Genomic DNA, 101,984 nt, shown 5'->3' on the forward strand with positions numbered 1-101,984 from the left:
AGTACTGCTAGTTTTGTTAAAAATAGATTTCATTATTTAATTATATGATTAAGGTGTTAAATTGTGATTTTGTGTTATGAGTTAAGCTTTTTATTAATTCTAAATAATAGAGGTTATTAATTAATTATCTTGTATAAAGTCTTTAACGACAATATTCATATTAATTCCTATAACATTAGAAGGATAATTTTACTTGTAGTGCTCCAGGAGTTTCTGACAAAACTATAAAAATTTCGAACCTGAAGACCGTTTTTAGTTAGTTAGTCGGTTAGTTTGTCAACTAGTTTATCAATTATTATTGAATTACCAAGACTATAATCTTGGTTGTCAAGATTGCTTCAGTAATAAATAGTAGTAATTCTCTGACTACCTTGTCTATACTATCAGTGATGTAATAACTATGCTATAGTATTTTGTTGTCGGAACTGAACTATTTGGTGATTATAGCTAATCTCGTCTCTCTAAGTCAGTAAGAGGCGTTCTTCGTTAGAGTTGGCGTGTGTAGACTTATTTTGTGACTAGTGGTGTGTGACACTGCTATTAGCTAGTAAGTTCCAGAATGCAACTTACGAGTACGTATTGGATTGTAGATTATTAGCTATGTTTAGTATGATGTCTGATATAGTCTATAGTTTATCATAAGCCTTATTTAGTAGCTCATAGGCACAGAATATAATTGGAGATTCTACGATAGAGTATCGATGACCATGTACCGTACAATATAATGTTGAGTCTTTATTGGTGCTAGAGGTAAAAATAGATATGTAAGGCAACTGATAGATTAGAGCATGGTTAGTTCTTCGTCCTTTGGCAGGAAGAAATAATGTCTACAATATGTAAATACTGCAGCAGTTCCATATTGGATTATAAATGGTTCGCTGTAAAATGGTATTACTAATAATAATCTGAGTATGTATCAATAAGTAAAATGTTGCTGTCCACATTTTGGATGCAAATGCTACGAAGAGTATTCAAGCAAGTCACTTGAGATTAGTACATTTAGTAGATCTGTCTAAAAGTCTTTCTAGAATTTTATTCGGTTAGCGTGATGAAGGGTTCGAAGAGTCAGATAATGTGGTTTTAGTTGCCATGCCGAGAATTGCACAAGGAGCTTAAGAAAAGAAGATACTTTATTGTAGAAAGTAGTTAGGTACAATGTGATAATAGCGGTAGATCAGCGTGGTAGCAGCCGTGAGTAAAGTGTGAATACTAACTGTGACTAATAATGCAACTAAAGAAATTTAAGGTAGAAAACGGCGATATTTATAGCTATGGCATTAGAACACATGCAGAGAACATGATTGTAGGATTAGATACAACATATACCAAACAGGTTATAGAATAGCAGATGATTGTAGAAAATAGCGAGGACTGTAATAACTATATGTAGTAAGCCATATTTGAATGTAGAGCGAACAGACTGTAAATGTGTCTGTTTTTAATAGCAATACAAAATATCTATATTTAAGAGTAGATTACAGTTACAGTATAATCCAAATACACTACAGTTAGAGTTGAGCTTTGTGTAGATTATTTTAGTATAAAGATCTAAGTAAAGTTCTAATTTTCTATAAATTTTGAAATTTTATGATCGGCCATCAATTACACTATGTGGACATTTTGATGACTTTATAAAATCATGGATTTCATAAAGCAAACTGCATTAACAGATTGGAATGATTTCTTCTAATTATAGCTGAAGGGAAGTATTGTTTTGTATTTTCTAGTTGATTAAATGATATTTTTCATCAAACTAACTTTTGTATATTTCGAATGCAATTTTTTTTAATCATTTTCAGATTGGTGTTTAATACTTTCACTCCAAGTGATATAATTTAAATAATCTCTCAGTTTACTCTCGCTATTGCCTAATATATATAAAAATAGAGGGAGAGACAGTTATCTTGTTACCATCGAGTATGCTAATGCAATCAAAATTGAATTTTTTTAATCATTTTCGAGCAAGCGCTTAAATCTTTATTTTAAATGAGTTAAAAATTTCATATTTTAATTAATCCATTGCCCAAGTACAATGAATCGGATTAAGAGAGCGAGTTAACTTGAATATTTGAGTTGATTCTTGTTACAAGTCGTATGGTAATGCAGTCAGAATTGTATTTTTAGAATCATTTTCAAGTCAGTGCTTAAAGCCTCGAGTTCAGGTGATATGATTTCGAAATTTCACAGTTTACTTACTCTACTATCCTAGCATACTGCAATGAAAAAGGAGAGTGAATCATTTTGAATAGCTAAGTTGGTTCTTACCACAATGATCTGGATTGGGTTGTTAAAGCGTTTTCAAGTTGTGTTTTTAGACCACTAGTTCTAACGATTCAGAAATTTCAGCTTACTTAATCCGCTACTTTCATACCGTATATTAACATAAAATGAGTAGAATGAGTTATTACCAATGATCCATTACCCAATTTAGTTGCTCCTTGCCCCAATTTCGTAAGCTAATGCACTTAAATGAAATAATACATCCCATATATTAACTTCAAAAACCAGTAAATGCTTTCTTTCTGATTCTGAAATACCGATAAATTCATGATTTTGCTTACTTGTATATATGCCATGACGGAATTTCTGATCTATTATGTGCTGTGGCAGGCTTCTTAATAAAGGGAGTCAAGCTAACGGATTTTGAAATCATATCATAAGAAAATTATGATTTAGAATAACCATTTCAAGGAAATGGCTAATCATGAAACATAAAGCGATTGAAAATGAAGCTGCTACAGGACGCAGTTTACTCAAAGATAGGATATAGCTCTTGAAACTTTGCTCTATCCTTAATAGCTCTGTTTAACTGTTTCAGTTTTTGCAAATAAAATCTACTGCAAACTTGTTTTGAAGCTTCATTATTTAACAATCAAATTGCAGTTGGTAGAAAGTTAAATGATATCCTAATTATTGATATAGATCAATGAGAATTAAACTTCTATTAGAAAATTCGGTGGCCCTCATTGACTTACTGATCGCTGAATACATCTCAGTGAATAGCCAAATAAAAATCTTTTCAGGTCTAAATCAGTTGCAAAACACTAATGATTCTTAATAGATTAAAAATGAGAATATTATCGATCTTGTATAAGCAATAACTAGTCCATTATTAAGCTTCACTTAAGCATAATCATTCAAACGAATTATACTATTTTTCTTTTCTGATGCCTTGCTAGGCAGTTCTAAATGCTCACCAAAATAAAATAGAAACATATGGAGTCTAAGATAGAACATGATCATAACAAGGCTTCCTGGTAGTATATCGTACATTTTAATTTAGATTTCAAAATAATCTATTCCATTGTTGATTTACCAAGATCCCTTTCTTAATTCTCATCGATAAACAGATACTAATGACTAAATATATCGCTAGAAGAAAGCTAGTTAATGACTATTGCAGAAAAGAGAGAAGAAATCAATTTTAGGCCGAGATGATAATGACTGTGCATTAACAAATTAATCAGCCTTTACCGTAGAATAATTAAATAGATAATCAAAGCAATCATGAAATCATCACCATTAAGAAGCTTTTAAATACGAAATTACAACATGACTACTTTTAAAACGGTTATTAGCTATCAGAAGTAATGAAGCTAAGATTATTGGTTAGCAGTAAATTCTAGTGACTAACCATTCTAAGTGATAAGTCTGTCGTCACTGATTAACACTACCTTAATGTTAATCACTTTCAAGGCAAAGAATTGCACCAGCAATAATTTGATTGGAATTAAAAAGATCCTGCCAAAACTGATTCAATTTTAAGCTTAAAACGTGAAAGAAACGATCCTAGACATCTCTTTCTCTTACCATATAAATCCAAAGGTGGATGATCTTGATTTTTCTATTTAATCAATTTATCCGGCAATACCCAGTACTCACGAAGGCAGCCAATATGGTTTCGATGCAGGCCACTATTAACCCGCTTAAGAGAGCTTTTATTTCAACCATAACCGCATCAAGATGGTCATCATTTACCTCATATGTGTTTACATTTTCCAACAACGGAATGATTTACTATTTTTTCCAATTGCTGGATGATGACTTACAAATGTCCCATCCCATAACCGTCTCCTGGAAAGCATTTTTGAGGGAAAAGATATCTTTTCAGAACTGTCATTAAATAAGTAACGTAATTGTATCACATAATATCATGTAAAATTTAGCAATCTGCTAATACTGCATGATAGTTAGAGATATAAAGCATTCTATGCTGCTCTATTTTTTACTGCTTGTGATCGAACGTATGCCTTTCTATTTAGAAAAATGCTTTTGCACATTTTATTAAAATTAGAATAGAATTAAATATTAGAGGAGTATCACGCTGATATAGAATACCTTTATTTTTAGTTGAAGTACTACATTTTATTCGCACCTTATTTCAACTCTCGTTTAAAATCTATAAGTGATGAATTACTTTTAATCTAGTCGGATAAGCTGATATTGATCAGTTTATCCAATGCCAATTTTTCATCAGATTGTCTACATTTCAATCATCATCTGACCATTTCTTTTGTTGAGATACTGAATAAAAATACGGAATGCTAAACTCTCGGACTGATTTTTTTGATTGCATTGGCTAGAAGGTTAAATAATGTTCTAATTATTAAAATGGAGCAATGGGATTTAAACTTCAATTAGAAGTTGAATGCCCTATATTAAGTTACCGATCCTTAGATTAAATGTCAACAAAGGATAGTGGGTTAAAATAGGTCTACTTGTAAATCTGCTACAAAAACTAATGACTATTAATACCCTAAAGTTGGATATTTAAAAATACTGTCGATCATGTATAAGTAATGTCTTATGCTTTATTAAGCTTCATGTAGGCATAGTCATTCAATCGACTCATGCTATTTTTCTTTTCTGATAGCTCGCTCAGTAGTTCTAAATGGTCATTAGGGTGAAATGAAAGCATGAAATCTAGGATAGAATCTTAAACATCAAACTAAGCCATTGAGTGAGAGGTTCATTCACTTTGATGTTATTCTGGCTAATATTACATTAATAATTGAAATGCAATATAAGTTCGAAACTATCTATTCACAGAAGATTCTTATAAACATCTCTAGAACCTAATACTTTTATTACGTATAAAATTGATATGAAGATCCATTACAAATACAAAAATAAATAAAAAATAGATATTACCCAAGATAATGCCTCTTAGATCAAGATACAATACTGACTACATCGAAAAGGAATCGAGATAGATCCATTAGTTCTAGTCCATCTGACTTAGTAGTCAACAGGAGGTACTAAATCTTTAATATCGTCCATGTGTTTATAGAGATCCGCATGGGCGCTATCATAAACTGGTCCTAGAGCAGCTTTGACATTATCATGCCATGCTGCAACTCTTGGTCGATGCTTGCCTACGTAGATTCCAATAATATCAGGAGCAATAAACTCTCCTATTGCCATCAAGTCAGCAATGGATATTTCATCCCCAGCTATAAATTTGTTATCTTTCAAGAAATAACTTTCAAATGTATCCAACACCCGCTCCATAGAAACAATGGAGGCTTTCTTTTCCTCTTCGCTAACCTTCTGGTTATAGAAATAGGGAGTATAAATCTAAAGATGTGAAGGGAAAATGACAGGTTAGTTTAACGTAGTTCAGAATTGCTTTACTTTCAAAATATATTTGCACATTTCGTAAACTCACATAATTCATGATAACGAGTAAGCCAGCATTACATCTAGCATTCAAGTGATGCCAATGCAGATATTCATTAATCCGAGCTCGTTTCTTCATCTCACTAGGATACCAATGGTCTGGTGTTGAGAATGCTTCAGCCAGATATTGCAAGATGGCAACACTGGAGCCAGTGAAAAGAAGAAAAACTGTTATTGAATAGCGCGCCTTCGCTATCGATCAAGCAGAAAACATTTTGGCTGCACTATGGACACACTCAGGTATTAAAATGATTCCCTTTTGTGTGAAATACTGTGCAGTCTTATAACTTAGAAGGTTAGATGAACGCAAAGGTATCAGCGCCATTAGGATCTACATGTAATATTTTATCCAATTATTTTACAAGCCTAAGCAGCTTATCCTCAGCAAGTTCTTGCTTGCTTACAATAATACTGTAGCCAATTTACATTACCTCTCAAACAGCTTTAATTCTCCATGGGTAATAGCAGGTACAGTCTGAGTTGCAATGATCTTTTTGTACTCCTCTGTTCGGTTAGCATCTAAAATCGATTACATTGCCGAAATTATGCTTGATGAACATTGGATCACTATTTGCAAAGTAGTCAGCAGGTATTCTCTATTTCTTACAATGTTATTTAAGATATAAAAGTTACAGATCTGATGCCACTACAGTACATTAAAATAATCGTTGTAATTAATATGTTGAATAAAATACTATATGCGGCGTTTAGTAAGATAGATAGTCATCTTCTAGATGAAAGTATACCGCAAGCTTAACAGATGAAACATTAAACACGGTCTAACTCTTTCCAACCATTACAACAAAAAAACAACTACTACTATTTTACCACAGCGTTAATAAAGAAATGATGCTCAATTAATATCACAGCATAAGCCTAATGTCTTCAGTTGTATCCATATTACCTAATTCCGGTTAGTTTGTTATAGTAGAACGAAAAAGTTACATAAAGAAAAAGATCTAAATTACTTAAATTTGATAAAATTCAATAAAGGGCTCCATTTCAGAATCGTTGGAACGCCTTTATTGGACTTTAGCATCCGAATGACTTTTAGTTTATAGAAATGATACCAAGACAACAAGACTCGTAATATTAACCCTATCATCAATAATCTGCTTGATTCCACAAAAGGCATAGGTTTAGCTGATATTAGTCAACATGTTTTTATGGTAATAGCACGATTTAGCTGCTAACGTTTTCAATGTTAGCGATTTATTGACATGGAAAGTAGAAATTCAACATCCATTTAAGCTGTAGACTTAGTATATTGGGAGGCATTGCACGATTTGCTTGACGTCTTGTAGCAATATTTGAGCATTAATTTGAATTTATCGACCGAAACTCCGCAAGAACAAATCTATACGACTACGAGAAAGTATTTTGAGAATCGGAATTGTCAGCATCTATGGTCTACTAGCTGCAATAAAGTCACAAGCCGAAGCAAGCACAGTCATGATTAGTATCAAGCCGTTTTAGCAATAACTCGTGTGCTTTTCAGCAATCCGTTAAACGCAATAGTGTCTAAATTACCATAAGTATAAATAGATTGCTGCTACCAACAATAAACGTAAAATTAGAGAATCATTAATAATGCATAAATTATGATCGAGATGAATGAGTAACTCCAAGCTTTAGATATGTCTCTGTATGGATATATTCCGGCCATTTCATCTTAACTGTATACTTAATCTATTTCTACAAATGATCGTAAACTATCTCTATGTACCAAATTCAAGAGTATTTCTTTAAATTATAGCAGTACTGGAATGTACTGTTCTGCATATGGTCTAGTTTATCGATCTGAAGCATGCAATAAATTGGGCAAATCGTTTAATTAGTTAGTAGGAGAATCATTCTTACTAACAACAGCTACCCAGTTAACTTAAATTAGAGGATCGTTACGGTAGGATAACACTTTGACAGGACTACCGTCGAAATTAATACTACTACGTTTATACTTGCTAACAAATTTCCCAAATGAATTAAAGGAAAGTAACGTATTACTCCATATAAGCATTATACGCTTAAGGGTATATTATTTAGTACCGTATCTTGTTTAAGGTAAAAGAGTAATCAATTTGATTGAAACAGAAGCTAAAGCAATATAATGTCATTGGGAAAGCATACCGTTTAATAAGTCGACATATTTTGGCTCATAAGGAATGTTATTGGCGTCTAGAAAAATCTGCACAGATCTACAAGGTTCTGACAATGGATCGAAATAAAATTCAAGCTTGGCCATGGAGAATAAAGTTTCTAGTCAATAAAAATGATCAAGAATGAATGGTGATAGTGTAAATCATGTTATGGTAGGAACTAAATGATGTAGCAATTTCAGCACGGTAAAACCTAGAGTGCTTCAAAAAACATCACTTGTTCCCTTATAGTACTTAAATCGTAAGAAAAATTAACCGTTAAGAAATACTCATTCATTGCCTATAAGTATGCAAAGAAAAAAGCCATGTTGTCGCTACAGCTTCGGACAGCATGATCGATTTAGCGACCATAGAAGCGTCCTACACTGCAAATTCGTTTCTGTGAAACTCTTCGCAACGAATAGACATACTGTATTCTCCAAGTGTTAATCGAATAGTATGAACGTATTAAAAGTAAGAAATGCTGCGTTATGATTACAGTAATGACTAGAACTAAGTTCTATCTTCAATTTGATAGGAAAAGTTTTATGCAGTACTGCAAGTTACTACCAACTAAACACTGTTATTACGTCTATTGAGCAGCATAAAGCTAGCCCTACAAGGCTACAGGAGTTGATTAATTATACTTACCTTTACAGTTCTTGCAAGTCGAAATCGTTTGAATCCAAAGCAAAGCTGGTTTACGAAAGATTGGAATCTACTATAAGCCAACAGCCTTATTAAGAAGAAGAATAAGGCTATAGGCTGCAGGTGGTTATTTCTATAGCATTCAACGTTGACCTTTACGATGGGTGCGTCCATGTCGGCATCAAAGTATCCGAGCGTCTGTAGTTTCTTTTGTGCTTGTTGTTTTTCCTCCATGACCTTTTCCAGATATTGACTCGTATTTTAAGGTAAAGGAGAACATTCTCAGCCTTTGCTCTTCTGTACTAGTATGCTGTTGTAGTAAAGCTAATAAAGACTCTAAACCCTGACAAATAAGAGCTATCAAAACCAATATTCTCGTAGCTCGCTTTTCCATGTTGATGCAATATAAAAGGTAATAGAGGATGTTTAAAAAATAACAGTCCACGCCAATGTTATCACGGTACAGTAGGATACGAAAGATTATCATAAAATTAAACGTTCATACAAAAGTCGATGAATTCGCTACTTGTATTTACATTTTGATGCTGCAAAATGAATATAGACAGCTTATAAAGTAAGAATTTACGCCAATGTTACTAATATAACTTTTTGCTATTATCATAGGTGGTAAACACCTAATGGCTATAGCCGAGAGGATCAATGATGTACGATATCCATCACTGATACGTTTTATGTCAGATCGATTTGACGAATATCGCTACCTTAGATTGCTTAATGGCCGTAACATTCCTATTTGAATGGGAAGTACTATATCAGGTCTTCATCTTAAGACAATTTCTAATCTATTGAGTTTCTATCGAGATGTAGTTATCACTTCAATGATATATCCATTACTGAAACGTATGATGCCGGATGCATTTGTTGAATAACACTCCCTTGATGTATCTCAATGGCCGTAGCAACCATACTCCATTCAGAGGTACTACAGTAGTTCATAGTTCTTCATCCAAAAGCAATGTCTGATGCATGCAGCTTAATTTACGGCCAGTTATACCATCGATAGATTGACTGTACGTCGGTAGAATTCAGTCTATAGAATGGCAGTGCCATTTATCTTCTCCATTTTAAAGATTGTCTTGATATTACAACTACCTTTAACAGATTAAATTGGAAGTATGACATTGACTATCTTGACCTAAACATTAGGCAACAATATCGAATGGATGCACCATTATTCATCTACTTTGCAGTTATTTCCAGTTAGATGTCAGTTTAATCCATAGCAATACAATAGATGTAGGACTTAGCATATCAGAAAAGGTCCTTACCGACGTTTACAAGGTTTCCTCATTTCTAATTATCATAATTGCATAATTAATTGATTCATTTTATAATTAATTGTCATGATATATTATCTAGTCCTATATTTCTAGAATCTATAAAATCACTTCGAGATCAATGGTAAGCACTGGAATAACTTTCAAAATGATCATACTAAGGGCAAAGTGTCACAGTAACTACGTACAAAGAATAAAGTGAAGTTCATTACAGTCCTTTCCAATTAGTAATCGATTGGAGGCACTAGACCCTTGATATCATCCATGTGTTTATACATAGCTGCATGCACACTATCATAAACTGCTCCTAGAGCAGCTTTAATATTTTGATGCCATGCTTGCACTCTTGGTCGACCCTTGCCAACATACACTCCAATTATATCCGGAGCAATGAGCTCTCCTACCGCCATCAGGTCAGCAATGGAAATTTCATCCCCTGCTATAAATCTGTTGTCTTTCAAGAAATAGTTTTCAAATGTGTCCAACGTTTGCTTTAGAGCAATAATCGAGCCTTTCTTATCCTCTTCGCTAACCTCTTGCTTATAGAAATGGGGTAAATAAATCTAAAGGACATACAAGTAAGAATGATAGTTTAGCATGGCACAGTGTGACCACGTAGGAATTATTTCCTAATCAAACTCACGTATTTCATAACTACCAGCAAGCCTCCCTTCCATCTCGAGTTTAAGTGATGCCAGTGCAGATATTCATTAATCCGAGCTCGTTTCTTTGCTTCGCTAGGATACCAATGGTCTGGTGTTGAGAATGCACCAGCTAGATATTGCAAGATGGCAACACTAATCACCGTAAAAGGAAAAGAACAGCCATTTAATAATCTACCTGGAATATTAATCGAGCTATCATGCATGGCACAATAAGCACAATCGAGGGATTGTGATTAGATCTAGTAAATAAAAATACTCTACTGATCGAAGGTAGAAAGCACATGAAAAACGTCAGCGTAGTTTAGGTCTAATATCGAAGTATTTGCATATATACAAGTACTGTATATTAGCAGCAAGACTCCTATTAATAATAAATATATATATAACGGAAGAAAGAAATTATTACCTCTCGAACAGTTTAAATTCTCCGTGTACAATAGCAGGCACAGTCTGAGTTGGACTAATTTTCCTGTATTCCTCCGTTCGAGTAGCAGCTGAAAGAAATCAGAAAGCGGATATAAAATTTGATGATCATTGAGTTAATGCATGGATAGTAATCAGCAGGCGTAATGTCCATATCATCGCTATCAAAGAGCAAAAGCTAGGGCTCTGAAGTAATATCTTATCTGGGTAATGACATTGAATATTTCACAAGCTTAAATATTTTAGAAGGTAGAAAGGGAATGCGTATCGTTGCCTAAATTCGATTAAGGGATCGAGATGGATTCTAATCAATTATACTGTGCTAAGGCAATCAGATTCCTCAAATTTTGTTCCATCTGTCCTATTGTATCCAGTTCTACAAAGTCATAACTTTATGTCATTTTAGAAAGCATGTTTGTACACTGTTAGCATAAATTATCATAAGCGTTAAAAATAGTTCTTAATAGAAGGAGTTTGTTATTTTGAACGTGAAAATTGAAAGACTGTCCACGTCAAATCGCGTAGGTAGATTTTACAGCTTCTCGGATACATTAAAATAAAGAGATTCTCTTGTATCTTGTTGAACATAGAATGGTGGTTTATTCGAGTTTGAACAAAGCATATTTTAAAGCAAATAAATGCTATCTTGGAGAGCTACCTGTTATTAAGTCTGTATGTTTTGTCTCATATGGAATCTTGTTAGCTTCCAAAAATAACTGCACAGATCTGCAAGGTTCCGATAGCGGATCGAAATAAAAATTAAGCTTAGCCATGGAGAATTAAGTCACTAGTAAATAAAAATTTTCAAGGATTAATGCTGACAAATAGATTGTCGTTCTTGGTAATAACTTGTTTTATCCTATGAAGCAATTCAATTTTTCCAAAGATAAACGTTAAAGGGCATATTGAGCCATTTTCAGCTTACGATATTTCGATACTAGGAAAGTTTGGGACAACTTTGATCTATGCAATATGGGCGATTCGCACGCAAAATAAATCATGTTATCGCCATTCATTCGAGCAGCAATATCAATTTACCGTGTGTAAAGGTATCTTGCGGTACAAATTTATTCGCTAAAACTTATTATTTTATTTCCGAGAATATAGCGGTGTCAATTGTTGAGTATGTAATATTCATCTATCTGAAATAAAGAAAGGTTGTCTTAATGTTAGGTCAATAAACTGTTGTCTGCAACCAAATAATCACTGTATTCAAACAGAAGAAGATCCTGTACATGAATCAGCTTTCAATCGCGATTCATGGAAATGTTAAACAGGAATAAATTGAAATCTGCAAGGCGATGGATCTACATTACCTTCGATGTGTTTCCTAACCAACAGTGTTCTTCAACTCGAAAGAAAATAAGACGTTGAAAAACATAAAGTCAATTTAGCAGTGACTACGGCTTATATTATAAAACCAATTCTATAGCTCATGCATATATTAATTAACACAATAAGAAAAAAAGTCGCTGGCTCTATAGTATTCTACTTTTGCCATTTTAATTAATTAATTAATGGGTGCGTCCGTATCTGTATCTAAACATCCGAGCGTCTGTAGTTTCTTTTGTGTCTCTATCTTCATAATCATCTCTCTTTTACAGATGTATCTTATGCTAAAGTAAATTAAATTAAAATGACCGAACCAATGTTTTTCCCTAGAAGCTCTCTCGTAAAATCTAATTCAAGGTTCATGCAATAACCGTTGCTCACTTGGAGCTGGACAATGCTCTAATGCGCGCTCCATGCCAATGGAGATAAGGTTACTCGTCTAGATTAATGATCATATCATTTAATGAGAACCGCCCTCTTTTACCTTGATGACGAGTTAAAGTTGACATAAATTCGTCTATTTCTAAGTTAATATGATGTAGCCTTTAAAGCGTGTATCGTGTTTGTAGGTTAGATGGATCGATTATTCAAGAACATAATCGCTCTAGTTAAGAAGCTATTTTGAAATCTTTTAGTCATTAGTCCCTTTAAGTCACTGTATTTGCTCAGGGATAGATTCAGGTAGTCCTTGGTAAAAGAATTAATGAATGCATGTCATTATGCAAAGTTTACAAATAATGAAGCTTCTTTTCATCCTACTTTGCAGATATTCTATCGCAGTGAATAATGCCTAGTGGTTCAATCTTATACACTACGTATATCGTGAGGAAAACTAGATATAGCGGTTACTGTATTCTTTATCCGCGTTTACTGTTCCAATGATATATAAATTCAACGCGATTGATATTAATTCCAGTTGCATCGAATACCCCTTCTAGTCAATATCCTTAGCAAGATTTCCATATCTTAAAGTTCATTTAAAATGAGCATTCATGTTATTTACAAGTTTTATTGCATACAGTAATAAAGCTGCTTATTCACCAGTCGTACATAAAGATAACTATATTGATAACAACAGGAGAGGATTAGATAATTGCTCAGCTATCTAGCTCGTTGCTTATTCTTTAAGTAGATATAGCATTCTACTTCTTTATCATTCCAATTCAAAACCAAGGAACAAAGGGGTATCATTAATCCTATGACAACAAGAAATTGACTCCTTTTACATCAATGATAGTAATACTATATGAGAAATTCTTGATATAGATCATGGCTTAGCTAGATATGATCCCAGATAATAATGTGGAATACTAGCAAAAGAACGGTAAACTCTAAAACATAGCAATCGTAGAACCCTTAGCATGAATGGATGAACCTGATTCTAGCATATTAAAATCTCCCTCAATAGTATCGGGTTTCCTATCACATATTGAGAGAAAATAACGACAGATAGACAGACAAAAAATAACGTGCGAATGAATCAGCTAGAATCAGCAATAATACTAAAGCTCCAAGATATCATTAAAATTATTTTTTGATAAAATTCTGGCACTATTACTCTCAAAAGACTCGATTCAATGCGAGATCCTAAAGTTATTCTAGCACTAGGTGTGTTTGCTAGTTAGCTTGTGATTATTCGCTTATGCACAGCAATACCCGCTTGCAATTTATGTGAAACAGCTCATGCCCATCGAATAATGTGCATTCATTTTAATATTCCAATAATGGTATACTTTTATATCGTAAAATCACTACAATAAGATCCATTTTCCGTACACTTATATTGATCTTGCCCAAGACATATAATAAACAAGCATTCTGTTATCTCAGTCTTTACACAAAATCCAATACGTACGAATTCGAATAAAGACACCGTCAACGATGGCGGACTGGATATGGTCAATATTGACCCGTTTTAATCATCATCATCAGGTATGCTAGTATTCATGAAGTTATGAATCGAATCAGACAGTTTGGAAATGGACAGCGAATAGGAAGGGTAAACTGCTGAGGGACTTACGCTATAATATCCAGCATGATTAATAGCCTAGGATTGGTTGGAAGAACACGTTACAGTTTTTATTGGGTTTTATCATGATAATTAAATCAATAAATGAACCATTTATAATAGAATGGATGGCATATGTTTATCATTGATGACTAACAATATTCTCATTGATATGGCAATGATGGAGGGCTTGTCCAATGCATGATCGATGCGAATTTGAACAGGATTGGATAAAATTTTCATCGAGATACCTAATGATTGATGGAAGCACTAACCGCCAGAATACTTGCTATTGTGATACATAATAGCCCTAAAGTGCATCTAGCGCCTTTTCCTCCAGTGAAATTATTGTTTTCCACAATTCTGATTGCATGAAAAGGTTTATACGATAGATAGCTTAGTATAACTTATCTCATTCTGACAACATAATTTAAAATATTATTTTATGTGCTCGTATTCCAATTTAGGACCATCATTTAACAAAGTTCAGCGATAGCTCAAGGTTCGATTGTGATGGCTATAGCTTTATTTTTTTAATTTGCATGATTGAGAATAGGATAGAAGATCGCTATTAGTGATAGATTGATAATTAACAATTTTAAAATTGTTAAAGATGCTTATTGTTTTCTTGTGTCACGCTTACAGATCTTGCTAAGAAAAATCGAAATATTTTAACGTTATAAACCGCCAAAGTTATAAAGAAATGGCAGAAAAATCTAATAGCACAGCTACAAACCGAAGACTAGTTCTGATGGGCTATGGTAGTCTAGAGAGATTGCAGATCGAAAATAGGCCATTAAAAGAGCCACGACAAGGAGAAATCAGAATTAAAGTCGAAAATAGGTTCGTAGTAAGCACCTTTAAACTATATGCAATAATCCTAGAGATTATTTGACTTAAATTGGTGATACAGAATTACCCTCCAGCTTGCGAATTATCTCTAAGCTAAATGGCTAAATGCGTAAACAACATCAGGTCTATACCAATGAGTACAGTTATGATCCCATTGCCTTCTTTTACGGATATTTTCTCGTAAAAACAACGATAAAAGCAATAGTGTAATTCCTTTGGCTAAAAGAATTCAATACTATGTAAAATAAATTGGTGGTATCGTAATACCCTCACTAGTTTATCACCTACAATATCCGCAATATTTCTCAATTTCATTAAACCACAATCTCCTCTGCAAATATCCACGATGTCATTTTCGGAAAGCAACTAACACATTCAATGATATTTACACTGAAAAAGTAAGAAATTACAGTTTCATTCCAAGTTGAATTTAATCTAGATTTTATTGCATCGATCTTTCCTTTGAACAAGTACATTATTTTTCTACTCGAATTGGAGGAAACAAGGTTTTTTTGCGAGAAACATAATGATTCAATTCTTATATAACTTACGATGGAAATAAAGCCATAGCAGCCATAGTAGGTTTCCATTTAGGTAGTAAATCGTAATAAAATAAATGCAATAGCTTGGAATTTAACAAAAAATAAACTATAAGAAACGACACAAGAATTATAAAATTCTGCACGATCAACTTTTCTCCAATAAACAAGCATCGTTAGTACAATAAGAAGGCAGGCATATTATAAATAATCTACGTCTATCTGCTAAAAGGTTTTAGTAATTACATCATTTTTAAATCATAAAAATTGATACCAGAATTCTACACTACAAATTTTTTCCAAAATAAAATACCGCCAATACAATTAGAATTTTATAAGCAATCTGCATATACTTGGTAAAAGACTGTAGTAATGCATTATTTTTAATAAACCATAAGAAATGATACGAGGATCATAGTATTTTACGTTATAAACTTTTTTCAATAAAAAATGCCGCAAGTGTTATAGGAATGCAAGTATTTCATAATCAATCTACAAGTATTTGGCTAAAAGAATTCATATCAATGACATGATCAAATAATAGACCCCTTGCCCAAGTCTGCTCTTATTGGTAAAGATACAGCATTAAATCATTTCTAAAGTAGTTTATACGTTTCGTTCCTCGTTTCAGAAAATAACATTTTGGATGAAATTTAATAATATACGTAGAGGCACCATCTATAAAGTATACGAAATTTTAGATATGAAATGAAACAGAAATTCACCATACGAAATTAAGAACAACCATTGGATTAGTATAAGTTAGGCAAGCTGACTCTGCAATTTAATGTACAGTAAAGACTAAATCGACGTTACTTTCCAAGTTTGTATAAATTAGCAATTGAAAGTACACTATACCTTCAATTAAAATATCTAGACTTTACTGACATGTTCGACGGAAAAAACTTGCCATGCATTTTTGAAGATCAAGGCAATTGTCTTGATTTGAAATAGCAATATCGTGATCTGATTTTTTACAAATTATCCGTTAGGAGTTCTAGGTCTGTTCCATCTATTCCTTTCATCACGATTAAAGGAATGCCACAAACTATTGCAAATTACTTCGGACTAAATCCTTAGACTGTCAGATTTCCATTAAATTAATCCAATATTGACTGGTGTCTATACTTTTTAGTGCAGTTTACCAATTTATTTCGAATAACAGATCCCAACAATCCTATTTGGACTTGATTTAAATTAATCAAATCGCTATTTGCGCTACTCAATCACTAAGTTGTCAATACAATTATTTTTAAATTCTACCGTAATCAGTCCCAATAGCAGATAAAGACGCTTATTAATTATTTTAGAATTCATATAAAGTGTTCAATCAATTGAAAGAAAATTGTTCACTATTACAGATTATTTGCATCTATGTAACAGCCTTCTCTAATAAACTAAGCACAATCCTATGACTAAGATATATCAATCGCAAGAGTAAGATAAAAATGGATTGTAAAGGATGCTTTTACTTTCTCTTTTTGTGGCAGCACTTCAAATGCCACGTCAGAATTTTTCAGTTTGTTCTTTTATAACCGTGCTAAGCAATGCATTACGCCTCTTTTCTATTTATATTATTCATCCTAGCTAATTTTTCGTAGTTTAGAAGACAAATTGCTCGTATTCTATGCACTTAGCAAACGTTACTCATGCAATCACGCACAAGTGCTTGCTCGAATATAAAATGTTTGCAAAATTTGATCTTAATCATGACATTTTTCTCATCGACGGATGAGCACCAAATCGTCCAAAGAAACAGTCAATTGGAAAATTTTGAGATATGCAAATGTTTAGCCTATTTCCTTCTCCAGCTCTTATGTCTCTTCAGCATCAACAATAGCAGACAGACTTTGTAGAATGATGTCATTCTATTTTAGAAGCACTCATCAGTAAATCTCATACTTGCTTACCTATTACTATGAGTCATAAAATTGCAATGAGGATTCGTTTAGAGGTATCAATCACGTGCTATTTAATGACGTTTACATCAGCTGGATATCATGAATTGTGAACTTTTCAACTATTGCTGTTGTAGACTTAGACAAACATCGGCTGGATATCATTAATTATGAATTTTCTAGATATAACTGTGTCTTAAATAGACAAGCATTAGCTGGATATTATGAAACGTCAATCTTCCAATGATTACTAAAGTCTGACATAGTCAAACATCAGCTGGAAATCATTAATATCGAATCTTCCAGCTATTACTGTTGTCTTATATAGTCAAGCATTAGCTGAATATCATGAATCGTCAACCTTTCAACGATTACTGTTGTCCGATATAGTCAATCATCACTAGGATATAATTAATCGTGAATCAGCTACTATTGGTCTTATGTAGTCAAACACTAGCTGGATATCGTTAATCGTGAATCTCAAACTATTGCTGTTGTCTTATATAATCAAGCATTAGTAGAATATCATTCATTACGCATCTCCTAACTATTTCTTTTGTCTGACATTTCCAAGCATCAACAGGATATCATTAATCGCGAATCTTCCAGCCATTGCTGTTGTCTTACTAGTCTAGAGGAATAAGCATATCGTCATATTAAGCAGCTACTTGTCTATTATGTATTAGGTTTCAATCTCTTTAGATGAAATACCCCTTGTAGCAAATTTATTGCAAACTGTGATTGTAAACATGCGAAATAGGAGTATCATAATCATACATAGTTCTAAGCAGTCTCTTGCGCTGTTTCTTAGCTCTTATGAGTTTTTCCCAAGGTAATATGGTTGTGATCGGCAAAGCTTTGAGCTACTAGTTTACTTTAAATGGATTGATATTAATGCTTCTCATCTTCGAGTAATTGTACCTAAGATAAAATCGCTGTTCCCTTCAATAATGGGAATTATGAGTGGCCTACTAAGTTACAAGGTATTCTTACTCTATCAATATCTCTTGGTACGCGTTAGAGGAATCTTATGATAAAATAGAATCATTGCGTGGTTCGTAGTCATTCAATACGGGAAGATTGCGTTGAATTATTATCTGGCCACAGCTACTCACTTTCTATATCTATCAGCTATTTCATTTACTTATATCTCTTCATTTACGCATTATATTATGATGCTTCTAGTCAAATACACTAATCCGTAAAAACATAGTATAATATTTTACTTATGTTGTCGAAATTATAAAAGAAGTAAAAATAGTTAAAGTAACCTATTTCCTATATAATAACGGTCTTTATGCCGGAAGGTAAATTTGAGCAGAGAGTCAATTTAAATTCTACTTATAACAATATAAATTATTCCTTAGTTTTATCAAAATTAAAAGTGTTTTTGTTACAGCTATATATGATCTAATCCAGTATGATGGTTTCGTTATAATATTTTATTTGATTTTACTAGTATAATTTCAACTCAACAGACATAGCATAATTTTAACTGTGGCATTTTTTAAATTATTTATTTATTGTAGCGGCATTAACTTTGCTGATATGATGGCCCGTCAGGGAATCTATCGCATCAATCCTAAACCACCTTGCGTTCTGGGTTATGAAGTATCAGGAATAGTAGAGTCGCATGGTATTGGAGTAACACAGCCCGCTGTAAGTTTTAAAATTGTATTAAAAGTCAGCTCAGAGGGTCTAAATGGTTTTATTCAGCCATTATACTCGTCATAAAACTGTTGTTGTGCCGTGCATGGTTAAGAAATCAACGTTTCGTCAATCTGCTAAAACTCGTGCGACTCTTCTATCCTGTGCTTCAGATTGGTACTAGGGTCATTGGATTTTGCAATAATTTTGGTGGTTGGAGTGAATATGCCCTCGTTCCAGCTGATCTTGTATTTGCAATGCCAGAGAACATGAGTTACGAAGAAGGTGCGGCTTTATTGGTAAACTACCTCACAGCTTACTTGCTGCTATTTACGTTTGGCCACCTACAGGAAGGAAATACAGTACTATGCCACATGGCTGCAGGAGGAGTAGTATGTGCATTTATGCGAATTATTCCGTTCTGATCCTAATAATAAGTTGATAAACTCGATTCTAATGCTCGACGAATTTTCACATTTTTTCTACTTGCTTTCATTACAGGGACATGCAGTTGGTCAGTTATGTAAAACAGTGCCTAACGTCAAACTTTATGGCACTTGCTCTACATCAAAGGTACGTTTATCCAGCTATTCACGACCTAGAATAGTAAGAATATACTACTCAAGTGCAAAGATCGAAAAAAATTTCTGACCTTTGAGCAAACTATAGTATGTATCCCTGAATTAGTAGATGAATACTGTTGATGGTATTTATTACTATTAAATAAACTTACCATCCTATATTCCCTATACTCATAATAAAATATTGATATATAAATTGTGATCACCCAGAATTTTCATACATGCTCTACTCATAAATAAATAATTCTAGGTAAAGTTGATAATAAAATTATTACAAGAGCTCGGCAGTGGTTAGCAATTTACATTTGCATTAACACATTAACTAATCTCAAAAAACTATCTTGCAATAATTGCAGCATGAAGATGCCAAGGCAGCTGGTTATAAGCAACTCATCGATTACAAAAAGTCAGATTATGTTAAGGAGCTACTTCTGTAAGCAGCAATTTACGGAAACCAACAGTATATATTTATGTGATAGATGCAACTGATTAGTTAATAACCTGACAGCAAATAAAAATATTCTAAGACTAATGTTTTCAACTGGGTGTTAACTAGATTTTTATATCATTGTACATTTACTGTATATAAGCGGCAATCGCACTATAATTTGAAATTTGGACTTTCGTGATTTTCTAGTCTAGAGCCAAATGGTGTTGACCTTGTTTTGGACCCTCTGGGAGGCGCAGATAGTAAAAAATGCTACCGGTTAACTAAACCTTTTGGAAAACAAATTGTCTACGGTATGATTGGATGTTTCAATCACTTTCTCAGAGCCCATCTTAGTTTTAACTTTATATCTGCCTATTTGAAACAATAAAATTGCTTTGCCGTGTAACGTAGGGGTTGCTAATGCCATCACTGGTGAAAGACGCAATGTCCTTCGTCTTGCCAAGACAGTAAGTTGCTTTCATTTAAAGTGCCATCTTACCCATTTATTCATTGATAATTTAAATTTCTCATCATCATCTTAAAAATTGATCTATCTCTGCTGTAGTGGGCAAGCAATGCAGCAGCTGGTAAAGATCCACTAGCTTTGATGAATGGTAATAAAATGATTGGTGGTGTGCATCTTGGGACCATCATGACTGAATACTATAAAGACTTTGCTCCAAAAGCAGTTGCTGACATTTTACGTTGGTATAACGACGGCATTATCAAGCCAAAGATTGATTCTGTTCATGCCCTAGAAGATGTAAGACCATTTCTACCACAAATAGCGGCAGTAGATAGATAGTTTGTAGAAATAGTTTCTGTTAGCATGAGGACACTATAGTCATAACTGTTTACTTTCATTTATCCAATTAGTTCTCTGATGCTTTCCTACGAATCCATGACAGAAAGAATGTTGGTAAAGTCTTATTTTCATTGAGCAAGAAGTCAAAATCAGCAGTGATTCAGGAAGAGACTAAAGCTCCCATTGCTAATAATAAAGGCTCCGATGAAAATGTCGTTTATGAAAGTAAAGAGTAAAGGATGTTAGCATTAACACTTTAAAGTAGAGACAAAATCAATTTTCCTGACTGTAGAAAAAAATTCATGCAATATTTGAATTTCAAATGAGCTTATCATTCATTAAATACGTTAAATTCCAGTCCTCGATAGAGTTTATGACAGTATCCGAGTTCAAATCTACTGCATAACAAGATTAATATCGGATCATAACTCTATGTCGCTCAAACAGACAATTTAAGCACACTGCTCTGCATATAACCAATATTCTGGATGATCATCAATCTAGTAAGTTTTTTTTCACGTAATATTCTGCATAATTCTGTATTCGTTAGGCTATAATAATTTATAACTGCTCCACTTAAGAGTTTGGAAATAGATGAGTAACTAATCAATTTTCATGAATCTTTAATACAATAAATAATAAAGTTAAAAGGGTATTATTTATGTTTTTCATGCTCACCCTGTCGTAGAAACTCTTCCTAAATGATATTATATTATCAAGGCGGTTGTTTCCGCTAATACAGTAAATTACATTAACTCTGATAATACAACTTAATGGTTAGATTACTGAATTTTGGTATTAATTTTCTGTTCGTTGCATAAAAAAAGTGGTGTGAAAACTAATAAGTAAATAAATTCTAGAATGAAATTTCTGATGCGTGCCCTATTATTGCCTTTGATGAGTTAAATCTTGTTCTGCTACTGCATTTGTGGAACCTCAAGATCTAAACTATTATTTCGCTATCAAGTCCTGAAAAATAACATTTGACAGCGTTCTATTTTGGCAACATTGTTTAGCTTGTTTAGTCAGGTTGTTTGGTATTCATGATGAGCATGAAAACGAATCTACCTGGCCGATAAAAGAGTAACAGTCTGCAATACTAGTCCTCAATAGTTTGATATTCAGCAAATACCAAGGATGGGTGAAATGATTTTATTTCAAAAGCTGCATAAAATTTCTTAAACATTAATTGATCTTTCGTACGAGTACACCATCATATTGAATCGTCGATTCTCTAGAAAACATTATATGCAAAACGAAATTGACCAAACAGTGCCCTAACCCTCGATTGCTAAGATCGAATCAATCTTAGGCAGAAAAATCAGATTACGTGTATTATACAAATTAGCAAATAGTTTGAAGTCCAAGTTGGGTATTGGCACATCAGTATGGTCATCATTCCTGTAAGGATAAACATAAGACAAAAAATTTTTTTCTGTTGGTTCCTGATCGTCAGGACGGCAGCTGCCAAAAAATTGACTGGCAAAGCGATAGAATACAACTAGTACAGTACATTGTATAGTTGAGAAATAGAAAGCTAATAATAATAAACAGTAAGCTATTCTACGCTAACTACGGATGACTTTCTAGTAGCCAATTTATAAATTCTACAATAATATCAACAAGGATAACCGTCAATATCTGTCTGCTCTTGGGCTTAACCGCCTGTAGTAAATGGCACCCAAAAGTTGAGTCTGGCCGTAATTACAAAGACATATTCATACAAAAATTACAGTAGATCCATTATGATATTGTTCTTGTCACCAAAAACAAGTGTTCCAAACATATAATACTCGTTCATCTACTTCACCTATTAAATGTACAACGCAAGCCTAAAATAGCTATTATCGACAGTGGTTGAAAGATTGTATATTCTGGGTTCTACAGTATAAAAGCATAACTATGCAATGCTTAATACAAGGCATTTAATATAATCCGAAAAAATTTCGGCAAAAACATCTTTGAAGTTTAAAAATGTAACTATGACGTGATTTTTGATATACTGATCAATTAAGTTACGTGGATAAAATCATTATAATGATAGCAGTATATATTAATTGCTATTGCAAATGATATCTAAGCTGCAGTTCCTTGTCCTAAATCGCTTGTTGATATAGTTAGCATGGCCTTTGAATGATCACTACCGCCATTAGCTTCCTCTACTCCTGGGGAAATATTGGACGTGTTTCGGACAGAAAGTTCATCATTTCCCACCAGTAAGTCTTCGTCACTTGTCTCAAAGTTTGAGTCCTAAACCAGATAAAATTGTCAAAAATTTGCCGGATTTTAATCGCGGACACAAGAATGATGCAAAATTTTTCATCTAAAATAAGGACTACTGTACTGACAATACGTTATCTGTCACGTTACCCTATCTAAGGTCTCATATTTCGTCTTAAAACAAGTACCAAGCCGTTGAAATCGCGTACCCTCAAAAGGATTTATTGAGCTATGAACAAATATTGGCAACATATATTTACGAAGAAGTTAAGGATCATGAAAACAATCGATTAATGGCAATAAATTCATAATTAATTTAAAATCCTAAATTGGTAATGAAATATCTTTTTTGAAAGGATATCCTTTGTCAAAATTGATCCAAACACTAGCCAATGCAGATCGATCACCAACGCTTGATGAGGTTGCTGCATATGGATTATTTGGCATAGGCTCGGGCAACGATTTCTGAAACAAATTTGAAATTCAATATAGATCAACGTTAAAATTTGTATTACTACAACAATATTATACAGTAGAATCAGCTCAATGATTGGATACTGATGCACATACTTGGCTTTCTTCTTCTTCTTCTTCTTCTTCTTCTTGGCCAACTCTGTTATAATTTCAGTAATATTAAAGTTATGATATTGTCACCTTAGCAAATGCCATGACGTCGCTATTGATTTAATCTTACCGGATTTTAAGTAATAGCAACATTTGCGTAGTTGCGCCACCATTGATTAAGACAGTTATGAATACAATCATTAATGTTGTAGTAAACATTAGTTGACGGCTTTCACTGGATGTATTACGAATAGCCAAAGCAAATGCAATCGCACCACGCAACCCTATCGGTCCCAGTAAGCAAAATTTAATGAGTGTTTGACAGGTCTAGACCCTATAATGTATAAATACAATGCACGCAGCATTACCTGCAAAGAACATCATATGCTGTAGATTGTAGCCAATCTTACTTCGGCGGGCTCTATTCAGGATAAAACTAAGCGGATAAACATTACATAGACGACCGACAAACATTGCCAGCTAGATTTTCCGTAAAGGACAATACACCTCAATCATTGACTGCAACATTGCCAATCTTAAGATAAACAAGGTAGTTGTGTATAAAAAGTAAATAACACTATCTGAGGAGGATACAAATGCAAAGGCGATAAAACCCATGTACCAACGATGATAAGGAAAGACGAAAAACGAAAGTCCCATGTAGGAAAATATGAAGTTTTCGGCTAAAAAGTTGAAGACTTCAAATAACTATCAAAATCAACAAGATTATAAATCAGATTTAAAATTAGGATGATTTCAATTTTCGATTGCTCGGCAAAAGATTGACAAAGTCGGAGTACATAAAGTTCAACCTGTTTGGTTCTTTTCTTGGATTCATCCGATAAGTTTTTATAAGTGTAATGTGATTGAGTAATTCCACAAAACAAAATCGCGACAATACCTGAAATGATTGATCAATGCAAATATCAATGGTTATGCATGTACTCAAATAGAATACAAAATCGTCCTTTTCACTGTAGTTATCAATTTTCAACCTACCAGTCAACCCTAATGCTTCAGCAACAAGGAAAGTGGAGTATGACATAATGGCAAAAATGGCAGTTTCCAGTAATGGATATTCCTTAATACTTGTTAGTTTGGTAATGTGCACATTTATTAAGGTCAACAATAAAACATGAATACAGATGACAACTGGCCAAATTCGTAAACACTACTGTTAAACCATTGTAAACATCAATGAAGGATATCAAAGCCGTGAGTAGTCCCATTAAACAACCAATACCGAAAGAGCCAACAAATATGCCAATAAAGATGCCAATCGATCGAAACAATGCTCCAGCATCAAAGACACCTTCGCCCTCGGCAGAGTACGGCGAATAAGTTAAGATGGAGCTATAGAGGTAGCAAAAATGAATTGACAGTGGTTAGATTATCTGACAAATGGTGGATGAATGTTTGCATATTGTAGACAACCAGAGCTTAACTAAGCACTTTATTCAAGCTACAAACCTATACAGAACAATGGCTACAGCATCATTTAAGACACTTTCACCAAAAACGAGAGCATACAGTTTGGAATCGACGTGTAGATCGTGAAAGATGGCCAAGACAGTGACTGCAAGTATACCAAAAATGGTATTTGTTTAATAAGCAATGCATGATGAGAGAGTTAATACTATGCGAAGCAGCGATTCAATTTCTAATGCAACCAGACTCATTCTATAACAGTGCTATACCGGGATCAGTAGCGGAAATCATCGCTCCAAAGAGTAGACAATCGACAAAGTTGAAGCCATTTACACTTCGAATTCTTGACACAAATGCATACATAATACCACTATATAATTAGTAGAAAAAAGAAGTGTTATACGGTATCATTATGCCGATCGATTTTACAAGTAGTGAGTTGCATCAATACACTCTTACAGTTCCATAAATCAAAGCCTATCTATACTGTAATATATCAATCACCGATCATCATCAAGATTAAATTTTATCATCTACTGCAGTGCTAAAGATATGTTGTTTGCAATAGAATGAATGTGACTGTAATACTAAAGACTTGGCATTCACACTTGATTCGGCAGCATTATTTATTTCAGGATGTACAGCAAAAATAGTCGATAACTTACCCAATGACAAAGCACGAGATGGTTGTACCAATCATAGCAAATAAGAGAATTGATCCAAAGTTGCGAAAGAAATGCCTCTACGAGTATCAAAGTCAAAGCAATAATACCCAATTGTTTAATAATTTAAGAAGGATTAGTGGTTTTACAGCTCTCTTTTATGTAAACTGATGGCAAAGCAATAAACTTGCTGAATAAGTTATACAATCTCAAATTAATCCCATTTTTTAACAATATCGTTTTTAACACGCTATCGAGTATGAAATCACAGAGGTGATTGATGTCGAAGCTGAGTGTCAATTTGACCCTAACCGATATCGTAAACTTACACGTCTCAAATCATAGCCGGCATAGAATATAATTGGAGGGAGTAAGACATAAAAAAATACTTCAGGATCAAATACCACCTGCCCCATTCCAAAGCAAGATTACCAAAATTGTTTATAAGAGTAAGATAAGAAAAAAAAAATGGATCGATTAGATAATGGTAAGAATTTTCTTTCTTTTCAGATAACAAAATTCTATACTCTATGGTAGAGGTGAAATTTCGAAATGGACTGAGAACGGTTGAAACATTGATTGATGTTTTATCCTTCTTTTACTCTAATCCACTAGCTAATGAAGTTGTCCATGTCAACCATCATTGCATGGAAAAAGATAAACTACCCAATATGGCCTACATCATCAGATAATCATGGTTGAACTTACCCTATCGACTAGTTGTGATTGGGGGACGCGTGGCGTTTCGTTGTTATAAGTTGCAGATAACTTGTAGGCATAAGTAACATTGTCGCGAACGACATAAAGCTCTGAAGGGATTGTTCTATTGGTGGTATTAACAGGGCAAGTATAGGTCAGTCCAGTCTGATTGGGATGGCTTGTATACCGGATTAGCGCTCCCATGATTAAACCTATTGGCATGTACAAAACGTAAACAACAACGGATTAGTTTAGACTGCAAGTAAGAACGATGATGGAGAAGTAAACGGCTAGACTGATGTGAGTTATATCTTTGTTGCAAGGAGTCATGCCCTGCCGAGTTCAAACACAACATTGAATTCAACACGGTGTTAGGCAATATTAGGCTACTCCATCCATTTCCGAATGGATGGAGAGCTACAGGGTGCCCCATCCTTTCGCTATGGAAATGACTACAAGTATACAATGTAGAGAGACAACAGTGAGCATACGGAATGGACAAGTTATGTAAAGCATTTCAGTCAACATAAACTGAAACTATGATGTCATCAGAATGACAAATTTCGAACATCTGATTGAAGATGAAGACTGAAAATGGATATCCAAAAGGGATGGCTGTGCAAGAGATGAATCCAGCCGTAGCCGAGAATGTTTTGAAGAAACAAACACGCCAATTGGATCATCCTCCAATGCATTGTAGCTTGCATACCGTCGTGCACAATCAAGACTATGTCGACGCCATCCACCATAAAGACAGTGCATGGAAAAAGGCTTACCGTAAATCATGGCTAATCCTGTTTCATGGATAAATCGAATTCGTTTGACTTTAAATCTCCAAATGGTTAAAACGGTAATTAACAGGAGAAAGAGTAGCGCCATCAACATGACACTGTCCATTCGATGTTGACCTTCTACACGCAGCTCGGTACTGCCTTCATAATTGGTCGATTGTTGGATAGAATAAGGCAAAGCAGTGAGTAGGATGAGTAAACTAAGGATAGACTGGCCATTAATGAGCGACATGGTGGGACCTGAACGACTGGATGTTGCACTACACAACTGCAATCTTGAAATAAAGATCGGAATAAATTGATTGGAATGGCCGCGGGATTCCTTTTCTACTTGAGATCAAGTCCTAGATCGGATCGGAGATGAATGCGTCCTCAAGCCCGGTACCCCAGTACAGTACCGAATCGAACCCAATATGGAACTCTATATGGACGAGTCAAAGTCTAGCTTGAACAGAGTAAATGCCAATCTACGTTACCCTACTCTACTGTACCTCAAGGACAAGAGTCATGATTGAGTAGCACTACTGGCAGTCTTCAACGGAGTCAGAATGGGCGGAAAGGACAGAGTGGACACAGTACTTTGTACTGTACTGAGCCAGGCACCACGATACTGTACTGTACATACTGTACCGTACAGTACTGTACTACAGTTAGACTCGAGAAAGGTTCGGTTCAATACATTTATGGTCTACTGTATGTCTACAGTATGTGCGTACAGTACAGAGTACTGTAGCATCGGTACTCAAGACACCCTGTTGTACTGTACTGTGAGAACTGGTACGCCCACAGTTCATGGTGACTATATTAATGCACAATATACTAGGTATAGCCAGCTTTCGATCATAATTTTTGTCACTACCGGTAAAAACGACAGTGCAGAGTACTGTAGCGTCGTGATACTCACGACACCCTGTTGTACTGTACTGTGAGAACTGGTACGCCCGCAGTTCATGGTGACTATATTAATGCACAGTATACTAGGTGTAGCCCGCTTTCGATCATAATTTTTGTCACTACCGGTAAAAACAACAGTGCTTTCATAAACTACTCAATCCGACAGAACGGTCAAAGGCGATAACTAAAAAATTCCAGCAGCTAGAATTCAAGCAGAATAAAAACTTCGTCATCGCATGAACTACCAAAGAGAGAATGGACTATTCAATATATCACTGGGATTTCCTGTATTGAGTAGTCGATGAATGTATAATCTGGGATTTCTAGAGATTTTCCACTTAAAAGTCTGTGGTACAAGTAGCGATTACTTCATGTTGCTACCACCCTGACAGTACAGTACTTAGTAAAATGTTCCAATACCGATACTGTAGAGTAACTCGATCGGGCTACTCGAAGAGCTCGAGCATTCTCCATTCTAGGCTTGCCAGTCTTCCCTGCTCTAAAACAACTGAGATATTACTTGCTGTTATCAAAGGTAGCATAGTATAATTGTAGTCAAGTCCATTCTTAAGGGTCCACAATCAATCTGTCCAACTGGACTTAAAACCCGAATTAAGCTTTCTTACAATGAAAACCAACCGTAACTGTATTTACAACAAATTATGAACAAGAAGAACGGGCGGATCGACTCGTTGGATACGCTTATAAATCGTAGCGCATGACCTATTTAGTAATGGTAGTAACATTATCACGCTTCCACGCGCTTAGCACGGCCATTGAATTGCTATATTTTGCCTAAGGCACGAGCAACTAATCCCATTAAACTACGCTAGTATTATAGCCTACGGTAGTGAATATTAGTCATTCTATACTTAATTCAGAATTCAACTCTAGTACTAAAACTCACGGCAGTGCAATAATATTAGGATTGATACGACTACAATTGTACCAAGTTCAACCTTGCTATCGACCGTTCTCGCCTCGTTTAGGGTCGACTGCATACAAATTGGCTTTAAAATAATGCTAAGCTGATCCAACTTTTCTTCCTACCAAGCAAACCATGGGCAGAAACGAAATTCGTCGAATGAATTATAGTATACATCCCCTTGCTGGATGGCAAGAACTAATATAGTTAGAGGCTGTCTTACTGATTCATCATTGTGAATCAACAACGCTCTGTACCAAGGCTGATCCAATCCCCTCCCCATACTAAACAACGAATATGCACAACATAGCGTTATACCTGTTGCAGAGCTAAAATGAATAAACCACTTTCAGTGCAATCAAAGTACAACCAAAAAAATCAACTGTACCCATGCTCGTCAAGCGCGCAATGCACATCGTATAGCCAAAAATGAATAAACTACTGGGCAAATTCACTTGCTGGATGTTTTGATGTCTCTTTTGCTTGGCTGTAATCAATTAATCGATCTCAAGAATTCTCTGTACTGTACATACACAAAGTATTCCAAAATATTATCCATGTTGGTGATATTGCATAGCCTGATAGCCTATATCAATGCGCAAACTACTATACCCTACAACTGTACAATGGCACTTGCTAATGCATGATCAAATTACTTGATACCTCTTTGTATTGCCGTAATGAACTAATCTATTTCAGGAATTCTCTATAATATATTAAGGCATAGCCATAAAAGCCCCCTTCCATCTGCGCTGTCCAATGTCCAGCGCACAGCCTAAATGCTATCAATACCCTGTCCAGCTCATAATACAGTACATCTTGCACAGCCAAAATAAATGAGCTACTCAATTGCATAATTGGATTGCATTTTGAAGCAGTAAGCCAACTACACGCCCACCGACTCATATCAAATTGATCATCAAGAAAGGATATTGTCGACCGTAGTTTACATTTCGTTCCTTTTTCATTTGCGGTAGATCTGTAATGTTAACAACATTAACTACTCTATTCAATAGCTATTCGTGCTAGTACTGTATAGGAGATCCTACAGTACGCGCATATTTTTTATCCTGATAGTTATAATAATGTTATCGACTAAAAGTAAAAGAATAATCTAATCATTTATCATCTATGCCTCATGGAAAGTAGAAGGTAAAATGTGGTACATACGAGTACGTACCAGTAGAAGGCGCCACTGTACTCATTAGGAAGTGATTTTTGACTTGATAGGTAGTTAAAGATGCATTCATCAGTCGCCTATAATACTGCCAAGTTTTTCTATAATGGTTAGCTCTTATCCTTGATTAACATAGGACTCCCGATGAATTATAATAAAAGGCTATTACTATCCGCTGACGTTTCATTGGATTTAAATTTTATTGCAAGGTCATCGAGGATTTTTAGGGAAACCTATAGTATGCGATCGATAGTGATTCTACTGACAAGATGCTAAAACTAGACGAGAATTTTTACTAGCTATCAACTATATTATAATATATAACTACACCGTATACATTGGTAATGGCAACCTTATTAAGACCTTAGATAAAGTGTATCGTAATTTGCATTTTTTTAATTTAAAAAATAGTATGCTAGTACTATATTTTCATAATAGCCTAGCATCGATGCCTTGATAGAGCTACTGCATCGTTACGCGTGGAAACTTTTCAACCCTTATTGAAAGCAAATCATAGCGATGACTCCTGAGTGCCATTCCTTCGTTCTGCATCATGGATCGATATTTCGCTATTTTGAATCAATGAGTCATGATCAATTGTCTAAATAAGAAGCAGACGAAAACATTAGTTCAATTTCATCAAGTCATTGGCGATATGTTACCAACGACGAAGCATTTGATCTCCATAGCAAGAATAGATCAAAGCAATTGAAAAAGTCATGGCAACAGAAAAACGTTGCAATGCTATTTTACCCTCTCTGCGGTCCCATATCGCCTGCTAAAAATACCACCAAACCATTGAAGCCGTGTACCCTCAACGGGAATAGTTGAGCTACGACAAAATAGGGGCAACATATACTTGTCTAGGGGTTAAGGTAAAGCAGACGCAATTGGTTGATAATAACCAACAATATCCTAGACACATTAATCGAAAGTGCAAGATAGGCAAATATAAGAATTGATAAACTATCAGCATTGGATATTTTTTGTCGAATTGGACCCACGCATTTGCCAAAGCTGATAGATCAGGATTGGGTGAGGAAGCATTTGGATTATTGGGCGTTGATTTCACCGAAGTTTCCTTTAATGAATCTCATCGTTTAATCATCGTAGGAAATTTGCATCTCTATTCATTATCATCAAGGCATTAAGAATGGGAGTATTACCTGATTTTCTTCCATTTCATTTTCGCCAGTTCTATCATTAAAACATCAGCATAGTTTAGGTTAAATTCGATATACGTAACGGTACTTCAATTCACTTTCTTCTTCTATCCAATGAATCTTACCGAATTTTAAGTAGCGATAGCATTTGCCCGGTGCCCCCACCATTGAAAATGACTGTGGCAAAGACAATCATTAATGTAGTGGTAAACATTAGCTGACGGCTTTCGCTCGATGTATTACGAATAGCCAAGGCAAATGCAATAGCGCCGCGTAATCCTATCGTCCAAAATGTAAAAGTAGTTAGTTATACAGGAATTTTAAGTTTGTCCTAATACAACGATTAGTGCAACTAACAATTAAGATAAAGTTACCTGCAAATAACATCATATGCTGCAGATTGCAGCTGATTTTATTTTGTCGGACTCTGTTTAAAATAAAACTTAAAGGATAAATATTACAAAGGCGACCAGCAAAGATTGCAAGCTTGATATTTTGTTAAGGATCGCACAAGGTATTCTCTAATTTTAAAATGAGGCATTAGAGATTAAATATCAAATGGATAGCCTATAAGCATGGCATACACTATATCTCAAGGATACGAATGCAAAACTAATAAAACCAATATTCCAACGATGATAGGGAAAAACGAAAACTGAAAGTCCCATATAAGAGAATATGAACTTTTCGGCAATAAAGTTCAAAAGTTCAAAAAACTACAAGAATCCAAAGAGATGATAAAAGAAAGCCAAAATTAGCATGACTAAATTCACTCACGAGCCAATCTTAAGAGAGAAAAAATATCAGGCAGAAGGTTCTACCTGCTTGGTTCTTTTCTGCGATTCAAGAGATAGATTCTTATGTGTATAATGAGATTGGATAATTCCACAAAATAGGATCGCAACAATGCCTGAAAATGAATACGATGTTATAAAATCATAACATAATGATACATGGACGCAAAATATCAAGTTCTTCTTCTTGCTGCTATCAAGAATAGTAGATCTACCCGTCAGTTTCATTGCTTCTGCAACTAAAAAAGTAGAGTATGACATCATGGCGAAAATGGTGGTTTCAAGTAATGGATATTTCCCAATACGAGTTAGTTTGGTAAAGTGCATCTTCGTTAAGGTCAATTACCGTATAAAGCCAACAAAATCGTGAATAACAAAAATTTTTAGCAATGAAAACACGAATATTGCTGTATCATTTATAGAGAAAGGATATCAAAGCCATTAATAATCCCATGATGCATCCAACAGCAAATGAACCCAAAAATATACCAAGAAAAACCCCAACCGACCGAAAAAAACCTGCAGCATTAAAAGTATCTACTCCTTCGGCAGAGTACGGTGAATAGGCCAAGATGGAACTACAGTATAAAAGTCATTTAAAAGTGGTCATATTCTAAAGGATGATTCTTGACCAAATAGATGGTGAATAGTGAAGTCTAAGCACAGTGGTTACTTTCAACGCCAAGTCAATTCAGCATTTTAAATTAGGTAATACTCCCAAGCTTCGAGATACTAACCGATACAGAACGATAGCCACTGCATCATTTAAGACACTTTCGCCAAAAACCAGAACATATAGCTTAGAATCAACATGTAAATCGTGAAAAACTGCCAAGACGGTTACTGCAAAGACAAGATGCAATATTATTGTAGTTGTTTAATGTTGGAAATGGCATAGAAGGGATACAGTAAATTATAGCGACTTGAATTTAAAGTAATAAAGCAATTCGTATAACAGTGTAATGAGTGCACTCGTATATACCAGGATCAGTAGCAGAAATCATCGCACCAAAGAGTAGGCAATCGATGAAATCGAAGCCATTTATAACTTGAATTTTGGAAACGAAAGCATACATTATGCCACTGTGATATGAATCAAAAATCAAAATTAAATGGTACATCAATAGCAACATAATCTCTACTGGCAATATACGTCATCAACCATAAGATGCCTTAACCTTTCATACTTTGAGTAAATTAATAGGTAGCAATATATGACATAAACCGGATGATAGCTTAAGTAATAATCGTTTCTAACATTTTAATGTGCTAAATTTGCTCATAAGATATACTAGGATAGCAATCATGGGATGAGCTATCGTCACGATAGAATCAAGATACAACACCAGCGACACAAATGTCTGCTGAAATTTTAAAATTCGAGCTCAAAATTTAAAGTAGCAGTTATTAATACTATATTGACTACTGGATTGAATTGTTAGATACTTTCTAAAAGAGTGAATAAGGATCGTAGTAAAGGTACTTACTAGTAGTCAAAAGGCTTTTAGTATTTCTATCTATAATGAATGGCTAACTTACCCAATTACAAAGCAAGAAATGGTGGTGCCAATCACAGCAAACATCAGGATGGAACCAAAGTTGCTAAAAAAGTGTTTCTAAACCCGTAAAATCAACATCAATTTTATTTACAAATTTTAATTGTTGTATATCCATTTCTAAACTATCCTTTAGTTCATTGAAGTAAAACAAACAAAGCAGAAAAAATGCACTATATCTTGATACTAGTTAATGCAGTAATACTTCAATTACAAATTTAGATTCTAAAAAATGTATTTCTAGAACACATAAAATTAACGTCAAGTAAATTTATCAGTTTCAAGTGTTTGATATTCATTTTCAGTTATTCTTCATTTTATGCAGGTACAGAGTAGACCATTGGCAGGACCATGATTAGGATTTTGTATTTAATTTATTTACGTTCTATTAACACATATCAGTATCTAGGATCTTAGCACTTAACTAGCGTAATAATACTTTAATTACAAATGCTAAATCATGAAGCTTCAATAACGATTTTGAAAGGATTCATTACACACAGTTAAAATAGTAGGTCCACTTACTTGTCTCAAATCATAACCAGCATAAAATATGATTGGAGGAAGGAGCACATAAAAAAATACTTCCGGATCGAAACCCACCTTCATCAATGAAAGAAAGATTAATGTTATCGTATATCTACATCGATACTGAAGCATGGCTGAGTATTCTTATTCTAATACTGTTGCCCTTGATTCATCGACAGTAAAATATTAGGATTAGGTATAACTAATATATTATTTTTTAATACTGATCGATACAGAATAAGACATGATTCAGAAATTGAAGCATGACTGACAGTAAGTGCTTCACTACTTTTGGCCTTGATTCATTCCACTGAATCAATCAAGTTCTGCAAATTCACTTCAGTTCATTAAGTAATACAAATGAAATGATCATCAAGGCCAAACTTCGAGGTAAAACAATATTATACAGTTCAACTCTTTCGTCTACAGATATCTTTCGAACTTACCCTATCAACGAGTTCTGATATCGGTAATTCGGGTGTTTCATTGCGGTAAGTTGCAGACAATTTGTAAGCATAGGTAATATTATTGTCTTGTACATAAAATGTCGATGGGGTTGTTCTGTTTGTAATGTTGATTGGGAAAGTGTAGGCAATTGCAGTTTCACTTGGCATACTGGTATACCTGATTAATACTCCCATCACTCCTCCTATCGTTATGCAAGTCAAAACAGAAACAGGACGCAGTCATATTGATACACATCAAGATGAAATGCTAAGAATATGCCGTATTTACTTCTATAGTCTCACTCCTTAAAGTTGGAAGACTAGAGATTATTAACTAAGTAAGTCTTTTAAGTTTAGATCGTAGCTTTAGGCCTAAATTTCTTGACTTTCTGGTAGAAAGCTCCCAATGATGAAAGCTTCGCACATTAAGTACAGTACTTGTAAGAATAGACGTCTATATTTGAATTCGTTCATACTAACTCAATCCAAAATCTCGATAATCAAAGCAAGACAATAAAGAAAAACATTCTTGAATATAAAGTTTAGGAGTAAAGATTCTAACACCTTAAGATTACCATAGTTTATCAGTTTTATAAGCGATCGAAACGATGTTATGAAGAGACTTTTAAATCAAAATTTGGGGGGGGGGAGGAAATGAATTAGTGTCGTCATAATTACAAGTAACAAGTAAATAAACTCCCTACTCCTTTTCTCACAAATGAATCTATACGCTATAAACTGCATGCTACAACTATACCCTGCAGTACATCAGTACTTACCGTAAAACATGGATAACCCAGTTTCATGCAGAAATCGAACTTGTTTTACTTTTAATCGCCAAGCGGTTAAAGTAGTAAGCAAGGATAGAAAGAGTAAAACCATCAAAAGAATGCTATATAGCTGATGTTGGTCTTCAACACGCTGCTCGATCGTGCCTTCATAATTTGTTGGTTTTTGAATTGAATAGGGTAATGCATTTAGCAGCACAACCAAAATGACGGCGAAATGATAAAGATTTAACATGATAGAAAAGAACGAAATGATGTCATTTATGATGAAAAGAAGTTTTTAAATATATTTCGAGAGGAAGAAAGCCTCTAGAATAGTCTGCTATAAAGTCTACACTCGTCCCTATACGCAGAATAATTTGATAATTACACCTGTACCAGGTAAGCTATATCATAAGTACATATACACGCTCTTTGGGCCAAAGAAATTGGCGGTAGGATGGAACAATCATGTGACTTAATCATTAAATAATAGAAAGCAAATGAAATAATGAGAAAGAATAGAATGATATCATTTGTTACGAAAAGGAGACTTGCAGTGGATTCGGGAAGAAAGCCATCAGAATTCCCTGCTGGGTACTCTCTATATGTAGAATAATACGATAATCGCAACTCTACCAGGTTAATAATGCGATAGCAGTATGCTTAGTTAAGGCAAATTGATTAGTAGAAGAAAGGAATAATTTTTTGATTCATTCAATAAAGAATAGCATTGACGTAAACTTGATGGAATCCCATGGATTAACCTGTTCTTTACTTCATCTATTAGGAAGGTAGAGTAGATGGAGTAATATAAAGTTTATTCCCATGGGGATTGATTTACAATTGCACTCTATTTTAAGGCTGTCTATTCGCATTCAATTGCTGAAACGATAGACTACAATCAACGAATGGCTTTCTGAATGCGCTAGATTTCTCTAGCTGTCTAATAAGGTATGCTTCCTGCAGTGAATAAATTCAATTGTTCCAAGTATACTTAACGTTGCTTAATTACTTCTAGAATAGTATTCGTACGTAAATAATTGATCCTTTGAATGAATTCAATCATAAAGACAATAATAATTACATGCAGAATTGAAGGCGTTAACAATGATCAAATGAAACTAATTCTTTCTCAAATAGTTGATTTCTTGGCTCGTTGATGAAGACAACTTGATATTAAATTCACGTACGAGGAATGATGAGTATTCCATGCACGTTGAGCCAATAGTGTATAAATACTTTATTGCTTCATCGAGTATATGTCTGTATGATGTATCTTCATCTGAGGAAGCACATCCTTTCAAAAGTCATTTAGCACATCTATTCCAATATTGATAGTTGCAATACTGTTACTAGAAAGGCAATTTTTAATATGTGCAGTACTATGAAATGGAAAAATTCCAGCATGAGGCAACTTAAAGAGTTAGTTTAATACTTATAATAATTATTGTTTATTTATTAATTAATTGATAATAAATTGAAATTATTCTATGAAGCTATATGGAGAGAATACCTGTCGACGACGATTTATAATGTTTCTTCATGAATCAATTGTACTGCAGCTCGTACACGAAATGATCAAGACTTATAACTATTATTTTACATAGCATAGACTACTGGTAGTCCATATCCAAAAGAAGGGCACAATTGTATTCCCTGCCAAACGATTCCCTATTCTATGAAATTCCTTGATGGTTTGAAAATATCATAAGAAGATAACTCTATTCTAATTAATATTCTAAATGATCAAGACCTACGCAAATCATACTACTTGCTAATGGCATGAGTATATTCTCCATCAATCATCGTTATTGCATGAAATTTTTCAATAGTCTTGAGGCATCACAAGGAGACATACTGTAAACTGCGGATACTGCGTTTTTAACATGGTCTTGATTATATAAGGTATACTCTTTAACGGACAAAGTTTAGCAACTGACATACATTTGATAAGAGATTAATGTGATTATAATGAGAACGTAATTAATGATTAGTTTCTAAATGCAGTAATGTAAATGAAAGATCAATTTATCGTACTTTAGAGATGATAGATGGTTTTTAAACTACTGCCAGGATTAACAGACGGTCACATGCCGTTATTACTCATTAGTAGTTGGCAGAGCGGAGTAAAGATTCTCGTTTTACTGCAAAAACCAGAAAGGTAGATATCACCTCAGTCTGGACTGTAAGTAGCAAGGCATAAAAATGGAATACTCTACGAGAATTCTATATATAATGCTTTTCTAATTTCATTTCAATGCAATACTAGAGCCATACAGTAAAAATTTGTATAAAAAAGGCAAATCTTGTTAGCAATCATTCATGAATAGAATAGACTAGTGCAAACTCCCGTCGCTTTGCTGACGGTTTACGATAATGTGCCATTTAACAGATAGTATTACCATTTGATAGACCTGTCAGAGGTTCAGTAACTTTTTACCGTTATCCGTGTACTGTATGCTGTACAAAAGTACAGTACTGTTAATTGTACGGGCGGGGCATTTGATAACGTTCCCATTTGTTAATAATTAATAGTTAGTATTACCATTCGACATTATATATATCCCGGTAATAGCCGGGCACTACTATATTCACAGCTATGCTTGTAGAATACTACTTTTCAATAATGCATTCACGGATGAAACCTTATTACAGTCTTTGATAGTAATTCGGCGATTATAATATCTGCTCTACATATCCTAATGTGAAGAATAATGCTACTGGACAGATTAAAATTATATTAACCATTGCTGAGTAGTAATATTATGATTGAACACTCATTTGCAAGTTTACTTTGCATAATTTGACAACATTTTATTAACATCCGATTACTCTATAATGCTGATTAGAATATTATACATGTATTGCAAAGGAACAATAAAAGTAATATGGCAATTACTCCCTTACATATAACAAATTCATAATGCAATAAAATTTATTTACTTTACGTTCGGAATTAAAGCATTACATTTTGTGGCTGCAAAATGTGTTATATAAACTGATATTTGCCTAGACGCTTTATCCTAAGTATAGTATTATAATCACTAATTCAATGTAGAGCTTCCTTATAAACTACATTACGTGTCACTCGGCATATGCCATTATTGTAACCTGGCAAGTTACTGTTAACTCTATTATGGAGTAAGGAATTAATTTCCGTTCGATCAATAAACACCTTTAAATCGCGAGGATTTCCAACGCGGCTTATGGCTACATATAGCTGGCCGTGAGTAAAAACACTGGTAGGCAAAAGTACTCCACATCGATTAAAAGTTTGCCCTTGACTTTTGTTAATACTCATAGCAAATACTGGGCGTATAGGAAATTGCCGACGTATTAACTGAAATGGAAGATCAGTGTCAGATGGGGAAATATTAATACGTGGTATTAAAATGATAGAGCCGGCATGTTCTCCACCAAGTATACGCGCCACCAACAGTCTTTCAGTAATAGAGGTCAACATGTATCGCGTTCCATTACAATGCCCATTACATGGATCTAGATTACGTAATAACATAATAGGAGCATTTACTTTTAATGACATTTGATGTGGTGGCAGTCCAGATAAATTTAAAAAATTTAAAAATTCTTGCGGATAAAGACTGGCTTGATCTTCATTGGACACGGAATCTATGCTACTAATGATCACCTCTTCGCCAGGCAAACGTTCCATAATTTCATCATTTAATGCGTCCACCACACTATTTTGGGGGTTTAATATTACTCTAGCAGAAAGCCAAAACTAGGATAATATTTAGTTGATATTGCCGTCTAGTAAATCATGCAATTTTCCAGCCACTGAACTTGCGATAACGATTGATGCACTAAATACCAGCTCTATGACGGCGAGTATTCCGCAACCAATTTAGAGCTGAAAATATGTTTATGCTCTTCATCGCCGTTGTTGCCACTCTCACCCCTGTGCTTATTTTCCTAGCTGTATTTCTACGCATACTCGCCATAAGTTTACATTTAATTCAGTCGAAAGAGGAGAAATCATTGGCTAAAATTTCTCATTACGTAGACTGATTCCTAGGTGCCAATTAGCATAATATCCTACTTTTGAGTATAAAAAACCACGATCAAATTTCATATTGAATTATTATTCGATACAATTAATGTATTACCTGATAACTCATCTATAAATTATGGAGGAATTCCGGAATTGCCAAGATTGGGCGAGCATTTTGGTGGTCTTGATGACGATATTACCTATCACACAAGCTAAAGTAGATCATGAAGGGATGACCGAAATTCGTGTTGAAAATCTCCATCGCATGTACAGTGTGACCTTACTGATTTTACTCTTTCTACTCTTGGTAACAGTGATCACTGCTTGGCAATTTAAAGCAAGGCGTATGCGATTTTTACATGAAACTGGACTAGCTATGATCTATGGTAAGTCTAATGGAAGGAATGAGGAATAACTTGACTCTCATTTCATCCGTAAATTACCATTTCCTACTAGTTGTACCCAATTACTTTAAATCCTTGTACTTGCTAGCGAGGTAAACAATTAAATCTTCCCTAATACTTAGCATAGCCGTGGATTACTAGGCAGAGTATTTAGTAGTCCTTAGCACAACTTACTGTATAAACCTCGTTCATAAATAGTAGCAGTTGTGTTTAGCTCGAAATCCTAACGGTAAAACTGAACAAAGCCCAGTATGTACAAACAATAATTACATAATTAATTCTCATCGTAAAACTAGATATCGCTATTGTTCTGCTGATTCAATGATAATGTGATCATTAAAAAACAATATTATCTGCATTTGCAGGAGTAATCATGGGAGCAATTATTAAATACTCTACACAACCTGATCAGCAGGATTATCCCATACAGTGCTCTTTGAATAAGACTAACGGTAGTCTTCCGTTGCTGCTGTCTGCAAGCCTTGAAAATGTCAGCTACTCCTATCAATTGCTGGCTATACATGACCGAGAAAGCCCTGCTACAGCAGAATCCCCATTAGTTGAAACGGTAAGGAAGATTGCAATATCAGCAATAATGGAATAGCAATCATTCAAACCATGATACAGTCAGCTCAGTAACTCTACTTCTATTCTATGTAAGATAGGATTTATGACAAGTAATTTCAGCAAGTAATTTTATCCGAATTAGTTAATGTTCGATCTAGAAATACTTCTTAATATTTTATTTCTCGAGCTTTCTATATGAGATGTGATTTATGAGAAGTAGTATACAGCAGTTTAAGGCCGTTATTTTAATTGAAATAGTGTAATCTCCGACCTAGCGATCTTCTTCAATGTTTTACTTTCTCTACCATTATTCAATACCAAATATGACTTACTAAAAGTGAAATACAGTAATTATAACATGCTCTTTCTGTCCAAATAGATGATTTTTGATCCAGAAATATTTTTCTATGTTTTGCTTCCTCCGGTTATCTTTTACGCTGGATACAATTTACGACATGTAAGTATTTAAACTCTACATTTTATGGATATTATGATAATACTAGGTCTTTTAGCTACAGTGAATAATGAGAGCTATCATTTCTGCTATAGAAGCAAAAAATAGCAGCCTTAACCAGAGTTCTGTAGCAAAATTTTTTACTGCCCTTTATTATTATTAGAGGCATTTCTTTAGTAACTTTGCGTCAATCCTTTTATACGCAATGCTTGGAACCATTATTTCCTGTTTTACGATTGGGTAAGTTTTACTCTGTGCCTAAGTATAGAATTATGTGACTTGCCTAAATGCCTACCACCTTAAACTTACTATAAACTGGCTCAGAAGTAGATTTTTCGGTTTGTTGTTGAATTTAAGAATCAGAAAAAAACATATTTACTGCAATAATATCCCAGCACATAACTTCAGAATTTCGTTGTATTAGTGAAAGTTTATATGAACGATACATAAATCTATCTATCGAAAGTTTTGATATTCTAACATTAGTTTCCATTACTTTATGTGGCAAGTGCTATCATGTACCTATTTGTTTCAAACATTCAACCTATCGGCGACTTTGGTTTCATCGACTGTCTGATATTTGGAGCTATGATTTCTGCTACGGATCCTGGTATAGCACTAGCCTAGTGGATTTTAAAATTACAGGATTGAAATATAGTAAGTACCGTAATATCTAATCGTGATGTGCTTTAATTTTAGTAACTGTTTTGGCAATATTTCACGATTTACACGTTGATTCAAAACTCTACGCTCTGGTTTTTGGCGAAAGTGTCCTAAATGATGCCGTGGCTATTGTACTGTATAGGTATGTACAATAGCTTCTAGGAAAATAGTAAACAAGAACTTCTTTGATTAATTAAGTACTGAAATGCCAGACCATAAGTAGCACTATAAGGCGAAATAAAGTTGTAAATTCCATTTTAGCTCGATCTTGATTTATTCACCGTACTCGCTGCATAGTGAAAGTGGATTTCATGTTGGTGCCTTGTTTCGATCTATTGCTGGCTTTCTCGGCATATTCGCTGGCTCTTTTTCCTTGGGCTGCTTACTCGGATTAACGACAGCATTAATATCTTATTGATAGTAATATAAGACATAAAATACCTCTGCTAGACTATATAAGTGATACAGTACTGTACGATGTACGATATTATCAATCACAAAGAAACTAACAAACCCTGCTCTTATTTCCTGATGAAAAATCGTTGATGCAATTTTTACCATTTAATCAGTACCGTTTGTCACATTTTTGTTAAAAGTTTTATTTAACTCTGTATTAGAATTGTTGCAATATCGCAGCAAGATATTGCATAGCTGTAACAAACGTTCATTCATAACGTATTTTACAAAATTATTTTATTATACATGTGAATAGTCTGGGATTGTAGTGATTAGATAAATATATTTCGTGAATCGCTCACGATAATGTTCTTTGTTTGATCCTTAATAACTCTGTAAATCTCTAAGTTGACAAGAATCCGAGAATTTCCATTATTAGAGACTGCGGTATTTATTATCTTCTCCTATTCGGCATTTCTCATCGCTGAAGCTCTCCGTTTAACGGGTATTGTATCCTATGCCGGCAGCATCTCCTTATATATTTATGTATATATATTCTATACATTATAGATATTTTAAATCGAACCTTTTTACAATGTTCTCTATACTTTCTGCTTCTTTAGGTATTGTAACTATATTGTTTTGTGGAATAACTCAATCCCACTTTACTTATAAAAATTTATCCGATGAATCCCAGAAAAGAACAAAACAGGTTTATATTTGTTATTTTTACCTAAGAAGTGACCGTATCTATACTACCGATGAAACTAAATTTCAAAACATTGACGAAAACCACTTCTAGGCCTTTGAAATTATTAATTTCCTCGCAGAAAATTTCATATTCTCTTATATGGGCCTTTCATTTTTTGTTTTCCCATACCATCGTTGGTATTTTGGATTTATAGCTTTTTCATTTGTATCTTTATGAAGAATTTGATAATGCTTTTAAAACTAGTGTAAAAATATCTGTATTTATCGGAACTATTCAAGCCCTCAACGTATTACCTAGATAGCCATTTTTGTAGGTCGGTTATGCAATATATATCCTCTCAGTTTCATCTTAAATCGGACTCGTCGAAATAAGATCAGCTACAATATACAGCATATGATGGTTTTTGCAGGTATAATGGCATTTGGATCGTCTCCTGTTATAGCTATGATATCAATATGAAACATAATAAAATGTGACGAATTAATTATATTTGTGGTAGGTCTACGCGGTGCTATAGCATTCGCTTTGGCTATTCGTAATACCTCTAGCGAAAGCCGGCAATTAATGTTTACTACAACATTAATGATTGTATTTGTTACGGTTTTGTTTAATGGAGGTACAACAACTCTAATGCTGCGGTGGTTGAGAATAGAGTAAGTTTTGTAAATTGCAGTCTAGAAGATTCATTTATATCAATTACACTCTTCATTATTAACTCCTATTAGTCTTGCTGGATCTGAAGATGAAAGGGATCAGGTATCAATAATGAATAAATCTAGAAAAGAATTTCAAGAATACTGTACTGAAATTATTACGCTAAACAGTATCTCTCGTAAGTTAAGCATAATGTAAATTGATCATTATAGGCTGAAACTGCGCCAGAAACTGCGCCAGAAACTGAGAATCCCAATGCTTCAGTATCATCCAAAGATGGAAATCGCTCATTATTGGCTAGATCATTTATAAATTTCGATAAAAAATATCCTAATTTTATTTCCTTGATATCGTGTTACGTAGCAATTGTTTATTAAAGCTCCATGGGAGAGATGATATTCGAATTTTGCATTAAACTACTAACGCTCTTGCCAATCTTTTGATAAACTGAGTTGAATTCCTTAATCCATAGCTCAAGTATCTGTCTCCAATATTTGTTCATAGCTCTAAAAATCCTTTTGAAGGTACTCGATTTCAACGTTGGGGTAACTGTTTTAAGACAATGGATGAAGAAGATCGGGATAATTTGGTGGAAATGGCTAGTGCATAATCATATTTAGCCCCAATTATAATCTTACTATCTACAACTGAGTTTTTAAGGCATTAAATTAAATTCATAAGCAGAATATATATTGTGCATCTTTTCAATGAAGTTGCTAAAAATTAAAAAGCTAAAATTTACAGGTAATGGAATTTTTGTGGCCAGGAGAAATAGCCAATAGCTGATATTACTGCAATAATTTAGTTGTAATTAAACATATTTATACATCTTAGATAGTAACTACTTTAACTTAATAATCGTAGTCGTATTAATTAAAGTTTGCAAAGTAAAGCTCCATAGATTCATTTATATTTTATTAAAATTGGATTTCATAATTTTTTATCTGAAATCCGTACCAGTACCATTTTGAATGTAACTTCTTGCGGATGTATAATCATCAATGCTTTAAGTGATGCAGTAAAATTACTATTAGAAAGAGCTCATTTACACTGTTGACTCAGTGCTTTACCTTTACCTATCGATAAAATAATACTTTAGATAAGCTTGGAGTCTATGCAGTATGCATGCTTTAATGGCAATCCTATTGTAATTATCAATTCTATATCACAGTATCAAGGCTCGACCATTCAGGATCGAAATTACATCAATGATGTGCTGTTGTTATATTCCATAGGATATTTGTAGCAAGTTTTCTGTACCAAGCCCGATAGATGAACAATTTAACTTGCTCATATAACTAACGTCCTAGCAGTTGCAAGTTTCGATTCAACATAGTAGCAAAGTGTTTTGAAGGTATAATAATGAAAGACGAACAAAATGGCCAGTAAAAACATTTCGTATTTGGCTAATATTCATATTCTATAAGGCATATGTGGGACGCTGTCCGCAGTGAATTCGATTGATTGTAATACTAACCTACTCATGTGACTAAAGTGCAATCTGAACGGAGCATGATATAACTATGTAGTGATTTATCTAATTATATTGGTAGAATATTTTGAAAGTATAGCAACAAAAAATTAATTAAAGGATGAAAAAAATGACCGGAACTTGGCTAATAAATTAATTAAGATAGTTGTAATAATCATATCATAATCATCAATTCTATAAAATAACTCTGTACAGTGTTCGATGGATTAAAATATTAATTTGCTCATGTAACTAACGTAAAAACTATTCTGAGTATGGCGTAACAGTGCAGTGATTAGAGCTAATTAGAGTAGTAAAGTACCTGAAAGTATAATAATGAAATATTAATTAAACGGCCACCAAAAGGCTCCTATTTGGCTAATATATTGTGTATATTACAACGTATAACTTTCAATGATGTCGTATGGCACTCATGTTGCATTAGTTTGGAAGGCAATAGTACTGCTGATGACAATTGATTATACAGTAATTAGATTGTCTCAGAATAACTAAAATGATTCAAGCTTAAATAACGTAAATTTTAGAATACTTATACTGTAGAAAGCCCAATACCCCACCTTCTACAGTATTTCATAATACTAATGGCATGAAAGCTCATCTAATCCGCAACGCTGTGTGAATCATAAGATGTTCTGGACATAAGATATTTTAATGCAAGATCGTAGAGATAATAGTTGTACTTGCACTACTAAATAATTGTTTGAATATTCGTAAAATCTCCTTATTCACCATATGTTAATGAGTAAATCAAGAATAAAGCACTTGCCTTGCATATAGTACTGTATTGGCAGCTGAAACTGCTTTAATATGTAAATATTCTAATTATATGGCAGTAGATGATACACACGCCATTATGCAGGGCGTATGGTCATCATCAGTCTTAAGCCCCTGGAATATCGGTGTATTGAGTCTATTTCACGGCCTGTACTCATCAGCTATCTCAGTAAACTAAACTTCAACTCCTCCAATTTAGGTGCAGAAATTGAGTACATCATGACGCTATTTTCTTTTCGTCGTGCTTGGTGGATAGTATTCTTATTTATCTTGACCACGATACCTCCTTCCTTGCAGCATAATCGCGAAAGCATTACCGAAGAGGAAGTAGAACATCACCATCATCTATTTCGAAATGTGCTCATCATTATGTTCGTTCTTCTCCTACTCAATATCTTGACAGCTTGGGTGCTGAGAATCTATCATATTGTTATCGTGCATGAGACGGGACTGGCGATGATATATGGTAAGGAATCTACAATACTTGCAAGAATATGTTTTTCTCTATTAGAACGCCATGTAATCCTATTATTATCACGTGGAGATTTCTACCATGTTTTAATAATAAATATGCAATAAACAGACACTTCTTATTACTGTAATTCCAAGTTTGATTTCTGAAGTTATCTTTACATAGATTGATCTTGATGATTGCAGCTATTATATTATACTTGATTTAAAATCTGTCGATTCAATCTCAAAACAGATTAAAACATAGCTGGTCGGTACACGATGTCCTTCGAGCTAAACATTTGTATTTAAATGCCCTACGTAATTGTAAGCCTAAAAGCTTTACTAAAATATAATTCCACAGGCCTGATAACTGGAGCAGTTGTTAAGTATTCTTTGCCACCTGAGGAGCAAGAAATCTCGAAGGCTTGTATGTTTACTGTGAAGAACGATAACATTCCGGCCATTCTTCATGCAACAATTGATAATAAAACGTGTGCCTATGGATTATTAAATGTTTACGATACCGATAACCCTGATTTACCCCAACCACAACTGGTCGATATGGTAAGTTAAACACTACTACAAAATAAGGCACGTTTAATCTACGCCATGGACGAGAAAATGTTTATTCTTCCATGTATTTGTACTGATGCATGATAGCTTAGTTTGTAACTTGAAATCGGATAAATACTAATAACGATAGTATTTCTGAAATCGAATTAGCTCATCTTCAATTCGGAAATCTTTTTCTATATTATGCTTCCTCCAATCATATTCTTTGCTGGATACGATTTACGACGCGTAAGTAATACTACATTGACTGCAGATTTATAATATTTATAATAATTACGGCATTAATCAATGTTGAAACTTGTTGTTAAAATTTAACTCATACATTAGTTATAATCTTTAATGCTCAACAGAACTATAGAGCAGAGTTGCTTCGGCATAACCTATTTAATGGTAACCTTCAAAATATATCAACTGCCGATATCTGATTTATAACCTAATGCTACATCTGCAAATAGAGGCATTTCTTTCGCAATTTTGGATCAATTCTTTTCTATGCCATTGTTGGAACCATTATTTCCTGTTTTGTCATCAGGTAAGTTAAACATCCAAAGTGTACCTTAGTCTTCTTTTAAAGCCATTAATGAACTACAGTTTGTAGCTAATACATTTAAACTCTTTGCTTCATTTTTTTCGAAAAGACGACGTTGAAACTAACGGAGTTCTATCTGTTTATGATCTTCCGTTGTATAAAAATATGGAGATATTACTGATAAAATTTTCGCAGCTTTAAGATTGTACCGTAAGAATCGAATTAGTTCTATATTTGAATTTACAGCTGGCAAATTAATTGATGAGGCATATTATCCATGACTAGAATGAACCATGTAGATTTCATATACGTACTCTAAGTATGTGACCATTGTATCAGCGCTTACTTAGTATATCGAATTCCACACGTTATCATACAAGCAATATTATTTATGATATTTAAATGGTTTCTATCTATGTCCTAAATGAATCTTCGTAGTTTTTTTTTAAAGTAAATAAATGACAAACAAATTTTGCTAGCAATTTGAGCTAAGATTACTAGTGCTGATTTGTTTTTTGAATATTTACAAGGTTTATAAGCTAGAATTGATCTATTGGATATTGTTGCTTGTTTACCATTTAGTGGCATAATGTATGGATATGTTACAAAAATTTATCCTATTCCTGGTTTTAAATTTGTCGACTGCCTATTATTTGGTGCTATGATTTCAGCAACAGATCCTGGTATGATCTAAATCTTTTAATTTCTATTACCTAGAATACCAGTTCTGAAGTAGCTAATACTTCTTCTAATTGAAAAATTTTTCATTATTAGTCACTGTCTTGGCTATTTTTCAACATTTACATGTCGATTCCAAATTGTATGCCTTGGTCTTTGGAGAAAGTGTTCTCAATGATGCAGTCTCTATCGTTTTATATAGGTAATTAAGTTCCAAATCTATTAATATGGCTTAGGGGAAATTTGATCTTTATAATTGTAAATTGATCGATTAATAACCTAAAGAGGCATATCTAGATCCTGTCAACAGCTATGAAAAGGTTCCGTTATCCTATTTTAGTGCTATTTTAACTTATTCACCTGATATGAGCGAAAGCGAAAATGGTTTTGATGGTGCTGCATTCTTTGAATTACTGCTCAATTTCCTATGGATTTTTCTTGGTTCATTTGGTGTTGGTTGCTTAATGGGCTTATTAACAGCATTAATATCCTACCACGATCATTTTCATGATAAATATCTTTGTGAAATTAGCTACGACTTATTCACTCTATAATATTAGCTAATTCTTGAAATTATTCGAACAAAAATTCTTACTACTATTGCCTAATTTTGGATAGTTAAAGATTAGCATCTCACAAATAATTACAGTTGTAGTGCTATCAATTACTCTAAAAGAATCGGTGATTAGTTATCAGTCACGATATATCATAGAAAATTACTTACTTTCTTCCGGAATTCTTAGGAATGCGTAGCAATCGTTTGTTTTCCTAACACTATGCTTACTAATAGTAGGATTAAAAGAGCTAATTTTAGATAGTCAAGTTATCTTCAGCTAGTAATTATAACTTATTCGATATAATTTATTGAACGCTACTCTAGCAAATAATTTATGTGGATTTGTTCATTTCTCTTTCGATATAGCGATTAATTGTTAATTTGCCTTTCCTTTTGTAGTTATAGTTCTAGCTGAGTTGATACCATTAATTTCATTAAGCTATCTTATGAGATCTACAACAGTAGTAAATATAGTAATACTAGCGTAAAAGTAGTTTCTTAAGAGTAAATGCTATCCTTATTACCTTCATACTGTCCTTACGGATAACGGTATGTATAGGATAGTGAGCATACTAGTACTAATATGATATGTGGTTTCGGTATTAATTTAAAGTATCATAAAGGATAACGGTTAACACAGCATTAAAATTATAAATCCAACCATTCAAATGTTAATGCTATCCGCTTTTTATTATCCACGTAATATGGTTTCAATATATGCAAACTAATGATAGAATGATAAAACTTTTGTTCTAAACATCTTCTTTCGATCTCTATTCGGCCTTAATCATTTTGTAAATTACTAAGCTAACCAATATCAAGGAACATCCGATACTGGAAACAGCCATTTTCATCATCATTTCCTATTTAACTTTTCTCATTGCTGAAGCTTTTCATTTAACAGGTAATTTAGTTTATACAAATTGCTTTTTTGTCTATTCCAGAAGAGCTCGATTAATAACATGACTTTCTTTTCCACCAGGAATTGTAGCCATTCTATTCTGTGGTATTATCCAATCCCATTATACCTATAAAAATTTATCTGCTGAATCTAGAACTAGAACAAAACAAGTTATTTGCCATAGTCGCAAATTTAGAATAAAACTTTCGTTAATTCGTATTATAGCCCCTTTCTTCTTATCATTTCCTTTATTTATTGTTACAGACTATTGAAATGATCAGCTTCCTAGCTGAAAATGCCGTATTCTCCTATATGGGACTTTCATGTTTCGTTTTCCCCTATCATAGATTTTATATGGGATTTGTTGTATTTTCATTTGTATCTTTAAGTGTCTTTTTAGACCTTGTAGCCTATTTAGTGATAACTAACTATTGAAGAACATAAATCTAGTTCCGATTAATCTTGTTGAAAGTTTCTACAAGCCCTTAACCTTTGAATTAGATCGCAATTTTAACAGGTCGCCTATGCAATATATATCCAATCAGTTTCATCTTAAATAGAGCTCGTCAAAACAGGATTGGCTACAGGCTTCAGCACATGATGCTTTTTTCTGGTGAGCCGAGTATTGAATTATCTTACTATTTTAGTATTTTAAAACAGCAGCATAAGTGATAAGGGTTATTTATTTTCGATTATAGGTCTACGAGGTGCTATCGCCTTCGCTCTGGCTATTCGCAATACATCTAGCAAAGTTCGTCAACTCATGTTTACAACAACGGTGGTAATTGTATTTATTACAGTCTTATTTAATGGAGGTACAACAACAATGATGTTGCGGTGGCTAAAAATCAAGTTAGTATTAGATATTGAATGATATATAAGAATTTATTGCAAATTCATTATTCATTTTATTAATTTCTATCGTCATTGTTAGGGTTGGAATTACCCAAGATGAAGATGATGACAGCGAGGTGCTAATAACATTATTTATTAGCTGAACTGTTCAGTTTTAATGTAGAATAATATCGCATTAATGAAGCGAGCTTCTCATGGAAATAATCATTGCTATCATTATAGATTGACTACAGGCAAAATAATGTTTATGCTGCAACATCGTCGAACGCTGCAGATCGTTCACTACTCGCAAAAATGTGGTTTAGCTTGGATGAGAAATATCCTACTCTTAGCTCTAATTTTTATTTATAGTTGTTTATAACAGCCAACTTTACAAAATACAGCAATCATTTTATTGAACCATCCACTTTATTAGATAGCCTTGTCCACGTATTTCGAGTAATTCAGAGTCATTGCCTTAACATCTGGTGTAAGTATTTATCACCAATATTTGTTCATAGAGGTACCAATCCTTTTGAAGGAACTCGATTCCATCAGTGTGGAGTCTGTTTCAAAACTAAGTATGATGAAGATACTGACCGCAATGAAGATAATGATGAAGAAGTAATCTATAAGAATACAAATGATGAGACAAGGATTCGCTTGACCGACGCTGTGGTTAACGCATAACTGTGGGATCTAATAGAGTAAGTAACTGATAGTACCTTTTTAAAAATATTCAAATATTAAGAAAAAATGGCCCAACTATTGCCATTTTATTCACATTCTAGTATCAAGATATTAAGTAAAAGGCGAAATAGCTGGAAGCAAATTTATTTATAGATTGATTGAACTCGGTCAAGGTGAGGACTTCAAAAGTACCATTGGAAATTCGATAACTCGATTAGAGTATGATTCAGGCATTATGCTTAAATTCCATTTCCTACTTCGTTCCTGTTTAAGATATTTGCTTTAATTTAATACTTGCCTATGCATAACCAGCTGAATGAGGTATTTCTGAGTAAGTCTTGTAGTTTAATAATGACCAAGTCTCCTTGAATGATTGCTATTGCAATTCTTGTTTCTGACGAGATTATGACTACCTTCAGACCTCCTTGCCTTGCTAATAAAATCTATATGCATATTGCCATTAAATCGGAAAATGGTGTCATATGTTGCATTAGAAAAAATGGAATGGATTACTCAATTTGGCAGAAGTAATTTCGAAAGAAGGGATTGCTTGATAATGACCATGCCATTAATAGAACGTTATTATAATTGTTTCAATTTTAGATCTTTCCAATGATTAAATGCTTTCTGACGAATTATTCTTTATTAAATATCGTAACTAAACTAATAAATGGCTACAAAATATTCAGCAGTATACATAATGGATTTTCCTAAAAGATTAGTTCTCTTTCATGTAATTTACTAGAAAAAATTCCTCCTTAAGATATGCAACATAACGTGAAAAAAACATTATAGTAGGATTGATGAGCTAAAAGGCAGCCTAAATCAATGATCTAACAGTAAGTTCTTTACTGAATTGCAGACCATTAAACACCTCTATACTAATTTGTAAGCATAAGTAAATGCTATACCATTGCATATTAGCTCCCTATAAGTTGGTCTGCTAGTTAAGTAACCATAATTGATTGCATCTATTGCATGATAGTTAAAAATACATGAAATTGAGCTTCAAGTTCACACTATGTAACTAGGGTGCAGATGTACAGTATAAGAAAGGTATACCATAAATTAGATGAATTCATCATCAATAATAATAATTTAATTTATTCCGAATAAAAAGGTCCCAAGTTGTTCTCTGAAGTCGCGTTATATGACGTATAAAAATAGTTTTAGTTATAGCCAAAAGTTTAGTCTCAATCTGATCTCATAAGACACGCAGAATTATGAGGTAATTTCTATTATTTGGATATAGGGAGAAAAGAAGGTAAACTGTCATACATTAATATGTGCGGTAAATATTAGACCTGTACAATTCATTTCACGGACTTAAAAGTGTTTGTCGTAGTTGATCAACACTATTGTACTACTATAGCTATTGAAATCGTACCTCTAATAAATTCATGTCAAATTTAGTTGGGGTGCGGACATGATTTGCATGCCATAAATTCGATAATTCTTTCTTTTTAAACTAACATGGACCATTATGGAAAGGGTAAGATACATTGTTAGCCAAAGGCGACTAGTAAATTAGCATATGACATGATCTAATAGTCACAGCAGGATAGAAACACTTGAGCAAATGACTTATTCTGATTTTATTGATCGATCATATTTGAATCACTTCGGTAGAATATCCCATATTAAAATTTGTTTGAATACAACACAACATCACAAACATGGATTGTAAGATCATAAAAGTTATTATGTAGATATATTTTATATAATTTTTATGCTACATAAAATTGGATTACAATTTGTCTTAACGTCAAGCCAGCAATCAATTGTAATTTTTATATCGTACTGTATTCGCCTGCGGCCATTTAGTGCATTTATAGACACCTTAATTAAAAAAATAAAGACTTTAAGTATAGTACTGATATCGATACGACTCAGATGATAGTTTCCTAGTGATCGTACCGTCGTAAACTTAAAAGTTATCAAGACAATATCACAGGATATTATTCAAGTTCCATAACTTTGAGAAAAACAACTGTAATCGCAAATGAAATAGCAAAATCAAGACAAAAATTGATAGCATCCATTGTATAATATAATTAATATTTACATATTCCAATCAAAATTTTTGTACTCTGAACACATTCTGCAAGTGATCGTTTAGTATACAGTAAAATAAATTTAATGAATTACAAGTACAAATATAGTAATTAGGTCAAGTTTCCAAAAAAAAGATAGTATTCGCTTATCAATAAATTTAGGATGTCATATCCACCCCTCTATTTTATACCTATCAATACGATCAAAAAAGTATATTACATGCCTCGTTTGCTCTTCTTTTCTAACTCAATTAGCTTAGAGCATAATAGACAATATGTTGCTCACACCGTAGTTGCCTCCATTAGCATATAAAACTGTATATTGGAAATTATGTACCAGTCCTCAAATCAATTTTAGTAAAGTAGTAATCATTATACAAAATAGTGCACACGAGTGAGCGGTGAACTTTTGATAATTACAAGTTCAATTAGTTAGATATATTCCTGATGTAAAGTGAATTGGTAATCGGGACGAAAGGTATCAAGGTAGGCTTAAAATGTCGCTTCCTCAACCGATAGCTGGCCTTCTTGCTCCTTTTCTAGTAGTTTAATTTGAACCTTCAGATCTATGCAAGCCTGACGTTGCTCATGAATTTTCGTAAATAGCTCGTCAAGATGTAGCTGTAAAGTTATTAGTAACAATAGTCAGTTTCATAAGATATCAAAACGCTACAATCAAAGCTTGATTACTTCCAATTCTTGATTCTCCTTTGATAATCGATCATGCAATTCTTGTTGTTCGGCTTCAGATAGCATTTCCTATGAAGAAGTCATAATTCAGAATCAGTTGTATAGAAATATTGACTATGTCTAATGATAGCATTAGATATATTACATCTCCATTCTCTACTGCAGCATCGGAATTCTCCTTTAACTGTTCCGTTAAGGTTGCAATTTCCTCCTGTGGAAGTTAAATACATGAAGTGAAAGAGGTACGGTACATTACGCTAACAATTACGGTATACGGCCGACAAAAAGGCGAAAATATTGCACTTTAAAACAATGATAATCTGATTACATTAAAATCGTTAAAATGGTATGCTGAATAAGACATTTACGACACAGAAACTCTTCTACAGCAAGTACCTTTATATTCTCAATCAATTTCTTTTCAGCATCGATCATCTCTTGCAATTCGTCATGCAACAGTAACAATTCCTGCCAAGTTGAAAAAGCATGGATTGCTTACTGTTAGTATACGTATTTACGACAACTAATAATGTAAGCTTTCTGCTATAGCTGTTACAACCTGGTTTTCGAGCTTGCAAGAATCTTCTGCGATAGGTACTGAATCTAAATCTTGTAAGGCAAATTAGATTCTATTAATCAATATACCTCTGCTAAAAGCTGACTAATTCTTTAATACCGTCTTCTAATTTTTCTTTATCAGTATCCAGTGGCATAGCTTGATCCAAAGATTTAGCTACTTTTGTTGCTAGACGACGCTACAGGCATATTATTGACAACATCATGAACAAATTTTAATAGTGAAAATTCTTAAAATGGCTACAATAATAGCTTTGCAAAGTACCTGTCTAGAAAGTTCCGTAAGCTTTCTTTGAGCAGCCCATAATAATTCTGATTTCTTCTTATGCTATTTATGATATATTTCATTGCATTAGCTGAAGTTCAAAAGCAGAAACTAAAACGTAGCAATAATTTGATTATGAACATACTTCCTTTCCAGACTTTGGTAATTTGCGTAGACTATCATGAAGGCTATCCAACTGACTTTCTACCTCGGCGATGGTTTTATTTAATGACCTGTACATAAGGGCAATAGCTGGTTAACCGATTAGCAGCATTATTTGAAAAAGTTTTATTCGGTAACAATAAATCACACTTAATTATTTAATATCTCTCCTTCTACAGTATTCAATGTTGATTCTTACTCGACAGTTTCTTCAGCAGACTTTTGTAGGCTTCTATCAATGTTTAAAGTACGTCATGCAACATTAAATAACAATAATCAATTCATATAGAAACAATTTCATTATTTTTATCATCCTTTACAACAATCTATACGTACGCTTCAAATGGTATGTCACTAAATATTTCGTCGGCGTGGTTTAAAAAAGCTGTAATTACAGGGGTTGGCAAGTGCAAAGTTGGACCAAGAACGATCACCATATTTGGTAACGTCATCTTGTTGACACTTTCCTAAAGTTAGCATTGGTTTCATTCAAAAATTTCATTCGTTCTATAAACAAGGTAATATACTTGTTTATACCGTAAATGACTTACATTTTTGATAACATTGGCTACATGTTTAATAATCCAGCATATCAGTGTTCGATTAGGAAGGGGAAGTTGTTGTACTAAAGCTTTAATAGGCTCCCAACTGCCGTCTTTGAGTGATATAGCTGTAATCAATGATCGTATAACAATGGTCAATTCTATTATTTAAACCTCTCGCAACACCGGTACGATGGAATAGAAAATTATTGTGGTTCTTTTATTACCCGACGCTTCCTCAAACTTGTCAGATAATTCACTTGTAAGTAGATTGCAAGGTAATTCTCTTAAATATAGTTTTAGTAAACCAGCTACACTATCAGGATCAGCGGTGGAAAAATCGATAGTCCCAACTAGAAAAATAAAGATTTGCAAGAAAGTAAATTAATACTTATACAGTACCATGAGGTTACAATTCCGAATAGCATGGAAAGCGGTAAGTAGTCGCGAATTTTTTTATTTACAAGTGGGATAGTGCAAAAATATTAGTCATCAAGTCTAACAACTGACATGGAAAGAAATTAGTGATAAAATGCAGTGACGAAATGGTTCTAATTACAAGTTATTGAACAAATTACCGCTGTCATACTGAGCTCTATAAGCCATAATTTTCGATTTGGTACCAGATACACGATAGATACCTTCACTATGAATACCTAAAAAGCAATAGAGAAGAGTTAATACAATGTATATTGTGCTATTGACGGCTAACTTTACCATCATTTGAAGAAGCTAGGGTGAATTTGTTTATTAACTTAACAACGAAAATTATTAAGCAATTGGATAATACGCAGTTCATGTTGACCGTAAACAATTGAGAAGAAAATGTAGACAATGTGATATCCTTTTAATTTTGCTATGAGCTACGGTAATCTAATTTAATAGGTGATTGTGATGAATACTGTAACTACATGAATAATATTTATTTATTATACTGATCTACTATTGGACGTCAATTTACTGTCCGGCATATTATATATGATGATGCAAACAATAAAATGATAAGTACAGAAGGCGATTGATTTCGGCCAGTTTGCTATTGATAAGACAATACAACTTTTAAATTAGCTGATCATAATGAATTTTTAATTGGTTGTAATCACATTGTAAAAAAGAATAGTAAGTAGTTGAGAATCAAGATATTAAATAAAATGACTAAGTATTATCGCATAGGGTAGTAGAATGTTCTGTCTTTACCTGTCCTTTCTAGGTATTGAATACATTCGTAAATAACTCGAGGCAGACAAATGTTATGGGTATTGCTACTTCGTTCTATAGCAACTTCTAGCGGTACGCCAAATACTGGTTGAGCATCTAAAAAATAAATAGATGATTAACAAACAGCGTCCATTACTACTGTAGCATCGTTATACTTTTACTACTGTAGTCATGAATACCCTAACATGTCGGTGTTAATTTCATTTATCAAGTCGTCTAATTTACATTATCGCCAGTCGATTACGGACGATTGGCTGATAGGGTAGTTTAATTATACCTTATTGAAGTGATTATTTAGCCAGTAAAAATGCGTCAATTATACCATGACATAAAGTCTAGACTAGACAATATTTTTTTGTCTTGTCTATTTCTCGTATAGCTTGCAAAAAGTCAATCAACCGGTGATTTTGCAAGTGTTCACTTACAGCAATACGATCAGCATCTTAATTCTATACTATGACTCAAGATTAAGATATGGAGCCATGAATGACTGGATGATTGATTAAGAGAGTAATCTACGCATGGAGAATGTTGCTACTAATACAAGGTTGTTGCTTTGTAAATAGTGCACGAACAAGAAAGCTTCTACTACAATTGCTTGTTTAATTGGATCACGGCAAAGCTTTACAATATAAATAGTGCTTATGAATAAATCAACATCATCGATCCTCCTCGTCGTTGGGGCTAGTAGTATCATTTTGAAATGGATTGGTAGTCCGCTGTATTAGTACTTGCAATTACTTGGTATAGCCAGGGACTCCTGTAAGGCCAATTCTTCAAGTCCCTGGTCTAGCTGTGGTTGATTTTGATATTTAGGCGTAAAATGATGTGATGGAAAATGACGTCAGCAATCAAAATGATGCATCGAATCGGCAATGAAACATAAACGGCGTATTGGGGATGTTGTAAACGCTTAAAATAGCGTCCATTTCCACTTGAAAAGTAGAAGAGTCTATATGCATGTCTTGGTCGGAAATAGTCTATGCTTGCATCTTATGATGACAAGTGGATTTGAACTTAGAATAAGAGTACAGTACAGTAGTTGTGTTGATGCGATGTTTTTTTTTGGTCCTTTTATGGCCAAGGGCTAGTTGCTGGGTATTTCGATTACCGTTTAGACGTGAAGAATAACCTACCTGAATTTATTGCTTGAGCGGTTGTAGTATTAAGGCCAGCATCTCCAGGTTTCTTTACTTTAAAGCGGCCTCTCATTAAATTTTTAACAAAAGAGCTGCTCTTCTTGACTTTAGCAGTCTTTTTCTTGCTTTTACCACCCCTATAAAAGATGCAAATGGCAATTAGCATCGATCACTACGCTGTCAGTGAATTGGTTATTATTATCTTATCCTATTTGTGACAAGGGAAATCAACCACAATCGATCCTTGGAAGAGATTCTGTCTCTTTTAGCATTATTTTGATCAACAGTATCGCTATCCATCGTCGCTTGGAAGACGAATGAATCACGACATTGTAGGCCGATGAAAATGGAAGGCATGAAAAAATGTTGACCGCAAGATAAAAGCTGTTGATTTAACGTTAGTCCACCTAGACGATATGATCGACAATACCTCTACCATGATCTATCCATGATGGTTAAGCTAAAAAGAATTGATTTGGAACAATTTGAGTGTCCAAGATAGCGATCGCTGTTGAAAATATTCCTATTTTCAACAGTCGATAGGGGATGGTATCGAGGAAAGAGGAGTCTACCACCTCCCACTCGATCCCAATCTTCTATAGACAAGTATGTCTCTCATCGGGCAACATCGATACTGTATAGACATGGATCACCAACTACTGGGAGAAGCATAGCGCAAGTTTGGTAAAGCAAACGATCCATCGATCGATCATTTCTTACTTGGTGATGGTGTTGCCATCGTCTTCATCATCATCACGAAATTTCACTGCTTCCAATTTGCAGTCTTCATCATCGGAATCCATGGTTAACGTTTCTGTTTCCGCCATTGCATGAGTATGCAGTCTCGATGCACCTTTCCGATTGACAGCCATTTTGCTGCTTGTTGACTACTGGTCAAGTCGGCCTTGGGTATGTCAGTGGTCAGGCAGGTCGATCGACTTGTGCGTCAACCCACCAGCGTTACAGTCGATACTCTACAGTACGCCAGTGGTGCACCGCTAAGGCATGTCGGCAGGGCCGCTGGCGCTGGACACCGTGTAGTCGCTCAAGGCGAGGTAAGATCAAGTAGTCTTATTATGCAGGATGGAGTGAGTTTGTAAGCTTGTAGGGCAATCAAGCACAGTGGATTCAGTCTGCCCTTTCCAAGTGCTCATTGCACTGTAGGCCAAAACGACTGTCGCCTCCACTCTACTAGTCTTGCCATAGTCGTCCATGGCTCTCCTGCTGTGTACTGAGTGGTGCCATGATCCTGTGGTGATGCGTGTGCGTACAGTACATACTGTACTAAAGTACTGTAGAAAACCAGGGCTGTACTGTAGCCCAGGGAGGTCCGCAGTTGGGCTTAGCCTATCAAAACGCCTTTCTCTGCCAGACTATCCTCCATCGAGCAGACCTCTGCAGACAACGAGGTCGTGCGCTGATAGTGCATTGGAAAATGGACATCACATACTGTAGAACCCAACCAAAGTGCCTCAACGTTGCGGCAAATCACCACTCCACGTTCAAAGTGAAGAACCAAGGTGTAAAACATTTGCTTGGTGCAGTTAAGAAGGAGGTAGCAAAGCAAAACACGACGTGGTGCAATATTTTGCAACAGTTCGTGAAATGGGATTGATCGACGAACTGGCTGCTTCCATCAAAAATGATATTGTGCAATAGCATTGCAATCCAAATCGGATACTGCATCAGTGAATGCGCTGACATTGCATTGGAAAATGGACATCACATACCGTAGTACCCAACCAAAGTGCCTCAACGTTGCGGCAAATCACTGCGTGGTGTAATATTTTGCAACAGTTCGTGAAATGGGATTGATCGACGAACTGGCTGCTTCCATCAAGATGATATTGTGCAATAGCATTGCAATCCAAATCGGATACTACATCAGTGAATGCGCTGACATTGCATTGGAAAATGGACATCACATACCGTAGTACCCAACCAAAGTGCCTCAACGTTGCGGCAAATCACCACTCCACGTTCAAAGTGAAGAACCAAGGTGCAAAACATTTGCTTGGTGCAGTTAAGAAGGAGGTAGCAAAGCAAAACACTGACGTGGTGTAATATTTTGCAACAGTTCGTGAAATGGGATTGATCGACGAACTGGCTGCTTCCATCAAAATGATGTTGTGTAATAGCATTGGAATCCAAATCGGATACTGCATCAGTGAATGCGCTGACATTGCTTGGAAAATGGACATCACATACCGTACCAGAGTGCCTAAGTTGCGGCAAATCACCACTCTACGCCAAAGGTGAAGAAGTAAGGTGCAAACATTTGAGTGGTGAGGTGAAGAAGCAGTCAAGAAGCAGGTTGCAAAGCAAAACACTGCGTGGTGCAGTATTTTGCTGCACTTCGTGAAATGGGATTGATCTACAAACTGACTGCTTGCATCAAAATAATATTGTGCAACATCATTGGAATCCGAGTCGGATAGTACATCGAATACTATGGCAATGAAACTTCCATACGTGAAACACTTTAAACAAACGGATTAGTCATCAAGCGTTTTGATGGATGCTAAACCAGGAAGTTGCACTTCATGCTTCCACTTTGGCTTCCTTGTTTAGTTATAGTATGCACCATTCAATTTTCAATTGAATCCAGATTATACCATGAACAGATACCTCCACCCAAGGCTGCAGCTTGAGTGGCATGATAACTGTCCATTTTTCCCACAACTTACTAGAATTTCATTTTCAATTCAGGTCTGCATTCTGATAGGCTTGACGTTCTGTCAGCGAAACGGTAACCAATGAATTTATCCTCCATGAAGAGATTTTATGCTTGTATGAAAGATTCCGCATTAGCATTCATTTCTTCCTTGACTTCTATGCTGAACTCTTTTAACAGAATCTTTGTACGATACTAAAGTGTAGCACAGCAAATAGAAACTATTTTTTATACTACCATACTTCATGCAGCTTAATCTTGCACAGCATAAATGATCTCATTCTCAATTCTTAGGCATACAGCACTAGACGGTAGTAATTGAAAGCTTCTTGTTATAACATCAAAAGCGAGTTAGAAAGTACCGTGTACCCGTATGCCTGTGCAACAATAGGCATGCTACAGTACTGCTTGCTTTCGAATGAATCCATCTCAAATTGAGGATTTACAACGTTTGCATTGAACTATCCGAGAAGATAATGCATTCTTAACAACCTGTAAAACCTTGATGTCGCGAATAATAGTTCAACAGCTTCAAATCTTGGAATCATTTATGACCAAGATTTCAAAGTATTCATAGAGTGCATGATTTAGCACAGTTTATCTGTCAGATCATGGTGCTGACGAGTGATCGTTCAGCAGCTTCAAATCTTCAAATCAAGCTTTTAACCAAGATTTCAAAGCAGTGATGAATCCTAGACCATGGACTACTAAAATTTTGAGTAGTCCATGCCTAGACTTCCACCAGTTCATGATTTAGTACAATTTCTGTACCATCTCATTATGTTACTAACGCGATCGAGTGCTAATACGATAAGTTTTGAAACTGTATAGATGTCATAGATAAACTACAAGACTCATTCTTCAGATAGGATAGCATAACCTCTACTCAAAAGTCAATCAAACTGAAGGATCCTCAATATCAGTAAAGCACCGTGGTCAGATTCATAGAACGACTAAAGTTTCTGCTACACACTTAGCCTAGAGGAGTAATTGTAGAAGGGAACAAATGGGAATACGTTGCCCGCGTAAGATAAAGCGACACCATAATAAAGTTAAGTTAATCCAACTGTGATACCCAATGAATGATCCATCGCGCTATCATCTGTTTCCAAGAAAAAAGCCAAACGCTAGAGTAAACTTCAAAGCAACCGAGCCTATTGATCATCAGTATGCGAGCACTTTACTGCATTCATAGCTAATCAAAATAGGGGCTTGCCCATTCCATCGGTGCTCCATTGAACAGATTAAATTGAAGTAACCCTAATTTTAACGAGTCCAAATAGGCTTGCAAGATTGCAATTATGCAAATGAGGAGAGTATGCTAGTAGGCATCCAATCAGATACTGCTCGAAGCAAACACAAACATATTGCCTTTTTTATTTCAAGGCCATCGTTTGCGGCCAACTGTCTTGCAGACAATCTCTCTATTGTTGATCTCATGTTTACGACGTTGGGTAGAATCGTCGAATGGATAACGCATTATTCGAGGCATGAATCATTCGGTCAGCAATTAAAAAGATTCTTCCTGTTGTACAACTTAAACCATTTTCTACCATTACATAGGAAGCTGCTGGCCGATTGTTAAGGAGACAATTTCTGAGAGTTTACTGCAATTAGCTACATTAGACCATCAGTGGATCAAGACTACACGTAGTAACTTGATTGCTATCAATCCCTTTGAAGAATTACGTAACTATCAAAATAAAATAAAATAAAAATTAATTCCCTCATCGTTTGTAACCAGATCGCGACTGGCCTTTCTAGGATAGCATGAAAGCCATCACGTTTAATTCTCTCCTGCTGCTGTTTGCCGCGGTTGTATTACTTCATTGTATGGCTGTCGTTCAATGCCAGAGTGAACATGGTAGCCAAGATACTCATCAGACCAGCCATGGATCCAATCAAACGGATCATTCAACCGATGAAGAAGGCCAAATCCGCGTTGCTGGATTTAACTTTGTCCATGTCCAGACACCGTTCATTATCTCAATATTTATAGCTGTGATCATTATTTGCAAAATAGGTAAAGTGTGTTCATCGACCTAGCTAAGAGCGTAGATACTCTGCCATACTAGATTGACAACATGATTGGATGCGATGGTCCAATTCTAATCAGGAATGGACGATAGAGCCAACTGTGATTTATCGTAGCTATTTGTATGAGTAAACATAAACATTCTATGCGGTATATTTCTAACTACGCTATTGAAGGTGAAGAAAATGCGACTTTTCAATCGAGTGAGAGTAAATTGACCTTGGTGCAGTAGAGTTAGTGTCAGTAATATACCGTGGCATAGAATGAATTCTTCATCACTTGATAATCTACAGTATATCACAACCTGACTATCGTTCCCCATCTTAATTTTCATAAATTTCATACGACTATGAGTCATTCACGCCTTCAAAAACTTGAAAATATCGTATCCGTATATCACAGTTTTACTATATATATTTCCAAAGTGCTATCTTAAACATTCAAATGATGTTGAAATCATGCATTCGAACAATTTTAATCCATCTTTCGATCGAATATTTCGCTAATGACTTCATATAGATTTATTGATACGCCCATCTCGAACATTCATATGGATGACATCATTTCAAACTATAGTTGATGATGGCCCCTAACTCATTTTTAGACTATCTGCAGTATCGCCATTGTATCTGTTGTAAATTGAAGTGAATAGTATGATTCATTCCTTAGATACACTTTGCTGCTTTCCGTTTCCCTAACCATTTTTTATTTTTATTCTTTTGCTAATTGGCTTGTAGTCTTCCATCGATCAGAGTTCCTAACTTCAACTATTCCAGAATCTGTGTAAGTACCGGTAACTGTTTGACTGCCTATTGCATATATCAATGCATTTCAAGCTTTCTACTACCAATCTTGATACATCGATGGACCTGGCTGCAGAATCTTTCATTTTGTATCAGCTACTAATGCACTACGACACCTTATACTATGATTATTATTGATTGTTGATAAATTAGACTACTAATCGTCGTTGGCATAGCTATGGGAGGATTCCTATCGTAAGTTACTATAGCCGCTTAATGGAGAGGATATTAAATGAAATGCAATAACTTCAATAGCTTAAATCACGACATCGAGCAGTTTCTGCTAAAATAGAGACTGGCACACACCTAGATGGGGTTCATATCATAAATGGAATGCCAACACTACTATCTTCACAATCTACAAGTTAAATTTGTAACATTACGATTACCTTTGCTTGTTTGCAATGAGTATATCATCAGATGCGAAATAGAGACTTACAATGGAAAATATTGTCGCCATTGGTTGTAATATCTTCTGTGTTTGGGTAAATTCAAAATTCAACTAATTAATTGACTGATCTGATGCTTAAACAGAGCCTTCAATGTACAATATTCCTTGGAAACAACTATTTTCTTTCAGTTCCTACTACCGCCGTAAGTATGGATTGATAGGTATTAGATATTGCTTAAAATGTAGCATCCATCAATACATGCGAGTATTATACTTAATTTATTTAATATTCGTAAATCAGAATTTCTCTACCCTAATTGACCTAATTTCAGTACGTTCTAGTACTAATCTATGGATTTACTGCAGTAATGACTCCGACTTAAAGTAGACGGTCTTTCAGAAATACACTCACTAATCTATCATATCTTCACATACTCAGCATCGTCTGTAGCATCTGTTAAAAGTACTTTTTTAATTTTTGATGATGGATTGCTGCTGCAATAATTAATATTATTTCCAACTTGAATCCTACGACAAATAATTTTAAGGGCCAAATCATACTCACAAGATAGCTACAGACTTGCCCTAATGTTTAAATTTTTTTATCTGACCAGAACAATTGTTTCTAACATTTTTCCAGTTTAACTAATACTACTTCTGTAGAACATTGCTTAGTACGAATTCACCTTCAGATGATAAAACCCTCATGGTGACCAATGTATATATATAACGACCGTAAACTGACATTTCTTTATTAATAAATCTAGAATCATGCTGGAATCTGGATATTTTCTATATAACAAAGTCTTCTTTAGCAATCTTGGCACTATCTTATTATTTGCATTTATTGTAAGTTATTGGTCATATTAAATCAGCAATAGTCAATGCTTATCACGTTGAGTTTGCTTACTATTTCTCGAAACTAAGTTCTATCATATGTTTGATCATATAGGGGACTTTATTTAATGCAATGGCAATCGGTTCGTCCGTTATTTTGAACTTATCGGTGCCATTATCTATTTTGTTTTTAATCTATTCTAAAATTACTCCCTAAAAAATAACTTAGTTCTTGGAAATTAATATCGGATTACAGTTTATTTTTTTTGTGATTTATGTAATTCTTACCAATCTCGCAATTCTGTAACTTATTTTAAATTACAGGCAGTTCGCTATTTGGTTGTGTTGTTGGTGGCTTAACAGGAATTGCTCCTAGTAACATGACTTACCTGCACAGTCTGGTATTTGGCAGCTTAATTTCTGCTGTAGATCCAGTAGCAGTAAGTTCTCTGTTATGCATCATCGTTTCATCGCTTACATTGTACTCTAGCTATAGTTAAATTACTTATTGCATTCTTTCAATTCATTCCATTTTTAGGTAATTGCAGTATTTGATGACGTCCACGTCAATGAGCAGTTATACTTTTTAGTATTTGGGGAATCATTACTTAATGGTATTTTTTGTCTGAATTTTATTAGAGTAACACGTTAAAGCTTTTCAAATGGATCAAGTAATCTTATTGTCTGATACTATGTTATACGTCCATGTTAATTTATTCTTCTAGATGCTGTTACTGTGGTACTATATAAGTTAATGTACGCATTAAGCCTTTTGCCTACTATCGAAGGCGGGATGGTAAATACGTACCAAGAACTGATACCATTCTTACACCATTCTTACATTCTAATCTAACTATATTTCTTTCTACTAGGTTGCTCTCGGCATCTTTTCCATGTTTGTTGTCAGTATCGGTGGGATTGTTATTGGTTTGCTTTATGGCATGCTGGCGGCATTTTTCACTAAATATACTCGCCATGTTGAAAGTATATTACAGTTTGCTTATTTGCATTATATAAGTCAAATGCATCTAAGTATTAAGTTCACTATTTCCTAACCAATCCTTCCGCTTGTGTGCTTTACTTTCAGTCTTGGAACCAATGCTTATCCTTGTGATTGCTTATATGTCTTACCTTACAGCAGAGATGCTTGAATGGTCCGGTATCATGAGGTAAAAAATATCTAAGCTCCTTGACTTCTCAATTGCAAAGACTCATGATAATTGTCTAACAAATTTCTCAATACGCATTATTTAATATCGTAGTATTGCAACGTGCGGGCTAGCTTTAAAACATTACGCTGAATCCAACATAACTAATGGGTCACTTATAACCTTAAAGTACTTTCTAAAGTCATTAAGGTAAAGTAAACGAATTGATCACCTGTTTATCTTAATTATTTACTAATGTAAAAAGCCCCTGTCTAGCGTAGTCAACAGACACAGTACTCTGATATAATTATTGTTTCCATTGTAAATACTTTCATTTAGCTCTAGCGCGGAATCTATTATTTTCTTGTTCCTTGGTCTATCATTATTTAAAGTTAAACATCATTGGGATATTGGCTTTATTCTTTGGACTCTATTGTTTTGCCTAGTATTCCGAATTTTGGGTAAGAAAACCTAGTATCTTATTCATAGATACTTTTTTCCTGAATTCATTTCATCATATATAGGTGTTGTGATCTTTACGTTCCTGGTCAATAAATATAGACACCATAAAATTGATATCGTTGATCAATTTATTATGGTAAGATTTATATAGAAGCATTGCTCTACATTATTTTGAATTCGAGCTAATAGAAAGGAATCTAAAATTGAATCTCTTTGACCGACGTTAGAGTTATGGCGGACTTCGAGGAGCTGTAGCATTTTCACTTGCTGTCTTGCTCAATCATGAGAAAGTGCCAGCTAAAGATCTAATGACTACGACGGCTTTAGTTGTCATTCTATTTACTGTTTTTATACAGGTAGAGTCCTTTAACTGAGTAATATCAACGAGATACCATCATCGATATCGTATTTATTGATATATCATGAAGTACTACTGTAATAACAAAGATAAATGGGGTTTGTGTAAAACAATTTCTTAATTGTAGGGTAGCACAATTAAACCTTTAGTTAACCTACTACACGTCAAGAGGAAAGTGACCAAGGATTTTACAATCAATGAACAAATCCAACTTGATGTAATTTTCATTCACATAATGAAGTATTGTATTAACGAAATTAACAGTATTTTTGTAAAGCGAAACTTGCTTGATGAGAAAACAATTCAAGCATAAAGTTATATTTCTTCTAGGTATTTAATCATATTAAGGCAGGGATAGAAGAAATTACTGGCCATTATTCTGACAGTTCCTTAAGGGTAAGAAATGAAAATACATCTATTTATTGTATTATCAAAATTTTGGAATGTTGGCATGCTAGATTGTAATCATTAAGTTACACGATCTAAAATTAGTTTTACTGTAACAGTAGAACAAACATGTAAGACAAGAACTTTACGAAATGAAATCTTTGATAATATAACTTATAATACCATAAAATACCGATGGCGCTAGATTTTTATATTTATGCTTACGTATTTGGACTGTTTACCAAATTACAATAATATCATGGAAAGTAAATACATGACTTTAAAGGGAATATATATCCTATAAGCGTATCAAAGCCTGACGTAGCTTTGCATCAACAACCTCGGGCTTTCGCAGTTACAATTTCACAATTAAAAAGCAATCACCTAACTATAAAGCATTTATTTCAATTTGATGAAATTATTACATGCAAGCCTAAAGCCAATCAAATTACATCTTGCATGACTGATGAATGCATAATTATGACCATTTCCGTAATAATTATTTTTCTTGTTTATTATGAATGTCATGAACAATTAATTTACCTATTTTTTTTTTGGCTCTTCAATGGTCTACAGAACATATGGAATTATTACGATGATAAATACTTTAAAAAGCTTTTGCAACGAAATCCTGAATGTGGAAATTTCGACATAGTCCACCACTACGAGAAATTGCTTTATCAGTGAGTTTGATTAGCAGAAACCTATTTAAATTAATCAATTAAGTATTGGGTATTATTTAATTCCAGTCTTTGCGCTTCTAAAATGTACTTAATTATAAAGTATGAGTTTCTAATGCAGAGACGCTGCTAAGAAATTAATGAAATCGGTCAGAAAGGGAGGAACTGAAGAGTAATTTTACCTGCATTTTTATATAATTATATTTTCAGTCTATATTATTCCCTTACATCAATAAAATTATTCTTTCTATATTTAATCTCAAATTGAAAATGTTTAACGAATTTTTATATTTCTCTTACACTTCTCCAATTAACTGGCCTACACGATAAACAAAATGATAGTGAAGATGTTCAGATAGCATTAGTAAGTATTCAATTATTATTGAATTTCATTTGGTGTTGCGGATGGCAGCATGATTTCTATTACTGTGACTTTACAGATGAGTTTACAGAGTAATCCAGAGGAAGAGCCTCGGAAACATAAACCGGAGAGTACCATGGTGGCTAGTAAGCCTGAGCAAGCAAGTTCATCAACAGCTCCAGGACAGAGTTCTCATACGGCTGTGACTGTTGAACGGCAGCAATCAACAGGTGACGTATTAAGCGTTTAAGCGTGTTTTGAAGATATCAATTATTAGTTGGAAATACCTTACGACTTTCATGTATCGCTATCTTTTACAGGATCAGAGGTCAAATATAGAATGAAAAGAAGAATATCTACAGAGGTTAGCAATCAAATTCAGTTAAATCTTATGATTGACCTCGTCTAACATTTTTACACTTAGAATTTATACAATGCTGTCCATATTGAATAAAAATTTAAGGAACAACCAACTTTACACTGAATCCTTAATTTAATTGTGACCTTTTTTGTTGCAAAAGTTTGAAGGTAGATACAACTATGGCAGGAGTAAAAGTACTGAAGAAGCAGCTCAAAACCAACTGAAAGCTAGAGAACGCTGGAGTATGATCTATGCCAAAAAGATAGATATCGTAAATCAAGTAAAAACCTATGAAGTGTCTGTAACATCAGCAGCTCCCACGAAAACATCCCATGATACTTACGTTTAATCAGAAGTATCCCTATTTACAACGACGATATAATTATAGAATTTATGCCAATTAAAGGTATTGAACGCTGATATTGTTTAAGAGAACGTGGTTATAATTGTGATTTCTACCGTTAGCCTTGTGCATAGAGACTGCATAATGCCAGGAAGATTGCAAATTATTTTCGAATATATTTACGGCGAGCTTGTCATAAATATATGGATTTGTTTTAAATAGCTTTAACATATGCATACGTAGACATACGTAGATGTGGATTTGTGCTTTCTATTTAATGCAATAACTGAGATTAGGCTCCTTATTCAGAAAGCTAGCTTATTTTTACGAAAGGACTGCTTCACACTCATTGTTGGCAATACAAGTATGTACAGCTGCTATAAATGCATTTAGATATAAGATAATTGTAGCGTGCCTTTAAAGGATAAGTTATTGTTTTGATCAGTGTTGCTAATACTGGTTTTGATACCTAAAACTTGCTTAAATCAAGTTATTTGGTATGTATGTTAATTGTGATATCAAAATGATGTGCTTTATTTTCTACAAAAATTATAACGTGGAAGATACATGTCAGCTTGTAAGATACACGTATAAATTGAGAAAATTTAGAACTATACATAACCTTATTAGTCTTTCACTCTAAAATTCTAGCGTAAATTGCGTTTCTAACAACCATTTAATATGGTATACTATAATAGTTTTTTTTCAACTTTAATTCGGCCTAGTTTAGAGTTATACTAGTATCGCTATAATATCGTACCGACATGTGGTCAATTTTAAATCGACCATGTTGCATTAGAGACTGTGTGAAATGTTTTGAATAAAAGATTTCGTGAAAGATAGGTAACAAGATATATCATTGCTTGATGGAGATATTACATAGGTATACAAATCGCTTTTACCCATTTGAATAAACTACGACGTAAACAATAAACTTGAATCAGTCGTTTTAGTAGACAGTCGCATTCGAACGTACAATTGCATTGCTTATATAACGTATGATATTCTCACATACTAAGACTCGCAGTTTAAAAGGTATAGGCCAAGAACCATTACGAGTTCGAAACCTGTTTTGTACCGACTAGTTTCTAAATGACGCTGTTTTATAAGGATGCTAGTATAGCAACAGTAACTGCCGATACAAGATGTAATACTGCATATTCAATTTTAATATCGTAGCTTTTTATTATACTCGTATGGCTGTATCTCACGTCACATTTTCAAAGTAAAAAACGCACTAGTACATAAGGTATGTGGCTTCAAAGCTGCAACGCCCTTGAACACTGTTGCAAATACTTTTTAATGTATGAGAAAATGAATTGTGAAATATCTTTGGGCTAAATATTGCCTATGTCGTAGTCATCATGATGGTCTCGCATAACATAAGCTATACACGTGTACAGTCGAATTTTTTGATGTTGCTTTTAAGAATTAAATGAGGAATCGAGGAAACTGTTGGTATATAAATCTAGGCAATAATTTGATATCATATCCGTCTTATACGCTATTTTAGCGACAAATATCATTATCAACTATTCTATTACGTCATTCTAAAAATGATGTTCAGTGTTACTTATAAATATAGAATTGAATGCTTAGTTAAATTTGCAATGAAAATTGGCCATTTAAATCGACCATGTTGCAAGATGTATATCTAGGGAGGTAAGATTAGCAATGAATATTATTATTTCTACCACATCATGATTCTTGTCTCTTCCTGTAAAGATGAAATTATTTCGCTATGTATTTCACTATGTACACTGATTCAAATATACTAAATGATTGAACTAGTGCGATTCTCCTATTTTCAATTCAATCCTAATTACGGTTATAGTTTGGCGGTAGATATGACTATACAGCTAAGCAAAAAGCTGAAGGTCTAGAGCCGCGTCACACGAGAACATGCAAGTAATGGAACATGTTTTATCCGGCGCCGGTGGAGATGTCAAATCGGAGACTGTTGTACTAACATATGTATGCATCTTTTCGGGTCAATTTTTTAGTAGCAGCAACATGAGTTTGCTAGCTTTAAACTGTGACATCATCCAGCTATTTTAGAAATTTAATAGTCTACAAAATTTTTAAACACGTATGATGCATACGTATCGTATCCATATACAAGGCCGTGCTTGTAAATACTCCCACATTCGGTTAATTCTTAGTATGTAAGGCTCCTCTTTACTGACTACATATCTAATTAGTGCAGAACTGGAGCTACGACAACTGATTTTCTTTATCGAATGCTAGGCAGTTGTAGCTTAATAGTGTACACAACTAAGGTTGTCAAATCAAAATTGTGCGTTTTGGATCTAAAGCAGTCAAAGATGCAAGGTTAAATACTTTATAGCATCGTAATCATTTTGTGGCCGGTTTTAAATTGCATCTTAATGCATTGTGAACTGTCGTATGAGAAGTTAATGCAAACAACAGGCATTTTTGAAAGTTGGTATGGAATGATGCGTTGATAGTTCTGCTGCCATATGAACGTTGAGGATAATGGGATGTTATGCCAGGTATGATTGACAAAAACATGTACACAACGACACGATCGGCAATTCGTACAGTACCTACGAGAAAGTTATGGTTTAAATTGATGATCAGAGGGTCAGAAAAATTTCTACCGTAGGCGTTTATCCATTGAGAAGAATTTTTATTACTCATTCCTCGTATGCCATTCTTGACAGCCACTGTCATGATGCTATCACGGGATAAACCAATGCACGATCAAATTATGGGAAATCATCATGAATAATTGTCAGCGTGCCAAGTGACGCAGATGGTCCGCCGCTACTAGATTAGCATGGCTCCAGCATCCGTTGTTCTACCAGCAATTTCCATGATGGCGAGCTGATGAACGGAGATTCTACCGTACTGTGGATATGATATGATGGATAATGACTGCTATTTTAGTATCGTCAGCATGCTATTGCCCACTTTCCTCTCATCAACCTGATGGTATCCATTGATGGAAGGATAGATCTCGTCGAGAAAGTCATGTTGTGATCATATGGCGTACCGGTAAGTAAGCCACAGCTCTCATGAGCTATGATTGGATAGCTGATGCAAAATTAATCCTAAATGAATTGAAAGGCTGCCATGCAAGTGTTTGAATAAGCGCTATTCTCCTGTCTGTCTGCGCTAGTTGTCGTCAAGGCGTTGGCTGATTCTATAGGCCTAGTACAGCCACAGTTAAGCAAATAAATTGATTTACGCATACTGTCCATGCATTCATCTTGACTGACGTCAATGCATCCAACGGCTCCAGCAAGTCAATAAGGAAATGATGACTAACTGTACCGTTTGGAGCTTGGCCTATAGCCCCGATCATTTTGTGGTTAACGATGGCTCAATCATATACCAAACAACACCAGCAAAGATTCATTTAAAGTATTTACGTAGACATTGCTGAAAATGCTTGCATTGCTTCCACAGTTGCTCTTTCAACATCCATTACCACCTCCATGAGCTGTAATCGACAGCATTGGTTAAGTGGATTTAGCCGTCGTGGAATTCTTCTCCGCGATGACAATACTTCTGCAAATGAATGCACACCAATGTATAGTATACACCGGCTATAGAGGCGATTGGAAGGAAAGCTTATGTCGGCATGGGTGCATTGCTAGAGTACAAGGACTACTATGAATTTTGTCCAGGCTTCACACTGTACAGTACAGTACACTGTACTGTACGTACAGTACGATTGATTCACTACAGTACAGTACATTGTACTGTACTGTACAGATGGACAGTCTTGTGGACGTGTAGTGCAGTACAGTACATGACAGTACTGTACTATACTTGTCCTGTATCAAGTCAACCCCTACAGCTTATGCGCCATCTTGATTTTGCCCACTTACCCATACTGTATTTTAGTTTGTATCATCCTACAAGCCGTCTAGCAATTTTGGTCATAGTGAAGAAAATCCACAGGCCATTGGTCACATTCATGTTCACCTAGCTTGTGCCTTCTTTTCTAGCTTTTCTTTCGTTTCCTATGTACAGTAGACTGTAGTTTAAAGTACTAACAGTACAGTACATTTCGTGATTGTCATCATGATTTCAACTAATTAATGACTCTACTGTAGTTAACGGTATGTGTTTTGACTCAAACTACAATCGCAGATTACGACGGGCTCATCAGCATCAAGACAAATGACCATGAAGCAAAATGGTCATCCAGTACTAGCCCCAATCCTTTATTTAGTTATACCCATAGAGCCCAGATCAACATTTCATCCTCTGCTTATCGACCATGAGAGACGAGTAGGCAGAGGGTAAAAATAGCGCCAATCAATTGATCGTTGACCGTAACACCAATCAACTAAACGATCCACGGTAGACAGTAAACGTTCCATCAATGGATGTGTTTAGACATCGCATCCATTTAACAAGCTCCAATTAGTCAATTGTTACACTATTGACTTAAGCTTATTGTTATTCATGATGACCAAACAAGGTATAAACATTTTTGTCGTAGTCCGTCTTCGTACTGCCTTCCATCGTATAGGCAATTTAATTGACTGATTAATTATTATTATCGTCTTGCTTGTTATCAGTATGAAATAGAGGGAAATCTTTTTCAACATAATGTTATCGCCTTATCATCATCTTGTTGATAACATGGATACCATCGATAAGAGAAACATCTTCCAGCAAAGCAATTGCATGCTGCTTACGGATAGTAATCCATCTTGTAGGCTATTCTTAATGAGGAAAACATCCATATCCAATTGAACACTCGTGTCAATACAACACATGATTAATTCAACTTGGAAACAATAACATCCAATGATTGATTAAAATCGTTCCAAAATAAGTAACAGGACAAAATTGGAACAAGTCACGCCAAGGAATGTGCATGCGTAAGGCCATTTCCACTAGCGTGGGCCCAGACAACTTCGGTTAAGGCCAACAAGTTGGCGACGATGAGACAAAAGGGTGGAAAAGTACACAGTACTGTAGAAAGACGATATGAAGTAAATCCAATGGGTTGTTTATCTTGTCGCAGTCTTGTCCAAACGACGATAACATTGAGACAATCTCTCGTGTAACTAAACTAACTTGGCTAATTATTCTGCATACCATTGATCGATTATGATAAGCTGATGTTGGACAGCAATGGCCACCCCATGCTAACCTTAATTGGCCATCATTGACGCTTTCAATCGACCAAAGCGATTCCAATCTCAACGATATTGTCTCATTGCCTAGCGTTAATGAGGAGGAAATTAACGCCATGAGTAATAATCGTAAGAAGAAACCATTTATCATGGGTAAAAAAGTGAAAAATGATCATCAACAAGATCCCTCCAAGTTACAAGTTGTTGATCCATTCGATTCTAGTTTACCTCTTCCATCTTTCAATACTTTTTATGCTTGTTGCTTGATAGCATGTCTTGCCATCGCTTGCTACATCAATAGCTTGCCCGGTGAATTTGTATTTGATGACGTGGAAGCCATTACTGGCAATCAAGATCTTTTACCCAATACATCCTTCTCCGCGCTATTTCAACATGATTTCTGGGGTACACCAATCGATTCTATTCATAGTCATAAATCTTATCGTCCATTGACTGTCCTATCGTTTAAATTGAATTCGATGATGATGGGAAAATTAAATGCTCAAGCATTCCATTGGGTCAACATTATTTTACACGCTATCATTTGTATCCAATATTATTTTTTCGCACGAACGCTCTTTACCGCTTGTATCCATCCTTTTCCACACGGTCAGCAAAGTCATGATGGCCAAACGATTTCAACGCCTTTACGTGCTCCTTTCCTAGCAGCCTTAATATTTACGATTCATCCAATTCACACAGAATGTGTAAGTACAACTATTTTCAACCTAGGATAGTAAAATAATAATTCCATCCTTGTTTTTTATTGATGACATTGCGCGATACTAATCCTTTTTCTATCTACCATTTTTCCTTCCGATGAATTGCTTTCTTTTCACTTCGACATCCTGCCTATGCCCTTAGGTGGCTAGTATCGTGGGTCGAGCAGAGTTATTAGCAGCCATCTTTTATTTTCTTGCTTTCTCGTCCTATCAACGTAGCCTACAAACAGAATTTGGTAAGACCATCTCTTTTTCTTTTCAATACTCCATTTGGACATGTTACATCATCTCCATTTCGCTTAGTAGTCAAGAGACATCACCATACGTTGTTTACATAATTCATGCAAGCATGATTGATTGATATTTGATTACTATCAATACGTAGATGAAGATGGCCGTCCACAACGTGTACAATGGAGTTATCAAATTTTAACGTTGATCTTTGCAGCAATCGCTATGCTGTGTAAAGAGCAAGGCATTACTATTATGGTAAGACAAAGTGATTGATGACAACCTGAAAGAGGAGAAGGATTATTTAAATGCACTCTCTTTCTCTCGTTTAGGGATTTTGTCTAGTTTATGATCTACTTATTAATTGCCGATTCCATCCTTTCCTAATCTTTCGGTCCTCTTCCAGCTACTCTTCCATGGTAAGTTCTATTATTGAAACTTGGTAAATTATATTATCGATTTGTCAAGGTTCTTCCTCATATAGCATTGTCCATCAAACACTGTACTTCTCATTGAATAATAACATTTCCATTATGGCAGAACGAGAAGCAAAACTCATGGGTTCGATCTTTACTCTATCGTGCACTATTCGTTCTATTGGGGACTAGTTCTGCTATATACTTTCGCTATTTAATTATGAAATCTGGACCACCCCAATTCCGTCCCAGTGATAATCCAGCATCCTTCGAAGAATCACGATTCATTCGTGTAAGTTCCACAATCATAAGTCATTATTTGAATACAAGATCGGCCATTTTTTGTAATGCTTTAACTCGATGTTATTTAGATGCTTAATTACAACTATATCTACACCATTCATGCATGGCTGTTAATTAGCCCCAATTGGCTATGCTTTGACTGGTCTATGGGTTGCATCCCATTAATCAAGACTGTTTTCGACTATCGTTGTCTATTTCCAGTCTTATTTTGGATTATCGTGGCGATTGTAATTTGCTCTAACTGCAGCTCTAATAAACCAAGTTCCAGGTAGGTCTATGTATGAACTTCCTCTATGTAAAGTACAAAAAGCTCGTCCAAACAGGTCCAATTGGTTGTCATTTCCTTTACCAATGTCAACATCGTCAATAAAATAGAAAAAGAAATTATGTATAGATCCTATTCTAACCTATACACTCGACCAAGAATTAGAAGTGGCATACAACACTCTACAAGAAGATGTATGCATTCATTAGGGTTTAATAACAGTAGTTTTTGAGCCATATTGATGGAACTATGAAATTATTAAAGCCGTAGTGATATGATTGCTACGATACCTATTCTAAAAGGAGCTCATACAGTAGCCTTCAGCAAGGTTTATGGATTATTTCAATTTTATTATTACCTATATTAACCACGCTGATGGCACAATGAAGCTTGTAAAACCGCGGCTATCTCGTAAGCGTATTCTAAAGGGAAATTTTACAGTAGTTTTCAAAATGATTTATTATGTAGATTATTTAAGTTTAATTATCATCTATCGTGTCCCTTATTAATGGCACGATTAAGTTTGCAAAGCTGTAGCTACATTATTGCGAGTAAGCATATTCGAAAGGGAAATTCAAGAATTAGTCTTGAAGATGATTGATAGGGAAATTATACGGTAGTCTTCAATATATTGACTATTAAAGTTTAATTACTTTCTATATTCCACGATATAGATGTCATGATAAAGAATGTAAAACTATTGCTTTTTTATTGTAAGGCATTCTTTTGCTATGGCCAAGTAAAACGGAAGTTTTTAAGTTAGAATGATCAATGGCTATTTTTAGATTTTAGAAGATTCGTTCTCTAACTAGTCTGATACTAAATTAAGGCATAATCGCTGACAATAAAAGAAAATACCACCCTGGAAATGATATTCAAGAACATGCCATGCATGTAAAAGCGGCTCTAGCACCCTTTTTGTTAGAAAAAGATATTAATTATTACACCGAAGAAATAGCGTGAAAATCATCAAAACATGATACAAAGGCTTCCAAGACGGCCGATATTTAGGGCAAAGATTTTGACAAATCTTTGCGAATTTATGACAAAATTTTTTTTATTTAATTTTCTTTCTCTGACAATGAAGTGGATTTTGTATTAAGAAAGTTTTCGTATTCGTTTTTCATTTTACACAATACCTTATGGTTAATTGTTAGCAAAAAATTTTCCATTTTTAGTCATACTTGCCTGAAGGCGTTTCTTTCAATATTTTGTTCCACTGGTAACTTAGATCGTATACAATCCTTTTATCGTATTTGCTTATCATCTGGTATTTTTTCTTTGTTTGTTGGTATAGCGATAATCTATCTTGAAATGACTGACGATTTTCTTATTTACTATTATACCGATGCAAGGATCGTATTAATTTCCATCCCAACTGTTTACTACTAAAATTTTTATTTTTACTTTTCTAATTTGAAAAGTGAAATTGTTTCTCGGCATTCTTAAGAGCATTAAACAACTAACGATACAGTAGAAATTTTATTTTTAAAACATCACCATTTTAATATATAAGGAATAACTTGCATAGCTTGAGTAACTGGCCATTCGTACACCGATTTTACTTAATGAATATTTTTCATTATTACAAATTTTCAATTCAAGAATAAAATGCGGGTAAGAGTGATTTTCCACTCGTACAATCAATTTCATGCTAAAAAAATAGTTCAATTGTCACAATTTTAAATTGAAAAGCAGAATGTGTAACAAGCGCGATTAACAACTGTCGTTACTGATTGTAAGCTAGAGAATATTTGTTTATTAGGCCTGGTGCCGATGATACAATATTAATTAATTAATGATAATTAATTGATCAGGCGCATAAATTCTCCATTACATCATAAACAAAGCTGCATCAAACGTTACCTGCAGTTTTAGCATTAATTGTAGTCGGAAAATAATTTTAAAAGGGCGCCTACTGATTTTTGCAAAGTTGTTTAACTGAAGAAGAAATTGTATAGCAAAAGCGATTACGCTCCCATACGTCTGCTTTTGACTAAATAATATTTAACGGAATATTCATATTTTTTCTACAGTAAGAAATAAGCTTGGTTCTTAAGCTCTTCTTGCCAATATGAGAAAAGATCTAACAATTAAGAGTTCTGTAGCGTAAAGAAAGCAAAAATTATGCATTGTCGCAGTTTGTGAGTCCCATGATGCCAACCAGGAAAATCGCTTTAAATTATGAATTCTATTACGTAGTTTGTAACTCCCTCCGGTATTTTGCTTCACTTCACTAGCAGTATAGCATCATTTTAACAGCATAAATGCAATCAAATGATCACGATCTCTCATTCTAGGATAGAACTAATAATGCAATTTGGCGTAGTACAGCATCATCCATTTTAACCTCTAATTTTATGCTACTGTGATAAGTATGCAAGATCGAATAGTATAGACGAATCTCAGGGTGCATAACATTACCCCACCCCCACTTTTACACTCTATTAAAATTTGAAAACTTTTTGTAGAGAATTGATATCAATCCAATTCTCAAATTTATCACTGATTCGATTCATCGCTGTTATATCGCTGATATGTTCAAAACTATTTCTGATCGATACTTTACCTATGCTTTTTATTTATCTTCAAGAGTACTTCTACTACTAAAGGATAATTAAAACTATTGATATTGAATCTAACAATAAATTCTTTTCATATCTATGTGCAAGACTGATCAATATATCTCTGGCGTGTGCAATTATTCCATTTATTCCTGCGTCCAATATTCTATTTCGAGTTGGTTTTGTCATCGCTGAAAGAGTTTTGTATCTGCCCAGCGTTGGCTACTGTATTTTGCTAACTTACTCATTTTGTGTCTTAAGTCGGAGAGAAGGTTTAAATAAGGTAAACTTGCACTAGATTAACAAAGTTTCAAATGGTGATATTGCACAATAAAATGCGGTGTGAAATTCTTTCTTACAATTTTACGCTAATACACATTTTTGGGGTCAATTCTAATAGGCAATTTTGGCTGGAATTGTTGTATTATTAATCGGATATACATGTAAAACTGTTAAGGTATTTCACTGTAGTAGATTTTTGTATAAGAGAAAGATTCTGATTATGAAATAACAATTAATTATTAAGTAAAACTATTAATCTTATTTTGCAATTGGTAGAGAAATACGCAATGGCTGAATAGTGAAGCACTCTTTGTTTCTGCATTGGATATTTGTCCACTTAATGCCAAGGTAAGGATATCCAATTTGCTCTGGTCATACTTTGCTTAATTTTTAACTTGTCAAAAGAGCATCAAAGTATTCATCAAGCTATCGTTGGGTGTTTTAATTGTACAAAGGTTCATTATAATATCGGCAAAGTATATAGCGATTCTGGTAAGGAACTACTGGCAGAAGAATATTATCGCAAAGCAATCAGGTAATGATTTTAATTGCAATCATTTGGATATATTAAGAGTCGCTATAAAACGTCCATGGATCTTTACAGTCTAGAGCCAAATTATGAACAAGCATTGAATAATTTAGGAAATTTACTAAAGGTACAGTGCCACAGTAAAAATGATGATGTCTTCCTGATGATTTCACACTATCGAAATATTCTAATACATGAAGGGTATTTCACCGATTGACTCATTTTGATAGGATCGGAAAGCTTTCGATGAAGCGGAGCAATACCTAAAAAGAGCAGTCCAACTAAGGTTAAACTGAGCAATCATTGCTACTTTTACTATTTTCTTACCTAATCTAATCTAGTAGTGACATATTCAAGCTAATCAAGCAGAAAGTGATAAGATAGCTTAATCGGACATTTAAAATTACTTGCGATACAGGAAAGACTTTGCAGCTGCATGGATGAATTTAGGCATCGTTCAATCAGATCTTGGAAAGTTCAAGGTATAGAGTGGCCCGGCATTTTATAAACGGATCAGGAAACGTATATTTAATTATGACACCTAATCTGATCATTATTCCACATTAGGAAGCTGAAAATAGCCTTCGAACTGCCACCGTACATCGGTCATACTATCCCGATGCGTATTATAATTTGGGAAATTTGGTATGTCAGTCTTAAGTCCTCATCTTGCTAGTTAAATATTACGTGATTTGATTATTTTTTAATTTTATATGTTCAGTATATAGCTACTAATGAATTGAGTAAATCAGAAGCCGCTTTTATTAAGGCCATTTCACAAACAGAGCATCATAAACTAGCTTGGAATAATTTGGTTCTAATGCTATTCAACACCGGTAACGTGTAGATTTGGATTTTATAAAGTCAAAAAATATTCCTTCGGCATTATTAGCATATTATAATTCGCTATCAGTCAGCCCTGATACTACGGCACTAAGTATCGAAATATATTATCCGTAATCCATTCAAATCATTTGTTTACAGGCAATTTGGAAAGAGCTGAAAGATATGCCAGAAGAGGAATCCAAGAAAATGCAAACTTTTCAGAAATGCACCATTTACTAGGCAATGTTTTAGGCAAGCAAAAGAAATACAAGGTAAGAGAAGGTATAATCGCTCCAAGTTAAAGTTAAGCCTGTAGATATTGATAATACATTTCTACTTACTACGATAGGAGGCAATCCATCATTTCGAACTGGCCATGTTGAGTCATCCTGATGATCCCGCATTATACGCTAATTTAGGTAAACATTATTTAGATGTAGTTATTGCAAGATTAAGAACCAAACAAACGTATAAATAATCTATAGCAAAATATATAAAATGGTGTTTGCTAAAACCTATGATTTAATTCGGTGCATACTTATGGTAAAAAATGGAAATAAATCTGTTAAAATGATGCTACTAGCTTTCAATCCATTATGCAAAGTAATATTTTATGATTATTAACATGACATAGCATGAAGCTTAATTTCCACCTTACTAATATTTCCTAATAGGAGTTGTTTATCATTTAAACCAAAACCCTACGCAGGCGGAATTTTATTACAAGAAAGCACTTTCAATAGACCCAAATTTTAAAACTGCTCGTGACAATATCAGCAAATTAAAGCGTGAAAAACCCAATGTAGGATAACTATAAAAGAACCATCAAAGCTATTAATGCTACAGCTATAGTTTTGTTTTTTTTATAACCTTGTAATGTACTATTAAACTGTATTGTCTACTCTGGCCTAGGTCGGATTTGATTTCAATTTAACAGAACTAAAATGAAGTTTATGAAAGCAATGATTCAATATTAAATCTCTAGTTAGCTTTGAGGAAAGTTTAGATAGTGTATGATATAATATGTTATACCTTGTTAGTCTTCTACAAGATCAACAATTTCGGCTGCATTTATTGATTTGATTTCGAGTAAGCAGGACTAAAGTGAAATGTATGAAAGCAGTGATGCTAAATCTGTATCAAGTTTTGAAGAATGATTAGATAGTGTACGATAAGCTATATTATATCTTAGTCTCCCACAAAATCAACTGTTTCGGCTGCGTTTATTAATTTATATCTAGATTTAAATTTTGCACCAATTCGACTTCGTATTTTTTTCTATTTTATAACTCTTCTTCTGTAATGTAAAAATTTCTGCTCAAATTGTCGACTAATTGTACATTCAAATAATAATTTTAAGAGCTATAACTCTTTAAAAATTATATTGCAATAGATATTACAACCAAATCAAAGTTAATTTCACGGTTCAATCCAATATTGGGTTGCACTTGATATTTAATAGATTAATATCATTTCTCAATTTGACAAGAACAGTCATCGCCTTATTACGATATATGTGTATGTGTAATTATCTACTATAAATAAAATTTGACGATATTAAGATAAATCGAATACGTATTGCAGTTATATAGCGTACATTCATGCTACCTAGAACTCTTAGATTACTAAAGTATTAAATTTTCGTAGCAATCTTAGAGATTATGTAATCTCAAAATTAAATTATTTGTACATTCTTGCATTAATAGAGAAAGCTAGTAGACATCAAATTGACCTTAACATAAATTTAGCATTAGTTGCAGAACCGTAGATGGCAATTTCAAGGCAATTATTGTTGCACACACTTTCTTAAAGTGCACGTATGCATAATACATATAGTCTTCATATATTACACTGCTGCTTATCACTCAATAAACTTTACTTCTGATTAAATTAAATATTACGTAGCATTGCTTAACTTTTTCAGCTCTCTCTGTAACTTAATCAAATAATAGCAATGACCTTCAAAGATTTTACTGATTTCCAATTTTTAACCAATTTTCTTATTCATCGTAAAAGTTAAAATTTATCAAAACTATAATCATTAAAACATTAATTATAAAAAAAACGAGCAATTTGTTCATTTATTTTCATGCAATTTCAATTTCGATGAAATTTTAATGCTTATTCACTTTGCTAAGGTCATAAAATTTTTAGCAAGAATTTAATAAATGCTAATCACAACATATGAAATAAAGAGTATAAAACGACTCTTCATGAAGTATTTGAAGACAGTATTTTGGAACAGATATATGGATTTAGTTTCAGTTTAGCTAGGCAGATCAAATATTTTCCTTTAGAGATTGACTTATTTTTGAAATTTTTTATTTTAGAAATAAAATATAGTCTGTAATAATAGATGCGCTCGTATTTTGCTAGAATTATCTCAGCGATCAATATTAATAAACATTAATATTTAGTACCATACACTGTAGATGGATTTGTAAGGGAAAATCCTCTAAACTATAATGATCATATTGCTTTACTAATTTAATATGGGAATTAGGAGTAGCTGATGATTATTGAACTTTCTTTCGGTACTTGCACAGTTTCTTAGTTTATTAGGATGAAACTTAAATTGCGATTGAATAGCCATACCTCTAATGTACATTACGCGAAATTCAATCAGAAAATATAAGGAGAAATAGTAGTTAAATTTTTTTGATTTTGATTTACTCTTTTGTGAAGAATGAACTAGGAAATAGACATCCAGCTCGTAAGTTCTCTTTAACGCGTACACTAACGATTTTTGATGGCGACTGAAGCTAAGCGCTGTGTCTTAGCCCGTTCTATTATTCCTAATATTTTCTTGATGTTTAATAGTGGCTGAATCCAGGTGATGTGCTTTAGATAGACGGTATTCAAGTTACTGTCTTCTTCTAAAACATAGCGGCTGAATAATGTACGGTTGATCGATTAAGTAATTTAATAAATATATTAATTGTCTCCTACAATTAAGTACTTTGTCGAATTTTACTCGAGAATATTAAGTCGAAATACCATTGACAAAATACCTGACTTACATACTTATACTGTAGGGCATATAGGCATTAGTAAAGTACGATAACTTTTATCATTACATATAATCAGCTGCATTATTGCAAAATGATATTTTATTTCTAATATAATCTTATAGAAGTGAACGATACTGAAATACTTTAAATAATTTCTTAAATATATGATTAACAAGGCAAAATATGCTATCAAGGGCAAGTGCTGTATCACCACTATAAAAAAAATCATTAAAAATACCAAAAATGTCAATAGATCAATATTGTAACATATTTTACCTATTATTAGTAATTCTTATTTAATGATATTGCAAATGCACCCGAAAGTTTCTACTGTCAATAGTTACGGTAAGATAGCCTTAGTGCTATAATTTCCTGCAAAGTAATCAACATATTTCAATCTTTCAGCATCTCAATCAAGAAAACAAAATCGCTGTCCTGTTCGGTAAAGAAGTCTTGATTGTTTGCTGAATTTAGCTAAATCTACGTATGTTATTATAAAACTAATGTTATGAAATTGAGCATGCTATCTAGTCGTTTAAGATTTTTTACTGTACCGCCGCAAAAAGAATTTCTTACGCTGAAAATGACAGTAAAAAAAGAATATCAATTTTACAGGAATTACTCTATTTTAAATTATTTTAAATTCGATACAGTAACTATACCAAGTTTAATTATTTTATTCTAGTAAAGAAAATCCGTTAATTAGATCCTAAGAAGATAAGATGCCGGCATGTATTGAACCTACAATAAATGCATAGGGATAAAAATCAACTGCTCATCTGGTAGAAATCAAACGAAGAAAATCATACAAACTAGGCTACAAGCTAATCAAAACAGATATTGTATTCGCATACATTTTTGGTTAAGTTTCATAGAAAACTTTTTTAGTCAGAAACAGTATTGCCGTAAGTGAAGTACTAAAGTGCTATCGCTAAATGAGCGTAAAAGCTAATTTGATGAACCTTGTTTTAATGAATAATTAGCCTTCTGATTTAATAGATTAGATACTTTACAATCAAGATCAACAGATGGATCATAAGTTTAAATCTCTATTTTGGGCTGCAGTTATTTTGCATATCCTAGTTATTCAAGCTTCAAGCTTTCATGCAGCCGAAGACTGTGATAAATCTGATACAGATAACTGTACTTTGGATTGGCAAATTTCAGAAATGCAGCAATTTTCCGATCAAATACGTCTTAATGGATACATTGTCGTCCATTTCGAAATACCTCATGATATTTCCTGGAATGATAATGTGACATATTATTGGGCAAAATCAGGCTTTGCTAATCTCGTACCTTCTGTAACATCAGCAGAAGCGGTTATTATGTCTGGTGGCTTATTACTATTATTCCATGGTACATTCCATATTAACATCAGCATTCCTTCTCATAGCTGCTGCCATACTCTCCCAGATAATTGCAAAGGCCAAGCTATAACTAGATCCTTGCTCAAGCTTGCTGATATGCACGATAAGGAATCTTATGTATGCTCTTGCCCAGTTTCACGAAGAGGTCATCAAGCTATTACTGGAAATTGCCGATGCTGCAAAGCTTCCACCGACAGCGACCAATTGATGTGTACATTGATTCCACGGATAGGACAACATTCGACAACCAAGGCTTATACTTGGCTGACCTTTATCTTAAGTTTTGCATCAGCTTTCCATTTGATTCGAAAGTTGATTCTGGAAATTCACGATGATTTAGACTTTCGAATAGATCCCAAGTAAATATTAATATTAATCAACTTTTGTTACTGGGCTTGCATATGCAAGATTGCTCTCGGCACTTTCGAATTTAACACTAAATACGAATATCCCAAATTCTATATCAGAAATCTAGAAATGTTAACTGTTAGCCAAGGCTCTGAGAATTAAAATCACAATTTGAACTAGCTTATTTGCATAATTATGCTTCTTATAAGATCAATTAGCAGTCTTATTTTCAGATAATTTCTAGTACTAAGTGCACGAAATGTGCATTCCACGGTCTTTCAACAGAAAATCCAGAAATACACATATCTCAATAAATTTACAAAAAATTAAAATGACGCAATAAAATTTAATAGTGAAAATTCAGTAATACTGACAATCATGTAAATTTATAAGAATAAGATTGTGCAATTAGTTTAATTAATTGATGATTGAATAGAGTAATGATCATTTTATTTTTGGTTCTAGGTCAAAAGTGAAAAAATCTTCGTTAATCTTACTGACTATTCGTCAAGCAACAAAAATCTTTATTCAGGAAATTAAGAACAACATTAAACAATTACTTGAAAGCCATCCAGGAATAATCTATCTTATACCTTTTATAATTGTCATGTTTTCCTTTCCTGCGGCTTTATTGCAATATCTCTGCTATGATCTTTCTATTCAAGAGTTTGACAAGGACTTTCGAGAAAATTACATTACATTCATTATCATTACTGTTGCCTTTGTAGCCGGCTACTATGTGCTCATGATGTTATTGGTAGGACGTATAAAATATAAAACATTAAGTTTCCTTATGGCCTCATTTAATTCAGTCTTTTCTTCAAAAAGAAATCTTAATGTTAAGAAATATATCGAAGCAAAAGAGCATATGCTTTGGAAATTTATATCTGGACAATTACAGTTAAGCCAGAAAATGCTAGATCTCTTAGCTTGGATACCAAGATTAATACTAGTGCCATTAGCGCATCTCCTAGCCAATTTTACTCCTTTTACTTATATTCTATCATTAAGGCAAAAGTTTTCTGAAGTTATTACTTCCACTTATAAGAATGATGTCCTGAAGCAAGCTGTTTCCAAAGCTGGACACCGTTTTATTATCTTTCTATTTATAAATTTAATTTTCTTGGCTCCATTTCTACAATTTGCAGTACGTTTTTCGTTGACTGTTGGAACAATCTTAGCGTCGCAAGGAAGTTATTTCTTGTCCCTATTAGCACCTTTTATACCATTTTTGTTAATTCTACGTAAAGAAGCGAAGAAAGCGTATAAAGCATCTGTGTTGAAGTATAATCTAATCAAAAAATGTTATCAACACCTTCAGGAGCTACTCAAGAAAGACAACTTCTATAGATGCTTAACTTTACAGTTTAAACAAGCGAAATCACTTAAGCAAAAAGATCTTGATAAATTTATCGAGATAGAGCAATCAGAGATAGACAACACAATAAAACCTTACTTAGAAAAGCTTTATAGCGAAAATAGAGAGAAGCCAGAAAATTTAGATAACAGCGACCTAGTTCAGATTTCCAAGCTCTGTATTTATCCATTCCTTTACATCGATGATCAAAAAATAGAGCAAAAGAATAAGACAGAATCAGATTGTAAATATGGTTTACATTTTATTGCTGTAATCAGCGGAGAAGAGGCGACTGCTAACAGTAATGACAAAATTATCAAACTTGATTCAATCTTTGATCGTATGGAGACTTCCACACAAGAAATTATCACCCATTCGTTATTAACGAAAGTCTTTGCAGGGTATGGCGGAGGTATTATGGCTATCACAAAGGACAGCTATCATGACATCGAAAAACTTTTTGGTGGAGAGTATCATCACCTATTGCAGTTTATTATACAGCATTTACATATGATTGCTATTTCCCTCATTCATCTATTAGGCCTGTACTTGTATCATAAGGAAGCTGGCCAAAATCCTAGTCTAAGCTCAACTCTGTCTGTTTTACTAACTTCTCATACATTTATGCAAGGTGCTAAAGCATCGATTCAAGACGGTAAAACCTTGCTACATTCAGATGACATGTGCCAACAAATTGAACACGAAATCATAAAATATATCTTTCACTTAGCTGAGAAAGTGGAGTCTTTATCTAGTAAGAAAGCATTAGAAACTACCACCCCAACAAGCCGGAACAAACAATGTCATGACGATCAAGCCGCAAATAATGCTTAGTTTATATCATTAAATAGACTACTTTATACTAAAGTGATACAATAAATCTAGTAAACCTTAAGGATATATAATATATCTTATTAGTTGATTAATACATCTCTAAATAAAGATAACAAGCAATGATATTAATGTACGATCCAAGTAAAAATTATCTGAATGCAGGGAAGACAAACTCATACTTTCTTCTTATTAGCAAATAAAAATTTCAAGAAGGGAAATGAATTGAAACTGATTTTAATCAATTATTGTGAATAACGAAATATAAGTTTTCTTAATCACTCTAAACTGAAAATAATAGTCAAATATAAATGTAGCGCCATTAATCCTTGGAGTAGTTCAGAATTAGAGCATTGATGAAGAAAGATTTATCTAATAACTCTATCTGATTCATATCAAACGATTAGTAATTTTCGACTCGAGTTTACTGCAACTTAATTAGTAAATAAAGTTAGATAAATTACATGCTATTAAGATAGTAAAATACTGTTCTATCGATAGCTCATTTTATTTATGAGCCCGGTATGTGAGACAACTTCTATTCTCTTTCGAAATAGTACTTCTTTATTTTCACTTAAATTAGAAAAGAAAATAATGCTCTTTGGTTAAAATAAACCTCACTATATGCTACGTTAACTATCCAGGTAAAGAGGAACTCCTTACCGGTAAAAATCAATAAATAAATAGCCTACGCTCATACTTGTTACTTGTAGATGATGTACACAGCATTACATGAGAATGCGTTGATAATATTTTAGTGATCGCAGTATATATTGTATTAATTCTTTTAAGATTGTTTCATCACGGAATAAATTTAATAGATAAAATAAATATTACTGAAATAGCTAATAGTATCTAATTTCTTATATAAAGAATATAAGTACAGCTTTTTACTATTAATTTAAATCTGCACATTAGAATTACAGTCCCCGATCTTTTATGCATCATAATGCAAGGCGGATCATGTGCAATCCATTAGTCAATTAAGTATAGTCCAAATAGGTTAACAATAATTATTCTAAGGCGTAGAAAGACCTATGATTGCAATTATTCTTCGAAAATATAAATAATTATGAAATGTAGTTGTAATGCTGACGAGTTTAGTAAAAAGACTGCGTTTGTCTTTTGTAGTTAACGATTCTGTTTATTGCGATGGCACTGCGACACGAAACGTTGGCAACAAATACTGCCCTTTGTACACGATTACACAGAGATATATTCTACATAACGCAGTGGTAATTATCGGGGCCTACGATAGAGTAAAACTTGTTTAGAACTAGTCGCTTATCTAATGACGATAAAATACGTGTACTATTACAATAAACTAGCATTAATGTCGCGCCGATATACTCAGTGTACATCTACAGTAGTCATATAAATAGTATTATAATCGAGTTTGTAGTCACTTTATTAAATCATCGATTTTATATAATAATGTTTTATATCATCCTGCTAGGAAACTAGCTACTGTATTAAAGGACTAAAAGCAAAGTCCTTCATAGCTTTTAGTATGTAACTATTTTAATTTAATATACAAAATACCTAGAAAGTCATAGTATCTTTTAGTTTTACCCTGCCAAATCTATATGTCGCCATCTTTTCTTCTTCATTGATTTACTAACTATTATATAGATTACTATAGGAATAACTTAAGAGCAATCACCTAATCTAAAGAAAGGGCGTTTCATAGTATACTAAGATTGTAGATAAATATGACTTAGCAACAAAACCCTATCCATAGAGAAAGGGATTTATAACGTGACAGTAAAGTAATGTAATGTTGGCTATAATCGTACAGTTACCGTACAACTTCTCGCTAAAACATCAACCGTTAATGCTAAAGTTAAAATAGTAGTCATAGTTGTCATATAAAATGTTTTGATAAGCGATTGCTGCGATCTTTACAAAATTCGAATTTTGGGGATTCGGATTCCAGATCCGGTCGGATTTATTTTCCATATAATTTCAATTAATTTTAATTTTTGAAAAAAGTTATAAGAGTAGGCTTTAGTTGAGAAAATAGAAAATAAGATGGCAAATGGCAGAGGTAGTGTTGATTGTTAAGTAGTTAGACTGTTATTGCTATGACTAAATCTTTAGGTTTAAAAGTTAATTTATAATTTTATAACTGGATATAATGGATATAATGATAACTGGATTTATAACTGGATAGGATTCCTTTTCTTCCTCTATCCATCAAAGCAAAAGAGCCTGAGGCCTAGTGTAGTGTATTTAGAATATACTGTAACTATATTTTACTCTTAAATATAGACATGTTGTATTGCTCTTATATTTAGACAGACCTACAGTCCGCTTACTCTACATTCATATATAGACTACTGTTTTTAGTTATTACGGTACTCGCTGTTTTCTACAATCATCTGCTATTTTGTAACCTGTTATGGTATATGTTGTATCTAATTCCACAATCCTATTCTCTGCATGTGCTCTATCTTTAAAACTATAAATACTGGCGATTTCTACCTCAGAGTTCATTAGCCTCTCAGTTAGTCTTCTAGTTAGTCTCTCACAGTCCAATACTTCTACTCGTTACTCACGACAGCTTGCACGCTGCTCTACCGTAACTACCTCACTGTACTTCACATTACTAACCTACAATAAAGCATAACTTTTATAAACCCTTTGTTTTAATAATTGTAAATGGCGACTAAATCTCAATCCTCTGAGATATCGAACCCTCCATCACACCTAGTAAAATAAGCCAAAGTCGTATTTCCTTATTGGTAGCTAATAAAAAGTTGACGAAAGCAATTCATTGAAACTGATTTTTATAATTCGTTGTGAATAAAGTTATAGATCTGTTCTAAATAATAGAAGGTGGTTTAGTCATTAGCTGTGACTTTTAAAATTAAAGCTGGTCGTGTTCCATGCATATGGCGAAAAGCTTCCTTAGATTAGTCAGATATTTTTACGATATTAAATAATTTATGAGCCGCTAAGATACAGTACCGTAAATACTTGTACTTGAAGTTTTGCATTTGGGCAGCATCTATTATAATTATCAACTGTCATTATTACTATGGCGTTGTTATGTGAGCACAGCGTAAAACCACTCATTAGTTAATTATCTGCATAAAATAATGTATAACAACTTTATTCTATATATCTATAACAATTTAAATTAATCCGTCCCTAATATTTTTATACTGAGGTAATCTTATTGCAATTTCAAGATGCCAGTATTTTATGTATGATTGCTGTTCCCCTTATTCTTCTGTTAGGATTGCACTTGTATCCTAAGGAAGCTGGTCAAAATCTAAATTTAGCTCAACTCTGTCTGTTTTACTTATTTCTCACTTCTCATACATTTATGGAAGGTGCTATAAGGTCGATTCAAGACTAGAAAACTTTACCATATTGCGATAATTTGCGCCAATCAATCAAATATACAATCATGAAATATACCTTTAGTTTTAACAGCGAAAACGGAAGCTTCACCGAGTAGGAAAGAATCAGAAACTACCTATCTAGCTGGCGCTAGCAAACAATCACACCGTGATCAAACAGAAAATAATGCTTAGTCCAGTGAAGTAAAATACTGTACAGAACATTGCAATATTGAATGACGAATGGCGACTTATGCAAAAATTCTATAAATCGGATAAATCTTAATGGCTAATCAGTCTACTTAGTCAAGATTTTTGAAGTTGAAAATTATAAGTAATGATATTGACCTAAGATCTACAACAAAACATGTCAGCGTCATTTCCCTATGACATATCCAGAAATCCCGCTTATATCTTCCATATATTTTTCCAAACATATCTACCAGTTCTTATGGCAAGTTTGCTTGGACAAGTATAATGGAGGCTTATAAGAGCCGTTTGATCATTCAAGGACGTTTTTGGATATGTCGAGAGTAATATTTAGATTTAGCGTACGTATATACACGTAATACGTAGTGTGCAAAGCATAGTATATATGCAAGGTATTGCTCGGCATTTTTTCTCAGTTTGGTAAAATAATTAAAATAGAATAGTTGCTGTTTCTGTAGCCATGTAACATGCAAGCGCAGCCGAATCAGTATTGACAGTGCGGTACTATAAACTGTCTTTTTCCTTCAGTTTACAACTACTTTATTAACGCATTACAAGTAATAGATCATACATTCACGTAATAGAAGTTAGGATTGCTAGTACAAACTCACGTCGCTTTGCTGACGGTTTACGATAGTGTGCCCATTTGTTAATAATTAACAGATAGTATTACCATTCGACATTATATATATCCCGGTAATAACCAGGTACTACTATAATCACAGCTATGCTTCTAGAATACTACTTTTTAATAATGCATTCACGGATGAAATGCTTTGAAATGCTACATTAAGGTTAGTTAATGGTACAAAGCACACTATGATAACTAATGTACGGTGATGGGCATACCAAGCTAAGATTAGCAGGTACTGTAAGATATCGACAGTGCGGTACAATGTCCTTAGTACTATAGTCAATTCTATACCGATCATTATAATATGTCTAAGTATCGCTAGCGTATGCAAGCAAAGCTTGCTCTGTCGATAAAAACCGTTATAAGAAAATGTAACAATCATAATGGCTGTGTAGAAAACTCTATAAAGATTAGATGTTTATTCAATTTTCATCAGAGTATTACATCAAATCAAAATTGAAAGGCCTAGTGGCCACCCTTAGCGATATCACGAATATTATTTTAAAAATCAGTACCCTACAGAAATTACTACCTTAGAGGTATTCGTTTTACATGAAGAAATCTTGAGGTAAAAAGTACTGTAAGAATCTTATACGGACCTATTGAAATTAACCTATAATCGTTGAGAAATAAGTAGGTACTAATGCAATAGTATGTGAAATAAAAGCATTCAGCTACTACTGTACTTATCAAACTATCTTAATGACAACGCAAAACCGTGACACAGCCATGTTTTCAGATGGTAAAATTGAATAAATCATTGTATCGATCTCGAAGATTTCTGTCCATATCATTACGTACAAATTTTTTGGCAAAATCTAGTATTTTATCAATGCTATCAATTCTACACAAGGTTTCATCCAACTGAAAGCAATCCTGAGTTTCAAAAGCTGGAGGATCCACCTTACTGTACGAACCTTGGCCTCTAGTAATCTCGTTAGAAAATATCAGGCTCGGTAGTCTGTAGCCACATAGCTTTGTAGTTTCATCTTGATGGTAATCGATTAATCTTCCTAGAATTTTACCCACAATTCGTCTGACGGAAGAATCCTTTGAAGATGGAAAATAATAAGCCCCATTTTCGTTGTCCTTAACATAAACTCGATGAAGCAAATTGATAGTGTTGACGTTTCTATGATTCTTCTTCACTGGAAGGCATATATCTACGACATGGCCATGTACCCATTTTCGTATTTTCTTTACGTTAGGATTATGACAAAAGAACCCTTCCATGAAGTACTCTAATGATTTTTTGAATGTTTCAGGATTATCTGCATCATGCTCAAGATCAATCAGCAGTTTTGCTTGTGCTGCATAATCAGTCTCTTTTTTACGCGAAATCGCATCTTTAAGTCGGCTAATTAAGCCGAAGCGTCCCTGACGCTTATGGAGGTATCTGAATATACTTTCTACAATATCTCGTACGAAAGTCTTCATATAATAATAACATTTGGAGTCTTTGATTATTGATATTTGCTGCTGCCGACAACGGCAAATATCGATAGCAATAGCAGCAAAGAAAATAGCTAATTGATCATGTTCGAGGTTATTTGGTATTAGCTTCTTTGATGTGTCAATAATTTTAGATGCTTTCCGACGCGAATAAAACTTAAGCATTAAATTATCCGCTAGATTTATCGAACGTTCCGGGTTACACTTCCTTACGCATTGAAATAAAGTGTTAAAAAGCTCTGATATTGAGATCTTGTTATCTGTCATGTTTCCTTCTCTTATCAGGATTTTAACATATTTTTCCAATTTACGATAAAATTGGTCCAGGAACATGTTTAAAATCTGTTTGAACTTACTACTAAGTAATGAATGATTAATTGAAGGATTAGAGAAGATATTTTCTCTACATTCTTCATCTTCGGAATTGCTGTCATTTGCAAGATTGAAGTCGTTATTTGCAGTATTATCACCTGTAACTTCTTCCGTATGGATGCTATTGGGTGGAGTCAGATATTCCGACTTACTACTAGTGCTGCTACAAGCAGAAGTAGAACGGCGTTTATAAATTTTCTTAGCTTTATCAACGAAACCTTCTTGGATAGAATGTTCCATTGTATTATTGCTATCTGAAATGCTATCGTCATATTCTTGGGTAGTATCTTCAAAAGCAATATCATCTTTTGCAGGGCTACCATAATTATAGTCCATACTTATATTGGTATTTTCATTGGAAAGATTTTCTGCGCGATTTCTGTCACATGTCAGATTCAAACGATCGCGTTCATCAGCAAAATCAGCACTGATACCGCTATCGTCTATTGACGGCAAATCTTTTATAGCTTGATGGTGGTCGTTTTCAACTAACATAGGTTCGTCCGCTGTGTAAGAGATATTACTATCATTAGCGATACTCTTTCGTATGCGATTAGGTGCTTTAGTTAATATGCTATCATCCTTTTTACAAATTAAACAATCATTATTTAATTGATTGGATAATAAATGACTGAGGTTGGTGCTAAATAGGACAACAGTTGATTTTGCCTGTAAAGCTATATTGTATCGTAAATTATTGTCACCTTACCTAGTGTTCGACCAGATTTCTTTTTGTTATTTTTGGGGAAAATGGGTACAGTATATTTATCTATTATAATTATTTGAAGTAGTTTTTAGATGACGAAGAAATTCAAAACGAAAGCATTCTATCTTAGTATTATAAATATAGACAATTTAAAGTTAGGGTTAGGGTTAATTTAAAATAGAGATTAGTTTTAAGCAAATGGCATGGTTTAAGAATAATAATTCAGTCATAATATTTCGACTTTCATTGCCGTTGTTGATAGTGTAAATATTAACTGCGATATATGTTACATTAGCTATAAGATAGAGCGCCTAAGTACATAATTAGAATGTCATCTGTAAAAGTTCTTATAATATAATTATTGCATTGTAGTCTTATAGTACCGTACGTGATTATATTGTAAAGGCAAATTGATAATTCACTATGAAGAATATGGTATTGCATTCGTAAGATTGAGTGCAGCTTGGAATCCAATCCCAGATTGTAACAATATGAATAACAAGTAAATGTGATGCATATTTTCGTATATACTGTATTATATTGATAGTGTTAAGTCAGCTTTTCATAATGATAAAGAAGTAATAATCCCATTGCTAAATTATAGATAGACGTGTATAGATCAGATGATATAATTGAAAAATCTCCGATCGTTTAAATCTTACAATAGATAAGTCGTCAGGGAAACCGCCAAGCTGTAGATAACTGTAGCTAATGAACTATAGATTAAAAATCTTAATAAGTAAGATTTACATCTTTACCCGCAAATAAGCGTATTTTTTAATATAACTTTAAATTTATAATTTTATGATAGACGGTACAATATGACAAATTAATAAATACTGCGCCTGCTAAAAATCATGGATTATAACATGGTACTGTATATATTTGATAGAGTTTATGAGGAGTTCATTAAGCAGAATATACTATCAGCCATGTTACAAGAATTACAAGTATTCCACGGATACATCGTTAGTAATCGCTAGCATGAAAACGTTTTAATTATTGGGGTCGTAGTACACTAGAAATGAAAACATACGTATATATTAAAATATGTAAAAAGTAATTAGCATAGAAATCAATTCCAATACACAAATGAAACAAAGATTACTAAGGTGAAAAAGCAACTTAGCTATATCAACAAATTACTATGGAAACTCTTTTCATGGCCGTGCTAATAATTTTCGAAGTTATTTAATCAGCACATTACACTGTCTCTTTTATACAGTAGATTTATAAATCGTAAGATCATCAGTCATGTGATACAAATCACGGTTACATAAACAGTGCAGTACGTTTACGATGACAGAGTTAACAATTTTCTCTTATAAGTTTACCATGAGGGTATGAATAAAGATTGATAGTTTTACTTTAATTGTAAATTACGATTATATCAAAAGTATTCCCTATATGATTGTAAGCTATAAAAAAACATAATTGTACTGTATATCAATAACAGAAATGTGATGTAATTGTAAGCTACAAGAAAACATAGATACCGGGTATATCATTAACAGAAATGCAATATGACTATAAGCTACAACAATATATCAATTACCCAGTATATCATTAACAGAAATGCAATATGACTGTACAGTGTACACTGTACACGAAGCTACAACAATACATCAATTATCCTGTATATCATTAACAGAAATGCAATGTGGTTTTAAGCTACAACAATACATCAATTACCCTGCATATCATTAAAAGAAATGCAATGTGGGTAATTATGTTGTGAATTTTCATTGTCTTGAATCTTTAGTATAGTGTGCACTGCATTGTACAATAGGCAACTCCAGCTAGAAAAAACTGCTACTATACATCGCTGAAACTGGTATAGAGCTTACTATAATACTGTACTAGAATGATATAGAAATTTTTTAAGAATAGGATGAATTGACTAGTTACTTTGCAGAGACTAGACTGGAAACAATCGTTGCTATGGTGATATTATGGGGGCCAACTTTTTTATCGGTCATTTTAACTCAACTAAGTCTAGTACTGATCATGCCACCATGGTAGTGATAATCGTATGTTGTTTGTATACGACTGCGCTCCAACTTTGCTGCTAGGTTGTTTTATACAGTACAGAAAGGTATATCGTTGCTTATATAATCGTTATTATCTTTTGAGTACTCAGTACAGTAATATACAGCGTTGTGTTTTAGTTTACAATTAGCAGTAAAACTGACCCAATCAACAGTTGTCAATGGCATCATGCTAACAATCCTAAAATAAATGTGAGTTTCAGCAATTCATCAGAACACAGAACTTGTGTGAATATATTACGAACGTAATATCGCTTACTTTTTTGCTCCATGTTTCGTTGATGTTAATCTGCGGGAAGGTAAATGCAAATGAAGGCTTTTTTGATGTATCAAATGGTATTAATAATGTCAAATAGAATGAAGATTGCAATGCTATGTACGGTACGATCAGCATGCCAAAACAGTAAGCATGCCTTGTAGACATCAGTTTCGCTCATAATAATGAAATTACTTTTGCTTCGGCAATGATTGACCGCTATTGAGAAATATTGACAGCTACTTTCCAATCCTACTGAATTTTTAATGCACAAATAGTTAGTTGATCTACGGTTACTGCTACTTTAATAATCCCTTAAATGATTTAATGCACATTTTTCAGTTTTCAACGTTATCTTCTAGTCTTTAAATTGCCAAGACGTATAATTATCTTCAAGTCTTGACTACAATCAAGAACTTCTAAATGTAACTGTTGCCATAGGGGAGTGCGAGTGCTAGTTTATTTATCGTAGAAGAGAAAAAGAGAGATTCTCGCTAAATTGAACGGATTCACAATAGCACTGATCTGATTGCACTTCGTTGTTTAAAATTAGTCGATTGATTACAAAAGTTTATAATTTTTATGATGTTATATATTACTATTAGATCCATCATTCGTCCTCCTACGTTCGCTTCTACTTTTTAATTTACTGTGCGCATAAAACGACACAACGTGTCCACGACTTTTTACAGGTACAGTAAGTTCTCATTTCACGACTCTTTACTCTAACGACATTTAAAAGTATAGCCTGTATTTTTCTGTAATGACGGCCTGCTTCGCTAAAGCGTCGCTTTAATTGGCTAATATTTACGGTAAGCCGTTTATCGCATTCTGTTTGGCTTAAAAAAAATTGCAGAGACTAGCTTACGACCGTATTGAAGCTGTGCCACTGTAAAGTCAATAAGTACGAGTATATTGTAACTTATTTTCTTATTAGCGAATTTCTTGAGTATACGTCTCTTTCCTAGTTATTTAACAAACTTAAAATAGTCCTTTATCAACTGCAAACAAACAATTTAGAAAGTACATACAGAGCAGGAAAACGCTTATCTTGTGACAGGCCCTTTTCTTTCTGTAGTCCGATTTAAGAGAAACGAGCAAAACGCTTATCTCACAGATAGGCGATTTGATGCGGGTATGAATTTTAGATATTTTTCAAGAACCTTTCTCAAGGATTCGGTAACAATTAAATTATACCTCGATATACTGTACTGTGCGTCATTTCGTTAAAAGACGCGTTTTTGATTTCCGGGTCTAAGCCGTATGTTATACTATAATGGCAATTCACATCTCTTTAAGATAATAAAAGTGAAGTTTTTTAATCTCTACAGCATGCAAGGTCGATGGAATATTTTACAGGTTTACAGTCAAGATATAATAATTATATAATTAATTAACGCGAAGCTAAAGTCGCTTTTAAGTTCAATGTTGGCAAAACTAACGTCATTATCAAAGGACCACAGAAATGCTTTACTTTACGGTGAATGTTTCATATTGCACTGTACAGTACAGTACAGCACAGTACTGTAGAGAGTCAAAGTTGAAAGTCCGAAATACTGTATTCTGTCAGTACAGTGCTTAAAATAGATTATCACGTGCCTCAGGGAGGGTCTCTATCTTAAAACTCAGCCTAACACTAGAAATTTTTTACTCTAGCAGAACTTTTCGCAGTACTGTACAGTATCCATACAGTATTGTACAACACAGTATGAAACATACCGTAAAGTACAGTACAGAGCATTTCTATTACCCTTTTTAATTAATGCCATAGTATTAATAGAGTGACTTCATAAGAGTCTTAGATGCGCATGTACTCAAACATCATGCATATGCATTTAGAACCTTCTAGAATACTTATTCAGTGCATTTCTATTGCCCTTTTTAATTAATGCCATAGTATTAATAGAGTGACTTCATAAGAGTCGGTCTTCAGAAGTACGGTACTGCACACTACATAACACGGTGTATCAGACCGCCCAGCTTTCTTAAAACTCAGCCTAACACTAGAAATTTTTTACTCGAGCAGAACTTTCGCAGTACTGTATCCGCATGCTGTAAACTCTGTTCTGAATCTCAAAGGATGACGTCATACTAACATCATCGCTAGCCTATAAATAGAATCTAATCTATCCGATGGAATATTTCCAAGTTTCAACTTGACTTCCCTACAGTATTGTACAACACAGTATGAAACATACCGTAAAGTACAGTACAGTGCTTTTCTATTGCCCTTCTTAATTAATGCCATAGTATTAATAGAGTGACTTCATATGCATGTAGAACCTTGTAGAATACTAATTCTATGAATATTACAATAAGTACTAATAAATTCTAGAATATTTCATGATAGATTATATATATAAACGTTACTGTCATATTTTATTAGTTCGCACTTATAAGTCTTAATAAAGTTTTATACTTTGCTAATACGCTGTCTCTACATTTGCTCGAGAACTTAGTATTACGGTTAATATTTTTAAAGATGAAAATTATAGGCAATGTTATTGATCTTAGATCGACAACAAAACATGTCAGTGTGCAGAAACAAGCTTTTCTCCCGTATTTTAAAAAGTAAAGCTTGATGGATGGAAATAAGTTGAAAGTAATTCGCACTAATTGTTACATCGTGAATTGAGGAATGTTTAGGATCAATTTATTTTCAATAGTGTGGTAAAAGTCGATGACCAAACTTATACTATTTATTTGTTACTTCTTCATAAGTACTACCAAATTGATATTCTGAAATTCCTGCTAGCTCGTAATATAGAAGTACAAAATTGGCTTTTATTCTCATACCAGCTTCATATCATGTGCTATAGGATCAACTTACAGTAAGCCTAGTCATTTCCGTATGACATATCCAGAAATCTTGCTTATTTCTTTAGCGCATTTGTCCGAACATATCTGCTAGTTCTTATGGCAAATTTGCTCGGACGAGTATAATATAATTGAGGCTTATAAGAGCTGTTTTAGAGATATTATCCAATACATCGAGAGAAATGTTTGGTTTTAATAATGTACGCATACGCGTATACGCGTATAGTATAGTGTATTAAAGATACCGCTCGACGTTTTTTTTCTCAGTTTGGTAAAATAATAGAATAGTTGCTGTTTCTGTAGTTGTGTGACATGCAAGCCCAGCCGAATCAACATTGAGAATATAGTATCAAAGACATTTCGCTTGATGATTTTCTTAATTTTAATAACTCCAGATCAATTCGATCAAATATTTAATCCAACTCATCTCTTATTTGAAGGGGATGGGACTGATATAAAATTGACGTCAAAATTGTTTAGCTTTTAGTTTTTAAATGTAAATGGCGCTTTCTTGAAATACTGCCTGATAAAACAGTATCACGAAATTTCTTATAACCATTATTTTGTGACTAGTTTGCTTTTGCAGTTTGTGAGTCGAATTATTGTGAGTTCAAGGTTTTACATTTGATCATTGATTAAAGTTAAAATGTCGCTACAGAACCGGATATACTGCATGATATTATTCGATTAAGTACTACAGGTGTTTTCGCCAGCAAAGTCGGTGGGAGTCCAAACCCTAAAATTAATTAATTAAGGATCACCTGTAATTATTACGCCGTGTATTCACGAAGGATCCATTAAAATTAATTAACAGCTAATAGAAAAAGGCTCAGATCGATTTTTTTAATTTTAAGCGAGAAAAATATATGAAAACGTAGCGCTGTCGGTCGGTCTGTATGCTCGGACCACAGAGTGGAAAATGTTTTCCTTTAACCCTGGTTTTGAGGCCTTGACCGCCTATCTGATGGAATGTTCTCGAAGTTTTAACTTGACTTTTCGACTGTACACTACAGTACAGTAGGAGAATTTATACCGTAAAGTACTATACTGTACAGTGTACAGTACAGTATGTGCAGTGCGAAGTATTTCTATGGCTCTTCATGGTGAAATCACTTTTACCATTGATGAAGTTTTATGCGACATTAGTTTTGCGTTAATTATTAAAAACTGGTATAAGCGATTTCACCCATCTTGAATGTAAATCTGCAAAATATTCCATAGTTCATGCACGCTATAGAGATAAAATAACTTCCTCTTTTTATTATCTTCTCAAAAAGATGTGAATTGGCACAACAATATATTACAAGGAATCGTGCATGGAAAATGCTTTATTTAACTGTAGTTTGCAACGAAACTTTGAGATACGCTCTTGACAATATCCAAAACTCATCCCTACATCAAAACGCCAACCTCTTCGAAATGCGTTTTCATCGTTCCTCTGAAATTGGATAACTACGGGATAGGGCGTATCTCAAGATAAGCGTTTCCTTACTTCTTATGTATTTTCCAAATTATCTGTTTAGTATAATAAAAAGATAAAGTACTATTTCAAATTTGCTAAATAACTAGAAAGGAGAGGTGTATTCAAAAAAAAATCGCTAAAAATTAACAGTTACAATATAGTGCACTTGTGAACTTTACATCAGCACAGCTACAATACGGTCATAACCTAGTCTCAGCATTTTTCTAAAGCGAAACAGACTGCTATAAATGGCTTACCGTATGTAGTAGCCAATTAAAGTGACGTTTTAGTGAAGTAAGCTGTCATTACAGAAAAATACGAGCTATACTTTTGAGTATTGTTAGAGTGAAGCTTCGCGAACTTAATGTACCTCTAAATGGTATAGGACACGTTTTGTGGTGTTTTATGCGTACAGTAAAGTAAAAGTAGTAGCGAACGAAGTAGAACGAATGACGGATCTATTAGAAATATATAATAATCATAAAATTATAAACTTTTGTAACCATTCGGCTAATTATAAGCAATGAAGTGCAATCGGATCAACATCATTGTGAATCCGTTCGATATAGCGAGAATCTCTATTTCTCTTCTGCGTTATCTAAACTAGCACTCGCACTCCGTTATGGCAACAGTTACATTTATAAGTGCTTGATTGTAGTCAAGACTCATAGACCACTATACGTCTTGGTAATCGGAAGACTGGAAGATAACGTAGAAAAATGAAAAATGTGCGTTAAATCAGTTAAGGAATTATTAAAGTAGTAGCAATCGTAGATCAACTAACTATTCGTACATTAAAAATATAGTCTGATTGGAAGGTAGCTATCAATATTTCTCAATAATGGCCAATCATTGCCGAAGTAAAAATAATGTCACAATTAACGAGTAAAATTGCAAAATTGATGCCTACAGGACGTGTCAAATGTTAAGCTTATGGTTTATTGACCCTACCGTACATACTATTGTAATCTTCACTTCGTCTGACATTACAAATACCTCCACATCGATAAAACGCCGTCATTTTCGATCGGCTTCTCGTGAAGTAACATCATCATTGCCCAGAAAAATGGAAAACTACGGTAAGCGGGCGATGCTACGTTCGTAATCTATTCATATAGATTCTATGTTCTAATGAATTGCTGACACTCATGTTCATTTCGGGATTGTTACTCAGAGTAACAGGCTCAATATACACCATGCAGTAAGTTTATTCCGAAAACCTTGCTCTTAGTACACTGACAACTGTTGATTGAGTCAGTTTTACTGCCATACTAAACACCATACTTGTATACTAACTATATTACCGAGTGGCAGCAAAGTTGGAGCGCGATCGTGTACAGCATACGATTATCATTGCCATAGTGGCATGGACAATACAGTATTAGACACCGTTGAGTTAAAATGACCAACAAAAAAGTCGATCCCGACATCACTATAGCAACGATCGTTTCCAGTCCAGTCCTTATAACTAATCAATTCGTCCTATGCCCAAAATTTCGATATCATTCAAGTACGGTACAGTATTGGCTAGCACCGCAAGATGTCATAGGCGTGAATAAATTATTATTTCCTAATTCTGTCTCATTTTTCTTACATAAGCAGAATAAATAAATAATCCTTACTACTATTATTCACAAACTAGTAAAGATTGACTGCAGAATGATGTAGTACTGTATGTGCAGTTGTAATGTATAGCGTGCATTGTGCTTAAACTCGAGATAATAAAACTTGATGACGTAATTACCCACATTGCATTTCTGTAGTCGATATACTGTACGCTACAGGGTAATTATGTCTCATTGTATCTCACACATTGTATTTTTGTTAATGAAATACAGGGTAATTGATGTATTGTAGCTTACAATCACATCGCATTTCTATCAATGATATATAGGGTAATTGATGTATTGCTGTAACTTACCGTCACATTGCATTTCTATTATTGTTGCGAAGGGTAATTATGTTTCGTTGTAGCTTACAATTACATAGTGAATACTTCTGGTGTCATCGTAGCGTACAAGTAAAGCAAAACTGTCAATCTTTATTTATCATCATGGTAAATTTATAAGAAAAAAATTGTTAACTTTATCATCGTACAACACAGTATATACAGTATATACT

The 101,984-nt window shown here is 34.0% G+C and overlaps 13 protein-coding genes across 13 annotated transcripts; 6 read left to right on the forward strand and 7 right to left on the reverse strand.

Annotated features, from left to right (window-relative positions):
• Nucleotides 1–5,238: 5,238 nt before the first annotated feature.
• TRIADDRAFT_59618 (uncharacterized protein) lies at nt 5,239–8,856 on the reverse strand (the record flags this gene model as incomplete). The annotated part of the gene is made up of 5 exons (XM_002115642.1): nt 5,239–5,577; nt 5,669–5,822; nt 6,111–6,198; nt 7,807–7,935; nt 8,700–8,856. The coding sequence occupies 5 exons, from the start codon at nt 8,854–8,856 to the stop codon at nt 5,239–5,241; spliced, it is 867 nt and encodes a 288-aa protein (XP_002115678.1).
• A 1,128-nt stretch (nt 8,857–9,984) lies between these two features.
• Nucleotides 9,985–11,621, reverse strand: TRIADDRAFT_59619 (uncharacterized protein; the record flags this gene model as incomplete). The annotated part of the gene is made up of 4 exons (XM_002115643.1): nt 9,985–10,323; nt 10,404–10,557; nt 10,832–10,919; nt 11,507–11,621. The coding sequence occupies 4 exons, from the start codon at nt 11,619–11,621 to the stop codon at nt 9,985–9,987; spliced, it is 696 nt and encodes a 231-aa protein (XP_002115679.1).
• A 3,303-nt stretch (nt 11,622–14,924) lies between these two features.
• TRIADDRAFT_13142 (uncharacterized protein) lies at nt 14,925–21,065 on the forward strand (the record flags this gene model as incomplete). Its single annotated transcript, XM_002115518.1, has 9 exons — nt 14,925–15,031; nt 19,007–19,136; nt 19,298–19,516; nt 19,626–19,697; nt 20,062–20,138; nt 20,343–20,446; nt 20,547–20,602; nt 20,701–20,898; nt 21,012–21,065. Coding segments are annotated over 9 exons (1,017 nt in total), but the record flags the coding sequence as incomplete, so codon positions are not given.
• Nucleotides 21,066–23,856: 2,791 nt separating this feature from the next.
• On the reverse strand, nt 23,857–27,449 carry TRIADDRAFT_11627 (uncharacterized protein; the record flags this gene model as incomplete). Its single annotated transcript, XM_002115644.1, has 11 exons — nt 23,857–24,008; nt 24,093–24,204; nt 24,319–24,432; nt 24,537–24,625; nt 24,724–24,876; nt 24,959–25,077; nt 25,195–25,300; nt 25,422–25,522; nt 25,818–25,894; nt 26,144–26,221; nt 27,072–27,449. Coding segments are annotated over 11 exons (1,479 nt in total), but the record flags the coding sequence as incomplete, so codon positions are not given.
• Nucleotides 27,450–31,584: 4,135 nt separating this feature from the next.
• Nucleotides 31,585–35,714, reverse strand: TRIADDRAFT_11431 (uncharacterized protein; the record flags this gene model as incomplete). Its single annotated transcript, XM_002115645.2, has 12 exons — nt 31,585–31,742; nt 31,838–31,949; nt 32,066–32,179; nt 32,285–32,373; nt 32,473–32,584; nt 32,724–32,835; nt 32,995–33,100; nt 33,240–33,340; nt 33,797–33,873; nt 34,339–34,416; nt 34,788–34,990; nt 35,567–35,714. Coding segments are annotated over 12 exons (1,410 nt in total), but the record flags the coding sequence as incomplete, so codon positions are not given.
• Nucleotides 35,715–38,606: 2,892 nt separating this feature from the next.
• Nucleotides 38,607–39,020, reverse strand: TRIADDRAFT_29852 (uncharacterized protein; the record flags this gene model as incomplete). The annotated part of the gene is made up of 1 exon (XM_002115646.1): nt 38,607–39,020. The coding sequence occupies one exon, from the start codon at nt 39,018–39,020 to the stop codon at nt 38,607–38,609; it is 414 nt and encodes a 137-aa protein (XP_002115682.1).
• A 685-nt stretch (nt 39,021–39,705) lies between these two features.
• TRIADDRAFT_59624 (uncharacterized protein) lies at nt 39,706–44,029 on the forward strand (the record flags this gene model as incomplete). The annotated part of the gene is made up of 11 exons (XM_002115519.1): nt 39,706–39,955; nt 40,339–40,541; nt 40,920–40,997; nt 41,481–41,604; nt 41,694–41,799; nt 42,470–42,558; nt 42,677–42,765; nt 43,063–43,174; nt 43,265–43,418; nt 43,491–43,521; nt 43,892–44,029. 11 exons carry the CDS (start codon nt 39,706–39,708, stop codon nt 44,027–44,029), a joined length of 1,374 nt encoding a protein of 457 aa, XP_002115555.1.
• Nucleotides 44,030–45,904: 1,875 nt separating this feature from the next.
• Nucleotides 45,905–50,249, forward strand: TRIADDRAFT_29621 (uncharacterized protein; the record flags this gene model as incomplete). The annotated part of the gene is made up of 12 exons (XM_002115520.1): nt 45,905–46,151; nt 46,500–46,702; nt 46,862–46,939; nt 47,167–47,243; nt 47,823–47,923; nt 48,015–48,120; nt 48,259–48,440; nt 49,319–49,378; nt 49,457–49,545; nt 49,640–49,753; nt 49,877–49,988; nt 50,074–50,249. 12 exons carry the CDS (start codon nt 45,905–45,907, stop codon nt 50,247–50,249), a joined length of 1,545 nt encoding a protein of 514 aa, XP_002115556.1.
• Nucleotides 50,250–53,445: 3,196 nt separating this feature from the next.
• TRIADDRAFT_59627 (uncharacterized protein) lies at nt 53,446–58,417 on the reverse strand (the record flags this gene model as incomplete). Its single annotated transcript, XM_002115647.1, has 16 exons — nt 53,446–53,574; nt 53,644–53,712; nt 53,789–53,854; nt 54,040–54,111; nt 54,203–54,252; nt 54,320–54,398; nt 54,485–54,547; nt 54,630–54,717; nt 54,846–54,878; nt 54,983–55,113; nt 55,198–55,316; nt 55,416–55,541; nt 55,767–55,844; nt 56,386–56,502; nt 57,543–57,682; nt 58,266–58,417. The coding sequence occupies 16 exons, from the start codon at nt 58,415–58,417 to the stop codon at nt 53,446–53,448; spliced, it is 1,512 nt and encodes a 503-aa protein (XP_002115683.1).
• A 5,178-nt stretch (nt 58,418–63,595) lies between these two features.
• On the forward strand, nt 63,596–66,422 carry TRIADDRAFT_2641 (uncharacterized protein; the record flags this gene model as incomplete). Its single annotated transcript, XM_002115521.1, has 12 exons — nt 63,596–63,651; nt 64,216–64,308; nt 64,614–64,725; nt 64,824–64,899; nt 65,011–65,081; nt 65,158–65,269; nt 65,373–65,454; nt 65,548–65,643; nt 65,773–65,894; nt 65,958–66,031; nt 66,123–66,251; nt 66,381–66,422. Coding segments are annotated over 12 exons (1,065 nt in total), but the record flags the coding sequence as incomplete, so codon positions are not given.
• Nucleotides 66,423–70,287: 3,865 nt separating this feature from the next.
• On the forward strand, nt 70,288–80,453 carry TRIADDRAFT_59629 (uncharacterized protein; the record flags this gene model as incomplete). The annotated part of the gene is made up of 21 exons (XM_002115522.1): nt 70,288–70,359; nt 70,854–70,898; nt 71,358–71,403; nt 73,488–74,212; nt 74,370–74,463; nt 74,613–74,716; nt 74,791–74,877; nt 74,999–75,166; nt 75,246–75,445; nt 78,115–78,289; nt 78,407–78,463; nt 78,565–78,636; nt 78,744–78,823; nt 78,893–78,944; nt 79,048–79,103; nt 79,236–79,299; nt 79,385–79,462; nt 79,539–79,653; nt 79,802–79,914; nt 79,992–80,061; nt 80,317–80,453. 21 exons carry the CDS (start codon nt 70,288–70,290, stop codon nt 80,451–80,453), a joined length of 2,610 nt encoding a protein of 869 aa, XP_002115558.1.
• A 3,228-nt stretch (nt 80,454–83,681) lies between these two features.
• Nucleotides 83,682–86,562, forward strand: TRIADDRAFT_59630 (uncharacterized protein; the record flags this gene model as incomplete). Its single annotated transcript, XM_002115523.1, has 2 exons — nt 83,682–84,382; nt 84,837–86,562. 2 exons carry the CDS (start codon nt 83,682–83,684, stop codon nt 86,560–86,562), a joined length of 2,427 nt encoding a protein of 808 aa, XP_002115559.1.
• A 4,923-nt stretch (nt 86,563–91,485) lies between these two features.
• Nucleotides 91,486–95,600, reverse strand: TRIADDRAFT_59631 (uncharacterized protein; the record flags this gene model as incomplete). Its single annotated transcript, XM_002115648.1, has 3 exons — nt 91,486–93,156; nt 93,279–93,343; nt 95,588–95,600. The coding sequence occupies 3 exons, from the start codon at nt 95,598–95,600 to the stop codon at nt 91,486–91,488; spliced, it is 1,749 nt and encodes a 582-aa protein (XP_002115684.1).
• Between the last annotated feature and the right edge of the window lie 6,384 nt (nt 95,601–101,984).

The sequence above is a fragment of the Trichoplax adhaerens genome, genomic scaffold (genome assembly GCF_000150275.1).
Source record: "Trichoplax adhaerens TRIADscaffold_11 genomic scaffold, whole genome shotgun sequence".
Lineage (NCBI taxonomy): Eukaryota > Metazoa > Placozoa > Uniplacotomia > Trichoplacea > Trichoplacidae > Trichoplax > Trichoplax adhaerens.